The 129,857-nt window shown below is 39.0% G+C and overlaps 1 protein-coding gene across 1 annotated transcript; it reads left to right on the top strand.

The window, feature by feature from the left end:
• The first annotated feature begins 48,655 nt into the window (after positions 1–48,655).
• CYB5B (cytochrome b5 type B) lies at positions 48,656–100,035 on the top strand. The gene is made up of 5 exons (XM_020989081.2): positions 48,656–48,962; positions 88,696–88,824; positions 89,208–89,234; positions 98,394–98,416; positions 99,191–100,035. Exons 1-5 carry the CDS (start codon positions 48,804–48,806, stop codon positions 99,279–99,281), a joined length of 429 nt encoding a protein of 142 aa, XP_020844740.1. The 5' UTR covers positions 48,656–48,803; the 3' UTR covers positions 99,282–100,035.
• The last annotated feature ends 29,822 nt before the right edge of the window (positions 100,036–129,857 follow it).

Below are 129,857 nucleotides of genomic sequence, written 5' to 3'. Positions count from 1 at the left end.
GAGGAATAACTGCTCATTTCTCATCAGTTTTCTACCCCTCAGGTCTTGCTCTGCCAGTTCCTCTATGCAGTTTGGTTTTCTTCCACCAGATGGTACTCATCCCTTTTCCCAGGGGACCATCTCTTTAAACTGAACCAAAGGAGACAAATATCAGAATAGTTTTCTAGCCCCCTTTTTCCTTATTTTTTTTCCCTTATTCTTAAGCCTTCTTTTGTATACTTCAAATCTCCAAATCTACGTGCCAAGTTTCTTCGCAGAGGAAGGGCACAGTTTTGGTGCCTGGCCCATAGATCAAACAATGATTTGTTGACTTGACTCATACTATTCAGATGAGTCCTCTTAGAACCCATCTAGGTTTCCTCCCAGATTGTCTCTCTATCCCCCATTTTATCTCAGGACAGCTGGGTTGTGTTATTCCATTTATCCAGGTCTGCTTATGGAGAGGCAGGAGGAGAGCATCAACTTGACCCAATTCAAGAACCCAGATATTAGGAAGGGCAAGGATTTGTGGTCCCTTTTACACTCATGGGAAGCACCACTTACAGCATGTGGGTCCCACCAGTGAATCTTCTCCCTATTCCCCTATGTTGAAGCAACTAAGTGGTACAGTAGATAGAATACTTTCCCAGAGTCAGGAAGACCTGGTTTTAAATTTGGCCTCATGGTAGCTGTGTGACCTGAGGCAGGTCATAACTTCTGTATGCCTCAGTTTCCTCACCTGTAAAATGAGGATAATAATAGTACCTCCCTCCCAGGGTAGTTGTGAGAAGCAAATGAAATAATATTTGTAAAGTGTTTTACAAACCTTAAAGTAGCACATAAATGATACTGTTATTATTATTGGTTATTATTATTGTTACTATTGCTATCATTATTATTTCTATTGTTATTATTGTTATCTCTATTGTTATTATTATTACTAAATATCTCTGTATAGTTTAGAGAGGGATAGTTTTGGAGAAGGACATGGGGAACATCGTTAAAATGAAAATAAAAATAAGACCAGAAAATTGGATCTAGATAGTAGAATGGAAGCTAGATATATGGGGATTATTTCACCTAAAGAAAAAAAAAGAGATAGAGTTTCATAATGACCATTAACATAATCATGCTGAGCAATGTGGTAACCTTAGTATGATCTTTAGGTTTATCTTCACTAAGACACCTTTAGAGTTAAATGCAAATTCCTCTGTTTGGCATTTAAAGCCTTTGACAACCTACTTTCAGTCTACCCTGCCAGCCATATTATCTATTGCTGCAGTTCATGCATCGTTCCTCTTGGTGGTTGGTTGGGCCTTCCTTCTGGAAGAGGACCGAAATGACATCACTGTATTAGAGGCAGGTTTACAGTGTGTCTGACTGCCGTCAACCAGACCGATAGGAGCTCAGAAGGCTCTACCACAGGTCAGGCACAAATAGTCCATAAATACTATTCCTCTACGCAATGGTCAAATTAGTTTTCTCGCCCTTTCTTACACAGCAATCCATTTCCTGTCTCCAGGCTTTTGTTCAGGCTGTCCCCTATGCTTGGAATACATTCCCTTTGCTGCTCAGAATCCCTAGTTATCTTGAAAGTCACCTGCAGTGTCAGCTTCTACTTGGGACTCTTCCTAATCTTCCCAGATTCTCCTATCCCTCCTTCCCAATGGTATATTGTATTTATTTTATACATGTCTTATATATAATTTTATACATACATACATACATATAATGCAACTGCTTGAGAGTCAGGGACTATTTCATTTTTGTCTTTGTATTGCTAGGGCCTAGCATAGTACCTGGTGCATATATAGTAGTCACTTAATAAATGCTTATCGATTGGTTTATTGATTAGCTCCTCTACCATTTGCTTTTACAGCGACCTATATTTGCCTGTTAGTCTTAGGAAAGCACTTTGTAACCATTCAAGCCCTAGGCAAATATAAGTTATAGATTGGAATTAGAGAAGAAATTGACCCACTTTCCTGGGGCAGTGAAAGAGGTGATATCACCTTAGTAAAATGAACACTCCCACCCCTTGGTAACCTTCCCCTGTGCTCTCTTGGTTTGTTGTTGTCGTTCAGTTGTTTTTCAGTCATGTCTGACTCTTTGTGACCTCATTTGAAATTTTCTGAATAAAGATATTGGAGTGGTTTGCCATTTCCTTCTCCAGCTCATTTTACATATGAGGAAACTGAGGCAAACAAGGTTAAATGACTTGCCCAGGTTCACACAGCCAGTAAGATGAGTCTTCCTAACTTCAGGCCCCAAACTCTATCTTGTTTAGACCTGTTTAAATACCACAAGGATGCCTTTCCACAGGAAATGATCTCCTGCCAGGTGAATGGAGAAAAACTAGCAGGTGGGACTGCTTGTATCCTAGCTAGGTGGGGTGCAGTAGCTAGAATATTGGGCTTGGAATAAAAAGACTTCAGTTCAAATCCTGCCTCAAGTCATTATTAATCAGTCAATAAACATTAATTAAGTGTCTATTGTGTGTCAGGTACTGTGCTAAGTGCTGGGGAGATAAAGAAAGGCAAAGACAGACCCTGCTTCAAGGAACTCAATGTAATGGGGAGACAACATACAAACAACTATATATGAATGATATATATGTGTATACATATGTATAGACACACACACACATATACACATATATGCACGCACACACACACACACACATATATATGTGTATATATATATATATATATATATAAAGCTATATGGTAAATTGGAGAAAATTAATAGGGAAAGCACTACAATTAAGGGGAGGGAAACACTAGAATTATTAGCTGTGTAATCCTCAGCAAATCATGTAACTTTTGTGCTTCAGTTTTCTCTTCTGTAAAATAAGGGGGTTGCACTCAGTACCCTTTTAGATCTGTTTTCTTCTGCCCTTATCTTTTCATGGTCTTCCATGAGAGTGAAAACTGGGATGTAAGAAAGATTGGCCTATCATGAGTAAAAAAGTAATTGATATTGAGCTGGTCTTCAGGTAATAATGATGGTGATGATGATGATGATGATAATGATAGCTAGCATTTATATCATGCCTTAAGATTTCCAAAGTGCCATACATGTATTAATTCATTTGATCCTCATAATAATCCTATCAGGTGGGTGTTCTTTTTTTGTTGGGGTTTTTTTTTTTTGGTGCAGCAATTGGGGTTAAGTGGCTTGCCCAGAGTCACACAGCTAGTGAGTGTTATGTGTCTGAGGTCACATTTGAACTCAGGTCCTCCTGACTCCAGGGCTGGTACTCTATCCACTATGCCACCTAGCTGCCCTGGTAGATGTTATGTTTATCCATTTTTTCAGATGAGGAAACTGAGGCAAATAGAAGTTAAATTAGTTGCCCAGGCTCACACAACTGGTAAGTATCTGAGGAGAAATTTGAATTTAAGTCTTCCTGATTCCAAGGCCCATGCTCTATTCACTGCAATATCTAGTTGTCTACATATAAAGTTATAGATAAACAGTACAATGTTATATATAGCATTATTACATAACCTTAAAATAATTTAAAAGCATTACAGCTAGGAATCATGAAAAACAATGAATTAAAATAAAATAAATGATTTTTTAATTGAACATTAGGAACTGAAAATGAACAGGCTCTTGAAATTTCAGAGATCAAACCTCAGTAACTAGAAACTTGTTCTCACAGTATATAAAATAAATCACTCACAGCATTTCGTTTTGGAAGGACAGTTTGAGAGCATTAAGTCTACCCCTTTATCTTATAAATGAGGAAGCTGAGGCCCACAAGGTACAAGTAACTTATCTAAGGTCATTGTATTGTGTTATCTCAGTGACTACAATTCTGTGATGGTTAGTATTGGTTATAGTTGAGAACTTTCCAAGAAGACAAAAAAAAAAGTGCCTCTGTGTGTGTGTGTGTGTGTGTGTGTGTGTGTGTGTGTGTTTTAAGTGGATTAGATTCTTTTCTTTGGAATCAAAATGAGTTCAATTATCCATCTTTCTTCCAAGTTCACCCAAAAATGTTTCTGAATTGGAGATTTAAAGAGATCTTTCCTGATTTATGTCCTAGCTTCATCCTTTCTTGTGAAACACAATGTGAAATATGACAACTTAGCTTGTATCTGAGAGACGGTGCTTTTGATTGTAGTTTTCAGATAGGAAATTGACACTACAATTGCTTTATGCTTTCATGATAGAAGTTAATAAGTACTAGCATGTTTTACCATATTCTTATGTATTACAATCGTCCTAGATACCATGGCTATTGTTAGCTAGAAAATAAACTTTGTCACCTATAATTTCATTCCATCTTGGTGAAATAAATAAGTCAGATTCTCTACCTAAAATGCATAAAACAATTTATTCCCACATATAGAGAGAAAATCTGTAGATCTAGAAACTATTTCCTAATATACTTAAATATTTTATGCTTTAGAGGTAGAAAGGACTTTTGGTTTTTGGGGGGGGGGGTTATTATTTTTTTTTTTGGGAGGCAATTGGGGTTAAGTGACTTGCCCAGGGTCCCACAGCTAGTAAGTGTCAGGTGTCTGGTCTGATACCATATTTGAACTCAGGTCCTCCTGACTCTAGGGCCGGTGTTCTATCCACTGCACTACCTAGCTGCCGCCTAGAAAGGATTTTTGAAGCCATCTATTTTGAACTTTGCATTTACTGATGAGGAATCTGAGGCACAGAAATAACTCACAGATAGCTAATAAGTAGTTGAAGGAAGATTTGAACCCTGATCCTGTTGATTCCAAACCCAATGTTTTTGTCACTGAACCTCACGGGCAAAGGGATAGGAATTCAGAGAAGTAGGATATATAGATGGGCACTCTTTTTGTAGGGCTCCTTAATTATAAAAAAATAGACTGTCCTTTTCTAAGGGTCCTTCTTGATTTTGCACTTGTGGCCTCATGCCCCACCCCTCAACAACACAGATGTGCTAGCCCACAATAAGAGGGAAGTGCTTTGTTAGTAAGAGAATTATTTTATCCAATGTGTTTCCTAACACAAGATGGGACAATAAGGGGAAAAATGAGGAGAAATAAAAAGGCCAGTTGCTCAGGCCATTTTCAATGAATCACCTCCCCATGTCGTTATCCATCTCTAGTCAGGAAAAGCTTTAGTTTTCTCATTGCCAAGAACAACACAGAGCAGGAAGAAACAAATTACAATCCTGTTTGTGTTTTGGGTCTTGGGTCTTGACCGCTTGATTTATAGACCTTGATCCAGTGATTTGAGATAAAAGAAAATATCCCAGAGTCCCAAACCTGAACTTTCCTGGGGGGTCTCATGTTCATTACTCAAAGTCAGCAAAAACTTAATAAAGCTAAAAAACATAAACTGGGGTCTCGGTCTGTCAGGAAGTAGTCTTAACCCTACAGGAAGATTGAATATCCCCAAGTTCTCTTTCCTTAATCCCTTCAACTTCTCACTGATTTCAGGAACTTTGTTCTTGTTGCCTGTACTGTGCCCTCTATCCTGCAGGTTGGGGGTAATTTACAGCTAAACAATCAGTATTAAAAAAAACCAACATAGCAAACAAAAACATGTTTAACCTCTTTCTCTCTCCTCTCACATTTTTTTTTGCTTAGTTCATGGTCACTGGCTATTAGCTACCCTTGACATGGCCCTGTTAACAATCTTTCTTTTGCCCATCATTCTTTGCTTATCTAGATAAAGTTGGATGGCGGCCAGTAAAAAGCATACTGCAAGCTTCTTTATCTATCTTATGTAATGTTGTGCTTAATTTTTTATATGCCAAAGACAGATAAAGGAATTTAACCAAAGATCCTAAATAAATCTAGTGGACAAAACAGTCAGAAGAGAATTTGATGTTCTTATAAAAAGATAGCTTTTTTCCCCTCTAAGTAGCCTTTCATCAAGTCCCTTTGAGTAAAAATGTTCCCATGTGATCTTACCCTGACATGTTTAACTGCAGCTCCCAGCTATTGCTGTACCTATTTCCCTAGGGCAAAAAAAAAAAGATCTAAAAGAAGAGCAGATCCTCTAAGTGAGCCTAGGAGAACTCAAATAATAGCCACAATGGAACAAATGAATTTTTGTGAATGGATATTTGCTTAGACATTATTCCTCTCCTTTTTCTTGGGGGTTGATTCAGTTCTGGTTATGCTCCAAGGATTTTAGAACTCACCTCGATATTTTCTGAAAATTTACACCAGAACTTTACTAGGGTGTTTTTAGTCAAAAGGCTGGGGTAGTTCTGGGCTGACTAGGGAATTGGGGGTCACCTTTGAGGTTGCCCTAGAGTGACTCCTACCAAGCTAACTCCTAGGTCAGAGGCTACATTAGCACTGGCCTTGGCATCTTCTCACTGAAGCTCCTAGGACAAAAACATTCCAGCTATAGTTGATTTTTTTACATAAACAGTATTTTATTTTTTCCAATTACAGGTAAAGATAGTTTTCAACATTCATTTTTTAATAAGATTTTTAAGTTCCGGATTTTTCTCCCTCTTCTCCACCCTTCCCAAGATGGCAAGCAATCTGATATAGGTTATACATGTGCAATCATGTTAAACATATTTATATATTAGTCATGTTGTGAGAAAAGAAACTGAGCTGTAGTTGATTAATTGGAGTGATAGTGGGTTTAGTTGAAAGAAGTTACAAGTACATTCAGCTAACAATTGTTTTCTGGCTTGTCTGTCTACTGTTCTTTATTTCTTGTGGCCTACTGTTTTTTATCCTTTGTAGCATGGTCACTTAATCCTATGCCTAAAAGCTGACCTTCCCTGGGGTATGGATAGAGACTAATTTGCCAAGAGCCATGATATATTGCAAAGGGTATGAATGAATTTAATGGGAACTTATTGTTTTTCTGGAACAGGAAAGAAGATTCAAAAAAACCTGTGAGAACATGGGAGGTGTGTATGAATGGGACAGCTCCCCACTTAGAATCTCTTCTCTTTGCACTATTCTAAGAGAGCTCAAACAGTAGATTTGAATTTCTTTACAATCTGCTTTGACAGTTTCCTGTTCCCATATCTACTTCTTATGTAAAGCCCATAAAATAAGCCCACAAAGGATTAGCCAATGTAAATAAATACTCTCAGTTCCTGACATACAATCAATTGGCACGAATTATCACAGTATATTAATACCTAGTTAGGAAGATTTTCTGTCTCAATAACAAAGGGAACATTTTTATACTAGTAGACCTAAACAAAAGGTTATGTGTTGTAAGTATCAGCTTCTTAAAATATAAGTTCCTTGAGGGCAGGGACTCTTATTTAGTTTTATATATGTTGTAACAGGTAGGGAAGCTGAGGCAGGCATCTAAAAATGTTACCAAGGTAGGATGTGGCAACACATGGTTGTAATCCCTTCTTCTGAGGAGGTTGACCTTAGAAGTCACTGAGCTAAAGCCAATGAGGTGAAGGCACTAAGTCTGGTACAAAGATGGTGAGCCCCTGGGAATAGGGGGCCATCAGGCTATATAAGAAGGAGCAAACTTGCCCATTTTGGAAACCGAGCAAGCAGGCTTTCCAGCCTGAGTAAGAGAGGGAGACCAAGTTTCAAACGAACAATTCTCCCCCCGCTTCTCAATAAATTAATAAACAGACAAAATGTTACTGGGTGGGGTAATACATGGCACAGATAATCTGTGACTGCAGTTAATAGGAGGAAGGAATAAAGGAATTCAAGAGAGTCCACAGCTGCAAACCTCTCTCCTCTCCCTCTTCTTCCTGGCCTTCTGGCTCTTAATAACAATAGTACAGGGGAAATTTATGGCTTCAGTGATGAATCCAGGAGTAGACCAAAACGACACTCTCTCAAATAAGTCACTAGCAACACTAGTCTAGAGGAATAGTGCCTTCAGATGATAAATTTCTCTCTCTAGTTTTGTTTCTTCTTATTACCCTAGTTTAGTTTAGAAAGTAGCCACAGGCAGCTCCACAGGGTTTGGGAGTTCCCTGAAGAGCCTGCACTTATCTGTCCCTGGTTTCCTACCCAGTGTCTGCTTCAAGGGGCTGTAGATGAATCTACTGGATTAGTCCAGACTGTATTGACCCCCAATTTCTATTGTCCAAATAGCAACACACAAATGAAGGTTAGCATTGCTGATGTATTTTATGTAACACTAGAATAAACAGTTGGATAGAAATAGCAGGGAAAGGTGTACTGTGGGGGGCACTGGATACCATGGGTAGCTCCACTTTCTTGCATGAACTCTTTTTTTTTTTTTGGTTTGTTTTTCAGGTAATTGAGGTTAAGTGACTTGCCCAGGGTCACACAGCTAGTAAGTGTCAAGTGTTTGGTCTAAGGCCGCATTTGAACTCAGGTCTGTCCTGATTTCAGGGCCAGTGCTTTATCCACTGCACCGCCTAGCTGCCCCTTGCATGAACTCCTTCTACAATTCCTTCTACCCATAGTGCAGCAGAGTGGGGTAAATTAACTGCGGCTGCTTTTTCCTCAGCATTGATCTATAAGTGTAGCAGGGGTCATGTCACACAACCTAGTCCTCTAGATTCAGTTCTTATATTCTTAGTCACCCTGATTAAGGCTTCTTTGAAAGAGTCACTGAAAGAATAAAAGCACAAATTTCTGTTAGAGCTCAACTCTACAGAAGCTGACATCATCTTGATGGGGCACTAATGATGGACCTCTAAAAGGCCCTGGACTCTCCCACATGGGCCAGATCCCTGACATTCACCTGAGGCACCCAGCCCTTCCCAGTCAATAATCCTTTTATTTAACTGCCCTTTCATTGTGGGCTTCATAGTCTGCACCTGGCCCCACCCCAGGCTATTTTCCACCCTTAATCCCATCTAGACCCCTTCTCTGTTACCTCTGGTCACTCCAGATTCCATCCAAATCTTCCCACAAATCTTTTTCTCTATAAAAAAGGTCAGTCTCATTTACCAAATGCACAGGTTCTTAAAATCCTGTCTGCTTCTATTGGCAAAACAACAAACCTTGTCTCTGACTGAAAGAAGGCTTGAACAGTTGAATTCTTTTAAGGCAGGACCCACACCTTTTGCCCTTGAATTTTGGGGTTCCCAGTGTGTGGGATGCCACTCAAATTAAAAAACATGCTTAGAGGTTTTTTTCAAGGAGAAACAGAAAGCTAATTTATTTGCTATTCTCGAGAATAGGGTGTCTCTCCACCAGTATACTCTGATGAAGGGAGACAGATTACAGAAGCAGAAGAACCAGATTAAATAGCCCTAACGGGTAAAGCCCCCCTCCCACCAACTGGCCAATGTTTGGCTCACAATCTGTAGAAACAAAGAAACTATATGCATATCTGTATTTAGCCCCTTAGTTTACTGAAATGTTGCCAAAGAAACAATTAAAAATGTGCAGTCAAGGTAGACGCTGTACTACATAGCCAGCTCATCATGACAGAAATATAGCAACAGTTATAACAAAATACAGGGGGGCTTCAAGGGTTTCAGGCTTGGCAAAACTTTAACTACTGAACAATGGCATAGAAGGGGAGGTACTTGGGGTTAGATTCCTGTAAATCAGGTGATTTCCAGTAAATCGAAACTTAGGCCTGTCTGGCTGCTATGCCTGCCTTGAGTCACAATACAATTTCTATTTATTCTTCTAAGAAGTCTTCACGGGACCTCTCATCCCACTCAGCCTTATCCCAACCTTAAGTACACTGAGAAGTCTTCACTGGGACATCCCATTCACCAGCACCCCTAGACTGCAACAGTCTCGAGATGAATTGGCTGAACCTTCCACCCCTGCGACCTGGGCTCTCCCTTTTACCCCAAATTCTTTGCAAACTGCCCCAAGTAACTTGCTAGTTTATTATATCACTGCCCGATGACCTCCTAAGATAGTGTTTCCATTTCCTAGCTTATTTCCAGGCAGGGTCAGATTCTGAAGCAGGGCTAATGTGTAATATTCAATGCAGGTTTTTTTTTACATTGCAAGCAATTAACAAATTAAACAAATACAAGCACTTTAAGTCATAGGCTCTTGTTAAAGAATATGGGTCAGTAAGTAGGTCCTAAAATACTAGTTTTATTTTAAGTACTGATTCTGGTTTTGTTTTCTTATATACATTGTATTTTAACTTTTATTGACAAATATTCAAATAGATAAATGAAAGCCTAGGAAATGACAGTGAGGAAAATAAGTATGCAATATAAAATAACTCCTCCTCAATATGTTAAATGACTGTACATGTACCTGTTAATTTCTGAGCTTTACCAATTATTAACCCAGCCCCAATACACCTAGAAAAAACTATGTATACTTATTGGTCCCAATTCATCTTTTTCTCATTATCTTCTAAATCCCCTCTAATTTGGCTTCTGACCTCATCATTCAACTGAAACTGCTCTCTCCAAAGTTACTAGAGATATCTTAATTGCTAAATCCTTGAACTCTCTGGGTATTTGATATGGTAGGTCACTTCTTTTTTTCCCCCCAAAGTAATTAATTAATTAACATTTATCTATTTATTTATCTTAGTTTTCAACATTCACTTTTATAAGATTTTGAGTTCCAATTGTTTTTCTCCCTTTCTCCCTCTTTTTCCCCCTCCCCAAGACAGCAAGCAATCTGAGAGAAGCTATACATGCACAATCATATTAAACATATTTCCACATTGGTCATGTTGTAAAAGAAGAATCAGAACAAAAGGGAAAAACCATGAGAAAGAAAAAAAGAGAAAAAATACTATGCTTCAATCTGCATTCAGACTCCACAGTTCTTTCTCTGGATATGGATAGCATTTTCTATCAAGAGTCTTTTGGAATTGTCTTAGATCATTGCATTGCTGAAAAGAGCTAAGTTTATCAGAGTTGATCATTGCACAATATCGCTGCTACTGTGTACAATGTTCTTCTGGTTCTGCTCATCAGTTCATTAAGTCTTTCCAGGTTTTTCTGAAATCGGCCTGCTCATCATTTCTTATAGCACAATAATATTCCATTACATTCAGGTACCACAACTTGTTCAATCATTCCCCAGTTGATGAACATCCTCTCAATTTCCAATTCTTTGCCGCCACAAAAAGAGCTGCTATGAATATTTTTGTACATGTAGGTCTCTTTCCCTTTTTTATGATCTCTTTGTAGTGACCTAGCAGTGGTATTGCTGGACCAAAGGATATGCGCAGTTTGATAGCCCTTTGGGTCCATTTCCAAATTGCTCTCCAGAGTGGATAGTTCAGTTCACAACTCCACCCCAACAATGCATTAGTGTTCCAATTTTCCCGCATCTCCAACATTTGTCATTTCCCTTTTTTGTCATATTAGCCAATGGGATAGGTATGAAGTGGGACCTTAGAGTTGCTTTAGTTTGTATTTCTCTAATGAATATGATGGGGTGCTAATGATGGACCCCTAAAAGGCCCTGGACTTTCTCACATTGCCTAGGTCCCTGGTGTTTGCCTGAGGCTACAATCCTTTCAATTGTCCTTGCATTGTGGCTTTGACCCTGTCCCAATCTCCAATTCTCTGTTACCTCTAACCAAGACCAGCCCTTCATTGTCTGTTACCTCCAGATTGCCCCTGACCATATCCCACCTTTAGTTCCATCTAGACCCTTTACATGTGGCCCAGGTCCCTCGTGTTCACCTGGGACACCTAGCCCTTCCAGATCCTTCTGTGACCTCTCAGTCACCCAAGCTATTGGCCACTCCTTGACCACTGTATGTAAGTGTCCATCTTGCCCCCATTAAATCGCTCAGATTCTGGCCTGGTTGTATTCTCATTACAAAGGCTCAGATTCTTAAAATCTGGCCAATAGGGTGGATTCTTAGAATCTTGCCCATCCTGACCAGTGTTCTAATAAATTTTGTCTTTGGCTGAAAGAAGGCTTGGGTCAAATTTGTTCAAGGTAGCACCCGCATAACTTGCCCTTGAATTTTGGGGTCCCAGCATCCCTAGACCCTAACAAATAGTGATTTAGACCATTGTTTCATATGACTATAGATAGTTTTAATTTCTTCATCTGAAACTGCCTCTTCATATCCTTTGATCATTTCTCAATTGGGGAATGATTTATTCTTACAAATTTGACTCAGTTCTCTATATATTTTAGAAATGAGGCCTTTGTCAGAAACACTGGCAGTAAAAATTGATTTCCAGTTTTCTGCTTTCCTTCTAATCTTGAGTGCATTGGCTTTGTTTCCATAAATCCTTTTTAATTTAATGTAATCAGAATTATCCATTTTGCATTTCATACTGTTCTCTATCTCTTGTTTGGTCATAAATTCTTCCCTTCTCCATAGATCTGACAGGTAAACTATTTCTTGCTCTCCTAATTTCCTTAAGGAAATCATATCTAAATCATATATCCATTTTGACCTTATCTTGGTATATAGTGTAAAATGTTGGTCTATGCCTAGTTTCTGTGATACTATTTTCCAGTTTTCCCAACAGTTTTTGTCAAATAGTGAGTTCTTATCCTAGAAGCTGGAGTCTTTGGTTTTATCAAACAGTAGTTTTCTATAGTCACTGACTACTGTGTCTTGGTACCTAACCTATTCTACTGATCCACTACTCTACTTTCAGCCAATACCAAATAGTTTTGATGATTGCTGCTTTACGATGTAGTTTTAGATCTGCTATGGCTAGACCACCTTCCTTTGCATTTTTTCATTAATTCTCTTGATATTCTTGACCTTTTGTTCTTCCAGATGAATTTTGTTATTATTTTTTCTAGCTCTATAAAATAATTTTTTGATAGTTTGATTGGCATGGTTTAGGTCACTTCTGAATAATCTCTTCTCTGTGTTTTCATGACATTACTCTCTCTGAGTTCTCCTACTACCTGTCCGGCCATTCTCTCTCAGTCTCCTTTGCTCGATAATCATCCATGTCATGCCCATTAATATGCCATAAGATTTTATCCTGGATCCTACTTTCTTCTTCCTCTGCACATTTACTTTGTGACCTTATTAGCCCCCGTGGGTTCAGTGATGATCCCAATGTAGATGATAGCTATTATTTCTTTTTTTTTCCTTTTTTCTTTTTTCTTTGTTGGGCAATGGGGGTTGTGACTTGCCCAGGGTCACACAGCTAGTAAGTGTTATGTGTTTGAGACCAGATTTGAACTCAGGTCTTCCTAAATCCAGGGCCAGTGCTATATCCACTTCACCACCTAGCTGTCCCTATTATTTCAATATAATTGACTCCCATCTCTATATGTACAATCCTGCTTTCTATCATTACTTCCAGGTTCACATCAATAACTGCCTATTGGACATTCAGAACTGGAAGCTCTATAAACGTTTTAAACTCAGCATGTCCAAAACAGAGCTCTTTATCTTTACCCCACCCCCAATCCCACGCTTCTCTCTCTTCTGAACTTCCTTATTATTAAGGGCACCACAATCCCTCCAGTTTTTCACAATCTTGGTGTTATCTTTGATTCCTCATTTGCCCTCACTCAATATTGTACAATCAGTTGCCAAACTTCTATATTCATATCTCTTCCAAAAGTCCCCTTCACCCCATTCACAAATGTCACCCTGCTTTTGGTCCTCATCACCTCTTGCCTGAATTATTTCAATAGTCTTCTAATTAGTCTCCTTTTGTCAAGTCTTTCCCATCTCCAATCCATCTTCCACATAGCTAGTAAAATGAATTTCCTAAAGCCTAAGGCTGACCATGTCACCACCCTCTTACTCAGTCAAATTCAGTGGTTGGCATTTACACCTACCTTCAAATGTAAACTCTTATGTTTAGCATTTAAGGACCTTCACAGCCTGGCTCAATCCTGCCTTTCCAGCCTTGTTACACAATATCTACATTGGAGCCAAAATGGCCTCCTCTATGTTCCATATGCTCAACATTCCATCTCTCATCTCTGTGTCTTTGTATTGACTGTTCCAGAAGTCAGGAATGCACTCTCTCCTAACCTCTAGCTCTTGGATTCCCTGGCTTCCTTTAAAACTTGACTCGAGTACCACCTTCTGTAAGGGGCTTTTTCAGGTCCCTTCAGCTGCTAATGCCTCCTCCCCTCAAAGTTACCTTGAATTTGCCTTGTATGTGCTATATATATATGTATATATATATATGGATATAGAACTACTTAAGTACATACTGTCTCCCTGGGTAGAATGTAAGCTTGAGGATAGACATTGTTTTGCTTTTGTCTTTGTATTGCCAGTGCCTAGTACAATGCTTAGGAACTAGTAGGTGCTCAATAAATGCTTGTTTGCTTTCTTAACATAGTAGAACCAAAATCGTACTTGTTTTCCTTATCCTTCTTTACCTAATTTTATATTTGCATATTATATAATTATTATACTATAGATAATATTTGTTATATTATATTATAGATAATATATCATGTGTCAGATATTTATATATATTTAGAATATGGTTATGTATCACACACATATGTTTGGTCACAACCCCTTAGGTTTACCCCCTAAAATCCCAAAAGGAGAAGTAGTAATTTCCTTTTCTGGGAACCTAACCTGCCAGTTTCAGATAAGCTGGGTGAGTGACCCCAGATAGGATGCTACACATGTAGGCAGATTATTGTTGTCTTTGTTCTTTAACTACAGAGCTGTCATCATTGTGAATATTTTTCTTTGGATTCTGCTACCTTATTTATCCCTTTGATCCTGCTTTACCCCTTCAGAGAACACAAAATCTCAGTGTAAGAAGGTATCCAGGAGGCCTTCAACCCAACCTGTACTTGAACAAGAATTCCCACTACAACATACTCCATAAATGATTCTTTTGCTACTTCTCAATGACTCCTAGTTTCCAAGGCAGCCCATTTTAGTTTTGGAAAGCTCTAGTTATTCGGAAGTATTTTATTACATCCAGCTGAAGTATGTCTCTGCAACTTCTAACCATTGCTTCCAGGTCTGTCTGCCCTCTGGGGCCAATGAAAACAAGTCAATGCCTCTTTCACATGGTCCTTCAAATACTTGAACCCAGTGGTCGTATTCCCCATTAAGTATTTATTTCTCCAAGCTAAACATACCCAGTTCCTTCCATGAGTCTTCATATGGCATGATCACAAGGCCTTTCACCATGGCAGTTGTCCTTCTCTAGACCCTTCCTCCAGTTTATCAATGACACTCCTAAAGCATAGATCCAAAATGAACAGTGTGGCATTTAAAAAGTTTTGAGAGATATAATTTCTGGGTAATTTAATCATTTTATTATCAAGGCTAGCATTTTTATTAATAAAAGGATGGTTATTTGGCTATCTCTCTTAGACCAAAGACCTCTCATGACAGTGAGCTCACAGTTTACAAGCCCTTCAAAGAGCAGGTGTTCCTGAGGGTGGCAATCAAGTCTGATTAATTAACAATTAATGAGAAAATGAATATTACAATGAGAGGGTGGGTTATATTAGAATGAGAGTTTTGGGGTACGTGACTTGGATCATCCAAATGTTGGTCAAAGAGACTTAACAATTTCCATATCACCTATCTGACAAAAAGGAGAATCAAAACTTCCCCGGCCTACCTGAGCAAACACAACAAGCAGGAATGTACCCATTAGCCCAAATTTAGAATTTCTTTTACTGTCTTTGAGTAGATCTTGGCCTGGGTACATCTTTTAAAGAGATTTCCCACACTGGCTGATTTCTGGGTGAAGAAGTAGAAAAAGGGAAAAACCTTGGCCCTAATAGAATAATTAGTTATTAAATAGAAGAGAGAAATAATCATTTTTTCACAACAGAGTACCCCACACATGGTCTGAATAGGATGAAGTAGAGGGGCATTATTTTTTTCCAATTACATGTAAAAAATTTTTACATTCTCTTTTAAAATTTTTGAGTTCCAAATTCTCTCCCTCCTTTCCTTACCTCCCCCCTAATTAAGAAGGCAAACAATTTGATATAGGTTATACATATACAGTCATGCAAAATTTATTTCCATATTAGTCATGTTGTGAAAAAAACAGAACAAAAAAACCCAAGAAAAATAAAGTTAAAAAAACCCTTTGCTTTGATGTGTAAAGAACTTAATCAGTTCTTTCTCTGGAGGTGGATAACATTTTTCATCATATTGTCTTGGATTATTATATCTCTGAGAATAGCCAACTCATTCCACAGTTAATCATCATACAATGTTGCTGTTACCGTATACAATGTTCTCCCGGTTCTTCTAATTTACTTTGCACTATTTCCCTTTTAATGCAGCCAGAAATCTCATTAGCTTTTTAGTCACAGAGCATAGATGTATAGCTTAAAAGACCATCTGAAGTCACCTTCTCATTTTACAAATGAGGCCAATAGAAACTAAGTGATTTGCCCAAGGCCATACGTGAAATATGAGTTACAGCCTGAGGTCAAACCAAAGTCCTCTGACCACATATACAGTGTACATTCTACTATACCAGAGGTTCCCAAACTTTCTTGGTTCATGGAGCCCTCAGTGTCTCAGTAATTTTTTCATGACACTCTTAGGCCAAAAGAAATGCCTGTTTCATTTACTAATAGTTAGGTCAAAACAACTTAATATTTATATTCTAATTGCTTAGTAGCTATTTATAAAAAAATACACATAAATTAAAAGAAAAATAACATTTTAGTTTCATTTTTAAATAATCATAATTACTAATAGGATGTGTGTGTAAAGTGGGCACTGTACAGCTTCTCAAACCTTGGAATCAGATTAAACATGATAACCTTATTTCTGGTTCCATTCATTTTTCCATGTACTTAAAAAAATTATCACTAACTGCTAAAAAAAACAGCTTCAAAAAGATATGACATTGCAACAAGTTAGAGAAATTACTGGGGTAGCCAAAAGTACAAGTAAACAAAAACACATCCCAAACCTCTGAGAATATCATATTACTGTGTTTCCCTCAAATATTTAAGATATCCCAAAGAGTCGCTACGAGTTCAATAGAGTACCCTGGGGCTCAGTCACAGTATGGGAACCATGGTATACTGTATCATACTGCCATATTACAGTGACGACATACTGAGTTTGTAGTTCCCTGAAACACATCAAGGTTTGGTGTTTTTTGCCTTTTTCTTTCCAGATGAACTACTATTTGGTCTCACTTTCTGTGAAGTTGATTTTTTTTTATATTCAAGAATAAACCTTTACATTTATTTATATTAAATTTCATCTTATTAAATTCAGCCTACTATTTTAACTTGTCAGAATCTTTTGTGCTTCTCAACTGACATCCAATGTGTTAGCTGTCCCTCCTAATTTCATATCATCCACGAATTTGATAAGCATGCCACCTGTGCCTTTATTTTAACAAAACAATTATTTTTAATTGTACATATACATTTTAAACAGCAGAAATCTGCCTTCTCTCTCTCCCACCCCACACCCCACCACTGAGATGAAAAGAAAAACAAACCCCCTGTTATAAGTATGTATAGTTAAACAAAACAAAATGTCAAGTTGGCAATGTCCAAAAAATGTATGTCACATTCTACACTCATGTTTGCCTTTTTATATTTCTCTTGACTCCCATGTTTGAACTTAAAAGTTTCTATGCAGCTCTGGTCTTTTCATCAGGAATGCTTAGAAATATATATTTTCATTAAATATCCATTTTTTCCTATAGTATTAATACTCAGTTTTGCTGGGTAAATTATTATTGTCTATAAGCTTATATCCTTTGCTTTCTAGAATATCATATTCTAAGTTCTCTGTTCCTTTATCATGGTGCCTGCTAAGTTATGTGTTATCTTGACTGTGGTTCTTCAGTCTTTCTTTCTAGATGGCTGAAGTATTTTTTTTCTTTGCCCTGGAAGCTCTGACTTTTGACCATAATGTTCCTGGGAGTTTGAATTTGGGGTTTCTTTCAGGAGGTGACGAGTAGGTTCTTTCTATTTCTATTTTCCCCTCTGGTTCTAAGACAGCTGGGCAATTTTCTTTTAAGATTTCTTGAAATAGAATGCCTAGGCTTATTTATTTTTTGGTCATGGCATTCAATTAATCTAATAATGCTTTCTTATTCAATCTTTTGCTCCTTTTCATTTTATTGGATTGTTTAATCCATTCACATGAAAAGTTATGAGTTAGATTTATATTTTCCTCCATCTATCTCCAATGCTATTTTTTAAAGTTGTGATTTCCCCCCCTCTTCTGCTGAAAACAGTATTATGTGCCTTTAGTTACTTTGTTGTTGTTCAGGTGTGTCTGAATTTTTGTGACCCTGTGGGCTGTACTGTCCACAGGGTTTCTTGGCAAAGATACTGGAGTGGTTTGTCATTTCCTCTTCCATCAGATTAAGGCAAACAAAGGTTAAATGACTTGCCCAGGGCCACATAGCTAGCAAGTATCTGAGGCTGGATTTGAACCCAGGTGTCACTGACTCCAGTCCCAGTCCTATCCACTGAGCCATCCAGCTGCATCTTCAGTTACTTTAATCTTTTTTTTTTTTAAGGTGGCTCTGTTCCCACTGGCTCTCTTCCCTGCACACCTGGTGCCCTCCTCTTGCTTTTAGGGTTTTGTTTATTAGTTCCTTTGTCTCTCCAGCTTTCATCCGGTTATATAATTCTCACCCCACCCCATACACACATTTTCCCTCTCAGCCAAGTAGATTTCCTTTTCCTCTACTCCACTTCAACTAGTCCTATTCATTTTTTGTTTCAATTTTTTTGTTGTTCCGCTTTCCAAAAAAAGAATTTTTCTCACTCTTGGTTATCCATCCTCTCTTTCTGTCTGCCTTAGACATTCATTCTCCAATTGATATAATTATCTGGTCTTTCTTTTCTGCGTATTCCTAACATAATCAAAGCTTTCAAGCTTTCCCCTCCAGGTAGATTCTGCTATTGTCTTTTAGGAGTTTCCCCACGGATTCCCCTTTTCCATTGTGCCTCACTCCCAGAACAATGTTAATAATTGCAGGTGTCAGAGAGAATATTGCCCCACAGTAAAGATCCTTCCCCATCATGTCCCAGATTATGCATTTTACCACTGATCTATACCCTCCCCTGGTTATCTTCTGCCCCATCTCCCCACCATTTGCCTCAAAATTTTCTCTATAGGTCCATGCTCTCTCATTCCCTTGGGTACCAGTTGCCACCAGGGGTTCCAGCTCCACCCTCCTGATAGAAGACAAGGAGACTTCTCAAGCTCCAAATCCCACAGGCCACATCCAGTGTGAGGTCCCCATCTCCCTCCATAGACTCTCCATCCATCTCTCTTGCCCCATAGGAATATTCATCATTACAACCCCCTTTCACCACCAAAGTAAGACCTCCTTCCTTTCCCTCCTTTTTCAGTCTTTCCCCACTCCTCTTTCTCCACTCCCCTTTAGTCTCTTCACTTTTTGAGACCAGAGAGGTTATTCTGTGTTTTTGCTAGCCCTTGGTTGAATCCGGGCACATCACACGCTCCTCCCCGATCTCCTTCCCCTCTTTCATGTACCTTTCATGTACCTGTAATGGAGCCCTGCAAAAACAAACAACAAAACATTGATTCCCCTATAGGCAGGATATTGCTAGGTTCTGCCCATAATGTCCCGTGTTTGCCTCTTCACTCTTACCTTTACCAGATTTTTGCCTCGACCTATGTCTGCTTGTGTACATTTAGAAATGTCTCTTACTGGTCTCTCTGTTGTCACTCTGTTGATGCTGCTGTCCTTGTCTGTTGCAATTATGCACTCCTTCTGCATTTCTGTTATTTGGGGTGTTTGAGAATGAAATAATCTCTTCAGTTCTGGTTTTCTCTCTGAGACTCTGTATTACTGAACTTCTATCATTTTTTATGTGTGGTATTGACCCCCAAAACTTTAAGAAAGAGACAAATGGATTAGGGCATGTCTTTATTTATCTCAAGCGGGCTTGACATGCATTTCAGGGGGGGCAGTACAGAACTGGCTCGATTTGGGATTTGGGGATACAAGGTTATATGCCCTTAGAAGAGTAGGTGTTCCCAATCAACTCTTATTGGTCAACACACGGGGAGGTGGGTTATAGTAAAATGAGGTCTTGAGTATGTGACTTAGGTCACTTAATCCTGGTACAATACCTTTTCAACAGGGGCTGACATCATCAGGACAGAGGAAATAACCCGTTTTATCTGACCACCCTCCAACCAGACCCCTCTCAACCCTGGGCTATCTAGGCAGAAGAATCTGTCTCTAACCAAACCAAGCAGATTAAATCAATTCAGGACTGGGTTGGAGTTTGACCAGGATAAGACTCAAGGCAATCTTATTATCAGTAATGTCCTTCTGAAGAACTTTTCAGAAGGGGGCTGGCTGGGGGTGAAGCTCTGAGAATTGATTTTCACAATGGTTCAAGCTCAGATTTTCAGGGTAGGTCACTCTGGGCTGCATTCTGAGCTCCATTGCTGTGCAAAACACATCATTACATTCCCTCCTGTTTTCTAGGGGGTATATAACAGTCTTATTTTATTTAAATGTCCCTTCCCTTGTATTTGAAGGTCTTTCTCCTGATGGATCACAGAACTTGTTTCTAAATTGAACTGTTAAATTTAACCACTATATATGTCTTGGAGCTTGCAATCTTGTTTTGTGTGTGTGTGTGTGTGTGTGTGTGTGTGTGTTTCTTTTCTGGAGACCATCTATGAATTCTTTCAATTGGAATTTCATTTTCTGTGTTCAGAAGTTCTAGGCAATTCTCTTCTGTTATTTCCTTTGTTATGGTATTAAGATTTTTTTTTGTCCTATTGTGTTCTTCTGGGAGACCTGTCATCTGTTTCTATGCATTCTGTCTTTGAAATCAGTATGTCTTGCTTGCATATTGACCATATTTACTTTTAATGTTATTGTTTTTTTCTTCTCTTCTTCTAGATTATTTTTCACTTCTGTGTATTTGTATTCCAAACTATTGTTCTCTCTTTTGCGTCTTTGATGAGGATTGCCATTGTAGATTCTAGTTTTTCTCTTCTGCCCATTATTTTTGCTGTTTTAACTATAAATTCTGCTCTCATAATTCTCATTTCTTTTTTGAATCACTGAGGGACAGTGTGTTGTAGTTCCATGATCTCAAATTCAACAGGGCTCTCTGTCTCATCAAGTGTTGTGTCATTTTCCTTTGTTTTGCAGTATTTACTCAGATCCCTGAACTTGTTTGCTAGATCTAGAAGCCATATTTCCTTCTGTTACAGTTTTTTTTTTATTGTTGCTTTGTCTGCGTTAGAAAAATCTGAAAGAAAAATCTACTACAGGAATGAGTGAAGGAAAGCCTTTATTATGCTTCTTGTGAGAGAAGCAGGCACAATGCATTTTAGTAGTATGTGGGCACTGGTTCAGTGGTACAATCCTTTTTCAACAGTTAGTAAGATCTGTAATCCACCCACCAGGGCTGCGATTGGTCTAGTTCATCTGAATTACATTATTCCTGGACAGCCCCTCACATGTTCTTCCCTGTTCTATTAACTCCACCTACTTCATGGGTCCCATGATAAACAATGGCGTCTATCTCTGCCCTCGGGTGTGTCAGTTAATATTTAATAAGCTTATTAAGCAAGCGTAGCGGAGAAAAGCCTTTGCCCTGTCAAGGCCCCGTTCTTGAACCCTACAGGTTGTAACTGGTTTAGCCTCCAGGGCTCTTTCTTAAGGAACTAGTTATTTGGAGAATGTTTGGGGCACTTTCCGATTGGTTGAGGGTCTATCCACAAGATCTTGGAAGTCCTCAGAATCCCCTTGTTCTGTGGTGGAAGCCTAACTCCTTAATCCTTTCTTACAGTCTGCTTTGAGTTTTATTCTTCCTGAATTCCTGGGTAATTTCAGTCTTTCTCCCTCCCCTGCCTTCCCCTTTCAATCACTTTCTGATTCCCCACTGATTGTGGTTTCCTTGGGATCTGGACCTCAAAGTGTCTCTCAGCCTCCTTTCATATCGGGCAATTCGTAATTCACCAGATGGCTGCCCCAAATAACTTTTAGGTGGCCAGAGCTGGTCCCAACTGGATGCTGTGCTCTGTCTTTCAGGCTTTAGTGGATTGCTACGCGCACCCCTGCCCCAACTCACACACAATGTTCTGTCCTGGTACCCTGTATCTCTCTCCCCCTGTTCCTTACTTCTCTGGCCTGGCACTAGCAGTTTGGAAATTTATAGCACTGGTGCTACAGGGTACTATCCCAGGAGGCTTTTGCTCCTGAGGGACTTTGGTTACCTGGCTGCCTGTGGAGGCTAAGGAAGTTTTCTGCAGACTGGTGCCAGGGTCCTCGTGACACTAGAAAGAGAGAAGAGCAGTCAGGGTATGGGGATGGGTTTTGTCGTAAGCCTGTGTTGTATTTTGGTTCTGATAGTACATTCTTGCCGTGGGGTGGAGGAGGAGTGCTGAGTGAGTTTAGGATCAATGCTTTATTTCATGGGTTCTTGGAATTTTTTTTAACCTTAATCTAGAATTCTGGGTGTCCCAGACAATGGAGACAGCTGAAGTTACTTTATCTTTGGTGCATAATTTCTGTCTTGGAGAGATTTGAGATGTTTTGGGGATCAGAGAAAATGTCTAGTCCTCCATCTTGTTGTGCACATGACCTAGAAGTCCTCACTCTAATGATTCTTAATTTTTCTCCTCAATCTATTTTCTATATCAGTTGCTTTTGATATGAAATATCTTACATTTTCTCTTTTTTTCCCCCATTCTTTTAATTTTGTTTAAATATTTCTTGTTGTCTCATGGAATCCTTGGCTTTTATTTGGTCCATTCCAGTTTTCAGGAAGGTTGTTGTTTCAGGAAGTTTTATACTTCTTGTGCCAAGCTATTAACTCCTTTCCAATTTTTTCTTCCATAGCTCTCATTCCTTTCTCTTTTTATTTCTTATACTCTCATTTATAAAAACATTTTAAACTCTTTTGAAGCAAGACTCTTGCTTTATCTCTTCTAAGAAGTATAATTGAATTTATGTCCAAGCTGTGTTTTTCCTTGAAGTTTCACTTGTATATTCTGGAGTTATCTTCTTTTGGATTTGTGTCTTGAGAATCAACATAAGAGCTTTTTATGGTGGAGCTCTTTTTTTGGTTGCTCATTCTTCCAGTGGTCCTTCCTGACTTCAGACTTGATGTGGAGGGAAGGTCTGGGCTGGTCCTGTTGCTGCTTTTTTGGAGGTATTAAATGTATTATTTGAGGATTTAAGTAATAGGAATTGGAAGAAGTAAAAAATAAAACTCAGGAATAAGAATTGGAAGAAATAAAAAATAAAAGTCATTTGTTCTTCTGCTTTGCCCTGGCAACATAGGAATTTTGGGATAGGACAGATTCTTCCTTATCACACATTTCTCTTTCTACTAGATAGTCCTGGAGGCACAACCTTCTTCTGGTCTATGCCCTACTACTGTGTCCTTTGATTTATGCCTTCGCATTAAAGGCTTGAATTTTTCCTGAGACATTTATGTGCTAACAACCTGCAATAATTTTTTCATTGCAATAATAACTGGTTTTTTAGCATAGTACAGAGTGATGAAAACCTCAGTTCATGTGAGCCTCTCCCTCTCTTTCCCTCTCTTCCCTTCCTTTCCCTTCTCTTAAAGGAGGAAATAAAAAAGTTTTAATAATAAACATCACCTTAGATGTCTCTCACAATTGGTTTACACCCCCCCCCGCCAAAGGTGGGAATCCAATAATTCTGTACAGAAGTCTAATCTTCTGACCTAATTTTGTTTTGTGTAAATCAGGCTTGTGGTTGGCACCCTCTATTTGCCCTTGCCCTGCATGTAAATAACATCTAGACATGCATCACAAAGCAGTTATGGTTGATCATAGATTTTAAATCTAGGGAAAATCTTTTCAAAGACAAATTAAATAAGTAGTCATAAACAGATTTCAAAAAACCAAGAAAATCAATAATAAATGCTTATAGTCTACAGGTGGGAAGAGGAAGGAACCCTGGATTTATTAAGTACCTACTAGGTTCCAAGCATTGTGCTAAGAGCTTTGAAAATATTGTCTCATTTGACCCACACAACGCTGTGAAATAAGTGTTATATTTTCTCCCATTTTACAGTTGAGGAAAGTGAGGCAGACAGAGATCAAGTGACTTGCTCAGGGTCACACAGTGAGCAAGTAAGGCATTTTTTGAAATATATTTTTATTTACTTCATTAAATATTTTCTGATTATGTGTAAAAAAATTAACATTAGTTTTGTTTGTTTAAAATAGTATTTTATTTTTTACAACTACATGTAAGGACAATTTCCAACATTCATTTTTTGAAAGATTTTGAGTTCCAAACTTTTCTCCCTCCCTCCCTAAACACCCTCCCCAAAACAGCAAGCAATTTGATATCAGTTATACATTGTTGAACCCCAATAAATTACAGTCTGTTCTAAGAAAGAGAGAAACAAAATTAGGGTTCAAAATTAGCCAGTTCAGAACTGGCTTAATTTAGGATTTGGGGGTACAGGGTTATAAGCCCTTAGAAGAATAGGTGTTCCCAAGGGGTACCAATCAACTCTGGTCAAAACACTGGGAAGTGGGCTATATTAAAATGAGGTCTTGAGTAGTGACATAGGTCACTTAATCCTGACCTGTTCTATCAGACCACTCCCAGTCTTTGGGCTATCTAGGCAGAAGAATCTGTCTCCACCCGAACCTGAATAGGATAAAATCAATTCAGGTCTGGGTTGGAGTTTGACCAGGATAAGAAGATTCAATGTAGTCTCATTATCAGTAATGTCCTTCTGAAGAACTTTGGGCAGAAGGCTGGGGGGCTGGGAGCTCTGAGTTTCCAAGACACAGATTACCAAGAGAAACAATTTTTCACATTCCCACATCGATTTGAATGAGAGTCGTAGCCTTCTTAATGAATCATTAACTGATATGGTCAATACTTCATCAAGGGGTTTGGGGACTTATGATGGGTAACAATATGGGGGAGGGAGAAATTGATCAACACATTGACAAATCAAAGGAAAGGGTAAAATTTCCATTCAAGGCTCAGAAGTCCCATTCCACATAGCCCTCTGGTACTCAGACACCATGGGATGAAATCCTCTGTTAGAAGTGCTGTTCAAGCAGCCTATTAGACTGTCTTCTTTAAGAGTCCTTGTTGTCTTAATCCTTATGTCTCTATTATTATAAGATCAAAATTGGAACCTTGGCCAATTGTCATGTTTAAGAGACTCAAATTAAAAAAAGAAAAAAGAAAAATTAGAACCCAGTTTTTGTACTTCACATTATTCAAAACCCAGTTTTTATATTTCACATTATTCATTATTCATTCCCCCATCAGGAGGATGAGATTCCACTAAGGAATTAATAACAGAATACTTTTATAAAAAAGATAGACTTCAATACATACATAATACATTGAGTGATCAATTTCATTTTATTTTAATTCAATTTTTTTTGTGAGGCAATTGGGGTTAAGTGACTTGCTCAGGGTCATGCAGCTAATAAGTGTTAAGTGTCTGAGGCTGGATTTGAACTCAGATTTTCCTGACTCCAAGACTGCAACTCCATCCACTGCGCCACCTAGCTGCCCCTGAGTGATCAATTTTAAAATAGTACATATCAAGTAATAAAATAGTTTCAACTTCTGGTCATGTACAAATAAATACCCTTAATTAAAGTGGTTGCTTCCTTTAAGGTATTTACAAGATAGACCACAAGCCATTCTTCTTTTAACATTAACTAATTGTAACAAAACCGAGAGAGGTATGATATTAACTGAGTAACAAGATAATATCCTGGTTTCACAAGTCCTTGACCAAATCATCCCCAAACCATTATGAGGAATTAAAGGACCCTAACTTATACAGGAATATATACTAGTAACAGATGTCAAGTCTAAATACTTAATTCTAAGCTTCTCAGCCAAATAGCTCAATCTTATATTTGCGTCTTATTATAATAACCTCAGATGTTCCAGCATCAATCTATTATTTAATATTGTGCTTATAAAACTTTTTGATTACATAAAATTGCCTTAAAAGAATAGGGACATAACTACAGTAAGGGAACAACGTTCCGTGACTTCATGTAAATTGCAGGCAGAAGTTATGAAAGACAGCCAAGTGCATTGATCCAGGCTTAATGTCAGCCAGGTAGGATATTCATATTGGGAAATTGAGTCAAGAGGATCCTACCTCAGCTCATGTGGAAGTCGTTCTCATGAGAACACCCTCTGTAGAATATAGACACCTACAGGGTTGCTGGCATCAGGAATCAGTAGCTCAGTAACATTCCTTGAAAGCCATACCTGGAGTCAGACTCAGTATAACAGTCACTTAACAGTCCCATAAGGCTTTAAATAGCAAGTTCCAATAATCAGAACCTTAAGGAGCATGTATACATCCCTACACACGTACTAGTTCCTCATTAAATAACAACATGAGTAAAATCAAATTTCCATTAAGATCGTAAGTTACTACTCTAATAGATCTGCATCTCTGTTCCTCAAGCTTATTTATCCTTCTCTAACCATACTTAATCTGAAAGAATGAAACACTTCAGGAATTGAATCTTATGCATGTAATAAATTCAAACACTAATTTTGACCCTTGCTAGGCCATGGAATGAATTCAGATCAAAACAGCAAGATCCTTCCCACTTACAACTCATTACAGTAATTGCTTTAGTATAAATCACCAGCCTTAGACCTCTGATGCTGCTCCCATTGAGTTGCTGACTCTGACTCTGCTTCTCAGAAAGCATCCATTTAAGGCCCGTCCGACGACACAACAAACCTAGGAACAAAACTCAAAGTTCACAGTAAATTTGGTCATAATTGTCATTGATATCAAATTATTACTGCAACAAATTAGCTTGCAAATGGAAATTCAAAAAAATCACACAAAAGATTTTGCAAAACATTTCTTTATAAAAGTGTTTCTCTTTCTTGAAAACAGCTTACAATTTATCCTGTTACTATAACAAACTAAATTAATTACAAGATTTTACAAGGTCCTTTCTTTGCATAATTACCAAATTCCCTTTCAAAAAATACTTTTATAAATATTTGATTTAAGCAATAACTCCAAATAGCTTAGTTAACAATCTTAATTTTCATAAATGAGAACCAAATAATTTCAGCTGAAACTTCCTTTAAATGTAGACAAAACTTAGAAGCTTATGACTTCTTAGATTTCTGTACTTCAAAATATTATAACACATGGTCAAATAGAATGACCTAACAATTCCTAACCCATTCATTTTTCTTTTTCTCTGACAGTATAATTCTAATCTAACAGAGAAACTGCTTTTCTAACAACATAGGTGATGCAATTGTTACCAAATTGCACATTATAAGGAATTTTAGAAATGTAGCAATACCATAAATAATTATCATATTTAAACTTGAAACAAAGCCAATTAATTGCCAATTAGGTGACCTTGATTTACGTAATTACATTTAAAAAGTTAACATTCAGATAGCATTTGTCCTACACAAAGCAGTATGCCAAGCACTTTATGATCATGTGATCCTCACAACATCCCTGGGAAGTGAGTTCCACTATTATCCCTTTACAAAATGGCAAACTGGGGGTAAACAGAACTTTCTCAGGGCCATAAGTTAATAAATTGCCAAATAACAATATCTTTTTGTGCTTAATCCTGATAGGAAGAGCACTCTCAGGTTATTCCTTCAGGACAGATTTTTGACTTAAATCAAATCTAATCTGGATTTATAATTGCTAATGATTAACATTTTAATTTTTTTTGAAGTCCAATACTTTTGAAATATTATCCATAAATTCATACATTCCCTTAAAAAGACACATGGTCTAGGAAATGCATATTAAGTTTTACAGTTTGAAATCACCTGTTATCATCAGGTTAGCTAAAGAGTTGGCCCAGGCAAAGAGACCTAAGGAATTTGAATTAATGCTGACAGGATGTGCTCAGCCTCCCCAGGCAGGAACCTCTATAGCCTCCAAAAAATAATTGAACAATACAAGGAAACATCTCAAAATTTTATATAATAATCTCAAATCACAATAACTGATACCTTTACCATAGCTAATATTTATGTAATGTTAGATTTAATAAGGCCTTCCCACAGATTTATCCTGAAAGGCAGGAAGAGATAATTCCTTCTAACCCTCTATAATTTTATCTATCAGTTTTCAAATAAAGCTATGGAGAGACGGAGCCAAGATGGTGGAGTAAAAGCAGTGACTTGCTTGAGCTCTTCCCCAGATCCCTCCATATACCTATAAAAAATGGCTCTAAACAATTTCTAAAGCATCAGAACCCACAAAGAGACAAAGTGAAACAAATTTCCAGCCCAAGACAACCTGGATGGTTGGTCAGAAAGGTATATCTCGCCGGGCTGGGAGAGGAACGCATGTGGTGTGGGCACGCAGGCACAGAGAACCTGGAGCAGGCCTCAGAGGACTGAATCACAGGCAGTTGTGGTGGTTTCCAGACTTCTCAACGCCAAAGACGACTTAGAAGGTCAGTGGGAAAAGTCTGTTTCTGTGGTGAGAGAGAAGCTAGGTCTCAGCCCCATTCCTCGAGCTCAGCCCCAGAGCAGCGGCTGCCTCCTGAGCTTCCAACCCACAGGCTGAGGGGAAATCCAGTGGCTTATCAGAGGGGGATTGCAGGGATCTCTCTGCTGGTGCAGGATTCTCTTGCTTTGCCCATGCTTGGATCTAGATCACAGTTCTGGGTGGTGGTCCTGGGGCGAGAAGGAGTGCTAGCGTGGTGGAGCTTGTAGTGGCTATGGAGAGAAAATCCTCCTCACAGCTCCAAGAAAAGAGTGCTTGTGATCACTCATAGAGCAGAGCACAGGCCAGGAAAGGAGTAATACTAAAATTCCTTATTATATTATATTATATAATATAATTATATAATATTATATAATATAATATATTATATTATATTATATTTATGGTATAGCAATACCATAAATAATTATCATATATTTAAACATGAAACAAAACCAATTAATTGCCAATTTATTTGATCATAACCTTTGGAAGAACTGAAAATTTACAGGTCCCTAGAAGTATCTCTGAAAACAGCTGCACAAAACCCCTGAAGCTTGGCCACAGTACATTCTCCACATTGGAAACAGACCCCTACCCTACCAAAGTGTTTATAACTCAAGTAATTGGCCAGGATCATGAGCAAGCAGTGCAAAAAGAGTCAGACTCTATTATCTTACTTTGGTGACAAAGAAGATCAAAACATACAACCAGAAGAAGACAATGAAGCCAGAGCTCCTACATCCAAAGCCTCCAAGAAAAATATGAATTGGTCCCAGGCCATGGAAGAGCTCAAAAAGGATTTTGAGAAGGAAGTAAGAGAAGTAGAGGAAAAACTGAGAGTTTTTAAAGGAGACCAAAAAAAAATACTAAAGAAAATAACGCCTTAAAAAGTAACCTAATTCAAATGGCAAAAGAGATCCAAAAAGCCAATGAGGAGAAGAATGCCCTAAAAAGCAAAATTGGCCAAATGGAAAAGGAAGTCCAAAAGCTTACTGAAGAAAATACTTCCTTAAAAATTAGAATGGAGCAATTGGAAGCTAGTAACCATATGAGAAATCAAGGCATTGTAAAACTAATCCAAAAGAATGAAAAAATAGAAGAGAATGTGAAATACCTCATTGGAAAAACAACTGACCTGGAAAATAGATCCAGGAGAGAGAACTTAAAAATTATTGGACTATCTGAAAGGCATGATCAAAAAAAGAGCCTAGACATCATCTTTCAAGAAATTATCAAGGAAAACTGCCCTGGTGTTTTAGAACCAGAGGGCAAAATAGAAATCAAAAGAATCCACCGATCTCCTCTTTGAAAGAGATCCCCAAAGGAAAACTGCTAGGAATATTGTAGCCAAATTCCAGAATTCCCAGGTCAAGGAGAAAATATTGCAGGCATCCAGAAAGAAACAATTTAAGTATTGTGAAAACACAATCAGGATAACACAACACATGGAGCATGATATTCCGGAAGGCAAAAGAGATAGGGTTACAACCAAGAATCACTTACCCAGCAAGACTGAGTATAATCCTTCATGGTAAAAAATGGTCATTTAGTGAAATAGAGGACTTGCAAGCATTCCTGAGGAAAAGACCAGAGCTGAATAGAAAATTTGACTTTCAAATACAAGACTCAAATAAAGCCACAAAATTTTCATTTTTATTCTTTCTACTTATAACAAAATAGGACTTCCTTGCGCCCTCTCATGATCTGAAGCTGGCACTAAGCACCCAGAACAACTACCCAAGGATGGGGGCATGGCTGAGAGCACATGGGCTTCCTGCTGCCCTTCTCCATCTGTCTCCAAACAGTTTTTTTCCTACCCTTCTTTTTTTGCTCAAACCTTTATTTCTCTTTCCTAATCTTTCAACCTGTTACTCAGACTACTTTCACTTTCCTTTACATGCCAAATTAAAATTATACTTGACTAAATTTGTCCTGCTTGTCTTCACCTTTTAGAATCTGGAGGGAGTTTATGCCTAACAAGTTACAAATCACAAACAGCTTTTATAATGTTAATGCTTAAAAGACAGAAAAACCCTTATTTTTGTAGTTTTAAACACATTGCCCTGATATCAGATACATTGGTGGGAGAGTGCAAAAACAGTTCTCTAGATTTAATTTAAACATAAAGTACAAACTTTAGCTTTGGGTTCTAATTAAACCTAAGTTCTAACCCTCAGCTTTTCTCTCTTTCAGCCCTTGCTATCTTGGGCTGTATGCTGTAGATCCGTATCAGTAAAAAAAACGTTGCCTATTGCTCTGATTTCACCTTTCACTAACTTCTGGGAAAGTCTCACCCTGCTTTTTAAAAATTCCATTACTCATCATATAACTTTATTCTGGTATCTCATCTTGGCCAGTGTTGGGACCATTCCCCCCCCCCCCCCAAAAAAAGACTCTTAATCTTCCACTGAAAGCTTAAGGTGGAAGTTCTTTCTCAATGTTCTCTGTCTAATTATAGACCTTAGAAGTTCCTTAGAAGTTTTTCCGGCTGCATTTTAAATCTTTCACCACAAACACAAAATATTTTATAAACATACACAGAGACAGAAACAGCTTGACAAGAAAAAGTGTGCATAAATCTAATTTTCTTGTTGGCTTTTTAGGCTGTTTGTTTTTAAGATAAACCAATTTAGAATTCGAATTAGGCTGGTCAAAATTCAGCACATGATAAGTTACTCTGAGTTATCCTTTAGTTCCACATCCTTCTAAAAGCAACCAATTCAGATTATAATACAATTTATAGCCAAATTCCAGAGGATATCCCTTCAGAGGAGACCTGTCTTGAGGCCTCTGATCCCGGAGCCACCTGGAGAGAAAAAAAAGGGCTGTGATAAATAAGCAGAGTCCATTAGGTAAGGAGCAGGGATTTTGAGGATAAGACTTACCCACCCTTCAGGGTGGGGACTTCAGGACAAAGTCCTGTGGGTGCCCAGTACCAGCACTGTTGGAGTGAAAATTCCCCTCCCCCCCATTCCAGTCCAAATCCAAATCGCTTGGCACCATTTAATGCTAAACTCCAATAAATTACAGAGTGTATTCTAAGAAAGAGACAAAAGAAATTAAGTTAAGTGTGTCCGTGGTTTAATTTCTCTTAATCTGTTGTGATGTGCATTGCATGGGAGTTCAGTCCAAAACTGGGCCTCCCTAAGGGAGCTTGTTCAGAACCGGCTCAATTTGGGATTTGGGGGTACACGGTTATATGCCCTTTGAACACTGGGTATTCCCAAGGGGTGCCAATCAACTCTGATTGGTCAGAACACTGGGAAGCAGCCTATATTAAAATGAGGTTTGAGTACATGACTTACGTCACTTAATCCTGACCTGTTCTACCAGACCACCCCTAGTCTTTGGGCTACTGAGGTAGAAGAATATGCCTCCACTCAAACCTGAGTAGGATAAAATCAATTCAGGCCTGGGTTGGAGTTTGACCAGGATGAGAAGATTCAATGCAATCTCATTGTCAGGAATGTCCTTCTGAAGAACTTTGGGCAGAAGGCTGGGGGGCTGGGAGTTCTGAGTCTCCAAGAGACAGATTACCAAGAAAAATCATTTTTCACAACATTAACATAAATTTTTAAAAATTTTCTCCCTCTCTTCCATGCCTACATCCCTTTGAGAAGGCAAGCAATATGATATTGATTATATATGTGAAATCATGCGAAACATATTTCTCTATTAGCTATGTTGCAAAAGAAACTGCACACAAAAAACCCCCAAGAAAAATGAAGAACTTTTAAAAAGCATGCTTTAATCTGCACTGAGTTCATCAGTTCTATCTCTGAAGGTGGATAACATTTTTTCATCATGAGTCCTTTGGAATTGTCTTGGATCATTGTCTTGATCAGAGTAGCTAAGTCTTTCACAATTCACATCCTTACAAAATTGCTGTTACTAAGTACAGTATTCTGGTTCTGCTAAGTAAGGCACTTTTTAACTTGGGTCTTCCTGACTGCAGGTCCCCTATCCATTGCTCTACCTGGCTACTTACTGGGTCATGTAAAGATAAGTAGACAGTTCAGTTACTTACCAGGTAGGGATTTGACTAGATGGGAGTAGCTTGGCTACCCATGCGGACATTATAATTTTAATCTCCATTCATGCACTTTTCATGTCTCACTTGTTGGCTTGCTCCATTATACATTCTATTCCTGTCTCTCTCCAAAACTGAAAGCAGAAACGCCTTAGTGGCTCTGGCTCACTGCCCTCCCAACTGCTCAGTCTGTGAAAGTAGTCATTCCCTTAGGGCAGAAAAACAAACAAAAACTGTCTCTTTGGGACTACAAATCCCAGAATTCATAATTCACTTTCATGACTTTTTCCAGCCTCTCCCAGGGCAGAGAGAAAACAACCTGACCCTTTAAGACACACGCCCTTTCCTATTCATTGCACAAAATCCAATTCTGACCCTACCCCTGACTGGTGGGGAAACCTGTTTACACACTGATTTATTTGTCAATTTTTTTAAACAGTAACAGATAGTTTTGATAATTATCACTTTATAATTTAATTTGAGATCTGAGAGTACAAGTCCTTCTTGCTTTTTTTCTTTTTTATAATGTCCCTTGATATTCTTAAGCAAGGAAAAATACTTTTTTTTAAAAAAACAAAAATGGGAATAATATTTTATCAAGATTATTTTCCTGTCTGTTGATATAAACATATTGTTTTTTGTTTTTATTGTTAATGAGTATTATGCTAAGTGTTTTCCTAACATTGGACCATTCTTGTATTTCCGATTTAAATTCCTCTTGATCACAAAGAATAGTTCTTCCTGTATTGCTGCATTCAGTTTGCCAATATTTTATTTAATATGTTTGCATTAGTACTAATTTGTTAGTGGTCTATAGTTCTCTTTTTCTACCTTATCTTTCCTTTTCTTTGGAGCATGAGAATCATATTTGTCTCACAAAAAGAATTAAGTAAAGCATCATCCTTTTAAAGAAAGTCTTAATAGAATTTATAAATTTATAGCTTTAGAGCTAGAAGTACCTTAAAGGTCATAGGGTTCAAGCCCCTCATTTTGTTTTATTTTTTGTAAATAGTATTTTATTTTTTCCAATTTCATGTAATAATACTGTTCAACATTCATTTTTAGAATAAGATTTTGAGTTTCAAATTTTTTCTATCTCCCTCCCCCCCTGCCATCCTTCCCAAAACAACAAGCGATCTGATATAGATTATACATGTGGAATCATGTTAAACATATTTCCACATTAGTCATGCTGTAAAAGAAGAATCAGAACAAAAGGGTAAAAAACACAAGAAAGAAAAAACAACAAAAAGAGTGACAATAGTATGCTTTGATCTGCATTCATACTCCGTAGTTCTTTATCTGGATGTCAACCCCATCATTTTAAATCTAAAACTTGGGTTAAGTGACCTATCCAAGCATCCAGTTAATAAGTCAGCAGCAGGATTTGAATCCATGCTTTCCTGACTCTGAGTCGAGCATCCCTGTGTACTACACCACATTTCATTTGCGAATCTATCTGATCTAGCTAGGTTACTTATGTGACAGTTTGTTCATGGCTTGTTCAATTTCTTTTTCAGATTTTGGTTTATTTAGAAATCTGTCAATTTGAGCATTTTATATTTTATTCTAGGCATTCATGCATTTTTAAATTCTCAGTTTGGTTTATTATTATAATAAAATATTCTTTAATAATTATGCTTATTTCTTCATTCTTCATTGTGATTTCTCTTCTCTCATTTTTTATTTTCCTCTTCTTTTTTGTTAACATAAACTAATAGTTTATAAATTTTATTGGTCTTTTAAAAAGCCTAGCTCCTTGTTTTGTTTATCCAGCTGGTTTTTTTCTTCTTAATTCTGTTAACTTCTTTAATCTTAATACTTTTTGTCTTATGCTTATTTTGGGTATATTCATGCTGATTTTTCCCTTTTTTAAAAACAATTGCAAATTCAGCTTATTAGTCTTCTCTTTTGTTAATATAAACATTCAGGGAAATAAATTTTTCTCTGAGAAATGCTTGAGTTTGAAAACCATAAATGTTGGTATGTTGTTTATTATTTCAATTATATTTAATATAATTTTAATTGTTTTTTACCAAATTATTCTTAATTAAATTATTTTTAGTCTCCATTTAGGCCATTATCTTTTGATCAAATATCTTTTATTGATTACTATTCTAACTGATGTTCTTTAAAAGTAGTGTTCTCAATTCTTGGAATTAATGTTCTTTAAGCTCATGAACATTTGAATAAATAGCAAATTCTCTAATAAACCAGTTCAGTTCCCATCAAGTCTCATTGTCCCAAACTTCAGAGGTTTTATGCAGCTGTTTTCAGAGATACTTTGAGGGACATGGGCATCAAATAATTGATTAGACGGAGATTACAGGGATCTCTTTGCTGGCACTGAGGCAGGATTCTGTTGCTTTGCCCATACTTGGATGTGGGTCGCAGTCCTGGGTGGTGGTCCTGGGGTGAGGAGGAGCACTGGCATAGCAGAACTTATGGCAACAGTGGAGAGAAAACCCTTCTCACAGTTCCAGGGCAGAAAAGAGTGTTTGTGGTCACTCACAGACCTGAGCACAGGCCAGGAAAGAAGTAAACACCTCTCCTTAGATCATACCACTTTGGAAGAACTGGAAACTTACAGATCCCTCAAAGTATCTCTGAAAACAGCTACATAAAACCCCTGAAGTTTGGGACAATGCACCCTCTACACTGGAAGCAGAGCCCTACCTTAACAAAGAGTTTAAAAATCAAGTAACTGACTGGGAAAATGAGCAAACAATGGAAAGAAACTCAGACTATAGAATCTTACTTTGGTGACAAGGAAGATCAAAACATATAATCAGAAGAAGACAACAAAGTCAAAGCTCTTACATCCAAAGGCTCCAAAAAAATATGAATTAGTCTCAGGCCATGGAAGAGCTCAGAAAGCATTTTGAAAATCAAGTAAGAGAAGTAGAGGAAAAGTTGGGAAGAGAAATGAGAATGATGCAAGAAAATCATGAAAAATGAGTTAACAGCTTGCTAAAGGAGACCCAAAAAAATACTGAAAAAAATAACACAAAATAGACTAAGCCAAATGGTAAAAGAGGTTAAAAAAGCCAATGAGAAGAAAAATGCTTTAAAAAGCAGAACTAGCCAAATGGAAAAGAAGGTCCAAAAGCTCACTGAAGAAAATAATTCCTTGGGGCAGCTAGGTGGCTTAGTGGATAGAGCACTGGCCCTGAAGTCAGGAGGATCTGAGTTCAAATCCGGCCTCAGACCAAACACTTCACACTTACTAGCTGTGTGATCCTGGGCAAGTCACTTAACCCCAATTGCCTAAAAATCAATAAATAAAATAAAAATAAGAAAATAATTCCTTAAAAATTAGAATGGAGCAAATGGAAGCTAATGACTCTATGAGAAATCAAGAAATTATAAAACAAAGCCAAAAGAATGAAAAAATAGAAGACAATGTAAAATATCTCATTGGAAAAACAACTGACCTGGAAAATAGAACCAGGAGAGATAATTTAAAAATTATTGGACTACCTGAAAGCCATGATCAAAAAAAGAGCAGAGACATCATCTTTCAAGAAATTAGCAAGGGAAACTGCCCTGATATTCTAGAACCAGGGGGGTAAAATAGAAATTGAAAGAATCTACCAGTTACCTTCTAAAAGAAATCCCAAAAGGAAGACTCCCAAGAATATTATAGCCAAATTCCAGAGTTCCCAGGTCAAGGAGAAAATATTGCAAGCAGCCAGAAAGAAACAATTCAAGTATTGTGAAAACACAATCAGGATAACAGAAGATCTAGAAGCTTCTACATCAAGGGATTGGAGGGCTTGGAATATGGTATTCCAGAGGTCAAAGGAGCTAGGGTTAAAACCCAGAATCACCTACCCAGCAAAACTGAGTATAATCAATGAGGGGGGAAAACTGATGTTCAATGATGTAAAGGAATTTAATGCATTTTTGAGAAGCCAGAGCTAAATAGAAAAACTGACTCTCAAATACAAGACTCAAGAGAAGCATAAAAAGGTAAACAGGAAAAGACAAGCCATAAGGGACTTATTAAAGTTGAACTGTTTGTATTCCTACATGGAAAGATGATATTTGTAACTCATGAGGCCTTTCTCATTATTAGGGTAGTTGGAGGGAATATATATATATATATATATATATTTTTTTTTTTTTCCATATATATATGTACAGAGGGCACAGGGTGAATTGAATATGAAGGGAGAATATCTAAAAAATAAAATTAAAGGGTGAGAGAGGAGTGTTACTGGGAGAAGGAGAAAGGGAGATGTAGAATGGGGTATATTATTTTACATAAAAGAGGCAATAAAAAGCTTTTACAGTGGAGGGGGAGAAAGGAGAGGTGAGAGGGAATGAGTGAACCTTACTCTTATCAGATTTGGCTTAAGGAGGGAATAACATACCCACTCAATTGGGTATAGAAATCTATCTTACCCTACAGGAAAGTAGGGGGGACGAGATAAGAGAGGGGGAGAGATGACAGAAGGAAGGGCAGATTGGGGGAGGGGGGGTAATTAGAAGCAAACACTTTTGAGGAGGGACAGAGTCCAAGAAGAGAATAGAATAAATGGGGGTGAGGGTGGGATAGGATGGAGGGAAATACAGTCAGTCTTTCACAACATGACTATTATGGAAGTGTTTTGCATGACTACACATGTATAACCTATATCGAATCTCAATGAATGTGGGTGGAGAGGGAGGAAGGGAGGGAATTTGGAACTCAAAAGTTTTTAAAACGAAAAAATTGTTTTTTACATGCAACTGCGAAAAAAGATATACAGGCAATGGGGTATGGAAATCTCTCTTACTCTACAGGAAAATAGAAGGGGAAGGGGATAAGAGAATGGGGGGTGGTGATAGAAGGGAGGGCAGATTGGGCAAAGGGGTAACCAGAATGCATGACATCATGGGGAGTGGGGAGGAGAGAGATTGGGAGAAAATTTGGAACTCAGAATCCTGTGGAAGTGAATGTTGAAAACCAAAAATAAATAAAATTTTTAGAAATGTTAAATGTTCATTTATTTTTATATCACTTTTATTTTAAATATATCCTTCCTCATCCAACAAGCTATCTGTTATCACAAAAAATCTTAAAAAGACAAAAAAAGCAAAACAGACTCAACAGAGTCTGACAGTATATACAGCATTGCATAAGCACAGTTCCTTTCCTCTGTAAAGAAGGGAGCAAAATGCACTTTTCAAGGGTAAGCATTGGTCACAATCACCTGGCATTCAATTTTATTTTTTTTCTTTCCATTTACAGTATGATAATTTTGCATATTGTACACTCATTTTGCTTACTTCACTTTGCAGTTCATATTAGTCTTCCCCTGCTTCTCTGAATTCTTTCTATTTTATTATTTCTTACAACATAGTAATATTTCATTTTATTGGTTTATCACAATTTAGCCATTTCCCAATCAAAGGACATCTAATATGCTTAGTTTTCAATTCTTTGCTACTACAAGGATTGCTATGAATATTTTTCTGCTTTTGTATCCTTTGCCTACGTGCCCAAGAGTAGAATCTCTGGGTCAAGGACAATGACATTTTAGTCTCTCTCTTTTTTAAAGCATAGTTATAAATCACTTTCCAGAATGGTTGGATCAATTCACAGCTTTGTCGACAATGTATTAGTATGACCAGATCTTTTTACTAATGCCATAGTTTTCTTCAATTCTTTTAATAAATTTATTTTCCAATTCATTTCTCATTCATTTATAGAACTACTCTTGAAGGTAATCTTGATTTTTCCTTCTGGTAACTTTTTTTTGAGGTCTTGGGGGGTTTGTTTCTGCTCATTTCTATTCTTTATTTTTACCAGAAAGATTATTATTTTTGAGAGGTCTTTGATTAATTTTTTTTTCCTCCTTTACCTTTTTACTTATTTTTGGACATTTTAAAATCTATTTATGGGGGATAGAAAACCTAAGGACTTTTCACTCTGCCATCTTGCTGAAACTGTATGTCTTTTTAAGTAGGACTCAAATTATTAGAAACTCTATTTAATTCATTTTTAGGAGTGTAGACTAAAGGGTCAATTTTTATTATTCATATTTAAGTCTATCATGTAAGATGCCACTATGAATGTTGGGGATATAACAATAAAAATGTACCAACACTTAGGCCTTCCTTTTCCAGAGTGAGGCCAACTACATCTTCCTCCCAGGTTCTACAGTGCATTTGATATCCTAGGGTGATTCTTCTCTAATGCCATTGGCTTGAGCCCCCACTCTTATGTGTTCTCCCCACTGTTAACCACCAGTGATTAACATTCCAGTTTCATTAAATCAATTAATTAACCTATATTAATTAAATAACCTAAATTAAAGGGATATTTGCTATGAAGACATAGAAAAAAATGTTAGAAACATTTCTCTCCAACACCTAGGGCACACTCACTTCAGTCCCTAGACAGAGTGGTTTCAAATTTTTAAAAATTTCTACACTGTGTTCTTCCCACCAAATTTATCTCTAAAAGTGGAATAGCTGCTGGTCCCCCAGGTTATTCCTTTAGGTCTTTCTGCTACTTCATTTTCAGTTCTTTGACACCACAAAAAATACTGCTACTAATATTTTGGTGCATTTTTGTCAATAACCTGCTTGGGGTATATGCCTGGCAGTGGAATCTGTGGTCAAAGATTAAGGATATTTTTTGCTAGGTGATTTATAATTTAGTGGAGAGACAGGACTCTCCATATTTCATATTATAACTTACTGTACTATATTATTTTGTAATAATAATAATAATAATGATAGCTAACATTTATATAGTGCTTTGAGGTTTAAAAGTGCTTTACAAATATTATTTCATTTAATTCTCACAATTATTATTATCTTCATTTTACAGTTGAGGAAAATGAGGCAGACAGATATTAAGTGATTTGCCCAGGGTCACACAACTAGTATTTGTGATGCTGGGTTTGAAATTGAGAGAAATCGTTATTTCTCTTTTATATTAATAAGCAATTAATATCAGTGGGATCCAGGTTTATCCCCTTCTTATTTCCTCATTCAAAGTCCAGTCTTCTCAAGGAGATTTCTAACCTTGCCCAAAGAATTTACTCCACTTAGATCATCTTATCTAGGTCGAATTCTTACCCCATCCAACCAGAAAACCTTACAAAGAGAATCTAGTCTAGGTAAATCCCAGCCCATTGTGTTCTACTGACAGATTTGGGGGTAGGGTTAGGGAGAAATCCCTTTGTCTAGATTGCCCAAGGATGGGGATGGTCTGGGTAGGAGGAATAAAAGTGACACAATCATAGTCACATCTCCCAGGCCCTCATTAGATAGGTCCATTTCTCATTATAATATTAATTTCCTCATTAATTGTTAACCAAAGTTGTTTTCCGCCTGTTGGGAGCACCTACTCTTCCTAGGACATATAAATTTTCAGAAGCCTCCGTGGTTCATCTTTGGCTTACAAGAGAAAGCCAAATGACCATTATTTTATTAATTATTCACTAGCCATAATTAATAAAATGATTAATTATCCAGAAATTACATCACTCAGACTTTTCATTCACAAACTCATGTCTTTCTGATTCTGGCTGTCTATTTTAGATATGTTCTAGGATTATTATACTCTCTTTGGCATTTACAATCCTTCACCATCTAGCCCCTTCCAATCCTTCTAGTCTACTCAAACACTATTCTCCTCTATACTCTAGCCATACTGGCTTTCTTGCCATCCCTAACACCCAATTCTTCAAATCCTTTTGCCATGCCTTTCCACGGGCTATCTTCCCTCTTCTGTTTTGACTCTCAGAATTCTTGATTTCCTTCAAGTCTCAGCTCAAAAACTATGTTCTTTAGGAGGCTTTTCCTGGTCCCCTCAGCTGCTAATACTTTCTTTTGTAAGGTTACCTTTCTTCCACCTTCTCTGTACATATTTTGCATAGACCTATTTATTTACATTTTGTCTCCTTCATTAGAATGCAAGCTCCTTGAGGACAGGAATGTCTTTACTTTTTCTTTGTAACACTAGCACTTGGCATTGTGCCTGGCATATAGTAAGTGCTTAATAAATGCTTGTTGATTGGTCATCTTCTCCACATTCCAATACTTCCTATTGAGCTCTTAGTTACCTACACCAGAAACTATGTCCTGGAGGAACTTCTCAGGGGCTTTCTCTCCTGATTGATGACTAAACACTATTGCAGGAAAACCGCAACCCCGCTTCACTTTGCCCGCTCCTCTCTGACCACCTCCTCCACAAACTCTTGGCCATCTGCTTTACCATTGCTTTCCCCCAAATCCTCCAGTTCTGAAACCATGATCTGAGATCAAATCAAATCTGCCATTTTTCCTGAATGAATTTTCAGTCTTCTCCTTTATGGTTCCATTCCCTATCTCTGTAACTTTCTGGACCAAAGTGCCTCTCCCTGACTCCCACTCCATATGTGTCCAATGTAAGCTCTTTGAGGACCAAGACTGTGTTGCTTTTGTATCTTTAGAGCTTAACTCAGTACATCGTAAAGCTGTTTTTCATTTATTATTTCATTTTTATTCATTTTATTCATTATTCTTTCATATTATTCTATATTTCGATGGCCTTGACAAGACGACCTTCAAAATTCTTTCTACCTCTTAAATTCTGATTTCATGTGAATGGAACATGGACTGTAGTAGGTAATGAAAATGAACATGACATGTATGAAGAACAGAGAAGAGACTGCCCTAACTGGCTGCAAGGTTTGCTTTGACTATTCCTGGGAAATGAAATTCAATAGGCAGATTTCTTCTTCTTCTTCTTCTTCTGCAACTGATGTTAAGTGACTTGCCCAGGGTCACACAGCTAGTAAGTGTTATGTGTCTGAGGCTAAATTTGAACTCAAGTCCTCCTGATTCCAAGGTCAGAGCTCTATCCCCTGTGCCACCTAGCTGCCCCCAATAGGCAGATTTTTAATAATTATAAACATTCAAGTAGTCTATAAATATTAGCTCAGTACTTTATATACCTTATCTCATTTGATCCTTACAACAACCTGTGGAGTAGCCTCATTTTACAGATGAAAAAACTGAGTCTCAAATGAGCCTCAGAGAGATCAAATGATTTGTCCATCGTTACTCTGCTAGTTCACAGAATGAAAAGTAGGTTTTCCTTATTCTTATTCTAGAACTCTTTTCCACTATACCTTGAAGGGCTCTGAAAATAAGAGAGAACAATTTGGACTTGATTTAGTAGATAATAGGTAGCCATTTTAGGTTCTTTTGCAGGAAAATGACAGAGATGAACGCAGCACTTCAGAGAAATTAGTTATAGCAAAAATGAAGCAAAGGCATCTTTGTGGAAATCATTAACTTTTATTGCCTACCAGGAATGTGTTCAAGTCTTTTCTATTACATAAATTTTAATAAAATCCCAAGGTCTTGTCAATATTGTGTTGAAAGAAAAATCATAATTAGAGCTTTGCCCTAATAAATTAGGCAAACTCAGAAAAATGAGGCAAAAAAGGAGTTTATTATATGGGCCAATGCCTTGAGCTCAGGCCATGCTCAACCTTTTAAAGACAAATTTTCATAACAACAGAAATCAATTCTGACAGATTTACAATTCAAAAGGGAATTGGCTGGTGTTAGTATCAGTGTTGAGCTAACAAACCAGGTAGGATTCTAATTTCTAAAGTGGAATCAAAGCCCTCATGGGTCTGCTCTTTCTTACACTAGGTTTGGCAGGTACTATATTCCTCCCTCACAAAAGAGTTGTCACATAAACCTGTGCAGCCCTCCTTATGAGAGAGCTGTTATTTTTGCCTGTGGGAAATCATGCAAGTTCATGCGACTTAGCTTGTTGTGGCTAAATTCTACAAAATAATTCAATAATCCCCCTATTTGGTGCTAGCTGTATTTTATGGTGCAGCACCACAGTTTTATATCACTTCTGTATCCTCACCTGCATCATCCTAATCTCTGCTGTGTGCAATTTGGGAATTGGCCCAGAGATCAGTTCATTGCAGCAAGGCACGTACCATAAACACATGCCTCTGAGAGCACGCTGAGAAAACCCACAGACAGATACTTTAGCCAATGAAAGGTTCTGCATCCCAGACACACCTGTCCCAATTGGCACAGATTGGCAGTTCAACCTTCAGGTGTTAAAACATATAAAGTCTTGGTTCTTTGGTATTAGTACGAGCAGAAATGTAGTAGTGTACTCAATGAGTAACAGGTCCACACACACACACACACACACACACACACACACACACACACACACACACATGACTAACATTACAAGTAGAGTTACAATAAGTCAGTAAAGAAAACCAAGACAGCTGTAGCTTTAGGGATGTCAAGTCCTTTTGCAGTGTTCATGACCTTCAGGGGACTGGCAAGTACTTCCTGTGCAGCTCTCACACAGCTGTGTATGGATCAGGCAGATCTATGGAGACAGTTCCCCAACCATCTCCAGGGACCATATCTAAGTCATTTTTAGAGACTCTTTAGAAAATGCTGCTAAGTTCTTCTAGTGATAAGACTTTGTATAATTCAGTAAACTGTGATGAAATCTAAGCAGATTGACTTTCCAGTAATTAGTTCATGTGACAAGAACCAATCAGACTGTATGGATTTAACCCTAGTAATAACATAATTAGAAGAACAAATCAGGAACCCATAACTTACCTGGAACTTCAGAGAATTTCTGTTTTTACATAACACTTTCTCTTTCTATCTTCACCCAAACTCTACCTGATATGGACAATGTCATCCACAGGCTGAATTCTTTACAGTTATTAATGCAAATTTACCTATAAAATCTCAATCTAATTTTTGAGAATTTATTACCAAAACATATTCAGGACCTGTATATCCCAGTAGAAACCCTTAGAAGCCAACTGTAGACAAATAAAGCTATATAGCTATAGCTACATCTATCTACAATGTATCTATATCTACAGTGATATAAAGATGTGTATATCTATCTATATGACTGACTTTCAAATGTATGTGTACACACATATGTGTATGTATACTATAAATATACATATATGTATACATACACATATGTGTATGTATATTATAAATATACATATATATGTATATACACACACATATCTGTATGTCTATATTTCCTAGGTCTTAGAGAAAACAATCTAATCTTATTGTCTTCCCAAGTTTACTACTCCATTACATTTAGAATTTTTTTTTACATCCTTGTGTTATTCCTCTTTGGGATATGTATATTATCCTTGCATTATCTTGAAAGAATGAGACACTTTAAGGACCTAATCTTATGCATGACTTTGTAACTGTCAGCAAGGGAATGACAAGTTCAAGAACTCATTTACCTAGTTACATAGGATATGGAGGTGACCACAAATACAGATTAATAATAATGAGATTTTTCATACTTGCATCCTACTATCATAACTCAGATGTTTTGGTATTAATCTATCAATCAATAGATTTATTATTGTAACAACAAACTTCCACTGTTCGCCTGCCCTTATCATAGAAATTTGCCATGAAAGAAAAAGAGGGATATGATTATGACAATGTCAAGATTGTTACATCAAGGGCACAGACTAATCTGACATAACAAGGGATAGATCTTTATTTTATTTGTAGCAGTTTATGTAAGTGCAGCCAAATACAAAGCTTTAGGACAAATTGTACGCAAATTTTACAATGTAGGATTTGAAATAGGAAAAAAAATCTAGCAACTGTAAAAAATCAAGCACAGATACCAGCACTGAAACTTAGAATCCATGTGAAAGGGAATTTTCTTTTCCTTTTGAGTGCTTTATTTCTGCTACAAAACAGTCAAAACGAAGATGTAAAGCTCTGTGGTTAGTTTAAATTATATACCCTCTGCAGACATTCTAACAATTTAAAAGTTACATATATAACAATAGATGTCCATAATCAGTTCATGGCTTGCTGAGAACAAATCAGGAAAAACTGGAGTTCATCTAAGTCTTCCCAGGTTTTTCCAAAAACCACCTGCTCATCATTTCTTAGAGCACAATAGTATTCCATTACATTCATGTACCACAACTTGTTCAGCCATTCCCCAACTGATGGGTGTTCACTCAATTTCCAATTCTTGGCCACCACAAAAAGACCTGCTATGAATATTTTTGTACATCTGGGTCCCTTCCCCTTTTTTATGATCTTTTTGGGACACAGATGTAGTAGTGGTATTACTGGATCAAAGGGTATGCATAGTTCGATAGCCCTTTGGGCATAGTTCCAAATTGCCCTCCAGTATGGTTGGATCAATTTATAGCTCCACCAACAATGCATTACTGTCCCAATTTTCCCACATCTTCTCCAACATTTACCATTTTCTTTTTCTATCATATTAGCCAATCTGATAGGGTGAGGTAGTACCTCAGAGTTGTTTTAATTTGCATTTTTCTAATCAATAATGATTTAGAGTATTTTTTCATATGACTATAGATAGCTTTAATTTCTTTATCTGAAAACTGCCTGTTCATATTTTTTGACTATTTGTCAATTGGGCAATCTTGGCCAACTTTTTATAAGCCTTCTTCAGCTCATTCTCCATGGCATCTGGAGGAATCCTGAGATTGTCATATAGTTTCATATCATCCATGTTCCCCACTGTGGCGTAAAGGAAGGGAAGATGGCAGAAAGCATTGGTGAACCTGGAGCAAAGACAGCAGCAGTAGGGTAGACTGAGAAAAAGGAGACATGCAAAGAGCAATTTTTTTTAACTTCTAAGTTGCTCCCTGATTTAAATAAGCTTCTAGGAAAGAGTTAATAATAGGCAGTTCTGAAGTACTAGATAAATTTAAACTGTAAACTCATTTAAAAATTCTTTAAAACAAATTCTGCAGAAGGGTACCCCAAAACTCATAAAATATATTATCATTTATAAAATGTTCAAACTGCAGTTTGAAAATTCACAGTAGAAAAATTTTATTTCAGTCACAAATGTAGTCTCTAGTTTGCATTTACATAAATTTCTACAGACTGGGGAAAGATTAATTTCCCTCTTATTTGTGTTATCTCTTCTCTGCCTTCCAACTTGACTAGAGTTATAAGGTAGAGCAATTATCCTTACTGAAGGCCTTGAAAGTTCTGCAGTCCAATAGAAGAACTTGACTTCACCCTTCTAACACCTCCCTCCCCTATTTAGGGTTTTCTTGGCAAAAATGTAGATTTTTGGCTCTTGATGAGAAAGAACTTTCTAACAATTAAGAAATGCACAGAAAAGTTATAGTTTGCCTTATGAGATTGTGAGCTTCCTGTCACTGAATGTTTTCAAGCATGGCCTGCATGGCCACCCATCCTAAACATGGTAGAGAGGATCATTTCATATGACTGGGGAAGTTGAACTGAATGGTTTCTAAGGCTCCTTTTGAAAAAACAAAGCTCTTTGGTTCTATAATTCTACAGCAAAAAGAAGGGTAGAGAATGGTGGAGGAGTCAAAAACCAAATAACTTTAAAAATTTCCAGATTTGGTGGCTAAATGATGAGTTGATTGTATTAATATTAATTCAGTACTTTCAAAGAATTTAATGTTTGCTTTAGCAATACTATCCTTATGAGTCAAAGTCAGACATTTAATATGTGAAGTATCACTATAGAGTTTTTTTCCCCCAAGAAGCAAATTTTATAAAAACAAGGGAAATGAACATAAATCATAGATGGACAACCATTAGTTACGAACATGTATGTAAATATCCAAAGTCACTTGCAGTTCTCATGTCCTCCTAAGACTTTTCTTCTTCATGAGTTTTTTCTTTTTTTTTCTTTTTCATTTTTTTCTTCTTTATATTCCCAGTTCCTTCCATTGATCCATTTATGGCTTGGACCTAAGGCCCTTTATCATCATGATTATCTTCCTCTGGAATTTCTGCTTATTAATGTCCTTCCTAAATTGTGGCAAGGCAGAGGTATCATCAAGGTTAAATAAATTGCCTAAGTCAACACAATGAAGTTAGTAAACTTTAAATTCCAAAATGCTGACCTCAGGCCTCCAGCTGAAAAAGTAAAGGAAGCAAGATGTTTTGGAAGGAACACTTAATGTTCCAGTTGGAAGGCTTGGATTCTTTGTGTGACTTTGTGCAAATCACTTTTCTTCTCCAGTTCTCCATCAAACAAATGGTTCAAAAAGATAATCAACCTATTAGCTACTTTCTACCTCTAGAGCACAAATCTCAACACTGATATAAGCCTTGAAACTGGGCAAGTCACTTAATCTTACCAGTCCGAAAAATAGAGGTAATAGTATTCGTACTCATCTACTTAGGAAACCCCCAAATAGGGTCACTTTAAAGCACCGATTTTATTGAATGGAGTGGGAGGAGAGTAAGACAAGACATATAATTCCAGGTTTAGAAACACCCTCTTCTGATGCAGGTCTACAAGTCGTCATCCCAGAGCCAACATTTTAATATTTTTAATATCATGGACCTCTTTGGCAGTCTGGTGAAACCCATGGACCCTTTCTGAGTAGTGGTTTAAGGCTTACATTCATAATTGAAGGAAATGATAAATTTCAGTTAGATGATTGTGAAAATAAGGATGTGTTTTTTCCCCTCCATCTAAGTATATGGACTGCCTGAAATCTAACCACAGAACTGGTGGATCCCAAGTTATGAACGTCGGTCTTTGAGATTTGTCAAGAGCACGGGAGCACACAGCCATGATGAAATATGAGACTTTTTTGTGGTACAGCTGCCCAAAATAAATAACACTCAAGAGATTTTCTAGGTATAAAGTGAAAGATTTATTACGCCTCGAGAAGTGGGCATCTGCTTCATCAGCAGTCCCAGGGAAGCACGGCAAGGCACAAAGGCCAGGACAAAGGCTATATAGCCCTAACACAAAGATACCCACCCACCACTGGCTTTGAATTCCCATTGGACAGGAATTTCAGCCTTACAATCTAAAACGCGAAAATCAACCCCAGAAACAAGAAACCACATTATAATACTACCAATCCTAGCTATTTATCCTTATTTAGTAATTAGCCATTACTTAATGCTGATGTAACAATACAAATCATGTGATTTCTAGGAACCTGAAATTTAGGACTATTCAGGTTATTGTAACCAACCTCGAGTTTGCAACAGTCTAAGAAATTGTTACACTCAGCCCATCTGAGAGATCTCACATTGTTTACATTGTTTCACTCCGTTAAAAACCAGAGTCTTGACAAAAGTTTGCAAAAAGGAGATCTCTTTTTTGACTTTCTTGAGAAAACGCACCCCCATGCTGCCTCAGCTGCTTCGAGAGTGCGACTGCTCTTTGTTTAAGGCAAGATTATATAGAACCTAACTGCAGCAGCCCACCCTAACCCCCTTCCGGTGGCTTATTGACTGAGCCTCAGGTATACAATCTATTCGTGTAAAAACTACCCCAGTAACAGAGAGAACAAAGAGATATACAAATTATGTTAACACGTTCCCCTTTTCAGGGCCTTACAGTCTCAGCAGCCTTTTACCCAAGGTCCTAAAGCTAGCTAGAGGTTGAGATAGACAATATGCTCTTATGGCTCAGGAATTTCTGCTAACACTATCTAAGAGTAGGGGAGGGGGTCTTATATTCTGAGGGGTCTTCACTTAGTGTTGGTACACATGTACCACTCAAAAGCAACAATACCAGAACCATTAAGAAGAACTAATGACCCCCTGAGGAGGCTTCACTTCTGAGAGATCATGTCTCACACTTTGAACTCAAGTCTTCCCAGGAGACTATCCCCTAGCTCTTGATACCTCATTATTATTAATTAGTATATTATTCCAAAGGAAAACATGGCTATCTTCACCCCCCAATGTCGGGAGGAGGCTGAAGCCACGCATTTCAGGGATTCTCCCTCCACGTGGACAGCCCTCATCCTCCCACCCCCGGTTTTAGGGCCACCTGCAGGGGTCAAGGCCAGGAGTCTGTCACTCCCCTTTTCTTGGGCGAAATGTAGGCATCATCACGCGGGGGCCGAAAGATGGGGACAGTCGGGGAATTGGGGCGTTAGGTCGCTGGGGGAGACCCCACGCACAGGCACGTGGAGTGGGGGAGAAGCCGCTTTAGTGACACGTGGCTCAGGAGATGAGAGGCCGCCTGCTCAAGTAGAGCTGGTACCTTCTCTCCCGCATCCTTCATCCCTCATCCCCGGCTATTCTACGAGGTCTCCGAATCACGGCTTTCCATTGGTCCGATGGGAGACACCGGGCGCTCCTATTGGTCCTCATTGAGGCGGAGGCGTCAGGCGGAACAGGTGCACTCCTCGCTCTCGTCCCTCGTCCTGTACATTCTTCGCGCTCTCAGAATCGCGGTTTGTTATTGGTCGGATGAGACACCGGCGTGCTTCTGATTGGTCATCTAGAAGTGGAGTCAGAAATACGACCGAAAGGAAGGTTCGGTCGTGTTACCTCCCGGCCCGGCCCCCAGCTTTGCTTTTCATTGGTGGACAGAAAACAGACCACCGCCTCCAGCTAGCGTCCATTGGCTTTGCCCCCAGCCCTCCAAAGTTGGGATGGTCGGTTGGATACGGAAGCCGGCACGGCCGGAGAGGGCGAATCCTGCCACCTGAAGTCGGTCTCGCTGCCGGGAGCGGGGGCCTCTGGTTTTGATGGCGGCCGAAGGCGGCAGCGGCAGCATGGAGGGGAAAGAGCCCCAGGCCGTGGTCACCTACTACCGGCTCGAGGAGGTGGCGAAGCGCAACTCGGAGAAGGAGGTGTGGATAGTGATCCACGGGCGAGTCTATGACATCACCGCCTTCCTTGGCGAGGTGGGGCCCGGGCCCGGGCCGGGCTGGGGGGAGGGGGCGGAGGAGGGCCGTCAGAACGGGAGCCCGAACCGACGGGGGAAAGCCCGAGGCTTGGGGGGCCGTGCAGGCCACGTGCGGGGCTCGTGCCCGAGCGGCTGCCCCTTCTCTCCGGGAACGCCCAGTGCTAGGGGCTGCCCCCAAGGCGCGTCACCCCGGCTTTGGTGGGGGAGGCACTCGGGGGCATCGGGGGCCGGGCTGGACGTGGTGCAGGGGGAGCCGAGTTCGAGTTCTGCCGCAAGCCCTGGGCACCCCTGCCGCGGCCTCAGTTTTGTGAAATCAGCACGTTTAGAACACCCAATTGTAAATCCTTCTTCTTACGTTTACGAGCCTCGGGACCCTGGGGGGCAAGCCCCTAAAGCCGGCTCCGCCTCCTCGTAGGCCTGGAGTTCAATAATAAGTAATAATAATTACTGGCATTTATAGAGCACTTACTCAGTGCTAAGCGCTACGCTGTGCTAAGCGCTTTCCAAATACGATCTCCTTTGATCCTCACCGCTCCACTCGAGGTAGATGCCATTATCATTCCCATTTTTACAAGTGAGGAAACTGAGGCAGACGTAGGGTAAATGACTTGCCTGAGGTTGTACAGTTAGGACGTGTGAACCCAGCTTCTTCCTGACTCCAGGCCCAGAGCTTTATCCACGTCGTTTCAAATCCTGCTTCAGACTTAGTATGCTACATCATGACCTTGAGTAAATCTCTGAACCCTCCCTCTCAGCCTCAGTTTCCTCATTTGTAAAATCAGGATCATAATAGCACTTGAGTTCAAATCCTGCTTCAGATACTACTAGCTATGGGCAAATCACTGGGTTTCCTCGTCTGCCAGTTGGGGATTAATAGTAGAACTTGAGTTTAAATTCAGCTTCAGACACTTCTTAGCAGTGGTACCCTGGGAAATCTGAAGCCCTCATCTGTAAAATGGGGTTAATAGCACTCACTTAAGTTGATCTACCTAGTAATGGCCTCTTATTTCCTCCAACTGATTTACTGTCGGTGTGCCTGTGGACAAATAACTTTACTGAGTCCTGCTTTCATTACTTATAGAATGGAAACAATCATACTTGTAGTTTACTTGTAGTTTACTTACCTTATACGGTTATTGTGAGGAGTAAATGAAGAAGTACTATATGGATGTCAGTTGTTAATAATGTGAATTCAATATAAGAAAACATTTAGCCCCTAAGGCAATATGCTGAAAGTTGGAGATAAAAAAAAATTTTAAAAGGAAAATCTTTGCTCTTCTGAGAGCTTATCTTTTAGGGCTATGTTCCAGGTAGTGTGCTAAGTGCTTTGTAATTTTTATTTGGTCCTCAAAACAACCTTGGTAAGCAGGTGCTATTTTTATCCCCATTTTACAGGTGAGGAAAAAGAGAGATCAGATAGTATTCTGGAAAAAAATTGCAGAAGGGATCATTTTCAGTTGAAAAGATAATAGAAGGTGTCACTGAGGGTAACAATATTTTTGGAGGCTAATTTTAGATACTTTGCTCTATATGAAAGGCTCCCTAGTGTCTTCATTTTCTCTTTCTGTAGCAAGAATAGTCGAAATATATTTCTGTTAATTTGGTTAACTTGTGAGAATGTACTTTCTAACTCCTGATTCTAGAAAAGTTTCAATACTTAAGTTTTACACTGAAGAACATTCTGCATATTTTTACATGAGTTTGTCAGTAAATTAGCTTTTAGACATTAACTTCTAATTATTAGTATCATTTAACATACTTGTGTAATGTCCTCTTCTCAAAAATGTTTTTACATTTAATTTCTGCAATAACTTAGGGAGCAGATTTATTTCCATTTTAATAGATGAGGAAACTGAGGTTAAGGTCATATAGCTGGTTAATGGTAAAACTTGGATTAAGTAAATCTTCTAATTTACCTTTTAGTGACTTTTTATTTGTTGTAGTAGCTTTCATAGATGATTTTAACATACACTTGGGAGATACCTCGTATGAGTTAAAAATAATACAAGGTTTCCCCAAAGATGCAAAGGAGCCCTGCAAAATCCCAGGACCATTTCTTTTGCTGTCTTTCTTGGTGATTTATAATGGCTGTGGAATCACCTTTTCCCTTTGTGGTTTGGCTTTTCTTAGAGTCCTGGGGTGGGGAGCCTGCAGCCTTGAGGCCACGTGTGGCCTTCTAAGACCTTGGGTGAGTATGAATGAATCCAGGTTTTATAGAACAAATCCTTTTATTAAGGGGATTTGTTCTGTGAAGTTTAGATTCAGTCAAAGGTCCCTCTTGAGGACCTAGAAGTCCACATGTGGCATTGAGGCAGAAGGTTCCCCACCCCTGAATAGTCTAACCGTTTTGTTTTCACGGTTAAGGAAATCGATACCCAGAGAGATGAAGTAACTTGTACAAAGTCAGTGGCAGCTGGCATGAAGGTTCAGGTCTCCAGATTAGCAGTTCCATATGCTTTTTACTACACTGGTTTCCCTGAAGTGCTTTCTAAGAGTTCTTTCGTAAGATTCTGGCTAATTTTGCTTAAGACTTGGATTCAAATTCTGTCTCTCTTAGCACGTGGGTGCTTTTAGGTAAGGAGCTTAACTTTGCTTGGCCTCAGTTTCTTAATCTGTAAAATGAGGGCCATGGGCTAGATGACCTCTAAGCATTACCAGCTTTATCTTGCTAATCCTAAAAAAGGATAATTGGTAGCTTCTATCTAATCTACACACCATGCCACCATTTTACCCAAAGTTTAATTAAAGATATTGGAACCCAGATGTTAAAGTGCAAAGAAAAGAGCAAGAGAAGAGAAAGTGGGGGCACCTATTACAGATGAAGGCTTTAGTGAGAAAGGGCAGAAGAGATATAAGGTGATGCTTAGCAGGGATAGAAGGATCAAGGGAAGGATTTTTTAGGCCAGGGGAGACATAGGCATATTTGTAAGAAGTAGGGAAGGAGCTAGTAGACAGAGAAAGATGGAAAATAATTGATTGACAGAAGGGCCCTCTGTTGGAGGAGACAGAAAAGAAGGGGATCCCTTGAGTAGGTAGACGGTTAGCTTCAGTAAGGAGGAAGGCCACCTCATCAGGTGAGACTGGTGTGAAGGAGGAGAGAGGGGTAGAGGGGAGATGAAACATGCGCAAAAATATTTCAAATTTTGTATTATGAGACAGTATATGGACATGGCAATGAGAGTATGTAATGATACCTATAGGTAAATAAAATTTATTAAAATGTACCTTGCACAAAATTTATTGACTTGAAAAAGGAGACTTTATCTTGGTCATTGACTCTATTATATAATGTAATTCTCAACCATTTTTGTCATAAAATGGAATGTAACCTTAAAAGGTCAACCAGTCTAGCTTCCCTTCAGTCATCCCTCTCCCTTTCCCTAAATTCCAAGCTGTCCTTAATCCATTGTTTCCTCTGTTGCTTTCAAACATACTCAGGTCTATTTCATTTCACTTGAACCCATGAGGTATTGTTCTAGATCTTCCCTAAAATCCTAGAAATAAACTATGTACATTTGTTGCCTTCTCATTCCTCAGATCTGAGAGGAAGGTCTTGTAGAAGATGGAATTTTAATTGGGACTTAAAGAAAGCGAGGCAGGTCAGCAGTTGGAGTGGAGGAAAGAGTGTTCCAGGCATGGGGGACAGCCAGAGAGAATGCCCAGAGTTGAGAAATGGAGTGTCTAATTTGTGGAAGGCCCAGGAGGCTAGGGTCACTGGATCTAAGAGTATATGTTGGGGAGCAAAGATCTAAGACTGGAAAGGTAGGAGGGGCCTAGATTATGAGGGGCTTTTTAGGGAGCCACTGGAATTTATTGAGTGACGTGGGTGATATGGTCAGATCTGTGCTTTAGTGACTGAATGGAGGATGGATTAGAGTGGGAAGAGCCCTGAACCAGGCTGACCCACCACTAGTAGGCCATTGCAGTAGTCCAGATGTGAGGTGATGAGGGCCTGTACTACAGTGTCAGAGGAGAGAAGGGGCAGATTCAAGAGATGCTCCAGATTAAAAAGTGAAATTAATCTCCTGTAGGAGATTAAGAGGTGAAATCAATAGACCTTGGCAACAACTTGAATATGGTCGCTGAGGGATAGGGAGGAATCCAGGATGACCCCTAGCTTTTAGCCTTGAAGGCCTGAGAGGATGGTGTTGCCCTTGACAGGAATAATAGGGAAGGAGTGGAGGAGGGCATAGGGGGAAAGATAATACGTTCCATTTTGGACATATTGAGTTTAAGATGTCTACTGAACATCCAGTTTGAGATGTTTAAAAAGCAGTTGGAGATGTAAGATGGGAGGTCAGCAGAGGGATGGGGGAAGGTTAGGTAAATTTATGAATCACAGCACAGAGATGGTAATTAAATCCTTGGAAGCTGATGAGATCACCAAGTGTAGTGGTATAGAGGGAAAAGAGAAGCAGGCCAGGACACTTGGTTTAGTGGGTGTGATCTAGAGGAGGAGCCAGGAAAGAAGACTGAGAAGTGGTCAGTCAGAAAGGTAGGAGGAGACCGAGGAGAGAGGGGTGTCCTGCAAACCTAGAGGGAAGAGAGTATCGAGGAGGGCTGTAAACTAAGAGATCATCAATCACTCTGGAGGGAGCAGTTTGAGGCAGTACGGAAGGAGCCAGTAGGCTGGAAAATAAGTGATAGAATGAGAGTGATAGAAGGGCCATTTGTTGGAGGAGACAGGAGGGAAGGACCTTCTCCTTTTCTCTCTACATTTTTCTTGGTGAACTCATTAACTCCCCGGGATTCAACCATGACCTTTATGCAGGTACTTCCTAAATCAAAATATTCAGCCTTCAACTCTCTTCAGAGTTCCAGACCCACATCTCCAACTGCCTGTTTGACATCTCCACTGGGGTTTTCCATAGGCATTTTTAACTCAACCTGCCCAAACCTCAGAGTTCCTCTCGTCAGTCAGTAAGCATTTGTGTTTTTTTTTAAATAAATTTATTTATTTTCAGTTTTCAACATTCACTTCCACAAGTTTTTGAGTTCCAAATTTTCACCCCATCTCCCCCTCCCTCCACCCCAAGATGGCATGCATTCTGAATATCCCTTCCCCTAGTCTGCCCTCTCTTCTATCTCTCCCCTTCTCTTATCCCCTCCCTCTTCTATTTTCCTGTAGGGCACGATAGACTTCTGTACCCCATTTCCTGGATTTCTTATTTCCCAGTAGCATGTGAAAGCATTATTTTAAACATGTTTTTTAAAACTTAGGTTTCAAATTTTCTCTCTTCCTCCCTCCCCACCCACCCTCATTGAAAAGGCAAGCAACTCGATATAGGTTGTACATGTGCAGTTATGCAAAGCACTTCCACAGTAGACATGGTGTGAAAAACTAACTCTATTTCCCTTCATCCTATCCTGCCCCCCCATTTATTCTATTCTTCCTTTTGACCCTGTCCCTCCTCAGAAGTATTTACTTCTGATTACCCCCTTTCCCAATCTGCTCTCCTCTCTATCATCCCCCCTGCTTTCCTGTCCCCTTCTCCCCCTATTTTCCTGTAGGGTAAGACAGATTTCCATACCCAATTGAATTTGGATGGTATTCCCTGCTTCAGCCAAATCCTATGAGAATAAGATTCACTCATTCCCTCTCACCTTCCCCCGTTTCCCCTCCACTGTAAGACACTTTTCTTTTCTGTTTTTTTATTTGTGAGATAATTTACCCCATTCTGCCTCTCCCTTTCTTCTTCTCTGAGTATCATCCTCTCTCATCCCTTAATTTTATTCTCCAGATATGACCCCTTAATCTTCAGCTCACTCTGTGCCCTCTATCTATCTACATATACATACATATAATTTTTTTCCTCCAACTACCCTAATACTGACAAAGGTCTCATGAGTTATAAATATCATCTTTCCATGCAGGAATATAAACAGTTCAATCTTAATAAGTCTCTTATGATTTCTCTTTCCTGTTTACCTCTTCATATTCCACTTGAGTCCTATATTTGAAAGTCAAATTTTCTATTCAGCTCTGGTCTTTTCATCAAGAATGCTTGAAAGTCCTCTATTTCACTGAATAACCATTTTTTCCCCTGAAGGATTATACTCAGTTTTGCTGGGTGGGTGATTCTTGGTTGTAATCCTATCTCCTTTGCCCTCCGGAATATTATATTCCATGCCCTGCGGTCCTTTAATGTAGAAGCTGCTAAATCTTGTGTTATCCTAATTGTGTTTCCACAGTACTTGAACTGTTTCCTTCTGGCAGCTTGTAATATTTTCTCCTTGACCTGGGAACTCTGGAATTTGGCTATAATATTCCTAGGAGTTTTTCTTTGGGGATCTCTTTCAGGAGGAGATCGGTAGATTCTTTCAGTTTCTTTTTTGCCCTCTGGTTCTAAAATATCAGGGCAGTTTTCCTTGATAATTTCTTGAAAGATGATGTCTAGGCTCTTTTTTTGATTATGGCTTTCAGACAGTCCAATAATTTTTAATTTTTTCATTCTTTTGGATTTGTTCTACTGTGTCGTGATTTCTCATAAAGTCACTATCTTCCAATTGTTGTATTCTAATTTTTAAGGAAGTATTTTCTTCAGTAATCTTTTGGACTTCCTTTTCCATTTGGCCGATTTTTCTTTTGAGGGCATTCTTCTCCTCATTGGCTTTTTGGACCTCTTTTGCCATTTGGGTTAGGCTATTTTTTAAGGTGTTATTTTCTTCAGTATTTTTTTTGGGTCTCCTTTAGCAAGCTGTTGACTTGTTTTTCGTGAATTTCTTGCATCACTCTCATTTCTCTTCCCAGTTTTTCCTCTACTTCCCTTACTTGCTTCTCAAGATCCCTTTTGAGCTCTTCCAAGGCCTGGGACTAATTCATGTTTTTCTTCTTGGAGGCTTTGGATGTAGGAGCTTTGACTTTGTGTGTCTTCTTCTGGTTGTATATTTTGATCTTCTTTTTCACCAAAGTAAGACTCTATGGTCTGACTCTTTTTGCTTCCAGATATGGAAATTTTACAGCTTCTTTTAGAAACTTACTCTAATTCTTAATCTTTAATAAGCAGGACCCAGCAAGTGCTGAGTAATATCACAAAATGAAATGGCCATCTATTAGCAGATAGGAATGATTGTATATTGACGTGAAGCCATTTCAGAGTCCTTTTTTATGCGCAGTCAGCCTCCTGAGAAGTGAAAACAAAGGTCAGAGTCATGCCAGCCTAGAAGGAAGGAAAGAGGATGGGCATTCACTGCCTGCTATTAAAGGCTGGCCCAGCCTGTTTGAACAAATTGTTGGCATTGAGGAATGGGAAGTGTGCATCAAAGAAGAGAAGGGGAGTCTGATTGTAACTATTTCTCATCAAAGGTCAGAGGATTGTAGCTTTCTGAGACAGAAGTGACCCTGGATGTCATCTGCTTTTAGCCTAGTCATTTTATTGCTGAGGACATGGGGGCCCAGGGTCAGGATTTGAGCTCAAGTCCTCTGGCTTCACACCTAGCAATCAGCGCTCTTTGCAGGGCACCAGGAATTAATCTGACTTAAAAATGATGTGGCAGTGAGTAGGCCTAGAGAACCCAGAAATGGCCTCAGCCAGCAGACACTTGAGCTTCTCCAGCGGGAAGGTGTGGCAGCCAGAAGGAACACTGGTTTGAGGGCAAGCTAATTTGCAAAAGATCTTGGAGGCAGAATATTATGGGATGTATATCATTTTGGAAGAACTTCAGAAAGTGATGGAAGAGAAAGCAAATTTGCAGAAAAGCGTTAGTGAGCCCGTCCTTCTCAAAGCTTTCCCCCTGGGGATGACAGCTGGAAGAAGGGTAACAGGAGAGTCTGAATGAAGCTTAAATGTCGGGATTTCTGTAGCAGTATTCTCATTAATGGCAGTGGAATCACTGCCTCCATCCTGTGTGCTGTTTGAGGAGGTGAAAGTGGCACTTGGGACTTTTAAATTGAGAAGAAGGGCTCGACCTTACCAAGACTAACAGAAGAAAGGGCAGTCAATGTGGATTTTTAGTATGGCTGAAAGAACGCAAGATATCAGAAGAAGAGGGAAAATTGTGGGCTGTATTATTACCGTCCCCCAAAGATGACTGAGAATATTGTTATAGTTGAAAGTAAAGGTCAATTGAGAGATGATGGTCTGAGCATGATCAATTTATTAGATAGGCTAGCAGTAACCAATAAATTGGGTCAGTGGCCTCAGTGACCAGAGACCTTGCGATAGGGCTCACCAGCCTTATTATAGTTTTGGGGAGTACAGAGTTAGTGAGGAAGAAGACAAGGGTAGACAGCCTTCTGGCAGTGGGGACAGTGTAATTGGTCATAGGAAAGAAAGGGAGCTTACCATGTGGGGCTAGTGACCACCGTTCTCTGACAATTAAGGAATGTTATGTATGTGTGTGTGTACACATATATATGTATGTATATATAATTTTTTTTTGGTACTTGTCCACATCTTTGAGACTTTGTTAGTAGAACTGAGTTAGCAGACTCCCTGAGGTCTAGAAGGGTTTGTTAGGGAGATAAGACCCTCCTTAATTGTACAATGGATAATATACCTTTGGGGTTTGATCACAGGTTTACTTGTAGCTTTAAACTAACTCAGGAAAAGCTGACTCATTTATGAAATTAGTACAGCATAAAATCAGTTATACCATAGAAACTAGAGGTAATATTAATTTTGATATTTTCAGTTTTACCAATAAGAATGATTCATATGCCTACTTCTCATCTCTCTAACAAACAACTTTATGAGAATGGTCCACACCTTTATTGATGTTATCCTTGATGAAAGTATGAGAGTAAGCGTACATCACTTTTTCAGTGATAATGAACATCTTTATGATCCCCAAATCCACTTTTTAATACCACGTTCTACAGTAATTTATCACACATGCAATGCCTAATGACAAGGTATTACGTCTTGTTAAAATTAAAATTTCCTTAAAAATTCACAAAACTAAATGTGTAAAAGAAATTTAAATAATTAAACTTTCTGATGATGTATTTGTGATTTTTGTAGCATTTATACTTCTGAAATTATTAAAGCTTAAAACTCTTTGAAGGCTTTTGGGACACTGTATTGTAACATTCTACTCTTTTTTTTTTTAATGTGAGGCAGTTGGGGTTAAGTGACTTGCCCAGAGTCACACAGCTAGTGAGAGTTATGTGTCTGAGGCCAGCTTTGAACTCAGGTCCTCCTGACTCCAGGGCCAGTGCTCTAGCCACTGCACCGCCTAGCTGCCCTCTATTTTTCAAATGGATTAGTACTCTGCACCATTCTAGCATTCCAGAAACAATGCAAATTGTGAGCCATCCATGCCTGCCCGTTTTGTGCAGCTCTTGTCCAGGGCTTCCGACGGTCTTTTGCCAGGGGGCTGGGGGCCCGTCCTTGAGTTCTCATGATAGTTCAGGGATGCCCGTGGAGCTCACTACCCATTTGGTCTTTTTACCCCTTGTGTTCCTCTGACTCCTTTTCTGACTTGTAGCTCCTCCTTGATGACATGCTGTACGCTGCTTCTGGCCGCCCACGTGGGGTTCTCTGTTGTCCTTTGGCTGATCCTCTCGTGGGCTCTTTGCAGGCTGTAGTACCTTTTTCTTTAAAAAGCTCTCTAGGGGCAGCTAGGGGGCGCAGTGGATAGAGCACCGGCCCTGGAGTCAGGAGGACCTGAGTTCAAATCAAGCCTCAGACACATAACACTAACTGTGTGACCCTGGGCAAGTCATTTAGCCCAGATTGCCTTGCCAAAAACAAAACAAAACCAAAAAGCTCACTCAGTCTACTCTGTATTGCAAGAGACTCTACTGAGTTGCAACGTTCTTCTCCATGGTACTCAGAAGATTAAAAAGGTACTAGAAACTTCAGCATCCTCTCGGACCCATTTCCAGTCAGAAAATTCACACTTGAGTGTTTCAGTGGGTCCACAGATCTTGTTGGTTTGGGTACAGATTGAAATCCCTCCTCATCTCTCTCTTCTTGTCTGTGGCAGGAGGCCTTGTGGTTTTCTGGCAGCCACCTAAACAGAACAATTCACGTGTACATGGAAATGGATAATGTGGCAGATGGGGTAGCGGGAAGCCAGACTTCTGATAGTTTTGACGTATCTAAGCTCGTGTCTTCAGTTATGTGTGATAGTGTAAGATTTTAAATGGTCACTTCTGCCTCCGATGGAAAGGAGGTGCCTTCCCGTGGAGTAGTTCCTCTTCCTTGCTCAAGGTGGCTCCACATTTGTATTCAGCAGAAGGTTGTAGAAGAACTTTCAAGTTGCATTATTTCATTGTAAAAAATTTTTCGACAGAAAAAAGAAATAAAATCATATGTAAACCATAAACTAGAGATTATTTGCATTTACTGAAAAGGAGTATATGCATTATAGGCACTCACATGTTAGCACAATAATTTTGTTATTGTGAATCTTTTACCCACTGACGCAGATCACAGTCTCTGTAACATGATAGATGTCTTCCGTAATTGTGGCCAAAGATCTAATCACCCTGTAGCCAACCTGGTGATGAGCCTCTGAACTTAACTGAAGCTTCTCCTGGGCAACAGAGGCACAGTTCATCACAAGGCCTGTACTAGGAGCCTTTCCAGCTCTTGGTCAGATCTTCTAGTCAGGGGTAGAGGCCGAGCTGTTAGAGCTTGTCCTTTGCTGGTCTGGTCTTGTCAAGAGTCGAACTTTTTAGTGCTGAATCTGGTAGTCCATAAGCAAAAATTGAAATGCTCCAGACCAGATTAGCATGTGTGTGTGTGTATATATATATATATATATATATACATATATATATATATATATGTACACATAGATATGTACATATATACACTTAAACTCATATCTCCCCAGCAGTCCTGTGATATGTAGGTAGCACAGGTATTATCCCCAATTGGATGTGAGACTGAGGCCGGGAGAACTTGCGAGGTACTACAGATGGTAGAGTCAAATCTTGAAACCATGTCTTCTGATTCCAAGTCAAACATCCTTGCTTTAATGTTGTTTTATGTAAATGTCTTCTTATTACTCTGTGTTGCCTCCAGTATGTACCCTTATAGGTTCATAGATTGAGGGCTGAAAGGGACCTCCAAGGGCACCTTGCTTACGCCTGTTAAGGATGAGGGAACCTAGACCCAGACAAGTGAGATTACCCACCCGTGGTCACAAAGGCAGGAAAGAATCAGAGCTGGGATTCAAATCCCATCGTTTTACTGCACCGAGCTGCCATTTTTGTCTTCTCATCCAGAGAATCCCCTTTTCCTCAAAGGTGGTGAGCCTTTTTGGGCATGGAAACTTGTCGAAGATTTTTAAAAAGTTTTCTTATATAAAACAGACTATAGCCATCTGTTCTTTATTCCTTTCAGCATTTCCTGCCTCAAAGACATCTGAATAAATTGATCAGGCATTCTTTCTCTTACATAAACCATGTCTCTCTCCCAATAGATTGATTAAGTACTTAGTGATCCTGTTCTTCTCCACCATTGCCCCCCTTTGAAAAAGGTCTTGCCATATTATTCCTGTGGTCCCCTTGGCGATCTACCTCTCTCCCTCCAGAGCGCTCATTGGCAATGACATGTTGCACATTGTGGCCCACAGTCTAATAATGTCACCTCTGAGTTCCTTCAAGGCACTTGAGTGATTGCCGTTTGGCACTTGGGTAAAGGGTTTCTGGTGTGTTGATTAGGTCTGTAACATTCTAAGCATTTGACAGCATCTGATCTAGTACTTTCTTTCTGTTTTATTTTTGAAACCAGGTATTCAGACTTTCCTTGTGAGTAGGGAAAGTCTCTGAAACCTAACTGTCAATTCTGAGTATTGCAGTTCTGGAGAGACAACATTATTTTCTCTCTGCCCTGAGAGAGATTCTTTGAGGAGTTTGTATGCAAACACACAGGGTAACCAACAGGTGGTGCTGTGAAGCAGGGCTTGTCTGTATGGGTGAATGTATACCATTTCCGCAGAAATTTTGTAGTTCTTTTATTTTTCTAGTAAGATTGATGTTTATCCTAGGATTGATTAAGTCAGTTCTTAAAGTGCTACCCCCATTATGACAGCTCATCCCAATGCTTTCTGTAGAGTTGGTAGCCTGGAAGCATGCTAGCCCATTTGTTGTCCTTACTGTGTTGTTTTTAGTTTCTGAAGCAATTATGTTTATTTTTGTTTTTGTTTTTTTGGTAAGGCAGTTAGGGTAAAGTGACTTGCCCAGAGTCACACAGCTAAGAAATATTATGTGTCTGAGGCTGCATTTGAACTCAGGTCCTCCTGACTTCAGGGCCAGTGCTCTATCCACTGCACCACCTAGCTGCCCCTATTTCTGGAGCAATTATGAAAAAATTAGGGGCAGGTCCTAATTCCCATATGTCCTCTGTACAAGGCTGTTGAGCTAAATAAACTGTTATCCCAAGAGATGTTTGACTTCACTCAGTGAGTCAGAAATGAATAGGTCAGTAACTGCTCTTTCCCAATTATCAGTCTTGATTGCAGAATAATTCATTTCTAAGATTTTATTTGTACTGTTGTGTAACTTGCGTAATATAAGCTGAGACAAGGCCATCAGCCTTACTGCACGAAGGCCATCAGGTTATAAAAATGTTTGCAGATTGACCAAGATTTGGGGGGGAAAAGATCCTGGAAGAAAAGGGAGGAGGCAGTATCTACTTTAAGGAAGGGCTGATAGGGTCTTGTACTCGGTTTGTATGGTATAAAATGACCTTTAGATCGATGCCTAGGCTTGAAAATTACTGGAAAGGTTGAGTCATTGATGCCAGCCCGCAGGTTTTTGGTGTTTTTTTCCTGAGGGGTTTAGACAAAAGTGCAGTTTTGTTGTTGCCTGTGGGTTTTTTGCCCTTTACGTTATCAGTTCTGGAGAGACAACATTATTTTCTCAACAAACCTAATGATAGGTTTGTAAACTTGCCTTTATTTTTAGAAACACTAGAAAGGAATATTTATTGTGTATTGAATACCAACACAATTTTATAATTATAATATATAACCATTAAAACAAAAAATAAGAAATTTTAAATCATTAAGATTTAATATTTAAGCTTAACAAAATAACAAAAACATTTTGAATACCTTTTAAAACAACTTTTCCATTTTGTCTGTGTTCTCTTCTATATATTGTCTTATTTCTCTTCTGTATAACATATTTTGGTATTATAAATAATTATAAATAAGTTACATATATACATGTAGTTTTCCTGAATCTGTTTTCTCTATTTGGCATTTTTATTCCTTTTTGTTCATCTTTGTATGTTTCTTTGTATTCACATTTGTCATTTTTAACGACCCTGTCGTATTCTTTTATGTGAATATAATACAGTTTGTCTGTTTCCTTAATTTTATACTTTGAGGCTGTTTCCGGTTTCTAGCTATTACAGATAATGCTGCTATAAACATCTTTGTAATATTGTGAGGTTGTTTTGTTTTCTTCTTGGAGATATGTTTTTGATTACTATTCACATTTACATAGTGTTTACTTAGCAGTTTTTTCACAACAGCCTTGTGAAGTAGGTCATACCTGTGAGCTAAGTAGTGCAGAGTAGTCTTGTCTGTGTGACCATGGACAAGTCATTTTCTAAACCACAGTTTCCTCATCTCTAAAACAGATAGTACACCTCAAAGCTGAAACCTGATCAACTGTCATAGATCATTGGGTCAAGGATCTTGGTCAGGTTCTAATCAGCTAACCATTGCCACTGCCCCTGGAAAGTATTAGACTGTCTCTTTCTTCTGTTTATAATCTCAGTGATTTTACACACACACATATATGGTATGAATTACACACACACACACACACACAACACACACACACACACACACACACACATACATACATACACACATACATCAACATCCTTCCCTGGCTGTCACTCCTCTGGATGTGATTCTCTCCCTGTTACAAATAAACTCTTCACCTGCCCTGGAGTCAGGAGGACCTGACTTCAAATTCGGCCTCACATACAAAACACTTATTAGCTGTGTGACCCTGGGCAAGTCACTTAACCCCATTGCCTAGCCAAAATAAAAAAAAAAAGAAGTAAACTGTTGAGGGCAGGGACTTATCTGTATCTGTAACACTTAGCACAGTTTTAGGCATATAGTGAGCACTTGAATACTTTTTCAATTCATTTGTTATCATCTATTCAGTAATTGTTAATGTATATTCGATTTGTGAATTTTCAGACTTTTAGGCTTTTGTCAGGAATCTCCCATCAGACTTATAGTGTGGTATAAAGTTACAGCTAAATGAAGGGAAATATTTTGAATAAAACTTAACAAGGATTTTAAAGAGTGCCTGCTTTTGTGGTAGAGGCCCTGTTCAAGGGGATGCAGAGATGGAGGGAAGCACCTTTCTCCTCATTGCTGTGATTCAGGGGCTCAGCTTTCTTTCGGTGTTGCTCTTGTTTGTATTATTGTCAGCACTGTGTGTGTTCTTGTGATTCAGCTTGTTTTACTCTAAGTCAGTTCACAAATGTATCTCTGAATTCCTCACAGTCATCATTTCTTACTGCACAATAGCATTTCATTACATTCATGTGCTACTTTCCAGTTTAGGAAAATTATTTTGGCAACATTATGAAAGATAGATTACCGAGTAGAGATACTAGAATGAGGAAGATGATAAAAGGCTATCAACAGTGCTCTAGAAGAAAAACGATGAGGCCTGAACCAGGGGACATCATAAGCCACTGAAATTCTTTTCTGCTGCCTTGCAGTAGTGTGGAGATGCTGCTGAGTTGCTGAAGGCAGTGGTGACACTGTACAGTTTCTGACAAGGTGGAAGACTTCAAATAGGCGTTAATGAGCGTTATTTGAGGAACAGTTTGTATAGGTATAGAGAGGTGTTGTGGGAATTATTAGCGGCATAATTGCTAATTGGCTCTGACCAAGGGCCTCATTCTTTTTTCTAATTTCATTTTTTGACCTCAGTTTTTTAAAGTTCCCTCAACATAAATCCCCAGTAGGTACATTACTTTGATGGATCTCCGTTCTCATCAGTGTAGGCACTCATCTTAATGATGTGGAACATCACTTCTCCATGCTTTCTCACCCGTTGCAATTCCTGTAATCATCCTTGGGTAATCTCTCCATAGAGGACTTACTGCTCACTGGAGGCCATTATCACCCTGTGTTCTTGCTGTAGGCCTCGCCTGCCTCCTTTTCTCATCGCCTCACTGTCCTTGCTGATCACTTTTGTGCCACTTGTCCTGGGCTAGTTCATTGCATCCTACAATTTCACCCACCATGCATCTTTCCATTGTTCATGTGTCACCTACGTTGTAATGTGGAATGATTCATAGTCATGGATAGCATCACTGGGGAAATATTGATGTTAGAAAAGATGGGCTTTTGAGTCCTTTTTATGGTGGCAAAAATTGGAAATTGAGGGGATGCCCATCAGTTGAGGAATGGCTGAACAAATTATGATTATGATGTAATACTGTTGTGCTGTAAGAAATGATGAAGGGGATGGTTTCAGAAAAAACTTGTGAAGACTTGTATGAACTGATGCAAAGTGAAGTGAGCAGAATTAGGAGAATATTGTACACAGTACAATGTTGTAATGATCTTCAACTGTGAAAGGTTTAGCTACCCTGATCAATACAGTGGATCAAGGCATTTCCTAAGGACTCATGATGAAAAATGCTGTCCGTCTCCAGAGAGAGATCTGATGAACTCTCAGTACAGATTGAAACATACTCTTCGCTTTCTTTGTTTCTTGCCTTTTATTGTTCTTTTTTGTTGCAATATGACTTATATGGAAATGTGTTATATAACTTCACATGTATAATTGATATCATATTGCTGGCCTTCTCAATGGGTAGGAGAGAGGTGGGAGGGAGGGAGGGAATTTAGAGCTCAAAATTAAAAAAAAATGTTAAACGTAAATAAAAATAAAGAATGCATAGCTAGAAGAAAAAAAGATGGGCTTTGCACTAGATAGCTGCCAAGGCAGATCCCTTCCACCTCTCAGATTCCATCAGTAAGTGGCAGTTTGGGCTTCTTGAAAGAACTATGGGATGTTCTGGCCCATTTGCCTGGCCTTCTGTTCTAGGTATAGTTCACTGTTCAGTGCCTGGCAGGGTAGGTACATCAGTGCTGATGGGTTAATTCAATGGCCTGCTCTTCTGACCCTGTCCTAATTTAGGCACAGTTGCTAAGATGTACTCCTTGGTATAGTGGAAGGAATCCTGTATTTGGAGCTGTAGGGATTGGGGTTAAATCTTCCTCTGCTTACCACAGGTGTGACCTTGGGTAAATATCTCAGTGTGTCAGTTTCCTCATTTGTAAAATAAGGGAGTTGGTCTAGAAGGGGTGGGGAACCAGTGGCCTGGATGATGTCTGAGGTTCCTTCCGTCTCTCAACATATATGTCAGTGATATGATTGCCTGACTTGTATGTGGAAGGCACATGGTATTTTTTTGGTTCCTTGGTGGAAGGAAGTTGTCTGTTCTCCACCCTTACCGCCTCCCCCAACCAATGAAGGACTGCAGGTAGTCTTTAATAGATAGTCCTAGAATGTCCCTATAGTGTTAAGAAATGCACTTCCCCGTAGCTGGATGAAATGTGTACTTGGCGTTGAGATGTCTCACACTTATTTTGAGCTAGTGCAGTTCTGCTTTGCTCATAGAGCACAGCGTCTTCTTTGATGAGAGCACACCGTGCTACATGGTCCTGTGCCAGTGTCTCCCGTGACTCACAATTGATTCCAAAGTTCTTCAGAGACCTCGAGAGTGTCCTTGTGTTGCTGCTTTTGATCTCCATGTGAGCACTTGAACAACATGGCCAGTAGAGTCTGAATGCAGTCAGCTCAAGAAGGGACTTCATTGTCTAGTACCTTATCTTGCCAGGTGATCTTCAGAATTTTCCTAAGACAGTTTATTTTCCTGGCATGGCCCTGGTAGACTGTCCAAGTTTCACACTTATACAACAATGAGGTCAGCATAGTGGCTCTATACACGTTCAGTTTGGTAGAAGCTATTAGTAGATAATAGATTTCAGAAGGTTAAAAATAGTAATAAGCAGGCTTGTATTTTTTTGTTTTGTTTTGTTTTTAGGCAGTTGGGGTTAAGTGACTTGGGGTCACAGCTAGTAAGTGTCAAGTGTTTGGTTTGAGGCTGGATTTGAACTCATGTCCTCCTGACTTCAGGGCCAGTGCTCTATCCGCACCACCACCTAGCTGCCCCACCTAGCTGCCCCAAGCAGGCTTATATTTTAAAAAGTTTACTTAAAACTGAAATATGTAAAAATGTCATTTACAGATCACATTTCATTTAGATTTTATTCTAGCTACATATGCAGGTTATGTCAGAATGGTATCTATTCCCTCTAAATGCAAAATAAAGAAAAGGAGAATTCTCCTGGACAGAGAAGTGCTTGTTAAACAATATGGTATCTCCATTAGAGTTGAATTCTTTCTTCCTCGGTATTTTTTTTTCCAAGAATATGACTATTACAATTACTATTGAAATATGAATGAAACCCAGTGCTAAAAGACAGTCAAACTTAGAATAATTGCAATAACCAGTCTTGGACCTGGAAAATAGATGATGGAAAAACACACTTCTATCTTCTTTAAAAAGAGGTTGGGGACTATCAGAGCAGAATGTTGCATATGCTATCACAAGGGGTCATTTTCCTCTCTTTGTTTTTGCTTAACTCTTTTTCTTTGGCACGAGGTAAATAAAGTTCATGGTGAGAGGCAGGAGTAGTCAGAGAGAATGGCTGATATTTGGAAATGACTATAGTATAAAGACAAAAGGCAAGAAAAAAACTTAAGAAATAATATCGTTGTCTACTAGAATTCACTGAATAGACTTTCTTCAAGTGTTGGGAGCCATTCGATTCTTAAGAATTTTTCATTTTCTAGTTTGTTTTGCAAAAGGATTCTGTAGGAAGGAGAATTTTATAGTATTTTGGTTTGGCCAGTTTAGTTTTTTAAACTGGACTGCTAGTACATCCTTCCATGGAATAAGGTAAATAAATAGTTAAAATTCTCTTGGTCCTAGGTATCCTCTTACTTACTTTGGAGAAACTTCAATGTTTAAATGATGTATGTTAATTAAGTGCTTGAAATGGCAATCATCAGCTACAGGGCAAATGCTGGGAAATTAGGAGTTATCTGGGTGTGTCTCAGCCCTTTCCTTTGGCCTCTTGCTAAATTTGTTACACAGTCTGATTCTTCCTATTGTGCCTTCTTGTTTTATTCCTGTGGGACTAAGAGTGAAAAAGTTTCTCTCTCTTAAAGTTGATTTCCCCTTTTCGTGGAATCCACTTTGATATACACTCCTCAAATTAGAGAAAAGAAATTCTAAGTGCCAGTTTTTGAAGCAGTCATTCCTCATAGTATCAGCAGGGAATGAGATGTTCCTTTCGAGTAGATTTAGTGAAACTTTCATTAAGGCCTTTAAGTGTCAAAAAAATTTTTTTTCAAGTTAAATGTTTTTGTTGCCATCCTTTAAAAGTACTGTGGCTGAAAAGCCCTTCCTTCACTTTTTGCCTGTTAGATTCCTAACCATCTTTTAAGACCCAGCTCCTCCTTGAGCTTCTGTGTTATTTTCCTTGCACCTTTCTTCTCCATTTGAACCATGCTGTAAGAGACAAAGCCTGGCTCGGGTCTGAAATTAGAATGAGGAATGAGACACTTGTAGATTATCTGGTATTTAACAAAAGGTGGTTTCCTTAGCCATGGCGGTCAAGGACATTCAGCAGGGAGACAGACAGCATTGATTCATTTGGGGGGCCTTTCCGGGTCTCTCTCTGCTACTCAGAAGCCTGAAGGAAGAGCTGGCTTGTGCAAAAGGAAGCTGTGACAGAGGGCCATCTCACTTCCTCAACCTTTAGTTGTCTCAAGGATGATTCTAATACCTTTTAAAGAAAAGCTACAATAGCTTGGTAGAGGTATATAGCCTTAGGCTGTTACTTCAGACAAATAGGTATTGTTTGTTTTAGTTTTTGAATATGGGTGATCTCCACTATTAGACTGTAAGCTCCTTTGAGGGTAGGGACTATGTCTAAACTTTATATGCTGCCTTGCCAGCCACCCTCCTCCCCATATATTACATTGTATACAGTAGGTAATTAATATTTGCACAAAATTTAATGTTATATATCAAGAGTATATAGTATGAATTTTTTTTTTTGGCTAGGCAGTAGGGTTAAGTGACTTGCCCAGGGTCACATAGCTAGTAAGTGTTGTGTCTGAAGCCAGATTTGAAGTCAGGTCCTCCTGAATCCAGGGCTGGTGCTCTATCCACTGCACCACCTAGCTGCCCCTAAGAGTATATAGTATGATTGATATAGAGGAAAGAATTTTGGATTTAGAATCAAGAGACGTAGATTCAAATCCTTTATTCTGCCATGTGACCATGCAAGTCCTTTAACTTTTCTGAGCCCCAACTTCCTCATCTATAAAGTGAAAATAATGCTTGTGCTTTCTTCCCCACAGAGTTGTTGGAAAAGTGCTTTGTAAACCTTAAACTGTAGTATAAATATGAGCTGTTGTTAAGGTAACAGAAGTAAGCCTTTTGTTGGTGATTTAGCATAGGCATTATAGATACACTACAGAATCCCAGTCAGTAAATATTCAGCACTATCTACATGCCAGGCTCTGGGCTAAGTGCTTCACAATTAGTAACTCATTTGATCCTCACAGCAACAGGTGCCATTATTATCCCCATTTTACCAGTGAGGAAACTGAGGCAAACAGTAGACCCTGCCATGAAGGAGCCCATAGTCTAATGGGGGAGTTGATGAGCAAACAAATATGCATAAACAAGCTATGTACAAGATAAATAGGGAATGATTAACAGAGAGAAGGTACTTGAATTATAAGGGATTGAGAAAAGGTTCCTGTAGAAGGTGGGAGTTTAGCTGGGACTTGAAGGAATCCAGGAGAAAGAGATAATGTAGGAGAGCATTCCAGGTATGGGAGATAGCCAGAGGAAATTTTCCAGGGAGGTGGAGGGTCTTGTTTATGGAACAAGAAGGCCAGTGTTGTTGGATTTGCAGAATATAGGGTAAAGGGGAGGTGTAAGATGTAAGAACACTGTAGAAGGGGGTGTGTGTGTGTGTGTGTGTGTGTGTGTGTGTGTTATGAAGGACTTTGAATGTCTAACAGAATTTTGCATTTGGTCCTGGAGGTGATACGGAGTCACTGGAGTTTTTTGAGGGGGATGCTACATTCAGATGGTCACTTTTGGAAAATCACTTTGGTGGAGGAATGGATTGGAACGGAAGAGACTTGAGGCAGGCAGACTCTTCCTCTCCACAGTCCTCCCTCCCCAAGGAGGCTGTTGCAGTAATCCAGCTGTGAGGTGAGGAGGGCTTGTACCAGGGGGGTGGGGCAGGGCACTGTCAGAGGAGAGAAGGGGCATATTTGAGAGATGTTACAAAGGTGAAATGGACAGGCCTTGGCAATAGATTGGATGTGGAGAGCTAATGGAGAAATAGTGAGGGATCCAGGATGCCACTGAGGGTGGTGGAGGATGGTGGAAGATGGTGTTGCCCTTTACAGTAACAGGAGCAGGGAGGGTTTAGTGGGAAAGATGATGAGTTGCATTTTGGACATGATGTCCCAGAAGCCTAGTGAGAAGAGAGTATCAAGAAGAGGGTGATTGAATTTGTCAAAGGCTGCAGAGAGGTCAAGGAGAATGTGGATTGAGAAAAGGCCATTGGATTTGGACATTAGGAGAACATTGGAGGGGACTTCAGAAGTCTTCTGGTCCACTTCATACCTGAACAAGAATCATTTTTATAACTTAAGTACCTCCATGTTCTAACTGGCTTGAAGTGAGGAAGCATGAATCTCAATACTCTTGCTCTTTCCCTTTTTTCTACCAGTTGCATACTTCCTGTGCCCAGGAAGATTTTGTCCATCTGTTAAAAAAAAAAATTCAATCTCAATGACCCCTTGGGCAACACTGAAATTCATGCCTTGCTTCAGGCTGTGTTTTATGATTAGATGCCTTCATCTAGACATTTTGGAAAAGGCTGGATTGAACAGCTATCCCGATCCCTCTCCTGCAACATGCTTTCTGTTCTTGGTTTTTTTATTTAAATTTTTTTTATACATTCTTTGTTTTTAGTTTTCAATATTCACTACTATAAGATTTTGAGTTTTAAATTTTCTCCCCCTCTTTCTGCTTTCCCCTCCCCAAGACAACGTGCAATCTGATATAGGCTATATATATAAAAAGAAAAAAAATAGTATGCTTCAATCTGCAATCAGATTCCATAGTTCTTTCTCTTCATGTAGATAGCATTTTCCATCATGAGTCTTTTGGAATTGTCTTAGATCCTTGTATTGCTGAGAAGAGTTAAGTCTTATCAGAGTTGGTCATTGTACAATATTGCTGTTACTGTGTACTGTGTTCTCCTGGTTCTGCTCATTTCACTCAGCATCAGTTCATTAAGTCTTTCCAGGTTTTTCTGAAGTCCACCTGCTCGTCATTTCTTATGCAAAAATAGTATTCCATTACATTCATATACCACAGCTTGTTCAGCCATTCCCTAATTGATGGGCATCCCCTCAATTTCCAATTCTTGGCCACCACAAAAAGCTTCTATAAATATTTTTTGTGCATGTGAGTCCTTTTCCCATTTTTATAATCTCTTTGGGATCAGACCTAGAAGTGGTATTGCTGAGTCAAAGATCTGTTGTTGTTTTTTGATACGTATATGATGATTTGATTCATTGAACATCCTCATAAGAAAGTGATTTTCCCCACTTGGGCAATTGCTTAATAAAGTACGAACGCTCAGTGGCTAGATGAATAAGTGGTTTTTTTATTACGTGACATGATATACCTGACAAGCGGGCGCTTTGCTTGAATATCTTCAGTGAGAAGAAAATCTATAACCTGAGTAATTGGCTGTCAGTTATTTTAACAGGCTATGATTGAATAGTTTTTTTGTCCCTTTCTTGGGGCCCCCAACCAGACATCTTTTCATCATAACTTTTGAATTAATTTCCAGTTCAGAAACATTTCCATAATCTGCTTTCTCTACTTTTCCAGTTCTACAAAGGAAGTGCTAGAGGAAGATGAAGACTTAGCCCCCTGCAATTTATTTCATATTAATTTGACAGTCTACTACTTGGTGATCTTACTAAGAGTCACATTTATTTTTGCGTTTTGCAAGCCTCTTCTGCACAGCACCTCTTTGAGCTAGGTAGTACAAGTACTTTTGTTCTCCTGATTTTATACGTGGGGAAACTGAGGCTGAGAGATCTGTACACACATATACATATATATTCTCCTGACTTGAAAAAAATTTGAGTCTTGGCCCAGGTGCCCCTTCTACCTCCTGTCCTGTTTCTCTGACAGACTCATCCATAGGACACCATTACATCCTTCTCCCTGTAGTCTTACTTGTGTCCTCAAACCTGAATCTGCCCTCTCAATCAGCAAATCTCACATGGTTTTCTTAGTCCTTACTCTTCCTTTGACCTCTCTTAAACACGGTCCGCCTCTCCCAAATGACATCTCAGGTTATTATTTGGGAGCTCCAGAGAATTGCATTGGTGCTACTGGTAGAGGTGTCTTCAGTGGGGAACCTGCGGGCTGGAGGCCACATGTGGCCCTCTCGGTCCTCAAGTTCTGCACTTTGACTGAATCCAGACTTCACAGAATTCAGTCAAAGGCCCGCACTTGAGGACGGAGAGGGCCACATATAGCCTCGAGGCCGAGGCAGGTTCCCCACCCCTGACCTAGATGCATGGACTGTGGCAGGTACAGGATGTACTTCCTTTATTCCTTTGTTCTTGTCCTTGACCTTATGGCTTCTTAGTTGGGCTATTAAAATGCAAATGGCCTCCTGTGAGGGTCACAACCTTAAGCAAAGTCCTGAGTTATCAGTTAATCCCTTAGTATGGGTGGGAGTGGTGGCCCCTTTCCTGTAAACCCTGGTCCTAGAGGAGGCTGAGGCTTGGTAGGGGCTTCTGAGCCACAGGAGAACTAAAGCCTGTTGGGCATCTGTATTAAGTCTGGTACAAAGAAAATGTGCCTCCTACCCCCCCCCCCCAGCAGAGGACCACAAGGCTGCCAGAGAGGGCTGAGAGCCTAACTGGGGAAATCAGTGAGTGTGGAACTTTGGAAAAAGAAGGGGCGGCTATCAGGATTTGCCAGTGGATTTGTTTTTCATCTAAGGCAAACTTCTCCTAGTTCTCCATAACCCACCACTGTAAATGATCTTTTTCTGCCACGTTTGTCACTGACATCATAGGTTGTTTTGCCATCTTGGTGTTCTGCTTTCTGATCCCTTCTCCAGTCTTATGATTTCTCTTGGGTACCTAATTGTGGGCCTTCATAGGATCAGTTCTCATTGATCTTTTCTCATGGCTATCCTTAAGCCCTTTCTTAGGGCTGTTTCTTTATCTTCCATTTTCCTTTGGAATCCTGCCATCACTTCTAACTTAGCATGTCCAAAATGAAACTGTAACCATTCCTTTGGACACAGTTCCCATCTTAAGTTTGTTCCTTCTGTGAAAGGTATGTGTGGGACAGAGACCCCAACCCAAATTAGACTCAGACTTCTCAAGGTGGAAAGCAAAGGTTACCTTTATTACACTCTCAGGAGATGGCTGTCGGCTCCTTCGATACAAGTGGAGAGGGAGAGAGAGAGAGAGAGACCAAGTAACAGGGGCCGCCTTATGAAAGCAAATCTCTGCCCACCATGCAAACAAGCCTCCACCCACCATGAAAACAAGTTTCCACCCACCACTATCCCTTACCCCCTTTACTGGGGGTGGGCTTACAGTCTAAGCTTGAAAGTTTCTTCCTATCCTCTTAACTGGGAGGTGGGGCTTACATTCCAGGAGGGAAGTTCAAAGACAAGGAAAGAGGCTGGAAGCCAAGGGCAAACGGCTCAGGTTGGGGGTGGGGCAGGGCTTATTCTTTCTGTTAAGTGCTTAAAAACAGGGTCTGAGTGGGGGAGGATTTTGAAAGTAGTTATCAAGAATTATTTGACCCTTTGAGGAGCCTTCACTTCTGAGAGTTCATTTCTCACACTACCTTCTGAACTCATTACCTTAATTACACTGAGAAGTCTTCACTGGGACGTCCCATTCAGGTACCACCACTGATAATCTCCCAGGTTTGAAGTCTCCAAGTCACCTCTAATTTATCCTTTCCTAAACTTCCACACTTAATCATTTGTCGTCTTGTCCTTTCTTCTAAAGTATCTGTTCTTTTCTCTTCTTTCCCACAGTCTTCTCTTGTCCAGACCTTCTCTGCATCACACTTAGTTGTAGTAGTAGACAGGTAAAACATTTATTAAGCACTTACTGTGTGTCATGCATGTGCCAGCTGTAAGCTCCTGACTGATACACCTGTAGCCAAGATAGCCATTTTTTCTCTGGAAACTCTGGGACACACCTCAAAGTGTGTCCTAAATATAGAATTCACTGCCACCCAGTTTGAATATTATTATTGTAATAGATGGTGGGGATGAGAAGAAAATAATACCACAGTGTAGTGGAAAAAGTGGTTGTCTTAGGGTCAGAAGACCTGAGTTTCAGTCCCAGGTCTGACAGTCATTAGCTTTGTTAGCCTGGGCAACTTCCCTGAGTCTCCGTTTCTTCATCTGCAAAATAGGGTTTAACACTTCGATAATTCAGTGAATATTAAGTGCCTCTCATATGCAAGGCGATGGTGCATTAAATAACTATTTATCCACCTTATGGAATTGTTCAGAAGACAGTGCTTTGTAAACCTTATTTCCTTAAACCATTTTGGTTTTATTCTTTTGTGGCATAGATTCCTCAAAATTATTAATTAGAACATTAAATTATTGTAGATAAGGTAGAAAATTCAGTGGTACCAATACCAATTAACCCTCAGGGCTCTGGGCAGTTCTTTAAGACTCTGAAGTGGCCTAGCAGGTGCTGATCAGTCTGTGGTAGAGTGAGATTCCTCCCTGGGGAGTTCCCTGCACTCCCTGGTCCATGGGGCCAGCTAGGTAGTGCAGTTGATAGAACTCTAGCCTTGGAGTCAGGAGGACCAGATTTCAAATGTGGCCTCAGACACTTGACACTTAATAGCTGTATGACTCTGGGCAAGTCACTTAACCTTGATTGCCTCACCAAAAAAAGCAAAAAAGAGAAAAAAAAGAAAGCAAGCAAGCACTGGTGTAGGCCCCCTCCATTCCCTTATGTTCTCTCTCTCCCCCCCCCCCAATGGTTCCCATTTACTTTACAGAAGCAGTTTTAACTGGTTGGGTTTTTTAATTTAAATTTTTTTGTTTTTTAAGTGATGAATTTAATTATGTCAGTATTTCCAAAGAGCCATCATTTTGGCTCTGGGTTTTCCTTCCACTAACCCAGCACAATCCCTGAATACCATAGGCGATGATTTTAGACAGTACTGTGGCCAAAAAAATTTACCTGGTGATGAGCCTCAAAAAATTTAGGTAGGCTAATCTTTGGATGTGCTCTTTAACTAGTGGGTGGAAAAACATAGAAGAATTCCCCTGAAAGGTAGCCCACAAAGTTATTGCTAATTGAATGGTCCCCATTCAGTTCTATCAGCAATTAATAATATTAAGTGCTTGCTACATGCTAGGCTCTGTGCTAGGTGCTTTGGATACAAGACAGCCCTTGCCTTCAAGGAGTTTACATGCAGCCATAAAGGAATGAGACTTTATATAAAAAAACATAAACTGGAGCTCCATACTTTATAGCTATAATATGTAGTATGTGGTAGTATGTATGTATGAAATTTTAGAAAGAAAGGCCTTAGGGAATCACCTTGGTTTTTAATTGAAGAAACAGTGGAATGCCTTCGGTTTGACTGTTAGAAAATATTTTCCTGGAGTTTGGTAGTAAGTTTAGATGAGACTGGTATTATGCGTAGTCCCTCCCATATTAATATTATTGTGACATGTGCATTTTCTCTAACATTTTGAGGATTCTTCAGCCAGAAGCAGCAAATTGTAGATATTTAATTTTTCAAATGGAAGGCATAAGTGAATTAGGACAGTGGATTTTGTTTTTCAAAATCTTTTACATTTCTTGCCTTCAGAAGAAAATGCAGTCTTCTTAACTTATTGGTGACAGGTGGTGTGTTCCTAAATGTTCTTGTTTCTCTTGAAACTGTCATACTGCACCGTGGGCAAATATTTTACCTGTCGCGGTAGTGCTGAGCTGTTCTGTCTGGACTAGCGGCTATTATATGGATGATTGCTGTTAGTTAAATAGATAGACTTAGTCGTTCTTCTTTGAAGAGTCTAAGGTTAGGCTAGGGGCAGAGCATTTTTCTGGAACCATTCTTACCTTTCCTTGTTTGCAGTGGAGCTAAAAGAAGGCCCCAGTCCTGAAGGATCCGCGCTGCTCCTTTGTGTAGAACAAGGCACCGAAATCAGCATGTACCTAGTGTCTTAATGCTTGCCATCTAAGGAGGTGCGATGGGAATGCAGGTGGCCCATCAGACGTAGATTTGGAGTATTCTGGGCTTAAGCCTAGGTACATTGAAACACGAAAAAACGAAGCCAACGGCAAATAAACAAAAAAGGCAAGGGCTGAGGTAAAATGAAGAAGTTAAGCTAAAAGTAAACTCAAGGGGTGTCCTGTTGCACACCAATACATTTATTTACTCTTTCCTGATTGACTCTTGCACTGGATAGCAAAAAATTTATTTTTCTTAAGCCACCTGTGCCACTGAAATTTCCCTTCCTCCTCAAGAGAGAACTTGGCCTCCCCCATCAGTTTCACAACAAAATTCCTAGGAAAAGCTGTTTATAATTCTCACTTCTACTTTCTACCTTTTTTTTTTAAATTTTTAGGCAGTTGGGGTTAAGTAACTTGCCAAGGGTCACACAGCTAGTAAGTGTCAAGTGTTTGGTCTGAGGCTGAATTTGAACTCAGGTCCTCCTGACTTCAGGGTTGGTGCTCTATCCACTGTGCCACCTAGCTGCCCTTCACTTCTACTTTCTCATCTCCCATTTAGTTTTCAGCCATTTTCAGTCTGGCTTCTGTCACTTTGACAGAAACTAGGCTTTCCAAGGTCACCAATGATTTCTTTGTTTGAGAATTGGTTTTTCAATAACCTAATCATAGAAGAGGGGCCAGATAATAAGATGTTTAGCTATAAAGTAGGGTCATGCCAGGTGATGCTTTTATCACAGGCAAATTAGTGCCTTGAGTAAATAAAAAGGGGACCAACTAGATAGGTTTATTCACCTCACACTGACCTTTAAAAGTTAGTTCACTGAGATAGCCTTGAAGAAGAAACTGACCCCTGAAGGGAGGAGCAGAAGCAGCGTGGAGCTAGAGAAGGAGAAGGGGTAGGAAGCCAAGTGGTGTGGAGAGAGCAGTAGCCAGGTGGAGGCATTTGCTTTAAAGAAAGGAACCAGGACTCTGGGAGTGAAAGTTGCTTGATTGGATCAGGCACGAGATTTGTCTGAAGGGAAGCTGTGTTACTGAACCCCCAGATTATAGGCTCCCAAGCAGCGATCCTGTTTTTCCTTTTTCCCCATGAGTTCCTTCATGGGAATCTGAAACCTTTTCTTCTGGGCAGAAGGGGAGGAGTTTGCTTACCTTACTTTGTCTTTATGTACTTTGATTGTTGAATTAAATTTAGTGGAATTAGATTTGGGAGAAGAGAAAGAAATGAGCTAGGTTTAACATTGAAGTGTGTTACTAGAAGCACTGTCTCTGTCTGGGGCCTTAGAGCTAACTCAAGATAAAATCATACCTCTTTTGATTCTACTTCCCAGTATGGAAGAGTGTTTGTACTGAGAAAGTTCGTCAGTGCAGTGAGGCAGGAGTAGAGTCAGGGACAAATAGGGAGTGATTGCACAATCTTGATGACCACACCATTCCCCTCAATTTTACTGTGTCTTTATTACTAAATACAGTGGATTTTTCTGTGTCCTTACCTTGCCCACCTTCCTTTTGGATACTCTCTCCTCCCTGGATTTTTGCATCATTGCTCTGATATGGTTCTCTTCCTTCCAGTCTGATTTGTCCTTAGTCACCTTTCTCTTGTGTCTTTTCTTCTCTCTTGGTGATCTCTGCAGCTGCCTTGGATTCTACGGTCAACTTTAAGTGCTGATTCCCCAAAATCTACATTGTTAGCCCTCATGTCTATTCTGAGTTCCAGTTCCACACTGCTTGCTATCCCCGTAAGCATCACAAACTCAGTAGAGGTAGCTAAGACAAGACTCATCTTTAATGCCGTAACCAGCCCCCAGGTCTTGTAGATTCCACATGCACATTTCTGGCATCGTCCCTGCCTCTCTGTTGTCACTGCAGCTGCCACAGTGTAAGTCCTCCGTCTTGTCGTGCCTGCACTGTTGCCCTGCCCTGCTGTCTTTGAGTGCTGTCTCCTTTGTTGTGTCCGGCCTCCAGTACACCACAGTTGCTGTCCTCCAGCACAAATCTGCCCATGCCACTCCCCTTTTCAGAAAATTTCAGTGGTTTGCTGTTAAGTCTGGGATAAAATATGAATGCTTGAATTTTATGTTTAAAGCCCTTCACATCCTGGTTCTAGCCTGTCTTTCATGGCTGTTTAAACATTGCTCCACCTCCATGCCTTGGCATAGTGTCTCTGAGCTTGGAATGCTTTCCTAGGAGACTCTCTTGCCTCTTGGGGTGCCCAGCTCTTTTCAAGAGTCAGCTCAAGTCAAGTCAAGAGTCAGCTGTCTTCTTCAGAAGGCACAATTAGTACACCAATATCTGCCCTCGGTTATGTTTTTACATATCTTGTATTTACTAACCTATAAAATACCCTCTAGAGTGGAATATTTAGCTCCCTAGGGACAGAAAAGGACTTTTTCTCCTGGCCTGGCACAGTCTGTGCCTGGCAAATAGTAGCTTATTGATTGATAGATTAAAGAGAGATTCTTGCTTTTAAAGCCTGGATAGAACTTTGAAACAGCCAGAAATTCTGGGTTTTTTTTCTATAACTGCAGGGCAAAAGTAAATGAAAATTTTTTTAGTTAATATCTTTTGTTTTTATATCACCTTTATGTTGTTCCTATATCCTGCAAAATTAGCACCATCAGCCAAGTTTTATATTATATGCAGTGTTCCACGCTTATAAACACCCCTTCTCCACAAATAAGGGAAGGAGGTGTGTTCTCTCATTTCTTAGGACAAAGCTGATCATTATAATTACGCAGCTTTTACTTTGCTTTTTTGTTCTTTCCATTTACGTTGTTGGGAGTAATTGTGCACATTATTTTCTTGGCTATGCTTACTTTACTCCTTGTTCTCATATAGTTCTTCCTGTGCTTTCCTGAATTCATCATATTCATCATTTCAGTACAATAATATTCCTTCTACCTCAATTTCCTCTTTTGAAAAGTGGGAATATTACCTACCTCGTGGGATTGTTGTGAACGTCAAATGAGATGATATATGTAAAAGCGCTTTGCAAACTGTAAAGCATTATATAAATGCTAGTTATTATAAGTGCAATTCATCTTTGGTCTTTCTAGAGTGATGGTTGTTCATCGCATCGATCAGAATTCTTGTCTTTCAGAGTTGTTTGCCTTTATAGTGTTGTAGTTATTATATAAATTGTTTACCTAGTTCTGCTTCTTTTCTCAGCATCAGTTCATAAAAGCCTTCCAGGTTTGTGTCTGGATTTTGTTTTCTGTCCCTTTCGTTGTTTCTTATGATGCAAGATTATTCAGGTGCATTCATAAACCGTCGTTTATTTGCTCAGCTGTTCCCAGATTGGTGGGGAATTACTCCCTTTGTGTCCATTTTTTTCCCGTAATGTCATAAAACCAACTTCTGCTTTCCCAATATAAATCCTGCTTGATCCATCAATAAGCAATGACAGTTCTGCCCCACACTCACAAATCTACAGCTTCCTTATGACAGCCCTTTGAGAGTTTGAATGAGAATGATAACAACAGATAACATTTGCATAGTGCTTTAAGGATGTGGGGGCAAACTCTGGTTGAGAAGGGGGCCACTGATTCTTAGTGGTCACTTATGAGTTTTAAATTGTAATATTATATATGTTTATTGTATTTTTTATTTATCATGTTAAATATTTCCAAATTATACTTTAATCTGATTTGGAATGTTGGGCCACTGCACCTCTGTGTGGCACCTCTGCTATAAAGTGTTCCTTGTCTCTTTTGAGTCTTACAGTTGTGGAGTTTTCCCCTTTTTACAGACTAAGAAACTCAGGTTCAAGAAGATTCGAGTGACAGGTGGCATATCAGTGGGAATTACACATCGGATTTCCTGACTTCCAAGTCCAGCCCTCTGATGTCATTGATCTAGTGAGTGTTGTACTTGGAGTCAGAAAGACTCTTAGTTCAAATCCGACCTCAGACGCTTAGTAGTCATGTGCCAATAAAAGAGTCACTAACCTTCCTCAGTCCCAGTTTCCTCATCTGTAAAATGGGAATAATAATAGCATTTACCTCCTCCAAGGGTTATTGCAAGGATCCAATGAGATAATGTATGTAAAGCACTTTGTAAGCCTTAAGGCACTATCTAAAATCCTGGCTTATTATTATTATTATATTATTATTATTATTATTATTATTATTATTATTATTGACTTCTGTGCTTTTGGGCCACTAATCAAAATTTTTTTATACAGAAACTGTTATCTAGCCAACATTCCATATTTGTAAAAATTAATCTTTGGAACTCAAATATTGAATTTTACATTTATCCCTAATTGTATTTTATCTTATTTAATTTGGCCTATTATTCTAGGCTGTCAAGATATATTTGGTTCTATATTTGATCACCAGCTGTTAGCTAATCTTGGTGCCAGATGCAAATTTGACGTGCATGATATCTCTGCTTTCATCCAAGCTCTTGATACAAATATTGAATGTCACAGAGCTGGTGACAAATTCTTGGAATGGTTCCACTCACTACTCCTTTTCCCCCAGTTGACATTGTCCCATTATTTTGGATCTGGTACATTTAGCCAGTACCAATCCACTTCACTATACTATTGTCTAGTCTAGTCCATATATTTCCATCCTACCGACAAGCACGGCATAAAAGACTGTCAAATTTGTCAAATGCTTTGCTTTAAGCTAAGTAAGTATACTGTGTTTTTTGGTACTTCTCACATTGAGCAGTGTAGTCATCCTGTCAGAAATAAGATTAATCTGGCATGATCCCTTTTTTAAAGGAGTCATAGCTTTTAGTGATCATTATATCCCTTCCTAAGTTCTCACAAATGGAAGTCAATTAGTCACTGCTGTATGGGACTTCTTTATCATTCACGCTTTTCCATTTCTGTGGTTCCTCTTCCTTTCTTCAAGATGTTTCAGAAGTCACTGAGAGCCTTTTTTCCTGCTCCTTCGTCTAGGATGGAGCTTGACCAGGGCTGTTAACTTGGTTATTCTGAGGGCAACTAGGTGTCATTCTCCTGTCTTTTTAAAATCTGAATTTGTAGATTCCCATTCAACAAATGTTGTGCATCCACGTTAATAATCTCTTTAGACATCTACTCTTTTTCCTCCTTACCACAGTATTTGTGTCAGAATTTCATTCTGGAGAGCTTCCCACAAAATATCTTGGACTACCAGTTTTAAGTGATACCTGTGATGTCAAATTTGCATCCCCCCTTTATGGTCTCTAGTTCACTCTGAATGCATTTGGGTCTAGATATTTGAGGTTGTGGGCGTTATTGCTGACTTCTGTTTTGGATATGTCTGCAGTGAGTGTATGGTTGTATCTATCGATGTTCTCCCTACATTTTAAGCTACTCACTATGGGGTATGTGTGTGTGTGTTTCCACTGTTTTCTCCTTCCTTCATCCTCTATGTCTTAAAGCCCTTTTGATTAGATTCTCTAGATTCTAAGCGAATGCATTCTTACCTTGCCCTGTTAGGTGCCCCTCCATCCCTGGCCAGGACATTATCGGTCTTTGTTTGTTTTAAGCCATGGTCCAGTAGTTATCAGATGTCATCATCTTCATCAGCTGTTCACTTACTAAGTAGACTTGTTTCTACTGAAGCCTTTGCCTTTAATTGGCAGCAGTGGTGCCAATACCATCTACGCCCCCGAGGTCTTCATTTCCTTGCCCAAGACTCTGTAATCTTTAGAAATGCTTTCTAGGTTCATTCTGGCAATATTGCTTGTGCTCATATGAATGACCGGAAATGGATAGTCGTCTTAATATTTGACAAGTCACGTGGCTCTTTCACATTGTGAAAACGTGCCCCAGGAAGACAACAGACTTCACTTGTTGTTAACAGGACAACGCATGGCTTCCTTGGTCCTCTTCAGTAGACTTATCAACCCACATTACTTGTCTCTTCTTCTGTGAACCTTACTGTATGACCTCTTACCTAACAATGCCTTTGGAGCCATATCATCCCTTCCTCGAGGACATGAAGCTGTTTCCTCCTGAGAAACTTTGGGGATCAAAGTGATTCAGACCTTCCTTCCTACAGCAGAGCTCTTCTTTCTTAGATGAAGCACCTGGGCCTTAGAACTGTGAAGTGACTTGTACCCAGAGATGCCTAGTAAGTGGTAGAATGGGGCCTGGACCCTGAGATTACAGCCCTTTGTTCTTTTTGTTTTTTTTTTCCCCCTGATATGTGTTTAAAATTAATTATATAGAATCTGTGCCGGTTGGTAGACACAAATAAAGATGCCAGTTGTGTTCACAATCCAAATGCCATGGAGCTCACAGTCCCAAAGTACTAAATGTGGAAAGACTCATCACCTCCGTTCGAAGCCCTTTTTAACTTCTCTTTTGTGAAGATCTTTGGAGTACTTTCAGGATCCAACAGGAATATAAAATGTAGGGTTAGATCTAAGCAACTTATTTGGAGGTCAGATTAAGGAAGTTTTTAGGATTATATCCTTAGTCATTCTGGGACCAAAACAATATTGACTGCAGCTATCAGTTTATGTGTCAAGAGTTTTTGTCCATTTTGATTGAAGATTTAAAATTATTTCCACACATAGGATTCTGAAACTGCAGAGAATGTGCTGTATTCTGTTTCCTGTCAAATTCTAAACTTCATATAGATTGCAGGTGAAATCTTGAATCCATTTCCTTGGGGAACCTCCTTCCAGTGTACCAAGGGCAGCTTGACACAATGTAGGCTTTATACTATAAACAAGGTATAAAGCAGAGAAATTTGTTACGGTGGGAGTGAGTGTCCGATCCAGATGCCTAGTGAAAATATTAAAAGTAGGGATTCACCTTACATATTTACCTTAAAAAGCAAGTCTTTATTTGATCTGGGAAGCCATCCTTAAATTCCCACATTTACATCTTAACAGGAAAACTAAGGCTTGTTCCCTGGTCAGAAAGTGTCCCGTGTAGTTCAGAACCATTTTTTGATGAAGGGAGTGTCTCACATCACACATGGTGTAGGTTGTTTTTCTAGTGACAAAAAAAAGGTTTCCATTGAACTGTGTTTTAACCTAGTCTTGGTTGTGACCAAAGGCACACATTTGTGAGAAGACTAGTCAGGTTTGGGGGTATAATTCATAGCTGTGGAATAGAATTTTCTTTTCTCTGTGGTAAGCCACTCTTCAATTACTCAACAAGCATTTATTAAGCATTTACTGTATGCCAGGTACTACTGTATGAGATGGTGAGGATATAGCTGTAAAGAAGGCAATGATCCTTACTCCTAAGGAGTTGTACTAGAAAGGTTCATTAATTACATAAATATGTATGTAATAAATATAATAACATATAATAAATAAGTACAAGGTGGTTTGGGGGGGGGATCTGAGAAGACTTCATGTAGGAGGTGCCACCTGTGCTGCATGTTGAGGAAACAGGTGGATCCTGTGAGGAAGAGGTAAAAGAAGAGCATGCTCCAGGTGTGGTGGACAGCCCCGGAAAAGCACAGAGGCAGGAGAGGGAGTATTGTGTGTGTGTGCAAGAGAGAGGGAGTAAAGCAGAGATTCTTAACTTTGTGTGTTGTGGATCCCTTTTGAGGTCTGTTGGAGCTATGGGTGCCTTCTTAGAACAGCAGTTTTAAATATCTAAAATAAAATACATAGCATTACAAAGGAAACCAATAATATTGAAATGCAGTTGTCAGAGGATAAAAAAAGTTCACAGATCCCAGGTTAAGAACTCCTGGTGTAGGGGAGAAAAAAAAAAGTGGACCCAGGACAGAATTTTGGGGAAATCACCCCAAGGGGACATGATATGGAGCAAAGGAGAATGAGAAGAATCAGTCAAGAAGGAGGAGAACCAGGAGACAGCAGGGTCACAGAAACAGAGGAGAGGGTGGTCAGCTGTGTCAAATGCAGCAGAGTTTAAGAAGGATAAAGACTGAGGAAAGACTCTCAGAGTTTGTCATTGAGATTGTAATTGTAATTGCATTGGTAACCTTTGGAGAGAACCTGCCCCTCAGTCACTGCTTAGCTCAGTGAAACAATGACCTGTGCCCTGCAGGGTTATCCAAGATGGACAGGTCATAGCAGTAGAGTTCTGATAAAAGGCGATCCACTGGAGAAGGAAATGGCAAACCCCTCCAGTATTTTTGCCAAGAAAACACCACGGACAGTACTAAGATGACATTGGCAGAGGAGCCTCTCAGGTTGGAAGGTGTTCAGCATGCTACCAGAGAAGGAAAGCTGTGGTACTAAGGAAGCAGCTGGGCCAAAGCTGAAAGGAAGCCCAGCTGTGGATGTGTCTGATGACCAAAGAAAAGCCCAGGGTTGTAAAGATCAGTATTACATAGGAGCCTGATGTGTAATCTGTGCACCGAGTAAGCAGGATGTGATCAAACAGGAGATGGAAAGATTAAACCTAAGCATCGTGGGTGTCAGTGAACTTAAAGAGACAGGAATGGGTGGCTTTAATTAAGTTGATCATTGCATATTCTGCTGTGGGCAAAAATCCCATAGAAGAAATGGAGTAGCCCTCATAGTCAAAAAAGGTGAGAAAAGTAGTACTGGGGCATCATCTCAAAATTGACTGAATAATATCTGTTCAAATCCAAGGCAGACCAACCATTCAGCATCACAGTAATACACATCTATGCTCCAACTACTGAAGCCAAAGAGTGCAAAGTTCTAAGAAGACCTACGATATCTTCTAACAGTAACATGAAACAAGATTTCACATTCGTCATAGGGAATTGGCATGGTAAAGCAGGAAATCAAGAGGTAATTGTAGTAACAGGCAAGTTTAGCCATGGAGTACAAAATGAAGCAGGGCAGAGGCCTGGAATTTTTGTCAAGAGAACTTGCTAGTCATAACGAAACACTTTTTCAACAGCCCAAAAAGGCAACTCAACACATGGACATCACCAGATAGTCAATCTAGGAATCAGATTGATGATTTACTTTGCAGTCAAAGGTGGAGGAGCTCTAGACAGTCAGTTAAAACAAGACCTGGAGCTTAACTGTGGCTCATTTCATGGCTCAGATCATGAACTGCTTATTGAAAATCAGACTGAAGTTGAAGAAAGTAGGGAAAACCGTCAGACCATATAGGTAATGTCCTAAATAACATTTCTTATGAATGTGAAGTGGAGATGATGAGTAAATTTTAAGTGATTAGCTCTGGTAGATAAAGTGCCTGAAGAACTACGGACAGTTTCACAATATTTTACAGGAGGCTGCAACAAAAAACATTCCAAAGAAAAGAGCAAGAAAGCAAATTGGCTGCCTGATGAGGCTTTACAAATAGCTGAGGAAAGAAGGAAAGGGAAAGGTAAAGAAGAAGGGGAAAGATATCCAACTGAATTCGGAATTCCAAAGAATAGCAACAGATAAAGTTTTCTTAAAAGTACAATGCAAAGAAATGGAAGACAACAATAGAATGGGAAAGATAAGAGATCTCTTCAAGAAAATTAAAATGTGAAGGGAATGGTTCATGCGAAAATGGGCATTATAATAGACAAAAATGGTAGAGACTTAACAGATGTAAAAAAGATTAAGAAGAGGTAACAAGAATATACAGAAGAACTGTACAAGACAGATCTTACCATCACTCATAACTGTGATGGGGTGGTTACTAAATTAAAGGCAGACGTCCTGGAGAATGAAGTCAAGTGGGCCTTCAGAAGCTTTGCTAACAGAAAGGTTAGTGGAGATGATGGGATTCCAACTGAGCTATTTAAAATCCCAAAAGGTGCTGCTGCTAGTGCTGCACTTAGTATGCCAGCAAATATGGAAAACTAAACTGTGGCCACTGGATTGGAAAAGATCAGTGTATACCTTGGCAGCGCCAAAGAATATTCAAAGTAGCAAACCATTGCACTTATTTCACACACCAGCAAGGTTATGCTTAAGATTCTGCAAGCTAGCCTTTAGCAGTATGTGAACCAAGAATTACCAGAAGAGCAGTCTGGTTTTTGAAGAGGCAGAGGAACTAGAAACCAAATTGCCAACATTTGCTGGATTATGGAGAAAGTCAGGGAGTTCTGGAAAAACGTCTGCTTCTGCTTCACTACACTAAAGCCTTTATGTAGCTTACAGTAAAATGTGCCAAGTTCTTAAAGAGATGGGAGTACCAGATCATCTTACTTGTCTCCCTAGGAACCTGTATGCACACCAAGAAGCAACAGTTAGAACTGAACATGGAACAACTGATTGGTTTAAGATTTGAAAAGGAGTATGACAGGGCTGTATATTGTCACCTTATTTATTTAACTTACATGTATAGTACATCATGTGAAATGCCAGGCTGGATGTATCAAAAGCCAGAATTGAGGCTGCCAGGAGAAATATCAACAGTTTCAGATAGGCAGGCAGTACCACCCTGATGGCAGAAAGTAAAGAGGAATTTAGAACCCTCTTGATGGGTGTAAAAGAGGAGAGTGTCAAAGCTGGCTTGAAGCTTAACGTCCGAAAAACCAAGATCTTATCAGCTGGTCCCATCACTTCCTGGCCAGTAGATGGAGAAGAAATGGAAGCAGCGTCAGATTCTGTGTTCTTGGGCTCCAAGATAACTGCAGCCAGCAACTGCAACCATGGTATTAAAAGGCACTTGCTCCTTGGAAGGAAAGCTATGACAAATCTGGACAGCAGATTAAAAAGCAGAGACATCACCTTGCTGACAAAGTCTGTAGAGTCAAAGTTATGTTTTTTTTCCCCGATATCAATATATGGCTGTGAGACTTGCACTATAAGGAAAGGTGAGTCCTGTAGTATTGGTGCTTTTGAATTGTGGTGCTGGAGAAGACTTTTGAGAGTCCCTTCTTTGGACAGCAGGGAGGTCAAATCAGTCAGTACTTAAAAATCAGATATTGAAGCTGAAGCTTAAATACTTTGGCTACATAATGCAAGACCCTGATGTTGGGAAAGATTGAAGGCAAAAGGAAAAGGGGATAGGGGAAGATGTGATAGACAGTGTCATGGAAACAATAAACATGAACTTGGACAGGCTTTGAAAGGTAGTGGAGGGGAGGAGGGCTTGACATTCTATGGTCCCTTGAGCCATGAAGTGTTGGACACAGCTGAACTACAACCTGGAGAGAGCAATTTCACTTGAGCGGTAAGGTTGGAAGCTTTATGCAAAGGGTGGAGGAGAGGAAGTGGAGGCAATGAGTGTAGGTAATTTTTTCAAGGAGTTTGGCCAAGGTCTTAGTGTAGGGCAATAACTTGGAAGAATGGGGTCTGTTGATGCTTTTATTTATTGGGTGAAGAAGACTTGGGAATGTTTGAAGGCAGTGGGGAAGAAACAATAGACAGGGAAAGGTTGAAAATGTGAGACGGAGAAAGATTGAGAGAAAAAGAGAGGGTGAAGGAAGAGAGAAGGATGATTTGAGGTCACAGTGTGCTCTTGAACACGGGTGTCAAACTCATAGAAATGGGGGCCACTGATTAATGATCCCTGTGGATCCTTACTGATTTAGTTTTAAAGTGTGGTATTATCTGTGTTTTATTGTATTTTTAAAAATTTTGTTCCTCATTACGTTCTGATTTAGGCCACGCTTGGGAGTATTGTGGGCCATGTGTTGGATACCTCTTCTTTAGAAGAGAGGAGGGGATTGGATTAAGGGTAGTTGTTGAACATTTGGTCATGGCAAGGAGAAGGACCATCTCATTTTAAGAGACTGAGGAAAAGGAGGAGAGTGTAGTCGTTGATGATATCCAGATTTTGAGAAGAGAAAGAGAACAAACTCACATTAGATGGTCTCAGATTTCTCAGTAAAGTAAGAGGGAGCTGAGAAAGAGGAGAGAGGAGAGAGGTGTGAGAGGCTTGAGGAGGGAAGAGGAAGTTTAGAATAGCTTCTGTGGTGAATGAGATGGGGAATCAATTAGTGAGAAATAAAAGGACTGTCTTGCTGCAGTGAGAGCCCAGTTGAAGCTGGATAACATAAATGAATAGTGTGCCAAGCAGTCTTGTCATCCTCTTTTGTTCAGCAGTGGTTGAACACCATATATGTAAATATTTTTTGGCTATAGGAACTCACAAAGACTTAGAGGTGTTACATTCTGTGATGGTGGAATGAAGTGCTCATACTGACAAAACTGTGACTATTTTATTTATTGAAAAGTATGGACTAGATTATATGGAAGTTGAGTTCTTGTTTATGATTTCCTCAGTACCATTCTCTAATTTATTTAGCCCTGCTGCCACAATGGAAGTTTTAACAAGATGACCTTGAGAACAAACTTGTACTTTGAGGTGCTTTAGGTCATTTCCCCTGCCTCTGACAGCAGTCATTTTGGATTTTTCTAACCCAATTCAGGATGAATTAATTAAGCCTGTCTATCTTCACAATTGGTTTGGTTAATTATCCATTTTGAGTAAGAAGAGCTGGTTACATGTTATGGTTGTTTTCTGAAAGGTGGTCAAGGTCTTCTAGACCTTAGAGATTTCTTTGAGCAATGATTTAGCATTAACTGATGGACTGTTGTTTTCTTAGTGTATTTAGAGTACACCCAAGGAGAGCACAGTGTGAGTGGAGCCCTGAACTAGGAATCAGGCAGTCAGATTTGGTTGTGTGGTTTGGGGCAGGTTATTGCCTTTTGGTTGTCAGTTTTCCATATCTATAAAATAAATTGGGTTGGACTACATACTAGTAAATTAGTAAAAATAAGACCTCTTCTAGCTTTAATGCTTGTAAATATGAGGGACACTCATTTTTTTGAAGATACAAATAATCAAAATTTTATTAAATTACTTTCAGCAAAGTAGAATTCAATTCAGCAAATGCTTATACAAGTCCTAATATAGGCAAAGAACTTTGCTAGGAATATAAGCACAAAAACCGAAAAGTTTCTGCCTTCAAGGATTTTATGTTCTATTGTGGAACGCCTTGAAATATTGGCAGGGGTTAGAAGTGATACTGCAGATTATATCAAGGCTGTTTTTTTCACTATATGTTAGTTATATTTCAGGGAATATAATTGGATAATCACACTGTCTTTGTAATAATTTTAATATCCAAGTTCATGCACTATACTGACTCACAAAGATAGCTTTATAACTCTTATATTAGTTTCTTTATATATGAATATTTATCATCCTTTTTCCTTTATACCTGTACTTCTAATGGAGGTCAGGTGGGACCCCCTCCTCACCTGAGCTGAAGGCTATAGTATAAGTGTGATTTATGGACCAAGTTCTTTCTGACAAAAGGTGAAATGGTATCATTGATCCTTTATGCTGGAAGGGGTTTGCTGCTAGTGAAGCTGGTCAGGCTGGGTACAGAATGAATACAGGGACTCCTTTCTCCTTCTTAGGATTGCCTCAAGGCGAGGGTAGGCCCCTTGGTTTCTAACCAGGAGTATCTTGAGCTTGTAGTCAGAAGCCACTTTACTAATGTAAAAAAGGTGAAGGTGATGGGAGGAAAGGAGTTCATACCTTACTTTTGCTTCCAGTGAGCCTTGGATTCAGGGGATTTCTCTTCCTTTTCTTTTCTCCTAGCACCCAGGTGGAGAAGAGGTTCTGATGGAGCAAGCTGGTCGGGATGCGACTGAAAGCTTTGAAGATGTGGGACACTCTTTGGATGCCAAGGAAATGCTCAAACAGTACTATGTTGGGGAAGTCCATCCGGTAAGCAGTGTGGAGCTAGAGGCTATGATGGGGAAGGTGAGAGAGAGGGACACATTACCAACGAGGGTGAAATGAATTAGAGGATAAGTAGATTAGAAGATAATTCTGATGAACTCCTCTCATTGCCCTCGGGTACATATTCGTGTTTATGAGGCTGAACACTTAGTGTTGATTCACAATCTGGAAGGAAATGGTTGTGAATTTTTCTCAAGTGATGAAAAGCGCCTTTACTGCCCTTGATTTGGCCCACGTGCCACTGTCTGGTGGCTCCTGCGTATTGTTGGGAAGGTGTGACTCCTCTTCCCTAGAGCAGCTGGTTCTGCATGTCCTTGTTTCTTCATTATTTGGATATTTCTTTACATTTGATTTTTCTTTTTTTCCAGAGTGACCGTGAAGGTGAAAGATCTGAGGTAAGAAAAGCATCAATTTCTTCTGTCCCCCTGAAGCACAAAGTGTCCGAACACAGTCCCTCAGCAGATGTACCAGTTTGGTGTATGCTTTTAGTTTGATATGAGTTGTGTTGTTTGGTTTTTAAAACCAGGCAGAAGGACACCCCCCCCTTTTTTTTTGATAAGGAATTTGAACTAAATTCCGCCATAGGAGAAAAGTTTTCAATAGTAGAGAAAATGTCCTAAACATTGAATTTGTAAGCTAATTAGTATATGGGAAGGAAGCAGATGAATTTGGGGCTTGACCCTAGAAAAGTGATATCATCTGGCCTGATGGACAGGTGATTTAAAAAAAGTCTTGCTCTGTTCTCAGAAGGTGGTTTTGTTTTTTGTTTTGTTTTTTGGGAAAAGACTTAGAACATCAGTTTTTATCTCTCTCACCCATCCTCTCTTTTTCCTTTCCAAATACAAACATATACACATACACATATCCTCCTAATTTTCCATTTTAAAGAGTTGTGGGATGAATCGATTTGGAGATGGCCTTTCTACTCTTTACCCAGTAATCTAATTCTCTTACCAAGTGAAAATATGGAGGCTGCTTTGCTCAGGAATATGTTCCCTCATCCATTCACTCTGTGGTTTAGCAGGAAGGGTGGAATCAGTCATCAGTCAGTACTGTTGAGAGTCAACACATACCTCCCACTGTTACCCACACCTAGGACAGAAAAGATAAGGGCTTTCTTAGGCTCTCCTGCTTCTGGGCGTCTGTTTTTTCATGGACCATCCCTCACCCAGCCCTTTTCCAACTTCACTTTTGTAGATGACAGAGTAGGAGCATCATAAAATCGATATGCCTTTTTCCCTGTATCCCCGTCCCCATTGAGCCTGAATTGCCGGGCAGGTTTGCTGTAGCAATTAGTGTTGACTTAGACACAAGCACTGAAGCCTTAGTTGCCTCAGAATGTCTGTGCCTGAGCGGCTCAATCCACTCTTTACGCCCCACACACTCACTATGTCAGTCTGTTAAATCATTTTCAGAAAAGGAAAGACTTGTCTTTAACCTAGCTCTGAGCAGTGTTGGCTTGTAATGTGCACCGTTGCACCCCCAGCCTGTGTTCTTTGCCCCTGAGCTCTTATCGATAATGTTGAATTGGGCGGCTCCAAATGTTCTCGTACAGTTTATTGAACTTGTCCAGAAAGCATTAGCAGGTCAGAGGTGGGTCTGTGCTTCCTGTAGGTGTGTCCCTGTTTGCCCAGGAGATGTGTCCTGGCTTCTCGCTCATAGATGCATCTTGGTTTACATCCCTAAAACAGATTCAGGACATAGAGAAATAGAGAAAGCCTTATTTCTTGCATCTTTTCCCATGTGATTATGGTTTCTTTCCAATACCTTGTAGGAGACTAGAAAGAAGATACTGTGCAGAATTAAGGTCCCCCCTTGCGAGTAGAGCCAGAGCTGTGACAGGCTTTGAGGGTACCCTCTGAGAATGGTTGCTGTGACTTAGGAGTACCAGCAGGTGCTAGTCACTGGAAGGGGCTGTGTTTTCAGTTGGAAACTAAGGAAATATTCCTCTGGGAATAGAGAGCAAAGTCTTATTTGAAGTAAGGGTCCTGCATGTCTGTGCTAAAGAGACTTTTTATTACAAAGTGTCCTGAGAAATTTTGACTGTAGCCTTGCTCCTTTTACAGGATTTACAGAAGTAATAATAACTGGCATTTATGTAGCACTTTATGGCTTGATTTATATACCTATGCTGTCTCATGCAGTACAATCTCTGTTGTACCTATAGAATATTAATGATAGAACACTAGATAACTGTATTATAAAAATAGAAATAAATTCTTCCATCTGGCAGTTTAGCAGATAACTACATTACATATAACAAGATTCAGTTTAGCAGTTTATTAGGTTTTACTGATGGCCAAAGATACAGTTATGGTTATTGAGACTCAGTTTTTCCTCATGTTCATTGTGTTCAACGATTCTCTCAGTTATAGAGAACATGATTCTGTAGGTTACGTACTTCCTCTAAAAGTGATATACCTACTAGATCATCATGTTTGTTTTTAGTTCTCTGCCCCTTTAGTTCAGGACTCATGGACAATAGGTGGCCTTTTAGACATTTTGTAAAGGCAGCCAGTGTAGTGGAGGGAAGACTGCACTTGGAGTCAGCTAGGCCTGCGTTCCAAGTCCTGCCTCAGACACTTACTGGCTGTGTGACCCAGAGTAAGTCATGTGATCTCTGTGGGCCTCAGTTTTTTCATATGTAGAACAAGGGGGTTGGACTCTGTGGCCTCTGAGGTCCTTTCCAATTCTAAATCTATGATTTAGTGAACCCATCATCTCCCAGAGAGACAAATTCCAAACCTGGTTTTCCATTCCTCAACCCAATTAAGAAGGAATATTCTCTCTCTCAAGTTATCAGACAAGGCTTCTAGTCTGCAGTTGTTTGCTAGAAGAACTATCATTTCTGGTGATTTTTCTGGCTTATCTTAACCAAGAGAAAATGGTAAAGTTTCTTCTTTTCATCACACCTTTCTTTTTTAGGTCCCTGGGGGGCAGGGGCAGAGTAAGCTTTCCCAAAGTATAGTTTCTAAAAGTTTGAGGATTTTACCCTCTTGGGTATAAGGGTTAAGTCAGTCTTTGTCAAATAAGTTTTAGACCTGTTGAAGGCCAAGGTTTTGTTTTCATCTCTCCTCTATTTACTTTTAATGTAGAGAGAGTTCTCATTCTTGTTCTAAGTTTTTTGCATGTAGGGTGAGTGTGGAATGTGAAAGGGCCTGTGGAAAAGTCTGCTATTCTACTTTAGGTCCTTTCTTTTCAGGACATTAAAAAAAATGTGTAAAAATAACAACTATCTATTTGGTTAGACTTGTGCCAGTTTTTTCGATGTGTGATCAGGGTGAAATTCCCTAAAGTTTACCTTTCTGACTTAAAGCTCAACTTTATTGAGTTAGTAGCCATTATTCCATTTTTCTAGGGGACTCTTCATGTTCTTTTCAATACGCCATATCCAGGAGATATGGTCATTTCTTACCCTGATTTAATGTCAGATATCTTACCAAGGTAGCTCAGGAGCCAGGGCACCAGAAGCAGAGGGCTTACCATCATTCATGCCTAGTTTCTGGTGTCAGGGTAAGACAGCTGAGCAAACTCTCTTTCCTGCTCTAGACAAGGTCAGGTAGTGGGCTGACAAACCTTGATTGCTGTGATTAAAAAGCCTGCAAGCTGCTGTGCACACTGGGCTTTCCTTGCTGGGCAGCTTTGCAGTGGACCCTTGTCTTGGGAATGACCTTCCCAGTGTAGCAAATCTCTTCCGATCAGTCATTTGCCAATACAGTTAACTTGGGATTGTTCAAATAAAACCCACAGGTTTAGATCTTTAGACTGACTTAGCTTGTAGTTTCTGTTAACTTCTTACTGAATTTGACCAGTATTATGGTGCATTTAGACAGGTGGGATGAGCTGTCTTTTCTCTCCCTGCCTCTCCACAGTGGGGAAGAGAAAGTGTAAGAAGTACCCTCAGTGTGGGTCAGCAGGGGTGAGCTTCAGGAAACCTTCCCCATTCCTTTGCTGTGTGGGTGTCAGAGGTTAATCTACTATTTCTACTGATGTCACAAAGTCCTTGGCATAGAGGTGGCCTTGGGCTCTGTGACTGTGGTAGATGAGCTCAGGTTTTGGCCACTTCTGCAAAGCTGGAAATGCTTTGACCTTGGTGGATCTGGCACCAGATTGTATGACTAAGCTAGTCTGTATAACCTACACACAACCAGCCCAGCTAAGATCAGAGGTCATCTCAAGAAGCTGGGCAACCCAGTGGTTTGCTTTTTCTTTTTTGGTCACTGCCACTCATAAAACCGTAAATAAAAGAAGAGCAGTTGATCTGAATTGGTGAAGGGAGCTCCCACGCTGAAGAAATCACAATTCCAAAAAGAGTTTGTTGTTCCTTGCTTTATTTGGTCCATTTCTGGCAGTTTTGAGGGGATAAAGGTGAGTTGACTTTAAATTCAGACCCTCCCTCATCTGCCTTGCACAGAACTCCCTGCAAACAGCTTTTGAGGCCCAATTGAATGTTATTTCCCCCTGTGATAGTGTCAGTCCTGCTTCCCACAGAACATGGCTTTACTGCCTTGTCTGTTTTTGTTTAGTGGCACAAGATGAAAGAAGAATACCTGGGTACAGTGGCCAAAGGTAGCTATGGAACTTGAACGGTGATTTTGGGGAGCCATTTACGGATGGGGATTTTAAAAAATCGTATCTATAAGTTATTCAGGTGGAGAAGAGGGCAAGGTTTTTATGAAGACTTTGGCTAACAGGGACTGCTGCTTGCTGAGGCATCATGTCAGGCTCATCAGATTCTTCTTTGCATCTGTTGAACACTCGTGTTCTATAATGTTCTCTTCCATGCTGAAACTTAGATCGAATCCAGTGGACTCTATTGAAAACCCACGCACCCTTCATCTCACATCTTGAGATAGCGCTGTAGTCTACTTCTTTGTAAAACACGATTCAAAGTTGAGCTATAAAAACAAAGATTAGCAGAACCCAACATCCTTCTCAGAACCAGCACTTTAATTTTGTCACAGCCTTAGGTCCCAGTAGAGATCATCTTATGTCTTCATTTTAATGGGTTTCTGCCCAAGTCCTATTTAGATGTCTCATTGTTGCCCAGAGGTCGTGACCCTGGGTCCTCAAAGGCAACAGGAACACAAGTTTTGGAAAGACTTCAAGTGTTGTCTCAGTGATGGTCTGTTGTCCAAAGACAATAACCATGTTAAATGGGGAAGGGTCTAAGTATCAGATGCTGAAGAAGACCTGAGGGTTGTTTACTTTTTTTTTGTTTTTGTTTTTGTTTTTATTTTTGTTTTGGCTACGGTAACTCAAAAAGATCATCCATCAAGGTGGGGGGGGCGGTCACCCACCCTGATGAAAACACAGATCTTTTGAAGTACTAAAATATATGTATTATTCTTCATTTAGTTTACTGAATTCTTGAATTTTTTTTTCCTTAAAAGTTTTTTGAAAAACATGCTCTAATTTATATTTGGGAATTGTGCTTTCATTCCTATGAAACAATAGTGCAGTAATAAACAGGATGATTTTCGTAGAGATCAGCATCAGTATTTTGCAAAGTAGTAATTGGAGCAGCCCAAATCACCTAATATCTACCTAGACAATAAGATTGAGTAACTTTTGGTAGATTAGAAATATTAGTTGTTTGTAACCTCACTTTAATGCTGGTTCCCCCATGTCCATACCACTGAAATCTCCACATAGGTGAACGTTGTTGTTTTTGGAAGCAAGTGTCTGAGGGCAGATTTGAACTCAGCTCTTCTTGACTCCAGGACTGGTGCTGTCTCCACTGTGCTGCCTAGTGGCCCCAACCCTAGATGAACTATATGTTTGAAGATAAAATGAGAGCTAGAATTTCTTTTAAATGGAATTCAGGATGGAGACTCCACCGTATGACACACACTGTGCTAAAAGCAAGGTTTTAATGTACTTGGGAAGGGAAAGTGACATTTGCTTCAGTCCTTAAAAGTCTTGAGTTTTTCTCAGGAAGAGTTGTCCACGAATATTGAAAATTTATATTCTAATAAGATAAGATTCTCAACCAGGGCACCCAAATGTTCATTATTTTTCCAAGAATCCTCCCTGTGACTTATAACACTTAGAACACTTTTTAAGTACTTGGATTCATAAACAGTTAGTTTGTGACTTAAAAATAAGCACCAATAACTGAATACTTTAAAATGTATTTTGTTTTACTTTAACCTGAGAAATCCTGGATGTTCAGTGTTTTAGTTGGAAATGTAGTGGTATCTATCTATCCATCCATCTATCTATCTATCCATCCATCTATCTATCTATCCATCCATCTATCTATCTGTCCATCCATCTATCTATCTATCCATCCATCTATCTATCCATCCATCTATCTATCCGTCCATCCATCTATCTATCCATCCATCTATCTATCTATCCATCCATCCATCCATCTATCTATCTATCCATCCATCTATCTATCTATCCATCCATCTATCTATCTATCCATCCATCTATCTATCTATCCATCCATCTATCTATCCATCCATCTATCTATCTATCCATCCATCTATCTATCTATATGTGAAATGTCTTTCCATATGCATGGTGACTTTGTATAGCCTAAAGATTGCTGCTATTCTGAGGCGCTATTCTTTTGCTAGATTTATACCCCTGTAATAAAGGATATCCATTCTCTAAGAATGGGTGCTTGGGTACACATGTGACAAAGGTGCCTCTGTAGCAAAGGATGCCCAGTCTCTTCCAGGTAGGACTACTCCCAGCTGCTCTCCTGGATTAGGTATCCTAGGGAAAATGGTTTTATTGTACCTGGCTCCCTAAATGGTTGCCATTTCTGTAAGTCCTGTGGAGCTGTCAGGGCCACATAAAAGGATTTTGTCACCCCAAGGAAATAGGGGCAGGCTCTGAGCTTTTAAACTGGGAAGGAGTCAACTTGGTGCAATGCCTTCTCATTCCATCTCAAGGGAATGCCCTCACTGCCTAGTCTCTAGAGAAGCTGGCTAAGGATTACTGTCATGAGGCTGGCTTGTGGCCGTTGGTAAGAAAATTATATTGGATTAGGTGAATTTGACATGAGAGCAATAGAATTTTAGAGTTGGAAGGGGCTTTAGAGATCATCTAACATAACCTCTTAATTTTATAGATGAGGAAGGAGAAAAGTTAAAAGACTTTGACTTGAAGGTGTTAGACATAGTTCCTATAATAAGCAGCTTTCTAGAAGGGCCACTCAGTTGTTATGAAATATCTTCTTTCAATTCACCAAGACCATCTATAATGTCTTAATTTCCTAGAGTTTTAAAAATTGTTACCCAGTGTGTTAATGGAGCTACAACTTAAAGGCCTGATTTTCTTTTAAGATTTGGAAACATTTTTTTTCTTAGTTAAAATCACAGTAAGTTTATGATGAGGTTTGCTAACTCTTGATCATAAGTTACATCCAAAATTCCATTGAGAGCAATAAGGAAACATGCAAAGGAATTCCTTAGTCTGCTGAATGCTGAAAATACTATTTCAGAGTTTGGTTTGCTCCCAGAACTTCTGTTTCTGCTCTGTGTACCACAGACCAGACAGCTCTGAAGTTTGTAAGAGTCACTGTGTTCTGCTCCCTGAAAATCTTGTATGTAAATTCAAATTAGGGGAGGGTCATAGCCAGCTGGATTTGCCTTCATGGCCAAAAGTTTATGTTAAAGGGACCTCTAGGGGTTTCTTTTAAAATCCATTGGGTTGAACATCGGAACTTTGAGAGTGATGATGTAGATTGGGAAATGACATTTGGAGGGAGGAAGGGGTTGAAGGTAGACATATGTGTTAGTAGAATCATTTAAGGACTAAATGTCTTACATTTTTTTTTATTTTGCAAAATTAAAAATAACTTATTTGGCTTCTTTCCAAGCTTGGCTGAGGGACTTGGCTTCTAATAACACTGCTTTAAACAACTCTTTCATTGTAGTTGATTAAAAGTGGGGCCACTGTAGCCTGGCATTTACTTGGCTATGAGTATACTTAAGGGAGAGCAAATTTTTTACCTTCCTTCTTTTACTGTGCTCTGATAGGTAAGATTGTGTCTTATTTCTGGGTAGATGGTTATGATCAAAATAAAGGCATTTTGAGGTCCTTTTGGTTCAAAAAAATATATGTATGTATGTATGTATATATATATGTTTCTAAACATCAGGAAGTAGTTTAACAGTTAAATCCAAATTTCTAGCCTTAGGTCCCTTCCTTCCATTTTTATAGGCCATATTTGAAGGTGACCAGAAAAATCCTCAGCACTTTCCACGTCTCAGGAATTGTAACCATAATTAAGGGGAAAGTTCAAAGTTTGAATCCTAGAGAAGGCTCTATATGGATAGTATACTCTCACAATTCTAGACTTGAGTGCTACAATGTGTAATTTGTCCTTTAATGCCTTCGTTTTTGGCCAGGGTTCAAAATTTCTAGTGAAACATCTTGTTTCATAGCCCCTTTACAAATCTATTCTGTCAAACACCAATATGTGTCTGTGGAGAAAAATCCCAATGTAACTGTTAGATAGATTGAGTATGAGACCATTGTTCTTTTCTTGATGTAGCCAGATCATATGTTCCTGCTGTTCAGAAATTTAAAAAATAAAGGATTAGGCAACATTATAGTGATTCGCGTAAAGCAGTTCTCAAAGTTGAGGCTGTGAAGTTTTCATTAGACATTTTCACATCATTCCCCAGAAATACTTAGTGTTCCTGATGGCCATGGATCTCAAGACCCTGCATGTCATCTTAGTTATCATGGATCACTGAAGATTTTTGCTTTTTTTGCAGCTTAATTTCTTTCTGGTCCTAAGGAAAGGCTTGGATTAATTTGCATGATTTAAGTCATGGGCATGCAAGATTGAAACTTCATTCCACAAAGGATCTATGTAGGTTTGCTAGGAAGTCTTTCACTAATTTGTTGTCAGAAACTTACAGACTTTATGCATGGGCAACAATTGTATTTTGGGAGGAAGTACCATAGATCTGTGAATTTTTGCCCACTGTCAGTTGATATACAAACTTTTTGTATAATAGCGTTCATTTCTGAAATTACCTGGCACCCGAAAATAAATATCAGCGGGATTGTTGATATCTTATATAAAGGTGGATGTTCTTGTTCCCTGTTTTCATTTCCTTGTGTGTGGTAGCCCCACAAATCGAATACTCCTTGGGCATAGTTGTATTTAGTATGCAGTTAAAAGCGTCAAAAAGAAGTCATTTTTCTCTAGAAATAATAAAGTCTTGATATTCCCATAATGTGGAGGATTGCATAGCTAGCCATTGTATTCTAGAGGAACTTTTAAAATTTTGATCTCTTCCTCTAGTAGAACATACGTCTTATCTCTTGACAGTGGCAAACTCAACTCGATTAGGTAGCCTAGTGGGACCATGAGTCTACTTCACTGTAGTGGCCATCCCTGAGTTCCTCTCATTTTGTATACCTACTCATTAAGGAGTTTTATTTAGTTTTATTTTAGTTTTATTTAGTTCTAGAGCTGGTCTAAAGTATTGTTTGGATTCATGTTGCAGTTTGTAGTTTTAAATAAGCGATACTAATCATGTTTCCTATCTTTCTTTTTGCTTTTTGGTTCACATCTCCAGAGTTCAGGTTCAGCGTGCAGAAGGTACAGTATTACTTCAACAAACTTCCTTGTATTTTACAAGTAAAGTCTTAACACAGAGGTCCATCTGTAGTGATAATAAGTACATAAGTACATACTTTCTGTAATGTGTGGTATAAGGTTACAGCTTGGAAAACCTTGCTTTTTAAGAGGGAGGTTGCCACCTGGTTGACAGGTTTAGCTTGTCTCTCATACCTTTAGATTTCTTTCCTGCCATACATAGATAAAGCTGATATTCCCCCCATGTCATATTTGTTCACTGAGACCAGAAAAAAAATTTGTTAATTGAATCTGTTTGGGCCCACTTTTAAAGGCTTTCAAGTTATTCAGCCTCGTTAGCTACATATATGTCAAGTAGCAGGCCAGCCAGGTCATGTGGAACTTTAAGGAGCTGTTTGACTCTTGGGACCTTGAGCTCTATTAAAAATAAATATTCTTCTTTCAAGCAGTTTCATTTTAGTTTTGAAACTTATATAGAAAAATCCACGCAGTACCTTTGGCTGGGTGTTTATGCCTTTCAGCAGCCGTTTTCTTGTAGTGTTCTCTAGGTTTATATAACTTGTTGGACAGAGTCCTTCTGTAGAAATCTTAATCATTACTAAATCTGGCTGGATACTACGGCAGTTAGAAATGTCAATTCAGTATTTACTAACAACTTCTTTTTTAGCAGCTAATATTTCCCAGTTTTTTGCCTAGAAAAAAAGGTACTGATTGTGCAGAACATTTGGGATAAATGTGTATAACTTTTTTGCACTTGTTTTGTTTTGTTTTCTCTAGCTGCTGGTCAAATTGGATGATCCCTGTCGTGGGTGTTGTCCTCTTAGCTGTCATATATCGATTTTACATGTCGGAGAACAAGTTGTCCTGAGTCAGCCTCTTTGGAACCTGGAAAGTGAATACACTAGAGACAAAAAAAGCGTGCAGTCCTGCTCTGGTAGGATTGCTGGATTCCCCTCTCTTTGAGTCCTGCCAATTTTATTGCCCTCCTGCTAAGTTACAATGGGCATGCCAACCGTCCGCCTCTGAACTAGGCCAGCGAGCCTCCTTATACAGTTGCAATGCCTTACTTACCCCCCGAGGCATCCTGATCGTCAAACATTTCATTCTCTTGCCTATTAATTTTTCCTGAAGTTTTTGTAAATAACTTCATTCCACAATTTTCTGTCAGCCAGTTCAGGGAAGTGGAGAAGTCATTTGAATGTGTATATGTAAAACAGTTCTGTGATTTTACAAAAAAAAATGCTGTCTGTTTACAGTGTCTTTCAATAAAAATATCTTCCTCTGGCACTTTGAGCTTAGAGTGGGCATTCTCAAAAGGACAGCAGAATGTCTGGTTTTGAGGATGAGAGGATGTTTTTTTTTTTCTATATATTGGTAGCTACTTTGAAGCAAATACCAATTTTTAAAAGTTACAGTCTAACTTAATTCCATTAATTTAGTTATTTCTGTGATATTTAATTTAAAGTGCATAGCTCCTGTTACCTGGAACACAGTTTTCTAAATTGTCATTTTTGAGGCTAATGTTGTATCCTTGTTTCCCCACAAGAGTAGCACTTGGCCTCTGTGGTCTCAATTTCTTTTCTTTTTAAAGTGGTGTTTGAAATAAACTAGTCTCTCCTTTGGTGAGTGAGTGGGTTCTTTTAGGCTCTGATGAGTTCATAGGAGCCTTGAGGAAGGGCTGGGTATGGAGGTGGGAAGGCGTGACAGTGGATTTGGATGAAAAAGTTTCTGAGGTACTTCTGAGCAAGTGGTTTGAGGAAACAGTAATCATTCCTATGGCTTGGTACTTTTTTTTTCTTTTAGTCTGTTAAAAAATAACAGCATATCTAAGTTCAGAGTAAGTCTGGTGAGCTTTCTCAGAGTATTTGTGTAATTTAGTGGATTTTGGAGGAATCCTGATTGCTTAAGAGACCATGACTCCAGATGTATCCATGACATTTGGGATGAAAAATAGTTGGTACAATAATATGACATTTGTGGGTGGAATAAATAAGAAGAGAAAATGTTCGAGTTTATGCTTCTCTCTTTGACCTCTGTGGCTCCCAGGTGTTTGTAACCAATCCTGTTGGAATGAACTACCATAAAAGAGACATCCTGGTTTTTTTCTTGGCATGGGTGTTTTTACCGGTGGCTCACTTGTGGTACTTCCTAGGAGCAGATTGTCCCACACCCTAGACTTTCTCCTTTCCCCTGTGTACATGCTAGACTAACTGTGTCCCACAAAGGCACTGTTCTGTTGATGATTCTCACCTATCCTGTGAGAATAACCTCATCGAGCAGGGAAGCACCACCACCTCTGCCCATTTCCTCCTCCCCTCCTTCTTCGCTCTGCCAGGGCCCCGGCGAGACAGGAAGCCGCTCAGCAAACCTGTGTCTGCCCATGCAAACCATTCAAGAAAAAGTGCAGCCAAGGTCTTGTATACTCTGATTTAGCAGATGACTGAATGCAGAATTCATCAAATAGTGTTTATAAACTTTTATGTGCACATATGGTTACTGCATGTGGATACCTAAAGGGTTTCTGGAAGAAATTTTATGGATTTCTGGGATATGTATGATGCAGCCTTTGTTTTGGAAAATGTATTGGCATCTATTGCAAACCCCTTACTTTCAGATGTGAGCTATATGGTTGAGAAAATCTTTTAATTGCTCTTTGTAAAGGAACATTAGCCATTGCTTCCTCTAAATTGTGTAGGATGAGAATACCTTGAGTAAAGGGATTGACAACAATTAATGAGAATAAATTGGTTTATCTGGAAATGTAGGGGTATTTATTGTCTTTGGGGGGTGGGGGGAGTGAGGAGAGAATGCTGGGTTGGAGAAGGAAGCAAGCATTGGAAGTAAAATGAAGCCAGAAGAAGACTCATATGTATTAGAGAAGTACATTGGCGATATTCAAAGTTGCATGCAAACCAGCTGGGTTGTAAGAAGTTTTGTAAAACTGTCCTCATGTAAAAATGGTGTTTTGATATTTTAGGGTAAAACAGTAATGTGTTTTTCTGTTTTCTGCTGGACATCTTTTCCTGTTTACATCTGGAATTGTTCTTCCCCAGAGCCGGATGAAAATTCTTTGGTCTCATCCCTACCACACATAAAAACCACCCAAACGTTGAGTTCCTTTTTGGACTCAGACTGCTCGTGTCATGTCTTTAGTTGTATTGTTAAAACTGCTCTTGTGTACATTCGCTACCATGTTGTATTGGAAACACCTGTTCCAGGTATCTCTCTAAGCAAGAGAGCCCATAACATCTTTCTAATGGATTTGAGCAACAAGATGACCCAGTTAACTCCATTTGTGCTGTAAATAAAAGCCAGACTGCTCATCAATTTCAGCATCATTGGATAGACAGCAAAAGCTGGTCTAAGGTATCTGTGAAATAACTCCCCTTGGGCCCCAACGCTCACTGGCACTGGCCTCGGGGGTATTTTCTTGTTTATTCTGGAGGAAAATTAGCTCTCATGCGCTAGCTACACTGAGTCAGAGGCATAATGTCTAGGGAACAAATTTAGGAAAGAGGCTGGGGGAGCTGGTGCCACCCAGAATACACACTGTCGGCTGTGCCAGTTGGCGAGTCTTTGCACCAGCTCCCTAGAATTCCCTCACCCTACCCCTGGAGTAATTGGTTTCATTGGCTTCTGTAGTTGTCAAGAGAGGGAGGTGGCAGAAACAAAGTTAGTATTGTGTTTCTCGGGGGAATAGCGTCACCAGAAGCAAAATCCATTGGAACCTATAATTTCAACCTCTGGAGTTCGTTCCTTTAGCAGAGGTCATAAAAGTAATAAGTATTGTGAAATAAGAGTGTTGTTGAGTTCCTATTCACTTATGAATATTCTTGTTCAGTTGTGAGGTATTGAAAAATATTTTACAGGCCAAGTATGTCATTATGACACCTCATGCTTAAAATCTGAGGTGATGCCTCTCTAGTTTAAATTCCATTTTAGGAGATAGAGATGACATAGGCAGAAAATGGAAACCTGCTCCTACTCTCCTAGAGCAGGAGGCAGTCAGTCCTGACTCGTCCCAACAAGAGTGTGATTTGTCAAACTGTCTTCCTCTGTAGTTGCCCAGCATGACAAAACCATTGGAGAGTTTAGCCAGAGTTGGCTGTCTTAACTCCACAGAAGCTAGGGTAGGAATGTGCGGGGGTGATGCAGCATAGAAATGTTTCTCCAATTACCTGCTATGTTGTGGGTTTGGCACCTTAGTCCTTCCTTAACTAGCAACTTTGTTTTCAGCACATATGTCTTAAATTTGTCCAATTGGGGAAAAATACTAGTATAATTTAAATTGCCTTTCTTTCTAGCATACGTACCCGACTGACCATAAATGTGTGATAATCAGCATCCCTCTTGTGTGTTCAGTAATGGAGTGTGTTCACCTTTTTAATTTCAGAATAGTTTACACAGAGATCTTTGTCTTTTCCTAATGAGACAGACAGTGAATGTTTGTTAGAGTGGACACACAATAAAGATACTGTTTTCTTTTTTCTTGACTTGGTGACTCTTCTTTAAACATTAAAATCAGGAGTCTGTTAGATTCTTTTATTCTTCTTTAATGAGGCAGTTGAGGTTAAGTGACTTGCCCAGAGTCACACAGTTAGGAAGTATTATGTGTCTGAGGCTAGATTTGAACTCCAGTCGTCCTGACTCCAGGGCCAGTGCTCTATCCACTGCGTCACCTAGCTGCCTCTAGATTCTTTTATTCTCCGGTGTTTTAGGAGACCATTTGAGTCCTGTGAATATAATCTGTGGCTATGCTATATAAATAATGTGACTCCTGATTTGAAACTGTTGGTCTGAAGGATTTCTGCTGCTGCTCACAACCTGAAGGAGATTTTGCCTCTCCTGATGTATACAAAAGATGGGGGAGGAAACCTCGAAGACTTGTGGGCAATATTAATGTAAACCAAATGTGGACGTCGGTCTTTTAAAGTGAGAACATTATAAGGTAATGCTATGTTCTTTGTACAAATGACCAAGCAAGGTGCTTTGAGAGAAATTTCAATTCTGAGGCTAAAGTTACAGTACTTATAAAATCAAAATAAGGAAACTAGTGTACTTTAACTGCTTCTGGCTTCTCAATACCGCGATGAGCATCTTGTGAAACTACTGATTACACTCATTAACACAAGTGACTTTTCTCTCCATGTGAATCCAGGACCTTTTCTTCCATTAAATCTCGCAGCCGTGTCCAGGGGGAAAACCATGATACTTAATCTGCTAATACCTGGGCTCCAGGTTCTGCCACTTACCTCCCATAATACCACTGAGCCTTCTTTTCCTCACTGGTCAGACTGGGCTAAAACTTACACAGCTTATCTCATTTTAGTGGAATAAAGTCTCTTGTAACTGAAAAAAACATCATATTTTTAAAAATCTAGCATTTTAACAGTTAGTTGTTTTGCTTGCTGATCGGAAGCATCACTGTTCTGTTTCTACAAGCACCGGACCCATTTTATAAAATGCTTCGTGGCTTTCAGAGCGCTTGACATGCATTATCTAGTCAGTCTTTGAAGCAGTTCTGTGAGGAGTAGATGCTAGGTATATTATTGTCTCCAATTCACAGAGGAGAAAACTGAAGCCGAGAGACATTGCCTTGCTTGTGGTCACACAGTTTCAAAGGTGAAATTGGAATCTATCCAACTCCCAATCACCTGTACTGCTATCTAGTACTGGCAGAAAAAGTGAAAGACTGGTCCTAAGGATGCCATGTTGCTCTGTTTTCATTGCCAAAAGGCGATGGACTGTGTTCTGGAATGGAAATAAGCTCTGTATTTGGAGTTGGAGCAACTGGATTCAAATCCCAGCTCTGCTAATTACCAGTTCTCTGAGCCTCAGTTTCCTAATGTGTAAAATAAAGATGGCAGTAAATGAACCTGTAAGTACTGTAGAAATGGTTACTGATGGTAGTACTCAGGTATTTTCTGATTATTGATGGATACGTCAGTGATCAGAAGGTATCAGGTCCTACCTTTTGCTGATACTTCCTTGTGGGGTAGTAGGTTATCCAACCATCTGTTCAGTGTGGCATGCTAAGCTCCCATAATAAGGCCAGCTAAGTAAACAAAACATGAGTTAGAGAACAGGAATGCCAGCCTAGGCCAAGCCTACTGAGTTTTGCTGATCTTCATTGGGTATTATTTTTTCTCTCTGTGCACTATTTGTTTTCACGTCGGGTTAACTACTTACATTTCAACTTCACGTGTACCAATGTCTATTTTAAAAGCTAAGTTATTTTGTAGATGACTTTTGAGTGAAAAAAAAATAAAGCCCTACTTGAAACAATACATCCTCTGAAATGACTCCCTTGAGAAACTTGTGATAGAACTTAATGCTTGCTACACAGAATCTGATTTTGAAATCTTATCAGATTACATTGCTTGGTGGGGGAGAGGTGGGAGGGAGGGAGAGAATTTGAAACTCATTTTTAAAAAAATGAATGTTAAAAATAAATTTATTTTTTTAAAAGAAATCAGAAAGCTATTTCTCAGAATTTTAGTAAAACTACCTGCTTAAAAAGTGAGGAGAAAAGATCAGGAATCTTTATACCAGCTGGAGTAAAATAAAAATTTGGTTTGCTTAACTAGGTGAAGTTGGGAGTCCTTGAATTAAAGTTTTTTACGTTTATTGGAATGAGATTTACCTTGTACTCTAAAGGTCTTGTTCAGTGCCACTGACTGGTACATCATTAATCATTAAAGAATTATTAAGAGACTAATGAAACCATTTTTAGAAGGCATAAATCTCCCTTTGTTCATCTTGTTCTGGGTTCATAGCTCCTGCAAATTATGTGGAAACCTGAATGAGGTGGGAGCCTTGGACCCAATCTCCATGAGTGTCACTTCCAGCATTGAAGATGGTCATAATGTGACAAGCTAAGGTCATTGGGAAAAGCAGCCTCAGCAAATCAAACGACAAATGTTGTTTGTTAACCAGCATAACAAATGGCATTTTCAGTCCAATAGTGCCAGTCTCAAAGCAGCTTCCTATTGTTCTTGTGTTTCTGGTTCTAATCTTTGTAACTCAAACACTCCCATGTTAACATTAGAACCACATGGATGTGGAAAGAAAAGGGCCAGATGTTTGGAATTCACCGTTTCTGAGGTCAGCTGTCCTTTAGAATCTTCCTGGAATCTTACCAGTTTTCCTCTTGTTCACCTTGACTTTACCTAAAATGTGTCTGTTGAATGGCATAATAAAAATGAGTAATTTTATTAGTTTGCTCTGATTATTAAATTAATAGCAGTAACCTATTGGAATTCAACGGAGGAACTACACAGAGGAAGGTCTGGCAAGTGAAGAGACCGTCAATTCTGCCTTTGATGTCATGGGGAGGGCTTAGGATAAGCAGGAAAAAGTAAGAGATAATACAGGAATAGGTCGTTTCTGGGTGAAGACATTATTTCCTCTGGATGGAACAAAAAGGCATTGTGATTTAATGGAAAGAACTCTAGGTCTGGATTCAGAAGACCTGGATTCAAATTCTGGCTTGGCTACCTGCTGAACTTCTACCTGCTGAGCGCAGTGCTAGGCCCCTTGGTGCAGCCCCTCATCGCCTTGCAATAGCTTATTACTGCAGTAGCTGCTGGGGGGTCTGCCTGCCTCAAGTGTCTCCCTATTCCAAACCATCTTTCATTCAGCCACCCAGGTGATTTTTCTAAAGCACACATATAACCAAGTCATCCTCCTACTTAAGCTCCAGCAGCTCTTATTTCCTTCCAGGATCAAACATGACATATACTTTTTGACATTCATGGCCCTTCATAATCTACACCCTATGCCTTCCAGTCTTAACATTCCTCCGTGTTGCGTTCTCCTATTTCATGAATAAGACATTTCATCTCTCAGATCCAGGTGTTTTCTCTGACTTCCCCATCCCTGGAATGCTATCCCTTAACTCCTGGTTTCCTTCAAGCCCCAGCTAGAATTCTACCTTCTACAAGAAGCTTTTCCCAGTCCTTAATTCTGGTGTCTTCCCTCTGATTATTTTCTATTTATTCTGTATGTGGCTTGTTTATACATAGTTTACATGTTGTCTTTCTTCTCCCCCACCCCTACCTCCGCACATTTGACTGGGAGTTCTGTGAGGTCAGGGACTGTCTTTGCCTCATTTTGTCTCTTCAGCATTTAGCACAGTGCCTGGCACATAGTAGGCATTTAATAAATGCTGTCTACTAACATAGTAGGTTTGTAAGAAGTACTTACTGACCTTGGTCTCATACCACTTAACTTTTTGGGACCTCAGTTACTTCATCTGCAAAGTAAAGTGGTTGGACTGCATGATCTCTGTGGCCCCTTCCAGCTCAAAATCGGTGATACCAAGAACCCTGAGAGTATTAGGATCTAACCCACAAAGAGAGAAAGGGAAGAAATGCCTTTTAGGATCTGTTGTTTTTTTTTTCTTCCCCTCTGTCTTCCTTCTGGGAATTTTTCCCAACTCTTATGCATGCTAATTTCCTTGCCATGGCTCACATTAACTGCTTGGTCTTTTCTCTTTTCAGATTTCGTGTGTTTTAGGGTGACGTGAAAGAGCCATAACACTTTTTTAAAAAATGCTCAGTGGTCTTGAGAATGTATGGGGGTCAGGGGAAAGAAGATATTGGAATGCTTGAGGTTTAAAACCAGTGGATGATTCAATTCAATTCCAAGTGTTCCAAGTGCCCGCTGTGTATCTGGTTGAAAAACACAAATTTGAATTGTTAATGTCTGGTTTAATGAATTCAGTTGCTCATTTTTGGCCCTAGATCTTGATGACATTTTGTCAAATAAATTGCCAGAGGTTTCATATGTAAAATGTGACTTGATGGAAAGAAAATGTTATTTTGGTCAGATAGGAGTGGGTTGACATGGAACACTGCTCCTGTTATCTCGATTGTCCTATTTTCCAATGTGTGTGTGTTCCTTTCCATTTCACAATATACATCCAAATAACTTGCGGCTGTTTCTGTTTGAATGTTTTCCCATAACTTCTGTGCTAGGTGCCAGGAATAGAAAGATAAAAACCAAGATGGTCCTTGCCCTCAGAAAACTTATTTTATATTGGGGGTGGGACACTAACAAGATAGGAAAGCACAAAATAATTCTAGGGGAGAAATCAGAACACTTAACAACTGAGGGTATTGGGAAAAGCCTTAGGTCAGAAGTGTAGTCTGATCTGTGCCTTGAAGGAAGCTCGAAATCCCAGGAGATGGAGGTGAGGAAGTCATTCCCAGAGCAGGGGACAAGCTGTGCATGGAGGCAGGAGGAAAATTGTGAGAGCAAGAAACGTGACATAAATTGTCTTTAAGCTAGATTGGGAAGGCCTTTACACGCCAAATAAAGGAGTCTGTATTTTATCCAAATCCTAGTCATCCTTCAGAGTTCAAGGTCGAATCCCATCTCCTCCATAAAGACTTCTCAGACTACCCCCAGAACAACTACAATGACTTTTTTTTCCTGAACTTACATAGTTTTGTTCTACTCTAATGTATTAATTTCAGTAACCCATTATGAAGCACTTACATGGCATAAGGCACTTATTTCTCATAAGTGTCATAGTGACTTGTATTATTATCTTTACAGATACATGCCATTTTTCTGATTAGATCATAAGGTTCCTAACAACAGGTATTATGAAATATTGCTTTGTATCTCCCAGGACGTAATAGAGAATTAACTTTTTTAAATTGTTTTTTTCTTCAGAAAGAACATAGGTCATTCTCTACTTTTTGTTTTTTCATTCTCTACTTTTTGTTGAGCTCATAACACTCCTTTAATCTCTTAATCATGTATGATCATGTATTGTTGAACTGTTTGGTGGGCATATGACCTTAAGAGCAGCTAGGTGGCACCATAGTGCACAGAGTGATGGGCCTGGAGTGAGGAAGACTCATTTTCCTGAGTTCAAATCTGGCCCAAGACACTTACTAGTTGTGTAACTCTGGGCAAGTCCCTTAACCCGGTTTGCCTCAGCTTCCTCATCTGTAAAAAGAGCTGGAGAAGGAAATGGAAAACCACTTTAGTATCTTTGCCAAGAAAATTCCAAATAGGGTCACAGAGAGTTGGACGTGACTGAAAAATGGTTAACCAACAACAATGGACATATATCCTCCCCTAACTTGAATGTAAACTCTAAAAACAGGAGGCTATATCTTATTCTTGTGTATCCCTCCTGTCATCCTGTACAGCACTCAATAAATTGTTGAATTGCTTAGCTCTAATCAACCTTCTCACTGGTGCTGATGGTACTGTCAAAAAATCAAGAGTCAGTAATATGGTAATTTTTTTGCTTTTTAATTTTATTTATATTATTCTGAACTTAAATAAAACAAGCATTTCCATAACGTAGAATAGAAAAAAGATGATTATACATGAAACTAAATCTATTATGTACAACTTGTACAACTTCCTTTTAAATTATAGAAAAGTTATCATGTAACTTTTTTTTCTTTATCCCTTTATTTCTAACCTCTTTTCTTTCCCCCGCCCTAGAAATAGTTACTAATTAGACACAAATATATGTGTGTGTGTGTGTGTGTGTGTGTGTGTGTGTATACATATATATAAGCATTCTGTACATCTGTTTATCAGTTCTTTCGCTGGATTCAGATAGCAGTTTCATATGTTATTTGTAAATTTGGACATTTATAATAGTCAAAATGACTTAGTCACTCAAAGTTTTCTTAAAATAATATGGTTGTTACTGTATACAACATTCTTTTGGTTCTGCTCATTTCACTTTTCATTATTTTGTGCACGTCTATCCATGTTTTTCTAAGATCATTAAGCTCATAATTTCTCTTTTTTTTTGCACTTAATAGTATTTTTTCCAATGATATATAAAGATAGTTTTCAGCATTCATTTTTGTAAGATTTTGAGTTCCAAATTTTTCTCCCTCTCTCCGTTTCCTACCCCCTCCCCAAAACAGCAAACAGTCTGATATGTTATATATGTGCAATCATATTAAACATATTTATGCATTAGTCATATTGTGAAAGAGAACCAAAACCATGAGAAAGAGAAAACAAACAAAAAGTGAAAATAGTATGCCTCAATTTGCATTTGGACTCCATAGTTCTTTCTCTGGATGTGGATAGCATTTCCATCACTAGTCTTTTGGAATAGTCTTTGATTATTGTATTGCTGGGAAGAGATAAGTCTATCACAGTTGATCATGGTACGGTGTTAGTGTTACAGTGTACAATGTTCTCCTGGTTCTGCTCACTTCACTCACCTTCAGTTCATGTAAGTCTAGGTTTTTTTGCTCGTCATTTCTTATAGGACAATAGTGTTCCATCACAATTGTGTACTACAACTTGTTCAGCCATTCCCCAGTTGGTGGACATCCCTTCCATTTCTGATTCTTTGCTACCACATAAAGAGTTACTATAAATATTTTAGAACATATAGGTTCTTTTCCTTTTTTCCCTAACCATCTTTGGAAATAGGCCTAGTAGTGACATTGTAGTAGTAACATCCTATCCATTGAGCCACCTGTAAGTGGCTGGGTCTAAGGATACAGGCATTTTGGGCATAATTCCAGATTGCTTTCCAAAATGGATCAGTTCACAGTTTCACTAACAATGAATTAATGTCTCAATTTTTCCAGTCCCCTCCAACATTTGTCACTTTCTCCTTCAGTCATTTTAGCCAATCTGATAGGTGTGAAATGATATCTCAAGGTTGTCTTAATTTGCATTTCTCTAATCAATAATGATTTAAAGCATTTTTTCATATGACTAAATTTTTTTATTTCTTCATTGGAAAACTGCCCATTCATATCCTTTGATTTTTTCAGTTGGGGAATGACTCATATTCTTATAGATTTGACAAAGTTCTTTATATATTTGAGATATGAGACCTTTATCTGATAATTTGTCTATAAAATTTTTTTCTCCATTTTCTGCTTCTGATTTTGGTTACATTTGTTTTATTTCTGCAAAAACTTTAAAATTTAATCAAAATTATCCATTTTCATACCTCACATTACTCTTTATTTTTTGTTTATTCACAATTATTCACCTATCCACAAGTCTGATAGGTAATATATTCCATGTTCTTCAAGTTTTCTCGTAATATTTGCATATCTAGGTCATGTATCCATTTTTGTCTTATCTTGCTTGGTAAATGGTGTAAGATACTGGTCTATGCCTAGTTTCTGCCAGACTCCTTTCCAGTTTTCCCAGGTAATATGTTTTGCATGATTGAACATGTATAACCTATATCAAATTGCTTACTGTTTCAGGGAGAAGGGAGATGAAGGAGGGAGACAGAATTTAGAACTCAAAATTAAAAAAAATTAATGTTGAAAATTGCCTTTACATTAACTGGGGAAAAATAAAATTTTTTTTAAAAAGTCAAGAGTCAGGGCCACATCTGTTATTCACTTAACCCATCTATGAGGATCAGTGCGATTCTGCGATATATTCCACAATGAACCAGGCTCATAAATAGAAATTGTTTTACTCTTCCAAACTCCTCTAACTTGAAATCTGCAGAGCTAGACCTTCGATGTCATTTGGTCCCACCATCACCTTTATCAGAAAAGGGAAGTTTGGCCCCGCGGAAGATGCCAAGTTGAAGGTGATAGTTACTTCCTAGCAGATATGGGACCAGGACCTAGATTTCCTAACTCGCAGCACTAGTGGAAGGTTTGTTTCAGGCTCTAAAATCTGCTCCTTCCTGCTTCTTGGCTTTAGGACACCTTGTGTTCCCTTCTTCAAGAGTCAGGGATCAGGAAATTAGCTTATTCTAAAAACTCCACCAGTGGTATCAAACTCAGATAGAAACAGGGGCCATTGAGCCATACATAAGGATCCCTGTGGACCCTCATAGTGACTTAGTTTTAAAATGTGACATCTATGTTTTAATGTATTTCTATAAATTTTGTTAAATATTTCCCAATGATATTTTAATTTGGTTGGGGCTGTACTGGGAGTGTTGGACAGCGTGTTTGACATGCTCTATGACACCTAGGTCTTTTCTCTTTAGGGGTCTTAGTGCAATAATTTCTCTACCAAGTGGCTTTTCTTCTAGGAGCTCTGGGCTTTGCATCCCTCCTTTTGCCACTTGTTACCTGTGTGACCATGGACAAATCACTTAGTCACCTCTCCCCCCATTTTGTTTTCTTCATCTGTAAAATGAGGGAGTTGTCCATGAGGTTCCTTCTAACTTCATGATTCTATAACTCTATAATTCCTCTGCCCCTGTCCCTCTATTGCTACCATCTTTGGGACCAGTGTGTGTGTGTGTGTGTGTGTATGTGTATGTATGTATGGGGTGGGGTTCCTGCATGGATGAGAAATTTTCTATCTCCATCCTTTCATCCATCATTAAGCTTGCTCTGTCTGTCTACACCTCTCAGCTCAGGGATCTGCCCATTTTCTTCACATCTATACCTATTGCATTTTAAAGGTCAAGGGCATGACTCAGACCTGCACCAAGATTGAGTCAGGATTGATCAATCACTCCCAGATGTCCCAGGACATCATCAGTCCTCCTCCTTGTGGTGTCAATAGGTTAGGTTCACAGCCCCTCAAATAAAACATTCCCATCATCCAAGTTCTGAATGTGGTCTCCGGGGTGATGTTTTTTGCCATGTATAGGGAGACATCTTTACAACCTAAAACAAAAAAAATTCTAAAAACTGTCAACAAATATAGCCAACCACAAACTGAAGTTTGTATACTGCATTGGGAAAATGATTAATAATAATGATAGCTGACATTTATGTGGCATTGTAATGTTTGCTAAACACTTGGTATACCTATTATTTCTCTTGAAATAGTCTTAAATGTAACAGTTGTCCTGTGGGGCTAGAATTAGACTTCTTTTGGGGGTACAACTAGTAGAAACACTGAAGACACTGGGCCAGTGCCTAGTACCTAGTAGGTACTTAGTAAATGTTTATTGTATTGAATTTAACCTCCTGTTTTGTAAGTGAAAGGAAGGAACCTCAAGGCAGCGCTTAAATTAGGTTGAATTAATTGCAGTTGAATTGAAAAATCTATCCTTTGAGATAGTGAAAAGAAGCCAGGAAGTTCGTGAGCTCTTCCCAGTTTCCCTCTGAAACCATGCTAAATGAAGCCTCTAAAAGAATTCTGGAGTGACAGAATCCACAAAAAGAGTGAAAGTTTTCCCTTCCAAGATAACTTAGAAGGACTTTAGGAAAGGTCTGTCTCACTTAAGTAAATGGGGAGCAGAGCCCAGTGTAGATGGTGTCTGAGTGGGAGGCTCTTAGCCACAGCACAGATCAACACCTTAGGCCCTGTGATCCTGGCTCAGCAGGCAGTGGTGCAACAGGCCAACTGTGAGGCCTCCAGCTCTAGCATGGCAGGCAAACTGCCAGCCCCAGAACCCTGGGCACAGCTTATGCACTTAGGCTGGGCCACCCTCACACAGTAGGAAAAGCATCAGCACCAGAGGCCCCAGTACAGAAAGCTGGTGACCAGATCCCTGGCCCCCAGTGCAAGAAGTTTGGGACAGTGCCCCCATTACCCCAGGAGCAGAGCTTAACTTTGGAAAATGAGAAGAAAACAGAAAAGAGCCCTGACCATAGAAAGCTACTATGGCCATAAGGAAGATCAAAACACAAACTCAGTAGAGGACAACAATGTCAAGATGCCTACATGTGAAGCCTCAAAGGGGAATGTGAATTCATCTCAAGCTCAAAAAATCCTCTTGGAAGAGCTGAAAAAGGATTTAAAAAATCAAGTAAGAGAGGTAGAAGAAAAATTGGGAAAAGAAATGAGAATTATGCAAGAGAATTATGGAAAAAGAGTCAACAACTTAGAAAAGAAAGCACAAAAATTGAAGAAAACAACTTAAAAAATAGAATTGGCCAAATGGAAAAAAATAACTGAAAAAAACCCAACTCCTTTAAAAGTAGAATTAGTTAAATGGAAAAGGAAGGTACAAAAGCTAACTGAAGAAAATAATTCCTTCAAAACAAGAATTGGGCAAGTAGAAGCTAATGACGAGACATCAAGAATCAAACAATATCAAAAGAAGAAAATGTAAAATACTTCATTGGAAAAACAACTGAAGAGGAAAATACATCCAGGAGAGATAATTAAAAAATTATTGGACTACCTGAAAGCCATGATAAAAAAAAAAAGAGCCTTGAAAACATCTTTCAAGAAATTACCAAGGATTGGTTCAGTATGAATGTATATGTAGAGCCTATATCAAATTGCACACCATCTTGGGGGTGGGAGGAGGAGAGAGATGGGGAGAAAATTCAGAACTCAAAATCTTATAGAAGTGAATGTTGAAAACTAAAAATAAATACATTTTTAAAAAATTACCAAGGAAAACTAACCTGATAACCTAGAATCAGAAGGTTAAATAGTAATTGAAAGAATCCATCAGTCATCTCCTGAAAGAGATCCCAGAATGAAAACACCATGGAATATTGTAGCCAAATTCCAGAACTATCAGGTCAAGGGAAAAATACTGCAAGCAGCCAGAAAGAAACAATTCAAATATCAAAAGCCACAGTCAGGATTACACAGGACTTAGCAGCTTTTACATTAAAGGATCAGAGGGCTTGGAATATGATATTCCAGAAGGCAAAGGAGCTTGGATTACAACCAAGAATCGACTACCCAGCAAAATTGAATATAATTTTCCAGGGTAAAAGATAGACATTCAGTGAAATAGGAGACTTTTAACCTTTCCTGATGAAAAGATCAGAGCTGAACAGAAAATTTGAGCTTCAAATACAAGTCTCAAAGAAACATAAAAAGGTAAACAGGAAAGAAAAAATATGTTATTCAATAAGGTTAAACTGTTTACATCCCTACATGGGGAGATGATACTTGTAACTCTTAAGAACTATATTAGGTCAGTTAGAAGAAGTATATTTAGACAGAGGGTGTGGGTATAAGTTAACTTAGATGTGATGATTAAAAAAATTATGAAGAGGTGAAAAAAGGATTGTACTGGGAGAAGAGGAAAGGGGGAGGCAGAATTGGGTAAATTATATCACATAAAGAGGCATGAAAGACCTACTGCAGTGGATGGATAGAAGCGGGGAGGTGATCATTGTTTGAATCTTATTCTCATTGGATTTGGCTCAAAGAGGGAATACCATACAGTTGGGTAAAGAAATCTATCTTGTCCTATAGTGAAGTGGGGGGGGAAGGGGGAAAGAAAAAGTGGTGTGCATGATAGAAAGGAGGGCAGATTGCGGGAGGCAGTGCTCAGAACCAAAATACTGGTGAGGAGGGACAGGGTGAAAGGAGAGAGAGAAAAGTATAAATGGGGAAAATAGGATGTAGGGAAATACACAGTAATCATAACTGTGAATGTGAATGGGATGAACTCTCCCATAAAACAGAAGTGGATAGTGGAGTTGATTAAAAACCTCCGACAATATGTTGTTTACAAGAAGCATGTTTGAAGCAGAGAGATGCATATGGATTAAAGATAAAAGGCTGGAGCTTCATGTGAAGTGCAAGAAGGAGGGGTAGCAATCCTGATCTCAGACAAGGCAAAAGCAAAAATAGATCTAATTAAAAGAAACAAGGAAGGAAATTACATCTTGCTAAAAGGTACCATGGAAAATGAAGTAATATAAATACTAAACATATAGGCACCAAGTGGCATAGCATTCAGATTCTTAGAGGAGAAGTTAAGTAAGTTACAGAAGAAATAGAAAAAGTGTACTAGTGGGGGACTTCAATCTCCTCCTCTCAGATAAATCTAATCACAAAGTAAACAAGAAAGAAGTTAAGGAGGTGAATAGAATTTTAGAAAAGTTAGATATGATAGACCTCTGAAGAAAATTGAATGGGGATAGAAAGGAATGTGCATTTTTCTCAGTGGTACATGATACCTACACAAAAATTGGCCATAAATTAGGGCATAAAAACTTCACATTCAAATGCAGAAAGGCAGAAATATTAAATGCGTCCTTTGCAGATCATGATGAAATAAAAATTACATGTAATAAAAGGCCATGGAAAGCTGGATTAAAAATTAATTGGAAACTAAATCTAATCCTAAAGAATGAGTAGATCAAACAACAAATCATATAAATAATGAATAATTTCATCAAAGAGAATAACAATAATGAGACAACATAACAAAATTTGTGGCTTGCAAGCAAAGCAGTACTTAGGGGAAATTTTATCTCTCTAAAGGCTTACATGAATAAAATGGAGGAAAAGCAGATCAATGAATTGGGCATGCAATTTAAAAAGCTAGAAAAAGAACAAATTAAAAATCCCCAATTAAACACCAAATTAGAAATTCTGAAAATCAAAGGAGAGATTAATAAAATTGAAAGAAAACTATTGAACTAATAAATAAAACTAAGAACTGGTTTTATGAAAAACACCCCAACAAAATAGATAAACCTTTGGTTAATTTGATTTAAAAAAAGAAAGAAAACCAAATTACCAGTATCAAAAATGAAAAGGGTGAATTCACCACCAATGAAGAAGAAATTAAAGCAATAATTAGGAGCTATTTTGCCCAACTGTATGCCAATAAATCTGACAATCTAAGTAAAATGGATGACTATTTACAAAAATATAAATTGTCCAGATTAAAAGAAGAGGAAATAAAATAAATAACATCATTTTAGAAAAAGAAATTGAAGGGGCAGCTAGGTGGTGCAGTGGATAGAGCACTGGCCCTGCAGTCAGGAAGACCTGAGTTCAAATCTGGCCTCAAACCAAACACTTGACACTTATTAGCTGTGTGACCCTGGGCAAGTCCCTTAACCCCAATTGCCTAAAAAAAAAAAAGAAAGAAAGAAAAAGAAATTGAACAAGAAAATGAACTCCCTAAGAAAAAATCTCCAGAGCCAGATGGATTTACAAATGAATTCTACCAAATGTTTAAGGAACAATTAATTCCAATACTATATAAACCTTTTGGAAAAATAGGTGAAGAAAGAGTTCTACCAAATTCCTTTTATCACACAAATATGGTGCTGATACCTAAACAGAAAATCATAGACCAATTTCCCTAATGAATATTGATGCAAAAATTTTAAATAAAATATTAGCAAAGAGATTATAGCAATTTCTCACCAGGATAATACACTATGACCAGATGGGATTTATACCAGGAATGCAAGACTGGTTTGATATTAGGAAAACTATTAGCATAATTGACCATATTAATAACAAAACCAACAGAAATCATATGATTATCTCAATAGATGCAGAGGAAGGTTTTGACAAAATGCAGCACCCATTCCTATTAAAAACACTAAAGAGCATAGGAGTAAATGGAGCTTTCCTTAAAACATAAATGTTAGCTTTAGCAATAAGAGAAGAAAAAGAAATTGAAAGAATTAGAATAAAGAAGGAGGCAACAAAACTATCACTCTTTGCAAATGATGTGATGGTATATTTAGAAATCCTAGAGAATCAACTAAAAAACTACTTGAAGTAATTAACAAAGTCACAGGATATGAAATAAACCAACATAAATCATTACCATTTCTATATATTGCCAACAAAGCCCAGCACCAAGAGGTAGAGAAACTTGGGGGCAGCTAGGTGGTGCAGTAGATAGAGCACCAGCCCTGGATTCAGGGAGACCTGAGTTCAAATCCAGCCTCAGACACATAACACTTACTAGCTGTGTGACCCTGGGCAAGTGACTTAACCTCCTTGCCTAAACACCTAAACAAAAAACAAAAAAAGAGAGAGAGAGATTCCATTTAAAATAACTGTAGACAATATAAAATATTTGGTAGTTTGCTTGCTAAGACAAACCCAGGAATTATATGAACACAGTTACAAAATACACACAAATAAAGTCAGAACTAAACAATTGGAAAAATATCAATTGCTCATGGATTGGCCAAGCTAATATAATAAAAATAACAATTCTACCTAAATTAATTTACTTATTCAGTGCCATGCCAATCAAACTACCTAAAATTATTTTATGGAGCTAGAAAAAAATAACAATTCATCTGGAAGAACAAAAGGTCAGGAATATCAGGGAATTAATGAAAAAAATGCAAAGGAAGGTGGCCTGGGTGTACCACATCTAAAACTATGTTATAAAATAGCATTCATCAAAGATATTTGGTACTGGCCAAGAAATAGAGTGGTAGATCAGTGGAATAGATTAGGTACATGAGACACAGTAGTAAATGACTATAATAATATATTATTTGATAAATCCAAAGACTCCAGCTTCTGGGGTAAGAACTGAGTATTTGACAAAAACTTTTGGGAAAACTGGAAAATAGTATGGCAGAAACTAGGCACAGGATCAGCATCTCACACCATATACCAAGATAAGGTCAAAATGAGTACATGATTTAGATATAAAGGGTGATACCATAAGCAAATTAGGAGAACAATGAATAGTTTACCTGTCAGATCTATGGAGAAGGGAAGAATTTATGACTAAACAAGAAATAGATAACATTATGAAGTGTAAAATGGATAATTTTGATTACAAAAAGTTTTTGCAAAAACAAAACCAATACAACCAAGATTAAAAGGAAAGCAGAAAGATGGGAAACCATTTTCACAAGTATCTCTGATAAAGGCCTTGTTTCTCAAATGTATAGAGAATTGAGTCAAATTTATAAGAATACAAGTCATTTCCCAATTAAGAAATGGTCAAAGGATATGAATAGGTAGTTTTCAGATGAAGAAATTAAAGCTCTCTATAGTCATATGAAAAAACTGCTCTAAATCACTGTTGATTGGAAAAATGCAAATTAAAGCAACTCAGGTACTACCTCACATCTGTCGGATTGGCCAATATGACAGAACAGGAAAATGATAAGTGCTGGAGAACATATGGAGAAATTGGGACACTAATGCATTGTTGGTGGAGTTGTGAACTGATTCAACAATTTTGAAGAGCAATTTGGAACTATGCCCAAAGGACAATCAAACTGTGCATACCCTTTGATCCAGCAATACCAATACTAGGTCTCTATTCCAAAAAGATCATAAAAAAGGGAAAAGGACCTACATGCACAAAAATATTTATAGCAGCTCTTTTTGTGGTGGCAAAGAATTGGAAATTAAGGGGATGTTCACCAGTTGGGGAATGGCTGAATAAGTTGTGGTGCATGAATGTAATGGAATACTATTGTGCTATAAGAAATGAGGAGCCGGCAGACTTCAGAAAAACCTGGAAAGACTTACATGAACTGATGCTGAGTGAAGTGAGCAGAACCAGGAGAACGTTGTACACAGTAACAGTCATATTGTGCAATGACTGACTTTGATGGACTTAGATCTTCTCAGAAGTATAGTGATCCAAGCCAATTCCAAAAGACTCATGATGGAAAATACTATCCACAGCCAGAGAAAGAATTATTGGAGTCTGAATGCAGATGGAAGCATACTATTTTCTCTTTTTTTGTTTTTGTTTTTTCTCATGGTTTTTCTCTTTTGTTCTGATTATTCTTCCACAACATGACTAATGTGGAATTATGTTTAATATGATTGTACATGTATAGCCTATATCAGATTGCATGCATCTTGGGGAGTGGAAAGGGGAGTTAGGGAGAAAATTTTAAACTCAGAATCTTACAAAAGTCAATGTTGAAAACTAAAAATAAATAAATAGATTTTTAAAAAAAGAACTATGGAGTCTGAATGCAGATCAAAGCATATAATTTTCATTTTTGTTTTGGTTTTTTTTGTTTTTCATGGCTTTTCCCTTTTGTTCTGTTTCTTCTTTCACAACATGACTAATGTGGAAATATGTTTATCTGATTGCACATGTATAACCTATATCAAATTGCTTGCTATCTTAAGGAGGGGGGAATGGGAGGGAGAAAAAAATTTGGAAATCAAAATTTTATAAAAAAATGAATATTGAAAATTATCTTTATATGTAATTGGAAATAATAAAATAACTTTCTGAAAAAAAAAACAGAAAAATCCATCCTTCAAGGGCCACCTCAAATTGAACCTCCCTGTGTAATGAGCACTCAGTATGCTTTTCTCTCAAACTTCCTGTTTGTGTTGAGGTCACCATCATCCTTCTAGTCACCCAGATTTGTAATCATCCTTGAGTTCTCTCATCCACCATTTTGTATTCACTCATCTTTTGTTTTTTCCCCACCTGAAACTGATCCAATGCAGATGAGCTTCCCTTTAGGCAAGAATAGTGTTCCTGAAAGGCATTTACTACTTCTGGTAGTTCTGAAATTGTGTCTTTTATAAGGAGAGTTGAGAATTAAAACCCCCTAAGTAATAATACAGTTGTATTCTGAAATCACCGCTTCCTGATCCTAAGAACATTGCTTTCATCATAGCATTTCCCTGCTTCAAAAATGTACAGTGGCTACCTAATTTTCACTTTGCCAGATTCCTTGGCCCGGTTTTCAAGGCTATCTATAACACAATAAGCATTTATTATTATTTATTCGTTTATTAATTAAGCACCTAGTGTGTGCAAAGGCACTATGCCAGGTACTGGGCTTACCAATAAAAAAGGTCGGGGGTAGGGGTGGGGAAGAAGAGTCCTTGACAAAAAGTTTGCTTTCTATCAGGGGAAAACAGCATGCATACAAATGTAAGTAAGTGCAAAATAATTTTGCGTAAGGGGCTCACTAAGGGTTGAGGAGAACAGAAAGGCAAGAGGTGATAAGCATTTATGAAGGGCTCTCTCTGTATCAGGCACTGTGCTAAGAACAGGAAAGGCCTTGTGGAAAGGTGGCATTGAAAGGAACTAAGGATTCTCTTGAGGTAGAGGTCAGGAAGGTGAGCTTTTAAGGCCTGGTGAACAGCCTGTGCAAAAGTGCAGAGGTGGGAGATGAGCTATTATGTACGGGAACAAATAGGCTCATTTGGCTGGAGTTTAAGAACCTGTGAAATCAATCTGAAAAAGCATCTTACAGCCAAATAATGAAGAGTTTTAAATGCCAGAGTTCTGTGTATGATCTGGCCACACCCTAACTTTACAATCTTATTACTTCACTCCTGGCAGACCAGTCTCTATATAGTTCCTAGCGCAGGTTTCAATTACTTCCTCACCGGGGTTCACATTTTTCTCTTCCCGGGAATAGAATAGACATCAATCAACAAATATTTACTAAGCACTTATTGTGTTCTAGGCGCTGTACTAAGCACCTGGGATACAAAAAAAGGTAAAACCAGTTCCTGCCCTCAAGGAGCTTAAAATTGAATCTCCCTTTTGTGCAGCACTCCATTGGGCTCCTCTCAATCTGAACTCACACTTGGCAGATTGGGTTCCTCAGCAAGAGGAACTGTTTACTGCCTAGGTTCAAGGGCACTCTGTGGGTCCATACTCCTGAGACTATAGGTCATGAATTCCTATGCTGTGCTTTCATTTAATAGCCAACCAGCCCTCCCAATTACCTTAAGCAAAGGCATTTAGTGAGGTGATGAAGTAAAAACAGTAGCTATAAATCATTCCTCTCAAAATCTAGAGTGTTCCGTGGACCATAGGATGCCGATACTGTCTGTCCGTGGGGTTTTCTTGGCACACATACTCGAGTGGTTTGTCATTTCCTTCTGCAGTGGATTAAGGCAGACGGAGGGTAAGTGACTAGCACAGGGTCACACAGCTAGTAAGTGTCTAAGGTAGGATTTGAACTCAGGCTTTCCTGACTCCAGGCCTGGTGCTATATCCACTGAACCACCCAGCTGCCTCCAGCAAATACCAAGTGTTTGTGGGAAGAATGGGTACAAAGTAAGTATACTGCAAATGAGGCACCCATATAGAGAATAAGTGTGGCTCAGGCATTATCAGGGTCTCAGTGTCCCCCCTCATCTCGTGGTACCCTCATGTTGCTCCTCTGTGGAAAGTGTCTGCTGGGCTTCTGAGGTGTACTTCTCCCTGCAGCTTGACAGGCAGGGCCAGTTCTCCCTTGAATCCATGATTGGCTCTCTTCTGCGATGCCATGAGTCATGCTCTCTGAAGCTGCTTCCTGCCTCCTCTGCCTTTTCTTTCTGGGTGTCCACCACTGGATAAATAGCTCTGGATAAAGACACCATGACCAACGGGTGGGGAAAGAGAGGAAGGAAGTAATCCCCTCCCTCACCACCCTCCGGTAGGACAAGCAAGGGTCATGCTCCACAAAGCTGTTTTTTGCCTCAACTGCCCCACAGGCCTGCTTTTTATGGTCTAACAGGTATGTGGCCTATCCTTAGACAGCCAACGGCAAACTATCTCTCTGATTTCATCGGAAAACCTCTTTTTATACTTCACAAAGGGATGACGCATTAACACCTCCTCTCTTGGTTAACTGTCCACTTCTGTGATTCCACCTGGCCTGGGAGTAGGAGGAGAAATAATTTGGTCAGCTACTAACTTCCTTCCCCCAGAGAGGGAGCTTAGTTCAAATGCTTTCTACATGAAAACTTTTCTCATCTCCCTAGCTCCTAGTGCTACCCCTCTCAAACTATTTTGTTCTTAACTACTTTGTAATTTATCCTTTTAATATTCTCTATATATACGCATACATATATACACATGCATATATATACATTCATACATGTGTACATCCATACACATATAGGTATATATTTGTTATCTTCCCCATTAGAATATAAATTCCTTGTAAGAGACTTTAATTTATTTGAACCCTTAGCGCCTAGCACATTGTCGGTCTCCCCCACAGAGGCAGATGGTACAGCAGACATGGATTCAGAAAGGCCTAAGTTTAAATCATGCTTCGGGCACTTAACTAGATTTACTCCAAGCAGCGTCACTTAACCTCTTAGTCTCAGTTTTTTCATCCATAAGTTGAAAATTAATAGCAGCTAACCTCACAGGGTTGTTGTAAGGATCAAATGGGATAACATGTAAAATGCTTTGCAAGTCTGAAAGTGCCGTGTAAATGTTATTCTTGCTACAAAATAAATGATTCATAAATGCTTATTGATCATCTATGCATAATTTTATACCTACTCATCCACGCTGTTTTCAGCCTTTAGCACTGTGCCAGGCACATAGTAGGCGCTTAGTAAATATTAATTGATCATTTGTTTCCCCTAGTTAAGTTTAAGCTTCCTGAGGATATGGACTGTTTTGTTTTTGTCTTGGTATGTCCAGTGCCTAGCACAGTGCTCGGCACACGTGAGCTTGTGATAAACGCTTGCCCGCTGATCTGTCGATTGATGTAGAGCCGGAGGACTTGAGTTTGAATCTTGGCTCTGCAACGGCTTGCCGGTATGGGCTTGGGCGAGCCATTGCCCCTGCTTTCAGCTTCATCATCCGTAGAAAGACAGGGTTGGACTAGATGGCCTCTCCCCAAGGTCCTTTCCAGCTCTAGACCCTAGAATCCTTTCCTAACTTACTGTTACTGTTGGATCAACAGCAAAACTTAGTACGTATGTGTTCTGGGTTCCTTTTTTCCATATTCTTTAACCTTGTTTTCCTAAATAGGATGTAAACTTCTTAAAGGCAGGGACCACGTTTTCTTCTTTTGTATCCCTTTACAGCTCTGGAAGCATAGTGCATGCTCTTAGAGTACTTGCTGATTTCAGATGAGCACATGCACAATGCGCCCTCTGCTAATATGGTGGGAGACCTTTGAGGGCCATGGCATTTGCTCATAATTGAAGGCCTGGGCATCGGTTAGGTGTCTGCTAGATAATTATCATGGGAAGTAACCTCTGAGGCCATTTGTAATATTTGGGACACCAGCAGGAAGAACTGAGCCACTAAAAGAGATTTCAGTGGTCTAGAGAAATCATTTCCATTTCAGAGCTTTCTCACATACAGTAGAAGGCCAAATGAAGTGATATTTTAATATCACATGAGGAAGGAAAGAAAGAAATAAGAATTTATTAAGCACCTACCATGTGCTAGGCACTCTGCCAAGCATTTGACAAACATTATTTCATTATTTATGATGCCCATTTTATAGTTGAGGATGTTAAGGCAACCACAGGTTAAGTGACTTGTCCAGGGTCACACAAGCTAGCTGTGTGAAGTCAAATTTGAACTCAAGTCTTCCTGTTCCAAGTCCAGTATTTTCTTTACTGCCCCACAAGCTGCCAGCATATGATAAAAAATATAAGAACAAGTCCATATTCACAAATGAGACTGCAGATGTTTATTTCATATTAATCCTCTTTCCACCAGTGTTTGTGTTATTCTTTCAAAAGAATTGTGGCTTTATTATTATAACATTGGCCTATAAGTGTGTTCTATGTGTTCACTGGAGGTTGTTGCAGTGACTGAAAGTAATTAGTTGACACTAGGATTTGGATTTTTTTTCTTCAGTAAAAAAAAAATAATAATTTTCCTGAAACTTGAGGAGGAGTTGGCCAGTTAAGATCAAGTCTGCTCACGAAGTGTCTTATGTTGTAACCACATATGGTTACAACATAATGTGTTATAATATGATTTTGTTAAAGTGTTAACTCTAATGCATCAATATAATAATGAATGCAATAGAAACAGTTTGAAGGTTATTTGGTGGGGGAGGAGATTTCAATAGGCATATTTGTCTTGAGATAAGAAATTTTATGAAGGACATGGTATATTTATTTGTTAGTTAATTGTGGTTGCTAGGATTCTCCCTCTCCCATCCCCTCCTCAATTGCTTTGTATTCATTTAATATATATTTTGTATTTCCTTACCTGGATACGTGTTCCCTTCACTCCTCCTTCTAGAATGTAAGCTCCATAAGGGCATGAACTTTGTCTTTATCTCCCCAGGACCTAGTGCAGTATTTAATAAATGTTTATTGCATTGACTTGAATCTAATGTGCAACACATGTTCCATATGCCTTTTAACTGATACTAGGGATAATATTGGTTTTATTTACCCACTAGTAATGCTTTTTAAATTTTTTATTTCAGTATAGAATAATTGGTTGGCTCGTTTTAATAGTTTTATTATGGGAATTGTGCATTTTGGCCTTAAATACATGTCCCTACAGAATGTGTTACCTGATCTTTGAAACATACCTGTTGTCCCATTGACCTTAGGAGTCGATTTTACTGCCTTACCTCACAAAGTCCTCAAGGAGCATCATTATTGTTTTATATACTGTTATGTTTATGGTTATGTTAAATTACGGTTCTTCCCTCAGAAACTTCTTCCAATACCTCATCTTGCATAAAGGTGATTTTGAGTTTTCTAAGTCCAAGCCAGTGAAGTAGTATAAGCTCTGGCTTACAAAGATACAAAGCCTTCCAGCAGAGTTATGTGTTAGTATGGATTCTGTGAAACAGCTCTGAAATGGAAATGATTTCTCTAGACCACTGAAATCTCATTTAGTGGCTTGGCAATTCCGATTGACATCCCACATATTATAAAGTGGCCTCAGAGGTTACTTCCCAGGAGAATTATCTAGTATACACCTAATTGATGCCCAGACCTTCAACTGTGAGCAGTGCCAAGTGTCCCTCTGCATCTCCCACCACATTGGTTCATGACCTGTATGCCCAGGACTAAGCCAGCTAAGTCTAGAGGGTCTCAGCACTAGGCTGGACACAGTGTGATGAATTTTTTTGGTCATAACAAATCTTGAGGACTGTCTGGGAGGTCATGGATCCTTGAGTTGAGTGGCACACAGAAATCCCTGAGTTCAAGAAGAGGGAGCAAGAACTCTAGCTGAAATTGGAACTAGAGTTTCTACATATACCAGGGCAAGAACCACAAATTGCTGCAAGGACCAGCTTCTGGGAGGCCTCTCCATAGAATGAAGAGGGAGAGGGAAAGGCCAGAGCAGGTGAAATTCTCACCCCAACCTTCTATCTGCTAGCTTCCTATTTTGACCAATTATTTCTCCTGAAAGACTACAAGTCTCCTCTAAATTGGGAACCCAGGAAGAAAGCCACAGCTGCCTTCCCTTTCTTGTGACTCTAGTTGGACCATATATTTGACTGCCTTCTCCCAGAAGATTGGCATATGTAAGGGGAATGTGAGTGCAGCATTCTGACTCCAGTTTGATATAATTTGAAGAAAGTGCCAAGAAAAGTAACTAAAAATACATCCTCATTTGTAAATAAATCAGCAAACATGCATTAAGTTCCTACTGTATTCTGGAGATACAAAGACAAAAATGAAAATTTTGGTTTTGAGGAACTTGCATTCTGTAACAGAAGAGGACACATCCTCTTTTGAATATATACAAAATAAATAGCAGGTAATTGGGAGGGGGAGAGGCACTAGCACCGGGGAGGATTGGGAAAGGCTTCATGTGGCAGAAGGTACTTGAACTGAGCTCTGAAAGAAGGTAGAGATTCTAAGAGGCACAGGTGAGGATGGAGGGCATTTCAGGCAAAGGAGCCCGTGCAAAGAAGGCACATAGATGGGACATAAAATGTCTTGTGTAAGAAACAAGAATGCCAATTTGATTGAATGTGTGAAGAAAAGGCATGCATAATAAGACTGAAGAGCTAACTTAGAGGCAGATTGTGATTGACTGTAAGTGCCAAACATAAGAGTTTATATTTGATCCCAGAGGTAATAGAATCATGATTAAACTCCCAGGAGGCATTGGAGTATATCAATAGGGAAGTATGGTGAGACTTTAAGATACTCATTTTTTCAGCTATGTGAAATATGGATCAGAGAAGGGAGAAACTTAGAAGGGGGACCAACTAGGGAGAATTTGCAATAGTTTGGTTGGCAGATGATGAGAGTCTGAACTAGTTTGCTGGCCTTACAAATAGAGAGAACTGGGTGGATGGATGTAAGAGATGTTACGGATGTAGAACTGATAAGACTTGACAATTTATTGGATATCTGGAGCAAGAGAGTGAGGATCCAAGGATGATGCTTAAGTTATAAATTAGATGATTTTTAAAAAGTTGTAAGCTAGGTGACCACCATTCAGGTAGTATCTCTGAATGAGAGAGGGAAGTTCAGAAATGGGGTGAATTTTGGGGAAAATGTAATGAGTTCTGTTTTGAACATTTTGAGTTTGATATGTATGGTACATCCATATAGAAATGTCCACTGGGCAATTGATTATGAGAGACCAGGGCTATATCTATCTATCTATCTATCTATCTTTCTTTCTTTCTTTCTTTCTTTCTTTCTTTCTTTCTTTCTTTCTTTCTTTCTTTCTTTCTTTCTTTCTTTCTTTCTTTCTTCCTTTCTTCCTTTCTTCCTTTCTGTCTAGAGATAGATAGATCTAATAATCCTACTTAATTGGGGTTGATCCAACAAAAGAGACTATGAAGAAGCAGTTGTAAAAGTAGCAGAATAACCAGGAGAGACCAGAGTTAAGAAAACCCAGAGGGAAAAGACTATCCAGAAGAAGAGGCTGGTCAACTGTCAAATGCTGCAGAGAAGTTAGGTGGGATGAGGACTGAGCAAACATCATGGAATTTGACAATTAAGAGATCATTGATAACTTTGGAGAGAGAAGTTTCAGTTGAGTGATGAGGTTGGAAGTCTAATTTGAGGGTTTGGGAGCTAATGAGAAGAGAGGAAATGGAGGCAGGGGAGTATAGACAGCTTTTTCTGGGAGTTTGGCTGTGAAAGGGAAGAGAGATGTCATTGCTAGAGGGGAAGTTGGGGTCTAATGCAAGTGTTCTTAACTTGGGTCCTATGGATAGATTTCAAGGAAATTTTGAACTTGGATGGGAAAATTATGTTTTTATTTCAATTTAATTGACTTTCTTTATAATCCTATGTATTTTATGCATTTAAAAACATCATTCTAATCCATAGGTTTCACTAGATGGCTAAAGGGGTCTATGATGGTAAAAAGGTTAAGAGCCCTTGGTCTAGTACAAACTTTTTCAAGATGAAGGAGACCTGAGCACCTATATAGATGGAAGGAAGAAACCAATAGACAGAGACTGAAAATTAGAGGTAGAGAGGGAAAGATGTTGGGGCAGTCAGCTAGAGGAGACTAGATGAGGTGGAATCAAAGGACAAGTAGAAGGTTTGGTTTTGGAAGGAGAAGGGCCACCTATTCATCAGAGATTGGAATAAAGTTGAGAATGAGAGACAATGTGGAGGGGTTTTGAGGAGAGAAGAAATGCAGAGGGAGCTCAGGGCGGCAAATGTCTTCTGTTTTCTCAGTAAAGTCACAGGAAATGTCCTCTGTTGAAAAGGTGGGAAGACGTGTGCTGGAGGAGGCTTAAGGAGAGAAGAGAAGAGTTAAATCCTTCAAGTGAGAAGGATTCCAGGATCTCCTTCTAAACACTCTGAAAATCCTAAGGTGTGGCCATTCATTTAAAATGTGTTTTGGCCCTGAGTGGTTAAAAGTCCACCTCTCTTCCCTCTAGAGTACAACCAAGAAAACAACAGTGTTTTAACTATGAATATTGACACTTGCAACATATTTTGTATTTCCTTGCCCAGTGAGTTGTAATCAAATCTATGCCCCTAGAGCTAGCTCCTGCCCACATTCAGCATTGATTCCAGCTGTATTATTTTGCACGTTCTCTTCTTTCCACAAAGATCTTTCCCCTAGCTCTTTGCCATTTATGTTGCTCATGTTGGGGAAACAAAGGATTTCACTCTACCCTTGTGTGTTAGGCTTAGGGGAGAGAAGCTCTTCCTCCTCCCACCCTTATTCCCAAAGAGTATGCTTCCCCACTTCCCCTGCTTTTTTTTTTCCAAGCTAAAAAATGTCCTAAGCCAAATTCTATTGGAAATAGCTGTTGTTTTCTTTGGCATCCTGGTACGTTTTTCCTTTCCTTTCTCTTGTGTGAATTATCTGTATCCTACACACAAACTGAAACATAGTTTGTAAGTAGGATAGAGATTATTATCTTACCTAATTACCCCAATAGCCATTATCTTAGGTTGCCTGCTTTGTGAATTTGGATGGCTCTGAGGGATAGGGTTAAAAATTCCTCCCAAACTGTATCTCCCCTTAGCTTATCATTCCATTACTGTAGCACCCCTTATTAACTCTACCTTGACTTGGCAGGCTCTGCTCTTAATGAATCCCAGTATGCAAATTGCCCCCAGGAGCTTCACCTTGGCCAAGTATGATCTACTCTACTGGTTCACAGACTTTGGGGATTAATTGGGGGAAAAAGACCCCATGGACCCTACCTTACACTTGGAAGCAGAGTGGATGACATCAACAGAATTAACAGAAATAATTTGATTAAATTGCATACCATTTATTAACTACCTACTATGTAGAGAACACTGTTCTACAAACAGTCAATGTTACCCAGATTAGAAGGAAAACAGAAAGCTGGGAAGCAATTTTTACTGCCAGTATTTCTGAAAAAGGCCTCATTTCTCAAATATATAGAGAACTGAGTCAAATTTATAAGAATACCAGTCATTCCACAATTGAGAAATGATCAAAGGATATGAACAGGCAGTTTTCAGATGAAAAAATTAAAACTATCTATAGTTGTATGAAAATCCAGTGCATTGTTGGTGGAGTTGTGAACTGATCCAACCATTCTGGAGAGCAATTTGGAACTATGCCCAAAGAGCTGTCAAACTATGCATACCCTTTGATCTAGCAATACCACTACTAGGTCTGTATCCCAAAGAGATCATAAAAAAGGGGAAAGGACTCACTTGCACAAAAATATTTATAGCAGCTCTTTTTGTGGTGGCAAGGAATTAGAAATTGAGGGAATGCCCATCAATTGAGGAATGGCTGAACAAGTTGTATTATGTAACTGTAATAGAATACTATTGTTCCATAAGAAATGATGAGCAGATGGATTTCAGAAAAACCTGGACTTACGTGAAGTGATGCTGAATGAAGTGAGCAGAACAAGGAGAACATTGTACACAGTAACAGCAACATTGTGCAATGACCAACTTTGATAAGACTTAGCTCTTCTCAGCAATGCAATGATTTAAGACCACTACGTTGAGACTCATGTTGGAAAATGCTATCCACATCCAGAGAAAGAACTACTGAGTCTGAATGCAGATCAAAGCATACTATTTTCACTTTTTTTCTTTCTTGTAATTTTTCCTTTTTGTTCTGATTCTTCTTTCACAACATGGTTAAAGTGGAAATATGTTTAATATGACAGTATACATATAGCCTGTATCAGACAGCTTGCCATCTTGGGAAAGCATGAGGGGAGGGAGGGAGAAAAAAATTTGGAACTCAAAATCTTATAATGGTGAATGTTTAATTGTAACTGGAAAAAATAAAATACTATTAAGTGGAAGAAAAAAATAAAATACTGTGCTATGTATTGGCAGTGCAATAGCCTATGGCATCCCTCAAGCAGCTTACATTCTACTTAATGATACAGCTTTTGAGGAGAGGTCAAGGAGGTGATTTCTGGGTCTACTCTACTGAATAGCCTGCTCCTTCAGGAGCTTTTCTCGATGGTCACATCTCTCCTACCAAATAAACAAACAGATCTTTCTATTCTCCCTAGTATGTCCAGTGGAGAGTTGAAAGCTTGTTGATTTTACATGTTTCGCATTTTGGTCTATTTTTATTGTTTTGCCTGTGTTTTTCTCTGTAGTAAATTTAATATAATCATGAATTTAATGTAATAATATAAGTAAATATAATAATAATAATGATAATAATAATCAATGTACTTGCTCCATGAAAAAAAAAATCCTACCTCAGCAA

This window comes from Phascolarctos cinereus, unplaced genomic scaffold, assembly GCF_003287225.1.
Source record: "Phascolarctos cinereus isolate Bilbo 61053 unplaced genomic scaffold, phaCin_HiC Scaffold_2;HRSCAF=192, whole genome shotgun sequence".
Lineage (NCBI taxonomy): Eukaryota > Metazoa > Chordata > Mammalia > Diprotodontia > Phascolarctidae > Phascolarctos > Phascolarctos cinereus.
Note: the sequence above shows the minus strand (reverse complement) of the source record. Positions and strands in the feature narration are given on the sequence as shown.

What these genes read in the sequence shown, in the direction of transcription:
- CYB5B (XM_020989081.2), top strand. Translation starts at nt 48,804, where the DNA reads ATGGCGGCCGAAGGCGGCAGCGGCAGCATGGAGGGGAAAGAGCCCCAG. An exon ending in TCACCGCCTTCCTTGGCGAG is followed by an intron (nt 48,963 to 88,695) that starts GTGGGGCCCGGG and finishes CTTTTCTCCTAG; the next exon opens with CACCCAGGTGGAGAAGAGGT. An exon ending in TCAGGTTCAGCGTGCAGAAG is followed by an intron (nt 98,417 to 99,190) that starts GTACAGTATTAC and finishes TGTTTTCTCTAG; the next exon opens with CTGCTGGTCAAATTGGATGA.